General features: G+C 33.8%; 3 protein-coding genes across 5 annotated transcripts; 2 read left to right on the top strand and 1 right to left on the bottom strand.

The window, feature by feature from the left end:
* Window positions 1-7,077: 7,077 nt before the first annotated feature.
* Window positions 7,078-21,047, top strand: LOC128205377 (uncharacterized). The gene is made up of 3 exons (XM_052906960.1): window positions 7,078-7,505; window positions 12,199-12,342; window positions 20,450-21,047. The coding sequence occupies exons 1-3, from the start codon at window positions 7,313-7,315 to the stop codon at window positions 20,635-20,637; spliced, it is 525 nt and encodes a 174-aa protein (XP_052762920.1). The 5' UTR covers window positions 7,078-7,312; the 3' UTR covers window positions 20,638-21,047.
* A 3,007-nt stretch (window positions 21,048-24,054) lies between these two features.
* On the bottom strand, window positions 24,055-48,754 carry LOC128204665 (zinc metalloproteinase dpy-31-like). Its single transcript, XM_052906063.1, has 16 exons — window positions 48,622-48,754; window positions 44,023-44,133; window positions 33,220-33,340; window positions 32,664-32,739; window positions 32,341-32,449; window positions 31,458-31,552; window positions 30,921-31,059; window positions 29,944-30,075; window positions 28,976-29,082; window positions 28,219-28,354; window positions 27,741-27,878; window positions 26,539-26,683; window positions 25,668-25,762; window positions 25,258-25,435; window positions 24,490-24,612; window positions 24,055-24,213 (listed from the first exon to the last, which is right to left on the bottom strand). The coding sequence occupies exons 1-16, from the start codon at window positions 48,752-48,754 to the stop codon at window positions 24,123-24,125; spliced, it is 1,929 nt and encodes a 642-aa protein (XP_052762023.1). The 3' UTR covers window positions 24,055-24,122.
* Window positions 48,755-50,093: 1,339 nt separating this feature from the next.
* Window positions 50,094-112,598, top strand: LOC128205920 (solute carrier organic anion transporter family member 5A1-like). Of its 3 annotated transcripts, none has more exons than XM_052907982.1 (13): window positions 50,094-50,206; window positions 78,287-79,236; window positions 82,351-82,556; window positions 83,433-83,547; window positions 89,409-89,573; window positions 92,721-92,801; window positions 94,458-94,575; window positions 99,401-99,593; window positions 100,031-100,215; window positions 100,948-101,012; window positions 102,177-102,305; window positions 102,949-103,058; window positions 105,797-112,598. In XM_052907982.1, the coding sequence occupies exons 2-13, from the start codon at window positions 78,426-78,428 to the stop codon at window positions 106,073-106,075; spliced, it is 2,457 nt and encodes an 818-aa protein (XP_052763942.1). In that variant the 5' UTR covers window positions 50,094-50,206; window positions 78,287-78,425; the 3' UTR covers window positions 106,076-112,598. The 3 variants fall into 3 exon arrangements, with proteins under 3 accessions (XP_052763942.1, XP_052763941.1, XP_052763943.1); XM_052907981.1 differs by lacking the exon at window positions 50,094-50,206 and adding an exon at window positions 67,308-67,523; XM_052907983.1 differs by lacking the exon at window positions 50,094-50,206 and adding an exon at window positions 74,641-74,657.
* The last annotated feature ends 4,757 nt before the right edge of the window (window positions 112,599-117,355 follow it).

Here is a 117,355-nt window from a genome sequence, read left to right as displayed (position 1 = left end):
AACATAATTATAAACGAAATATAATTATGTAAGATAATGCTGTTGCGAAACAACAAAAACAATATCATTCACATCATTCCTCGGAATCATCAATAGGATGCTACGTTGTGACTTTAAATAAAAAAAAACAACTTCAGTGACAGAAGTTTTAGAACTACTGGCCCTAAGATTTGGAATGATCTGCCTCTGAGCCTTAGACAAAGTGATTCAGTAAACATCGTCAAGAAAAAATTGAAAACTCATCTTTTCATAGATTATTATGCATTGTTCTAAAACGTATATCCATGAACTATTTACTAATATATTGATGTGCTGTTGTCTGTTTACACGTTGGTGAACACCCATCATATAATAACATGTTGTATATAATTTATATACTATGCATTGAACTATGTATCTAATGTACTGTGTGCAAATATTCGTGATTTTTTCATTGATTACTGGTTATTTAATGCTTGTGTCTCTATTGTTTTATTGCTTTTATTATCTTCTAATTCATTATTGTACAACGCCATTGGATATCTATTTATATGTAGAAATAGGCGTTTAAGCAAATAAACAAGTTTCAAGTTTCACAATGAAGCCCAATAAAATCTCAAAACGGCCAAAAACATATTACTATACATAAAGATATTAGTTTTTATTTGTTATCAGTTTAATGGAATATCATGTGTCTAGATTAAGCCTGTCGGGCCAATTAGGCTATGTCGGGATTGCCGCTCTGCCTGTAAAGGTGTGCTGGTATCGACACGGGATAAGGCTCTATGGGAATTATTGATTATATCCAGTTTCAACTTAAACCCAACCCACTTAGCTGCACTATGAAGTACCATTAAATAGAAATAAGATCCTTAAATGCCGACGGGGTACATGACTTTGATAGGCAACCTGATTTTGTTTGAAAACAATTTCAAGTCATGTGAAAACAATTGCAATTGGTGTTAAATCATTAATATTGCTTGCACTACACTGCATACTGTCAAAATATAATATTTGTTTCAAGTAGATGTGATATGTTAGTCATATGATATGTGTTGACGTTATATTGAATAATGATATTTTAATTCCTAATATTCCCTGCGGTCACATAGATTAAAAAGCGCAGAAAGTTCACCCGATCATTTATCTTCGTCACATTTGATCCCCATTATCTTTGTCTACATATTATTTCATTAACTGGCAACATATGGCCTCACTGTTCAATGCTTTTTGGATTGCAAAATTCATTATCATTTATATGGTGACATTCAATGAGGACAGGTAATACTTCAAGATAAACCATATTGCTTGACACATCAACAGCTGTAATAACTATAAATTACTGCAGTTTAACAACGTCAGAACTATTGAAAGGCCAAAATAGGGCTATTGGGCATTTCAAAATTTTCTGACATTTTTAACTGCAGTAGTAAACAGTTATTTTTACTAAATCGTGCGTCGGAGTGACCCCTTTAATACATCTGAACAAAAAATAAAAAATAATTTGAATGTCCCTAAACATTTTACAAATCATATGACACCAATAAATGCGATCCTTCAAATGAATATGGTTTGTTTTGCGTTGATCCTTGTATGTTGAAAGGGGCACTTTATAGGCAGAGAAAGCTTTTAAGCATTACATTTAACACCTGCCCGTTTGAAAGCCTAGGGGCATTGTATTGAACATCATTCCGTTTAAAGGGGCACACATATTGAAATAAATATGTTTTATTTGAACCTAATTATCTAAACAAGACTTTGTGTGCGGATAACATTATATTAGCGATATTTTGGCGTTCTATTAAGCTGGGAAATGTGTGGCCACGCAGCCATTTGTTGCATTACCCCATTTCTAAAGTATAATATATTTTGTCTGCTTACAAATCATTTGATAATTTAAGTCAAATAACTTAATAAATTATTTAATTCTTTGTGCCTCTTTCAATCAGATATATGTCCAATGTTATTCTTATACGTTTGTCCCTTTAGGTTCCACTGTATTATTGTCGTATGGCTAACACGATGCTATTGATCTTCTTCTAACAACGTCGTTGTTAAGTTTAAGGTGAAATAGTTTATGATTTGCGCATATACTTTGATAAAACATTTACAGCATTAACAGTTGTTTAGAATGTTGTAAGAGAATACTGCAGATTACAAGTGGGTCCATGGAGCGTCCTGAGTTGTAAGGATTTGAAATTAAACAACCATGAATTTAACAAAAATGTTTATTTGAACAAATTTCTGAACATGTGGCCCCATCCTTTTAAATATATGTCTGTTGGCACCATTAGGATTTCAAGTTTTACAGTCTGCTCGTTTAATTTCTCTCTCAAAATTAAATCAAGACATAACTGTACCTTTAATGGAAATGTCATTGTAATTTACGCCAAATGATTTGCAATGCATGGCTAATAAAATTCATTTGCATGTCTGAAAACATAACTTGTGTAAAAAGTGTTTTGCTTGTCTTGTATTATTACAAAAAAGGAATGAAATAAATCCAACCATCCGTATAGATGTTTTCCAAGGCAGCGATAGGACTGATCTTGTTGTTGGGAGATTGCAGAACAAATCTAAACTACTTGAGTACTCATATATGCCTCAAGATTAAATGGTAAAAAATGGCCTTTTTGTTTCTAAGTAATTCAATACGTATGACAATTTTAAAAATGATATACTTCATACAATAACATATTAATTCACGTCGGTTGTTGATAAAATCTTAATTTAAGCTGTTACCTATTTTGTGACATTGAGCCCTAAAGTTTAAATGTTAAGTCCTATTCTTTTTCAGTGATGATAACTGTTGTTTTTGTTTCTATATCCAAATGACTCCTCTTAACCTTTTTGACATTTCTTAACACCCAGAATGATAAAATAAAACAGTTATCACAATAACAAAATGAAAAAAAAAAACAGTTATCGAATTAAAAAAATTTGGTTAAAGTGGGGGTGCGAACCCACGCCTGTAAAAGCAAGATCATTTCACGCAGTTAATCACGCAGCAACACGGAGCTGTTGACGCTTATGTGAAAATTGTGGTCCTCAAGAAAGATATCAACATTCGCTAGACAATTCAAATTCATCGCTGTTCGTCAGTTAATTACTTTTGTGGGTTCGTCCTTTGAATGGTCAATAAAACACTAAGAAATAAATTCGGGGCTGACAAATAGTTGATGATCCACATATTTGTCCAAAATAATTGAACACAAAAATGCAAAACTATCAATATACGTATATAAACCCGCTAGTTATTAATTTCAGAGCATTTAAGGAATGTTCTTATGACCAGGGCGTTACTTTCGGTATTTCTGTATAGGAAAGTCAAACTTGTATGGTGAATCACATTTTTCTAAACTTTGTACAATATCTTAGTGCTTAAACTGTTTGATACATATTTTCCTACATAGTTTACAATTTATATGGCTTCTTCTTTCATATTTAAATCTCGCTGATTGACAAACTAGACATGCATATATAATTACAAGTAAAGTCATAAAGACAACGCATAATTTTAAGAAGGTTTTGAAATGTGTTTTTGATGGTTTATGGTAAACCGCTTGCAGACAACAAAAGTTATACAGTATTCAACCAAATCATCACTCTTAATAGAACATTTTCCCTCAACGGAGGAAGAAATCTTATTCCTGATTTGTGTTTCTATTTCTGTGGATTTCTGATAAACTACGAAAGAAAACCTACAAATACTGACACTAGAGAAGTCACTTTCTTCTCTTGAACGTTTCTATGTTAGCCATATGAGATGGATTTGCTAGTGGACATGTTTGCAGATGTTTTCTCCTGTCAGATATTGGATTTCTTTCATTGTATATTTAAGTCTTAAGTTTACGGATTAATTTCAAATTGTTTTTAAAGTCATGAAACAAATACTCAATCAGAAAATTGTTAAAAAAAATAATTTTAAAACGAAAATAGAATATAAATTATTTGTTTTATGTAGATGATTATTTCATTGATCAAATAAATGTGCGTTTTAGTTGGACAGTGTGACTGTGTATGACTTTTTTTCTAAGTTGTCAACAGTTATCATTTTTTTTGAATGATTGTATTGGTATATTGTTTTAATTGGTTTACGAAAATTGACGTCACATATTGAAAATGTAGAATGTATATCGCTGGTTGTAAATAGCGCAGCGATATTCGTCAGCGTTGTGACTTTATTTTATAACTAAAAAGCTAACCAATTATTGTAAGAAACGCTATACATCAAGCAGAAAGTGTGAACACAATGAAACATGACGTCATGTGTAGAAAATGTAGCATTTATCGCACTAGTTATAACTGATGCAGCAGTATTCATCAGCTTTGTGACGCCATACTGGGTGGTTTCTGACGGTGATCTCACAACAGGTCCTGTCCATAACGGCCTTCTTGCCACCTGTGAAAAAGACTCGTGTACCGTGATTTACAATGACGGAAGGATTGGGAGTGAGTTTCCAGGTAATCATAGTGTATGTTCTTTAAACTTTAGATAGGCCTTGTTATATGACGTTCTTCTTTCATCAGTTATTTTTTTAAAGTAACTATGCATTCGTTTTCAAAAGGAAATAACATGAATGCAGCATGAGTGTACGAGGGCTGTTCGAAAATAATTCAGAAAATAAACATTCTTTAATGTTTCTTCGTAATATTTGTTCGCAGTGTATCCGGCAATGTATTAAATCAAACCAACTTTTCACATAAAATAGTACATCAGCAATGGGCTAGCATTTACAATGACAAGATTCAATTAATTGATGTTTTCTACTTACCGTTAAAATGGGATATTTGATCTAATTAAACCATCTCTGAAATGTATTCAGTATTTGGTTTATACCCTCTTTAATGCTTAGGCTTCCCCGATCACAGTCTACACTTTGTGTTGTCGTAGTGTGGATTTTCTTTCGTAATTTGACCATTTTATATTAAATTTAACATTTTCAACAATGGTGATATAGGTCGGTTTGGTACAGACTCACGGCTCTCACAAGAAGAAGAAAACGCATAGCCTTCCTAAATTCTTTTTTAGAGATGTTTGTTGGAACAAAGAACTGTTTTTGTTATTTTATTAACACGTTTGCCTTGATGTCAAACATTCAAAAAATCTTAGCCAAGTAAGGAATGATTTGCGTGATTAATGTCACAATCGGGATATGATAGCAGTTCCGCTGGTAAAAGTGTGTGGTGTCCGAAAGGTCCGATTGTACATTAATCAGCCCAACTGCGTTCATATCCCCGATAATGACTGACATCACGCAATTCATCTCTTATATTAACACCAATAGTTAATTATTTCTTTCCAGAATTGTTAATTAGATACGTTATTTCAATTAAGATAACCTTTCTTTCTCACCAATGCTGCAAATAGAACGAACCGACCGATTTTCATATTTTGTCGCTACGGACTAAGTATTGTCTCAAAATTAAATCAATTCTTTACGTAAAATTAAAACGCTAATAACAGCAATACATTAAAAAAAAACATAAAGTAACTATTTTTTAACTGTTGATTTACATTGTTCGTGGCCTGCTTAAAGGATACAAACAATAGTTCTTTATATAAGTACGCAATGTTTCGCTATCCGAATATATCCGAAGCTGTTGCATTCATTGAAAAAGTGATCATAGAAATTGAGTTGTAAGTATTAAAGTAAAAACATAATTATCTAGTTGTTGACATTTTTGCTGCAACGTTAACTCATCCCCTTTATACTCACAACATAAGTGCAACATAACGACAGTTACATATCAATTGTTCACGGATCTAGCGTTTAAAACTTCGTCTATTTATCAACAGGTGCGCGATAGAATCTTGCTGCTATTTTTATCTTGTTTTCCTATATCATTTTGTCATTTTTAAATAATTTATTTCAGGCTACAATGGTTATTGAAACACGGCCAACGCGAGCATAGCACCGAGCTATAATAAAATGTATTCGATTTTGAAGACCCTTAAGCAACATTCATTGACCCCTTAGAACCTAAGAAATATTTAATTTCACTTGAGATATGTATGACGTTTTGTAAAATTTTAGTATTAATGACGTAATCGTACTTTTAGGTTCCCGTGCGATCTTACACACTTTGTTAATAAACGATGAGACTAGTGTATGGTATGGTTGTATTGTTTGTATGTTTCGTTTCTGTTGTTTGTTTTGCCACAAACATGAACCCTTAAACAGTAAATGCATATTTGTAAAATAGAAGAAATACATATTTTTGTGAATCCGGTGTAATGGTACCAACGCGAACTGCAATCGCACTCAAAATAGTAAACATTGCTGATAATACCGACAATTCAGCGAACCCAGATTGGTAATCTGTTGAAGACAGCTTAGGGATAAAAATTCCCATCGCGCAATGCAGCTATGCTACGATATAAGTACAGTTGACCTTGAAATGTCAATCAGCACCAGCTGAGAAAACCATTTGCGTTTGATTCAGCTGTAATGCGAGACCAGCACTGTTTACAGAAGTGTCTGTTTTGTCAATGAATGCAATGATGTTGAAGTGCTACAATGGCAATGCCCGCTTTATGGGTTTTATTGTTTCAAGAATCACCAAGTCGTAATAGACAACGATTCAAAGGAACTCAAAATAAGTTAATGTAAAGGTATTATCTTAGCTATGCCCGTGTGTCTTAGCTTACGTGTTTTATTTAGGTATTTTATAGATCGTATGCTTACTTGAATAATTTGTCTATTTATTTGATTCAATTTAAACGATCTGAATACTGGTTTTTAACTTTTGTTGACAACAATAAAAAACAAATTCATACATCATAAATAGTTCAAAAATCAATCAAAACGTTTGTTTTGGTCCTTTTCTTGTGAATTATGGACTTCTACATATATATATTCTACACTCTTGAAATGAAAGATCCGCTAGAAATTCTCTAGGTTTAACAATGATGAGAATGAAACCTCTTGAGAGTTTTTTTTATATTTTAAACTGGATGTCTAGGTCATTCTTTATTACATATTTCCCTTTGGTAAGAAACAAGGAAGTTGAAACAACACTGTAATGTTTCGTTTACATTTTCAACTCCTGGATTTAATTGTTTCGGAGTCTTCATTGACAGCAGTTTTATTTTCCTGTGAAATTTATAGACGTGTTTATTAGTTTGTGAGAATATTATGTGATTTAAAATAGAAACAAATCATGCAGGTCTCCTTTAGAAATGTACATGAACATATGTTTCATACATGTATCTCCCATTAGTTAGTATGATAACATTAGAAATCAGGACCACAATCTGAACTATATTGGATTTAGAATAAATCGGTGTTATGTCACATGACCTTTGCAGTGACGAACTACTTATTACGTAATGTCACTTTTGGAGAACCTTGGATTTATGTGTCTGGTTGTTACCGTTGCGGCCATGTTTATCAGTGTCGTGACGCCATATTGGGTAGTTGATGATATCATGAAACCGATGCACAAAGGTTTGTTAGCGAATTGTGAGGAGGACATGTGTACTTGGATTTTTCAAGATGTGAGGATAAGCAAAGAGTTTCCAGGTAGAGTATTTCCTTTGGTTGTTGTATTTTTTTAATCATGTGGCATTGGTTAATACTATTGATTACAGAGATTCTCTAGAAAAAGAATGCCGCTCAAGCAAATACTAAAGGATGGAGAGGATGGAGCGTTGAAAGTAGTGTTTTACTATTGCTAACAATAAAGCTTCCCAATTAAACCTATATGTTATGTAATTTTGTTTTGTCACGGTTGTTTGACTTTTGCAGGATGCAGTTAAGTCCAGATTGTATTGTAAAGAAATTGCAACTTATTTGCTCTTATCATTTTTTCCGAATTAATCATTATACAGCTAGATTGGTATTAGACTTAAAGAATACCTTCTTCGATCTGAGATACAAGCACTGGTAACGATAACAATAATTATAAAACATACACCAAGTACGAAAACGATAATCGTTTTATTTACTCTATAATATAAAAAAATAGTTTTAGATAAACGTATCTTTCATTTCTGTTTCAATTGTACATGTATTGCGAAAATTATTATTCCCACACTTTCTTATCTTATAACAATGGACAATTGACTTACTTCAAAGACATAAGCAAAACCGGAAACAAATGTGTTTTTATTCCCATAATTGTTGTGGTTCCGATAATGACCCAGGCCTGCATTGTTTCAGTTATAATTATGTCAACAACATACTAGACATGATGTTTAACGAACTATTTACTTAATAAGTGATCACGATATAGATGTCGATTTTTGAAATCATAGCTAGTTTGGTCAGCATCATTGGGGAAAAAGAATATTAAATTTAAGCAGTATGTTTATGAATTTGGTTTGTTTACGTTCCAAATCCCCAAACATCGCGTTCCAAAACAAAAAAACCAAATCAAGGCATATTTTTCTCCCACCTCAGATAAGTAGATCCATTAATTTAACCATGCTAGAAATTCTTATCTTGCCCACGGGCAAAGATAAAATGCCCGTATATAACTTCTTTTAATGGTCACCACATTGTAATTACCTCCCTTGTTGAAGACTGCCGTCTGTAGCGCATCATGGAAACCTTGTCTTGTGGCAATATTTAGAACGCTAGTTAATTATTTCTCGCTTCAAATGTCACCAGAAAACTGTTTTCACGCACCTTTCAAGAAATAATGCTTCACTCTTCTTAGAACTATTTAAAGACCGATCAGACCATTTACATACTCTGAATCACTTCGCGAATATCCATGACAACCACGAATTATTGCATATCCGTACGCAATTATTTTCACTAAGCGCAAAAGAGTTCCAGCCAAAAAAATACATTTTTACTTAATTTTGTTTAACTGAGGTTTTCCGCAAAACACCCTACGCTCGGGTCGGAATGAACCTATCTTACACTCTCGGCCATGGAAGATACTTATAGTCTGCACCCAAATTTAATTGCCAGGCGTGTGTCATTTATTAAATTATTTATTTAAACGTTTACCTCTTCGTCCTTGAAAATGCTTAAATAGAATGCCAGGCTGCAGGATCAACAATCTATCTGACGCAATCTTTGTCTACATTCTGTCATTGTAATTTTACAAAATACGCAAAGGTGAATAAGATAGTTTTGAGGAGGATATGTTGCAAAGAACATAATTATCATGGAAGGATCATGGTGTTAACGTTAGAGTTTTCGCAAATTTGGGCGAGCGCCCTCTCTTTAAGATCCGGAAATTTTAGCAAAAACAAATTGGCTGTTTTGTCTGGAATTTAGCATTCTGGTGTGTGATTATTGATATATTTTTTCTCTGACATTTGATAAAAAATGCAACAATGTTAGCATAAATCCGCGAGTTATTTACTCTAGTTTGTTTTCAAAGAAACACGTAGGTTTTGATACTTATAGAAGGCTTCATTTGTGAAAAGAAAATGTTGCATGCAACGAATGATAGTTATCAAATAATGTTTCAACCACCACCAAACGCAATATTAAAAGAGAAACCAGTATCAAACGTTAGCAACACCATTAATTAACGTTCAATTTAACGAAAGTAATTTCAAGTCAGTTATTCGGAAATTTGAAAATCTTGAAATGAGAAAAATTTTCGCTTGTATATTTTAAATATCCACATAATTAAATCAACTTGAAATATTGAACACATTAAATAAGCTCTATTCCAATATGTAATCCTCACAAACTAATTAAATTAGATCCAATATTTTATAAATGTTTTAGCACATGTGAATGGTTTATAAAGGCTAGTTTACTTTATAAAGAAACTTCTATTGTTTACATAAGCCAAGATTAGACAAGTTTTCACTGATATACAAAATGAAAATGTTCCAAAACATTCTACATAACAAATCCTGAAGAACTTTCTTTCATCTCCGGGTATGACTTTACAACGGTAAGGCATTGAACTACGCAAGGCAAAACGCACGGAAGCCAAGACCAAAACATATGTTCTCAAAAAGCACGGCAATTTTAACGGAAAACACTGAAATTCAATGAAACTTTTTTTCAATGGTTTTTGCCTTGTTTTTCGTTGTTTTATTTCTGTACCAATCATTTGTTGTTGTTTTTTTGTTAATTTCTGTGCTGTTTTCCTTGCTTTTCGGTGATTTCGGTGAGGCTAGAAAAAAATAACAAGTAATTCCAAAACAGTCAAAAGCTTGTAAAACAAATGTTTAATTTGGATTTCTGCAATGTTTTTTGTTATTTTCAGTATTAAGAAAAAAACCTGTCAGTGTCTAGACTTTACGTCTATATCCATTAATTTGATTTGCTTCAACTTCAACTGGCAACTGAAGGTTTTCGTTGGCTTAGTGGTCTAGGTAGGTGGACATTTTGCCACAAGTCTGCACAAAACATCAAACTGGCAAAACGTTGCTTTAATGTGAGGAAATCGGATCTTACGTACAATGCATGCACTAAAACTGGCATTTAAACGTGTCCAATTTGGTTATTTGTATGTTTTCAAAACATTGATTCGATGCATGGTAATAGACTTGATTTATTAAAAGTTGGTTATTGTAATGGCCGTTTAGCCCAGTATCAAAATTGATACCCAAGACAGAATGCCCTTTATTAAAACGTTGTTATATTATCAGCAAATTGGGTCTTTCTTACCTTATATGCACGAAATTAGAATTTTAACTTGCTCGTTAGTGTTATGGTTTTGCCTTAGTCGATGCTAGAAGACTTGATGTATTAAAACATGTTCGTTGTCATTGTTGTTTGCGCCCTCCAAAATATTTGATGTTAGCCATAACTTTGTACTTAATTGTTTGTTTTGTGTAGCTACATAGCTTGCCACATCACTTTAGATTGAATATTTTGGGGATATTTATCTCCATACGTCTCTAATGACATAAAACAACTGCAAACCAAGAGTAGAATATCAGCAACAAATTAAAACACTCTACACTTTTCAAAGCGCTGTAGAAACAACCACAGCATTTTAAAGCAACATTTAAGTACAACCAATGGATCTATAAAACCAACAGTGCCATGGCAAGTGCAATTTTTGTCAAGGACACCGAGTATAACAGCATTTACAAGTGTTGCGGTGAAAGGTTTTAGACGCTTATGGTCGAGTTGCAATATGTCTTGAGGAAACACACCTGCAATCTAATAGTTTTTAATGTTTTGATAACGTAATGTCTCGGCTCACGCAGTTGATATAAATAGATGACCATGGCATTATGAAATAAGCGTCTAAATGCCAAGCCAATAGAAAAAAATAATGTATGTGCATGTTTCCACGTACAATATTACTTAACATGTAAATATTCTATTTCTCAAATGACCTTCACGATGAGTGAGAGTGAGAGTATCGTTATTCTAATGACTGCATGTTATTTCTTGATATAGCTATGACATTAAGCTGTAAAAACATATTTGAATACACCTCGGTAACTTTTAAGTAAACAAGCCTGGTTTCTTTCGACAAGTATGGTCTGCAGTTGTGATCGTAGAAAATGCTAATTTTGTTTCAATGAATCTTTACTTAAACGATATTCGAATGAGTGAACATCTTTAGTTTCCTCGTACTTTTGTGTGTGTGTTTTTAAACTGATTTATGGGTTAGAGCAGGATTACCCTAACCATTTATGACAAATTCGTCATTATTCTTTGCAGGTTATATTACAATATCGTGTTGTATCATCGTCTCTAACTACAACAAGAAAGAGTTATAACGATAAATGGAAATCCGATATGTGCTCAAAAAGACTGAACTGAACATGAATCAATCTCTTCCGAGGGCCTTGACATTGTAGCTTGTTGAGGCCAAGCTTACCTTGTTTATAATATGCAATTGTACTTCTTGGAAGTATCAGCTACAGGATTTATGTAACTGATTTTGTATTATTTTTTTTTCTTTTCAGCACAGTTCAACATGACTCAAAATTGTATGTCCGTGGCATAGTTTATGTGCCTAATTGAGCTCCTTGTGGACATCTTGGGTTTTTATAGCCATCACCATACAAAGTTGTTTACTTATCACTTCAGCGTTATTCAATGCAATATAAAGTCTTATGCTTTTGACCCTGTATATAGGACTATAGGTTTTAAAGATGCAAACATGCTCCCTGTTTGACATGTATCGTCGGTTTTACCTCCATATATTATATTACATTATGTTTTTAGCCGTAGCCCTAGGCCAAATCTATATATGTGTGGCCATCCCCTACCTGCACTTGTTTCATCTGTAAATTTATCTTTTATAACTAGAATTTATTATTGTTTTTTTCAGCATGGTTCAAGGCGACGCAGGGTTTGATGTCAGTGGCGCTGGTCCTAGGCCTCCTGGCTCTACTGGTGGCCACCATATCTCTGTGTTGCACGTGTCACAGATGTAGCCCTCATCAACCTATTTGTGGATTTCTCATTGTCGCATGTGAGTAGTTCAATGGGTAATGAAAATATCATTGTAATTTATATTGCATTAGTATATGTAAATGCAAAAGATTGGTGCATAATCTTTGCTTGTCGTTATATCACATTTGGCTTTTCGCATAAATATTGGCTTCATTTACTTCACTTTAAGTTGATGTGTAAAGAAATGAACGTTTAAATGTTATCTGAACGATACAAATATATGATAAATGGCATAAAAACAACACAGTTGTTCGGCATCAGTAAGTGTAAGGGTTGTCAATTAGCTTTGTGAGTAACACTACAGAGAATTTCTACCCGTAGTCGAACAAACTTGTCTATAAACGTGCACATGCTGTCTACATGAAACCTTCTAAGACACAATGAGAACAACGGAGACAAGTCCGCAAGTCGAATTCGAATTCAAAAATAAACTCTGTTTCTCAGACACTACAGACGTTTTATTTTTATGTTTCTGTCGCGCCGATGATGTGCCAAAAGTCCCATTACTTTAAGCGACTGGAAATAAGTTCACCATATTCTTTGAGCACTTATTCCTAAACTAGTACAAGGGCTGTCAATTGTTTTTCTCAAAGAATTCCTGTGTGTTCAGCTTCAGCAACGATGCAATTAGGTAGTGTTAGGAATGTGCTGTATGTGCACGAAGCACCAGTTACCTCATTACTTCTTGGAAATGAATATTTCGTGTTGGGCATGTTGCAACGATAAAACATTTTCGAACAATTTAGGATAGGATAGGATAATAGAAACAATCACTCAATGTATGCGAACAAAACCAAAATTCAAACTTTTGCCATTATTTTTAGTCTGTGAATGTTCTAAACCATGAATGTTCAAGTAAATATGTACATGTATAATGTCTGACTTTTTGGCATGCATTTAGCCAAGTGATGGCCGATTTTTGGTTACCGAAAATCATTACTAACCAAACAAGATCATAATTAGTATAGCATGCACAAAAAAATATTCTTGGGAGAGTCGCCAAACTGCTATGAATATAATCAGACAAATACGCCGAAATACTACGCCGTATTACTACACTTACGACAGTGAAAACACAAAGGCCTTGAAAGCTCTAAGACCATGAATCTCATCGATTTATTCCTCTAAATGGACGAGCTAAAATGTAAATATGAATCATGGTTCGTGCGTTTACACGTGCGTGTATAAAAATATATGATTTTATGTTCATGTAATAAAATCTGGTCCTGATACTAGATGTATTGAACGGGAAACTTAAGCTCTCAGATGTAAACTAGGTTTTAAATTTTATCACATGAAAGCATGTGTGTACCGGCTTTAACATTTGAAAAATGACAAGTCCCTGGGTATTGCAATTTTACGTTGAAAAGTTAATGCATGTCTAGATAGGTTTATAGTTATTGCAATCAAATGCAGGAACATGCTATCGAGCAGATGTATAAACGTCAAAGAAATAAAAACGAAGGATTAAAATTGCCTGAACATGCAACATGGAATTTTAAGAACAGAACAGAACAGAACAGACATTTTATTAAGACTTATACTAATGTACATTGTCTAATCACATATAATAATTCACTTAAATATGTCATGTGTTTGTACAAGGTAAGTTTAAAAGTTGAACAAATATTTGTGTTACAGGAGCGTTATGCAATTATTATTATCTACTATAAGGTATAAATATGTAAACGCAGTAGTGTAACAGCTTCATAAACAGGCTATAAAAGAGGATGAACAGAATTATGTATCATTGTTTAGAATACAGTTACGGATACATAGTGATTCCTTAACGTATTTACAGAGCTTAATAAGCTCAAATCTATTAACAGAGTTTAATAGTTGGTGATATTTAAACACGGAGGGGCGAACATAATAATGACGTTTAATGTATTTCTGTCTTATAACTAAATAACATGGGCATATACATACAAAATGGTATTCATCTTCAATATCAAGATGGTTACAACACATACAGTAGCGTTCATTGCGCGGTGTATTATTTCTGGCATATCGTCCAGTTTGTATCCTTAATGGATGTACAGATAATCGTAATCTACAAATATAAAGTCGGTATTTCCTTGGTAGTATATTCAGATATTCTTCATACTGGAATGCATTTTTAAATACCTTATACATATCAAGAACAGAGCTATTAGATAATGAACCATGCCATTCCTGCTTAAATGTATCTATAACTCTACATTTAAATTCGTGAACAAATGTATTTACGTTTACATTTTGTACATTATCAAATATATGTGTAAAACCATAATCATTAAGAAGTTTTTTAACATTGGTAACCCAATTGGAATATCCTTTATTACTATCAGCTACTGCTTGCAGATATACAACACTAATCAATATATTATTAGTGTTAGCTATTTTCAACCAGTACTTAATTATACGTATGTATCTAGAAATATATAAAGGATATCTACCTAATTCTCCGTATACACTAGCAGTACAAGTGTTGATTTTAACATGTAATAATCTTTTACAGAACTTCAAATGAATACGTTCTATTTCTTTCGATTTAGTATAACCCCATATTTCACATGAATAGTTTAATATAGACCCTACAAAGGCGTCAAACAACTGACAAAATATATGAGGCTTTAGATCATACTCTTTACATTTATACAGTAACACATTTAAAGCCTTTAAAGCTTTTCCAGCTAAATATTCTTGGTTTAATGCATAATTACCAGTATAGTTAAAAACAGTTCCTAGGTAGTTAAAATCGCTAACGACTTCGATGTTTTGGCCATCATAGGTCCAGCTTTCATGCGGTAATAAACGTCCGCGCTTACGAAATACCATAATTTTAGTTTTATTTGTATTTACTCTAAGACCCCAAGTATTACAATAAGTATTAAGTAAATCCAATTGATGTTGAGTTTCAGCCGGTGTCTTTCCTAAAATGGCCATATCATCGGCAAACAGTAACATAATTAATATAACGTCATCTATGTTTATACCAGAATTAACGCTATCTTGTAAAAACAATTCTAGGTCTTCGACAAATAGTGAAAATAATATTGGGGACATTACCTCCCCTTGTCGTAAGCCAACTGCATAACTAAAGTATTCTGAGTATGATGAACATGATTTTACACAAGATTTAACATTTTGATACATATCTTTCATAACATTCAATATTTTCCCTTGAATACCACATTTATATAATTTCAGCCACAGCGCATTTCTATAAATAGTATCAAAACACTTCATCATATCGACAAATATAACGTACAATCGTTTATTTTCGTTCATATATTTTTGCACTAATGACGTAAGTAAAAATATAGCGTCGACAGTCGATCGACCTTTACGAAATCCGAATTGTGCGTCCGAAATAATATTATTGTTATCGCATATAAATTCAATGCGTTTATTTAATACAGTCGTAAACAATTTTGAAAAGCAACTAACTAGAGTAATACCCCTATAATTGTTAACATCATTTACACCGCCTTTTTTATGCAATGGTACAATAATCCCTACTGTCCATTTATCCGGATAACAACCGGAGATCAAAATACAGTTAAATATATCACATATGTGTGCAGCAAGTATGTCGGCACATTCAATAAAATATTCATTTAACATGCAATCATTACCATTAGATTTACAACGTTTTAATGCTTTAATAGCTTTCTTCACCCCATCAATACTAATCGGATTATCTAATTCAGGGTATACAATATTAGGCTGGCTGAAGTCATTATTATTACAAAACGATTCTGCTTCTTCATTGGAACAATCTACTTTATTATTACTAAGATTTTCAAAAAACAATTTGAACTCATCTAACGAAATATTGTTCTTTGCACTCTTTTTTTTAGTTTTAAAATACTTCCAAAAATCTTTTGGCGAGTGTGTCTTCAAATTTTCTATTTCCTGCATTTTACGTCTATACATTTGGCCTTTTTTTCTACGGATCAAATCTTTATATAACTTTCTCTTTTGACATAATATCAAACGACTTTCATCATTCTTATTAGCATTATACAATTTCAAAGCATCTAAATAACAAGTGCGTGCATTTATACAATCCACATCAAACCAATCTGCATTTCTCATACAATCATCGTTGTCAAATACAGGTACATCACTAAACGTACATTGTTTGGAGAATAAAGGATCCGCCACACTCCGAACAATATTTGTGAACGAATTTACAACATTATTAACGGATTCCTTATTTGTACAATCAATTTGACTAACAACAGTATTAAATTGTGGTAACATAGAAATAATTCCTGCTCGAAACTGAGCTTTACAATTACTATTCCATCTATACTTAACATCATTGTATTTATTAAGCTTAGGTGTTTTATTGTTACAATGTATTGAAAAATATAACGGGGCGTGATCACTCCACTCATTAAATGATCCGATTGTAAAATACTTTAACAATGAAAAATTGCGCTCATGTGCTAAAAGATAATCTATAGCAGAAGAGCCGTTATGGGAAAAATAAGTATATTGGTTCGTATTGCCTACTCGACCGTTTAATATGCGTAAACATTTAGATTTACAAATATCTAATAAACGTATACCATGATTGTTAACTCTAGGGTCGATTGAGGCCCTAATAGAAGCAAAATCAGGCTCATAATCTATATCATCAATGGAAGAATTAAAATGATCGTGAGTAATAAAGTCACGCTTATTGCCAACGCGGCTATTTAAATCACCAAAAACAAAGACTTTCCCTAGTTCCTCAAAAAAAGATACATCATTTTCTAACAATTCAAAAAGATCAACATTAATAGTATTATATGCTGGTGAGTCTTCTCCCCATATATAAGCACCACAAATATATACATCATCGTCCATATTAAAAAATGTTTTATCGAGTTTAAGCCAAACAATAGTGTCTAAATTATTTTTAACAACTGTAATACCATCTTTTAAATGATCTTTGTAATATATTAAAACGCCACCACTATTTCTACGAGCATTCCTATGCTGGAATTTTCTATATAAATTATGCGAAACATAACCATTCAAATTAATCTTACTGTTAGAATTACTCCATGATTCAAAAAGAAAACAAATATCATGAGATGAAATAATATTTACAAAATCGGCACTATTTTGCTTAATAGCAGTAAGTCCCTGAACATTCCAGGAGAGCACACGGAGTTCATCCTCCACGCATCCCTAGTCCCTTACAGCGACACCGTTAACATATAGCGTATCGTAGGCTATCCAGGAAGTCTTACCAAGTCTTCGTGCTTCCTTCATCTTCGGTACGAGCTTGCGGCGCTTGGCAACCACTTCCGGGGGAAATTGTTCGAACACATTGAAGGACGTACCGATAAGCTCTTTGTATTGCCTACGTACAAGCTCCCTATCCTTAAAATAGGTAAACTTGGCAACAATAGACCTCGTCTTGCCTGGAGTCGGTGCGCTCGGGGAGCGGTGAACGCGCTCGAACCGGAAGCCCTCGGCGGTTTCTTTCGCAATCTTCATCGCCTCCTGGATGTGCTTGCGCAGCTTTTTCTCTGTTGCCTCAATAGATTCGTGACCGGCGTCCTCTTGAATCCCAGTAAACACAAGGTTGTTGCGCATTGATTGGGATTTCAAATACGCAACATCGTCCCGCAAACTGGCTCTATCTTTCTCAAGGTCTGAGATTCTGTTTTGCAGCAGCCCCGTCTCAATGTCCATGCCATCTACCTTTTCTTCCACCCTGGCAACGCGCTCGTCCGTCCGTTTGTTCCGCTCGTCCACCACAACCCACATACTTTTCAGTTCCTTCTCAAAATTCCCCATTCTTTCCTCAAGCTTATCGAGTGCCCCCAGCTTATTTTCCACTTGACCCAACCTGCCATTTATGCTTTCGAGTAGCTTCACAATATAAGAGTTGGTGGGTTCCTTACTACCTTCTGCCATATTGGAGCTGATGGGTGGGGTAACGTTCACCTCAGAGTCCGCACAAAATACACTAGTATCTACTGCAGTGTTAACATTATCCTCTGCATATAAAACATAATTAGTTTGACCAAGAATTTCACTGACAGAAATGTCAATAGATTGTTCCTCTGAAGGGCCTCTTTGTTTTGCGAGTTTTCTATTGTTTGTTGAATCACTATCATTTCCACTACTATTCCTATCCTTGCGCTTTTTGTTTGATTTTTTAGTCATGTTAATAAGAAGTTCCACATCATGATCAAATAAATTCCCAAGTTTGAACCGTCGAATATCACTTAAATATCCCAAATATATATTTTCCTATACGATTTGAAAAACGCGGCCATTACTACGTACTACGTACGTCACGTGACATCTCCATCTTGTCAATCTTGTCTTAAGAAAAGTCTATAGTGTAATGGCAATGAACAAATTCGCAGTTGTTTTGTTTTGCAGGCTTTTTCTGTTAGAGAAAACAATGAAAGGGTATGAAAGGGTATGTCAATTATGTAGTTGGCATCATTCTGTTAAAACCGTAATCGTTCCAGGAATTTTGCCTGTGCACGCTATATTATAAATTAGTTTGGCCTTTTAATTTAATCTTGTAGGAACGCAATTAGTGTTCCAAACATACAAATTGAAAGCGCTGACAGCGATAAAAGGCTCTGGGTGAGATAAGAGATTTTACTCTTTTACAATTCTTTTCACAGTAAATAAAATAAAATCCTAAATATATTTTCGGTGTAACCGATTAAGTGCCTGTCATTACCTAAGACAAAGTTAAGTATATTAATGAATTTTAATACAATTACAGTCCAGACTCGCTATGTCGACGTCGGATATCTCGACTTTCCGGTTGTGTCGACTCTTTTCTCTGGTCCCGAATTTATTCCTTCTTATTCTATATAAAACAAATCTGCTTGTGTCGATTTTTATATCTCGATTTTTTCGCTATGTTGGCTTCATGTCGCTAAATTACCGTGCGTGTCAAAATAACAAACTGTCATAATTTGGTGCAAAATTAAATTTGTTTGTTTATGTTTTTGATTAAAGAGACATTTATTGCACCCCCCCCCATTTATTGCTCAAAAGACATTTATTGAAACGCACGAGGACGCCTATGACATCATGGGAAAATTCGACAACAATGAAAGTTACGTGACGAAGAAATTTCTCTACACTGCATGTAGAAAACAAACTTTTTAATACCAATTAATTGAACAGAATTAAATAAAATTGACACAAATAAAAAAAATCACTTTATTTTTCAATAATACGTTTGCTGTTTTCAAGACGGTAATATGTAACAAGACCATTCATTTGCAGTAGTCGGACATCGGACATTAATCGAACTCAAATGTGCTGGGATTGGTGATATTTATTTTGTAATTCGGATGTGTCGAATGTTCGTTATGTCGACTTTTTCCCTAGGTCCCGACAAAGTCGACATCACGAGTTTCGACTGTAGCTAGTTTCCTAACATTTAATGATAAACCAATATATACTTAGGTGTATGAACATTGCTTTCATCACGCAAGTTTGTTGTTAGTTTAAAGTTAATTAGATAAATTCCGATATTGGATGAGTACGTTTTGACTATTTGCTGTAGGTAATTGAAGGCAAAGTCTTTAAGTGAACACATGTCCTGCAAAATTAGCTGAAATTATCTAGTCCCCTCAGTTTCGCGCCAAGATTAATTCAAGATTTTACGGCTTGCCTTTAAATTCACTTTAACGTTGCATACTTATGAATGTATCCAAATAAAGTGGTATTTAATTTATCATTATTTTAAACCGCTAACGCCATATGTTCCATTGTGTAACCCCGGCGCATTTATCATTTGAACATGTCACGTCAAAACAAAGATGAGACGCTATCTGATTTTGATTCGAGGCCTTCGAGCTACAGGCTAAAATGGGTTTATCATTTCAATATGTCAGTTCAAGCAAAATCCATTCATATCAATAGTTGCATATATGAATACAGAATTTACGAATGTAAAAGATTAAAAGTCAGCATTAGGAGTTTCAATGACACCAGTAGATTATGTATACCATACAACTACACCTTATTTAAAGCAAGGTTTCACTTGATACAGACTTGATATGTTGATTGTGTATATAAATTCAAGCAAGTTCAAATGCACACTTAACCTGACAGACTTGACAATTCTACAAAAATACATACACTCTTATATCTTTCAGCGGTGGCTATATCGGTAGGCATCGTGATATTCGGGATCAAGGCGAAGCAGGACTGGGGCATAGACTTACAGGTGGAAACAATGTCTAAAGGCCGGTTTGGTTGGTCATTTTGGACGGCCATAGGTGCCGCGGCCAGCGCCCTGCTGACTTCTACCATATACTGTTGTATGGAAAGAAAGAGCCAATAAATGGAGCATTGCGTGAGATGAAGATGGAATGGATGTTCCTGCATTTTACTTGTCCTAGCTTCGTAGATATTTGGCTTTCCCACGGCTCCTGCCTGTCCAGTCTAAGACTGATGGTGTTGGAAACTCAGCTTGCTCGTGTCCAAATTCTGTACACGCTGTTTTTGTACATATAAGTTTTTTGTACAAAAACATTTTTTGGATAAAAAAAGAAATTTGATACGGACATTTTGCACTACTAGAAGAATATTTGATAAATGCATATTAAACACATGTTTACCACACCGTGTGTATGTTTGTATAAGGTATAACGTCGTGGTTATATATAGCGATTGATAATCTTGTCGAAAGCTATTAAAGCTATGATAATCAAAACTATTCAAATACTTAATGCTACAATAACCTTTTTGCTTCCCTTCACATTTATGAATTGTCTAGCTGGATAGTTTAATGTTTAACATTGCAGTTATAATTTTCAATATTGTCCATATATGTCTTATTTTTCTAAAAAAAAAATGCTATTTTTCTAAGAAACATTTTATATATTGTGCTCTGTTTTTGTTTCTATACATGTTGCTGTGACGATGGGCTTTTTATGCTTAAGTCGAATACAATTTCTGTTCTGTTCTGCTTTCTTTATTTAGCTCTATATTCATATTGTGGACATCTTCCCAACGAGCGTGCGACACAATATCGTGCATTAAATGTTTAGTAAGTGTCACAAATCAAATTGATAGAGGATAATCGTTTGTTTTAGTGTAAGGACCGTAATATATTTCACCGAGTAAGCATCAAAAGCTATAGTTCACGAGTGACGTAGCCACGAGTGAAATATTTTCTTTTGGAGTACACGAGGAAAAATTTATTGCGAGCTTGAAATGAATAAAACATGTTTTTTTTTTATTCTATGCCTAAAAACAATAGAAAAAAACAATATATTGTAGTATTTATTCTAAATAAAGCGCTTCAAATTGTAAGCGAACGTATCGTCATTTCGGAAATGACGTCGTTGAAATTGTGTGGCATCTCTGTGTGCGCTGCCGTTTGATTCGAAAATGAGAGCGGGCTAAAATGTCAAAACAGTGGAAATATCAAATTGATATTATCACCGTTTGAAAGAGTGAGATATCAATTTTATTTCAGTAAAAAATCTCTATTAATAACCGGAAAGCATATAAAAAATAGATTTACTTGCCATTTTGTTCTGAAGAAAAATAATTCTAGAGCAAAACATGTACAAAAGAAAAAGCTCAAAAATAACAAATTGCACTCAATTGTTTCATGAATAGACAATGGCCTTATTTAGATACCATTCATGTTTTTGTTTCTATAATTGCAAATATAAATGCTATCAATTAAATGCAGATGACTAACACATGCGACACACATACACACACAAATGTATCTTTTGAATGTATCAAAGAACATCTTAGCTACTGTCTTATATCAGTCAGCGAAATTTCAAAGTATTTCATATACTTTGGGTGAAGTATTTGCTTTGAAATGATCTGTCTTGGAATTCTACAATAAATGCGTAGGGATGTTAAACCTTAGTACTCTTCCTACAACTATAATTCCAACATGCATAAAATACCAAGAGACCTAAAGACAAAACAACACATTTAAGAACTGTATAAGACAACGTCACGGCAGTGTGAAAATATAATTAATTATTTAAACTTTAATGAATAATGATTGTACCATTCGTTCGATCAGTAAAAAGGGACAGGCTGCCGTAGACAAAGTGCATGTGTGCTGACGAAAAATACCAGGCTGCTACAGAAAAATGATAAGGCGTTGGAAAAAGAGTACAGGGTGCTTACTATGAAAATGGCACGTAGTACTGTGCTGTGATGAACTAGGATGTAATGCATTTGCCAAGAATTATGCTAATTTTATAATGTTACAGGTTTCGGTCGCCAAATATGCATAGGAAACATATGCATAGTATCTATGCATTTTTGTCATAATAGAAGTTCTTTCAAAACAAATGAAAATGGCATTAGCATTTAATGAATAAATAAATGAGGGCACGATAAGCCCCTTATAACATGATTAAGCTTAGCTCACTATTTTTGGTTTACAATAAATTGCGTAAAAATAACTTTTTAAGAGTTTTTATACTTTGGATTAGATTTATCATTACGAAAATCACATTTAACTATTTTTCATTTGTCAAGATTCAATTCAAGTATGTATTTTGGCTAATTGAAATAAGCGACTTAAGCCTGTTAAGCTTAAGAAGTTTTAAGAAATTGGGGCCAGAAGTATGCCCATGTTAGTGTACATGAGGGTCGAAGTGTGCTACCAATAAAGACCAGGATGCTGCACCATTCAATATCTCATTATCTGAAACTACAATGTATTTGTATTGTTTAGGCTGTTGAGCCTGTTTTCAATAATTTCGCTTGTGATATTAGAACATAGGATAGCGGTTAAAGCTGCACTCTCACAGATATACCGTTTTTACAACTTTTTTTTATTTCTTGTCTTGGAAAGAGCATTTTTTGCGTTAATATCTGCCAACCAATAATAAAAGATTGCTGACAAAAGATCAGATCGCAGAATTTCATTCTTCTGTTCGAAGATTTATGTTTTATGGTTTAAACCGTTACTAACGGTGTGAGATAAATGCATAAAACATCAGTTTTTGTTCAAAAAAATAAAAATCTGCGATCTATTTTTGTCAACAATCTTATATAACTGGTTTCCATAAGTGTTCGCAAAAATTGGCTCGTTCCAAGACAAAAAATAAAAAAGTTGTCAAAACGTTCAATCTGTGAGAGTGCAGATTTAATTAAGACCACCGTTACTATGACAATGAAGAATCGAGATACTTAGTTATGCGAAAAACCGAGAACGGTGTTCCATACCTTCTTTCCTTGCATTTAAACAACGTTTATTTTTGATAATTTGACTTCTGGGATGGTCCTTGCAGTTTTTAATGTATACTTAAGATTTTTAAATCCATGCGAATTGTCCTGGACTGGTATTCATTTTTGGTCTTAATTGGATCTAAGAACGATGTAGTTAATCAAATTACTGGTTAAAAATAAATTACCAATATAGTGAATGAAATCGATGATGTATGAGTATAAGGTTAACTTAAGTTGAATATTGAATACCACGCCTGATTTGATTTATTTTGTATTTCCGCTGATGGGCTTGCTTTAATTAAATTTTGACAGCAATGACAAGATAATAATGCTTCATATGTTTATATATATGTACTAGTATATATATTATGACAAACGCTTAAATCATTTACAGTTTTATTGCGCAATGCCGTAATTATTCAAAAATGGTATAGGCTTTATCACAAACTTAAAATGTAATGCAAACTTAGACTTAAATAAATTACTATAAAATACAGGCAGGTCAACATAAATAAATAAACATCAAATTAAAAGCAGGTGAAAATGAATAAACACAACTCCGAAGCACATATTAACAGTTCGGGAACGCAAGCGTTGTATCGACAATCAGATTTATCTCCGTTGTTTGACCACACAAAGACTGTTCGCAACTTCAAATCCGCAACAGCACTTTGATGGCTGGCTGTAGTACTCAGTTACCAATCTGAAAATTTAAACACGATTGGTTTTGGCTTCTTTGTTCGTTTTTGTTTATATTTATCTGGCAACACAAAAGTTTATTGTATAGCAAATACTTTTAGCATCAAAATTAGTGTCGGATGTATTTGTCCGTGTTTAAAACACTGATTGTGTAACGATAAAATTGACATTGTACTAGTTCTCTCAAATTTTTTATATATAAATATTACAAAGGAAGGCGAACAATACATTATCAGACCAGATGAATACATAACAGTAAAACTAACTAAATTCAACATACTTATAACATGTACCAACGAACATGCAGGATATTGATACAGTTTTTGTGGAAGAGCAGGTCTGTTGAGTGTTCCCCGTGTCACATGGTGTAGTTCCGCATGGCTGTGTCTCGGTATTAGCACCGCTGTTAACATTGTAAAAATATTATTATACTTATTTTTCTCAAATTTGACAAAGGGTTAGTCCTATCAAACGTCGTTTGGCATTTGGATGCGATTAATGGGATTAATACACCTCTGTTTCGAAGTGTAAATATGCAATTGCCACTATGTATTAATATATTAAAACGTTTTATTTTGTCAAACTCTTAGAATCTGTTTATAATATTAACAAAGTGTTAGACGATATATTATATAAGGATAATGTTTAAAGAGGTCAAACAGAAATTCCATAACCCTAATGTTAACAGAGATTTCATTCAAAAGTTCATCCAAACAAGGTCATTTTAAAATTGTCTCGTGCACCATTTTATGAAACATCAAGATAAGTATAGAATCCGATTTTGAATCAGTACAAATCTCTAATTATGTATGTGTGCCTCAATTTCCTTATTATGCATATTCAAATAAATCTAAAGACCGAATACTCTGAGACCGCGAGAAGTTTAACATACCCAAAATGCTGAAAACAATTGTGAATACATGACCTAAATTCCCGTTGCCATAGCCAGCACATGACATTGCGCACTAAGATTTATAAAAATGACGCTCAGATGTAATTAAACAGTCCATTGACAATAGATATAGAATGGTCATATTATGCTTCTGACCTGCACGTCTGCCCCTCAAGGCATGTTCTATTTCTTGATTGTTGGCCACAGCCACCACATGAAACTGAACACGAGGACCAATCAGACCAAGTATTCCATCCTTGTGGCCCAGTTGTTCTAGCTTCCTCCGTCGTAATCGATGAGGATATAATAGGATCAATACGAGATACGGCGTCCTCTGAAAGTACCAAGAGTAATGGTGTTGGATAATGGTGGACTTTGCAAAGAAATATTGAATAATAAATGTTAAATAGCTTTAATCGATGGAGTGTACACACAAAATGTTTCAATATGGTCATAAAATCGATTAAAAATGTTTTGAACAATGACTATATTGCGAAAATCACACAACAACGTTACTTATAAAACAACAGCAAAAAATACTAATCAAAATAAACGAGACCACGTACTGGTACAAAACGGTTGGTTTAATTCTTTGGTAAAACCATCGCAACAATAGGATTCCGACTTTAAACACTCAGACGTCCTTGAATGAAAAACAGTTCTGAAAGAGAAATCACAAATTGGAACAATAAGTGTAATGCATGTATAGAAACGAAACAAAGGGGCCATTTTAATAGTATTTGTTTAAATCTAAAACATTAAAAGAGATCATTATTTTGACAACCAATGCCAACATTGTTTAAACATAACCAACCCCGTTGGCTTGAATTCGCTTGTCTCGAATTTCTCTTTGACTCGAACTGGAAGTAAAGGACTATTGTCTCATTACTTAAAGTAAGCATTTCCGTTCGGCTCTAATTTCCGAGGCTCGAGGTAGTTTCACCGGCCCTGTGAGTTCGAGCCAACGGGCTTCGACTGTAATTCCTCTGGTTCACAATTAAAAGGAAATCGATCAACTTATTCTAAAATAAAATTCGCATTGTCTCTTTCTACCTATACCCCAAACAATGAATATTCCATTTTGTGACAAAAAACAACAGCAAACATTGGTTCCCGAACGTGCTTTGTCAGCCCACTATTGCTTTATCAACAGTAACCCTGAATGTAGTAACAACTGGTAAAATGTGATCATAAGTCCAATATGAAAACACTTCAAGCGAAACGAAACATAACTCTATTACAACAAAGTCAGGGTTTTATTGTAAGTGTCAATATATAAATACAAATTACAACACAAGTTTATTTATTCACTCTTCAACATGTTATAACAAAATTGCAAGAATATTACAACAAAACAAAAACGCGCAAAAAGGGTCTTCAAAAGTTACATGTATCTGAAATATTTTACAGATAATCCAATGTATAGAAAATACATACTTTTCCCTGGTACATCCTGTGTATGGATTGATACAGGACGGATCAACTTCTACTGTTGACCATGTCTGCTCACACGGCCGTTTCACCTGCCGCTTACAACGGTATTGTTTCTCTGTGACAGTATCCTCACAGCCACCACAGCTTTCTGAAAGAGGCGAAACATTATTGATAAATATTCATTAGTTCCATGTGTGAACAGGTTAATCAACATGACAGCATCATCTGCCGGAAACAGACGTAATGCGTCTTTGTACCAGTATTTTCACATCCGTTAAAATAAGCTTGTAAGGCTAACACCCGCCGCCGAGCCGAACCACCTAAGGGGTTGACTTGCTATCGGTCCATCGTCATTGACAGTCCTGCTGTATACAGCTATATCGGGTCTCCGATAGATTTCCCTCACATCCGTTTCAGCTATCGGAATGGGGAAAAGCATACCACAAAATAATGATTATCAGTGTTAAGCCGTATTTGAATGACCATGAGACTGCTTCGAGTGATTTTTACCTTTTTGTTGGGTCTTCGAGGCCCTGATCCTTGCACTCGCTGAAGTTTTCTGAAGAGAACCATTATAGGGATTGACCCATATTAGTTTTGTCTATTGTTTTTATTTTTTTAATACATTTTTATAGACCGCTTGACCTTCCGTAAACAGCTGTACTGGGTATCCGGTACACGCTCTTCACATCCACCACAACTCGATCGTAACCATTTTAAGGGTTGACACAAATATTTTCCCTGCAACATGTGTCTTAATTTGTTCATACGGATGCTTTACCTTCTAAATTTGGTCTCTGAATGACCTCACTTCTGGCCGCAAGATTCTGAAAGGACAGGTGGTTATATAAATGTCGATACAACTGAACTGGGGCTAAACCGCCACAAGAAAGAGCATCTGGAACTGAAGGTGAATGTTCATTCATAGTGTGTAGATGTAACTGAAAACCAATGAACCATGGTCAACTAAAGGCTGATATCAATGTGGGATACAGCTGTACATTGTCTCCGTAACTGCTTCTTCACATCCATCATTACTGTTTGAAAGGGTCAATATTTGTTAATAAAATATCATGAAAAGGGCAACTCAAATCACATTTTTCATAAATGTAATTTTTCGTCTGTATGCAAAACAAATTTGATGGATTTAATAAAAATTGACTAAACTTGTGGTTTTTTTCTAGAATAGTTATTCAATGTATTACCAGAGGAGATATCGACTTGAAACCCTCTTGTGACTCCATAGACGGTTTTGAACAGCAACAGTATATGGTTAGCGTCTGAGACCACTGGGAACTGCATGAGCTTTGTCTGTGATGTGTCATTGCAACAAAATCGACCTCCTGTAACAGTTAACTGATTGCATAAACTGGCATTGCTTGTATGTGTTTGTATTAAATTGGTTATTGAAAATGATACAACAAATCTTACAAGAACCATTAAAATCGTTCTTCGTTAGAGCTTGGAGTAATGTTGTGAAAGTTAATATTCATATAAAAAATCAGCTTCAAAAATGTGTATCCGAAGTCCAATAATTGTAAACAGAAATCCAAAGAAAAGCACATATCCTATACGCCAACTGTTAAGTCAAACAACAAGTAATATGAAGCTACATTCAATTTATTATTCACGTTTCAAAATATGTACAGATGTAAAGTATGTTTACGTGATAACATAACATACCAGTAAGCCCGAGATTGTCAGAGGTTCTGACTTCTAAGAAGTCATCGCAGGGTGTGAAGGGGTTTGATTGAGAACAGGTATCACTCTGCATATATGGCGCCACAAACCTCAGCTTGATGACTGTACCTTTTGGGGACTAAAACACATACGTATATTGATAACATTGTAATATTTTTTGTTACTTTCTGAAAGATAGGTGAGACGAATGATACATCAATTTGGTGTGTCTGAAATGAAAATGAAAACAGATATGCCTTAAAGTATTCATTGACTCATTGGTGTAGAATATTTATAACTTACTAATAAACATTGACATTCTAAGAAGCGTGCTAACTTGCTTAATTATGGGATAGAATGCAGTACTTATATATATATATATGTATATAATTGTACAACAATAGTTATAATATATGCTCATTTCCACTAACCCGACCGACCTTGATTTGTCCCCGAACCCTACACTTTCTAACTTTAGTGTGGATTTTGTTTTTCGCATGTAGTGTGGAAACTTTAGAATTTGAAAACAAATTAAGAAAGTAATTTAACCTGATATAGGTCGGTTTGGTACAGAATTCCGGTTCTCAAAAACAAAAATAGAAGAAAGAAATGTACCTACCTACCATATGTTTTTTGGATATTTTGGTGGAAACAAAGAACTTTTAAGAAGGGGCTTAAACTATTTTAAGAAGTTTAATAATGTACACAGCTTACCAAATGACTTCTGATTTTCGAATTAAGTTTCAAAGGGTTAACAAACCTTTATAAGCCAGTAACATTTCACTCCCGGTCTGTAGTAAGACGGATACGCAGGGGAAGCAACTCGTTTAGTTTCATCCGTTTGTAGCTCAATAATTCCACCGCAGTCTGGAATGTCGGAAAAGTTCATAAGATACAAATAGCATGAATATTACCTGCATTATTAAACCATCACGTTTTGGTGAAATACATCATTATAATTCGCACTTAATGCATGCTTTGAGATGTATTGTTTGTATCAATATAGTTTAGATAGATCTACAACATGTTGAAACAAAGTTGCAATACAATTAACACAAGCATTGGTCAATACATGGACTCAGGTGCAAAAGTAGTTCCTATGAAGTCACGCAAATATGCGATTAAATTTTTGGATTTGAATACTCTTCCCGTATACAATATACCAACCTCAATGTGTCAAAGAATTAGCTGAAAAAATAGAAAGGTTTATGTCACGCCTCAAACGTAAATTACGCAAAATCATTGGTCGAGGATTGGTCACGCGGTGAACTTTCTATATTGAGTCACTTATGTTTACTTTGTACCAAAATGGCGTCTTTTTTCCAATTCCGATGAATAAATGAAACATTTCTCATAAAGTGATTAATATGAAAGGGTAATCGACGTGATATATACGTTACGGGGTTTGTAGGTGACCGATATGGGATATTTGAGGTGCAGGAATTCAAGCTTCACCGTCAACCGATATAGTTTCCATTGCCACGTATATCCCAAATCGGTTCACCTTCTTACCCCGTGACTTAATTATAATGTTTCGTAGAAAAGATAATGGGGCACAAAGTTTGCATCACAAACAACGACAACTTGGTTGGCAACTTAAAGCGCGACCTTGTGACTAGTTAACTCAATTAATTAACTATGAATTTGCCTGTTAGACACAAGTGTGCAAGTATGTTTTATAGTCCAATCAATGCAACAAGTTTTCCATTACAAAACTAAAAACCCTACTTGCTGACGTGGCGACCGTATCACAGAAGTCCCCTCCCAGGCCGTCTGGACACCTGCATCGGGAGCAGTTCTTTGGATCCTGGTAGCCTTCATACAGACAGGTACCGTTTAGCTGGTCAGGGGAGCAGGTATCTAAGAGTTGTAATAATGTATGCCATTAATAATGCAATGGGAATCACTGGGACAAGACCAAACTCCATACAGCGGTTACTTCCCTTTGTCGTACAAAAACCACGCATGTCATGTGATGATGACCAAAGTCACGTGATGTCATTTAAGAAGAAAATATTTTCTTTCATTTGTAAAATAAGACAATAATTTAAAAAAAAAACTAATTATAAAATAGTGCACAAATGTGAGTAAAAAGGTAAAGACCTATGTACTAGCTAAAATCCAGGTATTTTCGTATGTGGTGGACTAGCAGAGTCAAGTGAAATGACGGCGAAGAAAATTTGGACAAGAAAAGTAGCAAAAGCACTAGCTATGCTTACAATGACCAAGCCGACAAAGCCAGTCAAGACAATCAACGAGAGACACAAAAGATAACAAACACAGTCCGCATTAATATTAACCATTTGATTTAAAAGCTACACATATTTTGTTTAATGAACTTTAAAATGTTTAGAAGTGACGTTCAGGTGGCGAGTGGTTTACTAATAGACGGTTGACTTTTAATCAAGGACTTTTTATCTTGCATTTTTATCATGTGTTTATGTGCAATGATAATATACACGTTGAAAAAAATATCATATATCGCGGTATCTCTCTCAAGCTGGTAGAAGATAAATATAGAAAATTATTAAAAACATATAATGCAATTGAAAAAGCTAGCTGTGATCCTGTCCAATGACAAACACATTACACGATATATCTGACGTTTTTGATGTGTTAAGTGTTGGAATGATTCACGATAATATTTTAAAAGATCCATACATGCAATTACGTATTTTTCGGTATATAACTCTGTAATTTCTTACCATTGCAGTATGCAAGATTCGCCAGTTTCACGTCAAAAAACGACAACTCTTCCCGCTGACCAATGGTGTGTTGAAGCAAGGGTTTATTGGTACGGATGGTCAACTGGCTTTCATCCCTAGCTGTCAACTGTCCAAATTGCTGAAACAAATGTAGCTTCTCATTAGAAGTACATTCAATGTGTTTTCTTATTTGGAAATCCTTAATCACTTGATCTGAATAACTACTTGATTAAATTGACAAACCATTGTATTGTAACTAAGAACTTTAAAGTCTCTGACCTTTATTTTATAGTCATCCTTGTTATAATGGATTGAATGTATTGGTGCTGAGAGTTTGGCATTATTTGTGTGGAATGTGTTGAGAACCAATATAAATGCATTGTTCAATTGTGGGTGTGGGAAGGGGGGTTTGAAGGTCCTCCTCCAACTACATTTTGGCTATGAAATGGTGCAATTTGGTGTAGTTTTTCATTATCCGATCTCGATATTGACATTGAAATGTTCACTTGGACAATTTACGGGGACGGGAGTGCTTACCTCTCCACTGTAATGCATGACAGAGCCCAGGTCGTAGGGGACCGCAAAATTGGTGATTTCTCCCCACGAGAGTTTTTTAAAGTTGTGGGTGTTACCTGATATAAACAGAATAAACTTTTTATCATGCTGTACTTGTTACCCTCTCTAACAGACCGATGTACAGAATAATACAACAAAACAATCAAAGCAATGCAATGCAATACACCCATACAATACAGAATATATAATATGTATGCACTGTGCTGTTTGTGGAGTTTTGTGCTGTTCTATGTTTATTGTCTGTGATTTTGTGTTCTATGTCTTTGGCGTTTGCCCATTGCCACTTAACTGGGTTTATGTTTAAACATTTTGCTACTGAGCTTGTTTCTGTAGCTTTTTGCATAAATATCAAATAGAACGCATTCTAACAAAAATCAGTTTTAGTTTATTGGCCATATCAGCAAATACATGCAATTTGCCAAACACAGCCTCATAGTATATACACAGATGACCACACATTTATTTTTATTATAAAAACCGGATAATCAGATGGCAAGTATCAGTTGTATTACACAAAATAGGTATTTTAGCAAATAAAAAAGCAATAAAATACATCAAATCAATAACCAACGACAGTATCGATACGTTGTTTCATAGCATTATATACAAATTTTGAAAATTCCTTAAAGTCCAACCAAAAAAGCATTAAATTTCAATTTCATTCAGACTGCAAAACAGTCACCGTAAAAAAGGTCAGAATAACTGTTTTCACTAAGCAACCAAATACATAGAGACGCCAAGGACGCTATGACAGGATATACACGTAGATTGTAGATACAAATGCACCATGTACTTGTACACAGTAATTCATAGTTTCATGCAATTTTGTACTACAATAACTGACCTAATTCCACATTGTCGTTAATGACAGTAATGTATTCGTCCCTGTCATTACGAGCTTGTTCGTGCCAGAAGCCAAGGGCGTGGCCTATCTCATGGGCTACTATTCCTTTCTGAAATGAGTCTGACTTTTAAAATATGTTAACAACAGCATATCTGAAGCAATGTATGATTTTTGGAAGCCGTAGTCATTCATTTAAACAGATACATTTGTTAATAGGTATGCTACATTGTTTTCATAAACGTATTTATTTGTAATCATACTTGTATATGATAATCTAAATTGCCAAAGTTTTAGAATGACAATTATAACCAAATCAAACTTACTCGTAAACAATTAAAACTGATAGAGATATTATGAAAACTTGATCCATCGTCTATATACCCGACACTGGAAGAGCACCTAAAACACAAATAATAGGTAACAATAATTGGTTTGAATTAAACGTAATGAACTTTTGTGCCAATCTAAATTTAGAACTACCAGGATATAAGGGCAAAATACCATAGATTTAAGGTAACATTAAAGTGTTTATAATTGTACGTATATTGAAATCACCTGTGGACCCTTTTTAATAAATAAGCTTAATATTTAATAAGTCTGATCCGTCAATCTGTAAGCATGCGGCTTACACGGTATGGCTTCATGTTACAAACAGCTTTGGCACTCTCACTCTCACTCGCAAATATATTGTACTAACGCAGTTTTAAGTCAGAAGAACAATGACTTTGCACTTAGGAAACATTGTAAACAAACAGCTTAAGCAGTATTGGTAACAAATAATAACACCGCTACACTTGAACAGTATTATTACTAATTACAAAAAGCAATAACATCGTATTAAGCAATATGGTTAACAAAAAGCAAGGACGCTTCACTTACGCAGAGTGATTAACAAATAGCAAGGACTTGGCGGATACGGTGGCGGTGTTTGTGAAATGTATACACGTTTGTTCCTCCCAATGTTCGACACCTTTTCTTATCCACGCCTGCTCCTTTGGTGCTGAAATTTACATTAGAACTTTATATTGTTGGATGACAATTTGCTGATACATTGATTATACTATTGTATAAATTAGATCGATACTTGCAGACCGTATTGTATTTAAAATGTATTACGGAAAGGAATCGATATAGCGATTAGAATCCTTATCATTTTGTTGGAATTCACAAAACTTAATCTGTACGTGTTTATTATTTCAACAATGACAACTCGGTAACTTACTTTTTAACAACATAATCCAAAATTCATGTCCACCATTGAGTATGAAATTAATTCATCAATCCATTTAGATATTTCAATAGACATATTAGGAAATTAATGTCAAACATAACTGTTTATAATTAATAGGATGTGAATAAGCTATCGGCTTCCTCCTCAGTTCATAAATTACCATTTTTCCTTAACTTGAATACATATACATTATCTAAGAAACAAACTGGAATTCATATGTTTTATATAAACTGATGCCTAAATAGATTGATAAACTGTCAAAAACATATCCATCTACGAGATCCCAGAGTTTCCCTATACCTGCTTATAACAAGTCCGAGGCGTTTTTCTGGGGCTAGTTTCACGAAATTCCCACCAGAAATCTAATAATTCGATTTGGCATTAACTCTTCTAGCTTACACAATCATTGACTCAGTCAAGAAACATTATTTTCTTAGTTTGAGTTTACGAATTAGATAAAAAAAAATAGTTTTCTAGTTAAATGTAATGTATGCTAGGTGGCGCTGTAAGTCAGCACGAGAAAATGTGGTTTTGGTCAGTGATTGTGATGGATCGTGTGTGTAAACTGATCATGTGCGATTGTTTATCTGTATAAGAAATGTAATACAGTTTTGAAACGTAAAATGTCTATGTATAATTTATTGATCTAATTGTTTTGCTTACTCAAACGAAGCAAATGTATTACAATTAGATAATGTTGTTCGTTTCTAGTAGTAAAACATTCATGACCTACATATAAAGTAAGTCATAAGTCTTAAGGTGTATGTCAGGGTATTTAGGTCGATTTGAAATAAGTGAAATAAATTGTACATGGAGAAAATGGGGTTCTCTGAGTATATCCCAAAATTGCGTAGGAGTGTTTTATAATCACTAATGAGTATGTATAGTATGACGCAAATCCTTATAAGTTATTTTTTTTACTATACCTTCTTGGGAAATGCCAATGGTAAATAATAAATTGTACCTCGCCTCATTCATATTTATATACAGTTAACTATTTAAAGGTGTTTATCAATAAAACTTATTATAACCACCAAGAGCCACAGGGTTATTCTTTGTTGATAGCAATCTTAATGTAGTGAACACCTGTGATTGAATGTCGTTGTTTATGAAACAAAATATATTGTTAAGAAGTGAATTCTGTAAAACAAAACGTTTATTAGTTTTAATTTGATTCTACGTGCAACTGTATTCCAATTATAATTTCCATTAAAAAATAAGACCGATCAATATATTAGTCTTTTTTTAAATACGAATAGGTATTGTAAAAGCGACTCAAAATTCCTGACCTTACCTAGCATTTGTAATTTAGCCCTTTCAAAATAAGCCAGAGCGGTAGATTGGTCTATTTGAAGTACGAATATCTCAAAGCGACTCAATAATCCTGACCTTACCTAGCATTTGTAAATTAGCCCTTTCAAAATAAGCCAGAGCGGTAGATTGGTCTATTTGAAGTACGAATATTTCCAACTGACTCAATATTCCTGACATTATCTAGCATTTTTATATTAAGTATACCCTTCGAAATAAGCCAGAGCGGTAGATTAGTCTATTTTAGTACGAATATCTCAAAGTGATTCAATATTCCTGACATTATCTAGCATTTTTATATTAAGTATACCCTTCGAAATAAGCCAGAGCGGTAGATTAGTCTATTTTAGTACGAATATCTCAAAGTGATTCAATATTCCTGACATTATCTAGCATTTTTATATTTATAGACCCTTCGAAATAAACCATAGCGGTAGTACGAATATCCCTAAATGACAATATTCCTGACATATCTAGAATTTGTATATAAATAGCCCATTTAAAATAAGCCAGAGCGGTATATTTGTCTTAGTACGAATATCTGCAAGTTACTCAATATTCCTTACATTTTCTATCAATTTTACATAAATATGTTTAATTTAGCTATTTTCAAGCAGTCGGTCAAGGGTTAGGATCATTAAAGGTAACAACGATCGTAGTTGATCATATATATATATATATATATATTCTCCAACCCTTCCATCTTAAAGTTCCTTTAAGCGTCATATTAAAACTTGTATCCAGTGAGCTCTCTTCGTTAAAGCGACAATCTTATTCAATATCAATGCATACACATATATAACAAAGATATATTTTGACTGATAAAATTTCAAAGGCCCTACTATAAGTGACCCCCCCCCCCACCCCCGCAAAAAGACAACGTTTATTTGTACACAACCTCTGTTAATTGATCTTAATCTGCCTAATTGTCTTATCAGATCTCAAATCTGAGTATCCTCATGTGCAGTTTCAGGGGTTTAATAATACAAATGGACCCTAAATGGCCCTAAACCAATAAACGAATACACAGGTTATTGGCCCCTACTGTGACACCAGTGCAATTAGCAGGAGATGAACAGCAGGGGATTGTCATGCACAACATTCCTTAAACTAGTACTTTAACTACTTAATTAAAAATGCATTTATGGAAAATATTAATTACTTATAACAAGTCTGTAACCGCGTATTTAATAGCTGAAAACGCAAAAATATTAAATGATTGGTCAATGCTAAAAGATTTACTGTGGTCTACTATAATCTCAAAAGGTAGAATTACTGTGTTTTTATGCACATTTCTTTTAAATTAAAATAGGTATCCTACATAAGAACCATTCTTTTCGACATTTATTCATCCTTTTTGGAATAATTAACCAATAGTATTAATTGTGGTAGATCTTATGTGGGAGTAAGAGTGCATCTTTAGATGCTCTTAGTTATAACTGCAATTATCTCAATTCTATATTATTGTCACAAATGTCAAAAAGTTTTTTTGTGTTTATTATTGATACTGGCTCAAGTTCTATTCATGCAAATATATAGCAAAATAACGAAAATTTTACACTAAGTTATGTCCAAATGACGACTAAAATCGACTTAGGTCTTTATTGAAACCCATATATAGTTTTGGTATAATTATTTGATAGGAGTTAGTACATGAATTACTTATTATAATATATATACATCAAATATCATTTATTTATAATCATATATGATTTTGCTGTTTGTAGTTGTGACTAATATTTCTATTGGATTCAAATGTAGACAATTTTAGCACTCTGTTCAAGACAAAAAAGGTTGCGCTTTACTGTTTTTGTAAATAGTAAAATGCTTTCAAATCATATCAATTTGACATTTACATCCTAAAATTATGGATAGGAACATTTTTCAATGGACACAGCATATGTTTACAATTGATTTAATGCATATTTATGTTTAATTCAAAACCACAGGGGTTTCTCTCGAAAAATAAATTTCTTATATATATTAACCCCTGTGTTCAAAACCATATTTATCTATAGTGTGGTGCCTCTTTTACTGGGGATTTTATGGCCATGCAGCTATGAATTGAAAACACCATCTATTAAGGCTAATATTTGTGTAACTGTACATAAATGCTTTTGTCGTCTGGTAATTAAAGCCAAAATGAGTTAAACATAATAATGCACTTCTTTGTCATTGAATTAACATTATATCATGCAAATGACCATTTGATTACTTACAATGTGAATTATCGAACAAATAATTAATTGGAAGATTCCATTTCTTGGTAGGGGGATTGCCCGTCACAGCTGTGTCGATTTTTCTCTTCCGTCTAGTTCGATGGTTATTTTTAGAAATTAGGCCAAGAGCTTGGTTCCGTGCAAGTAGAATGTCGCCTTCGTACAAGTACTCTTTGATAACTGGTATACTCTGAAATCGCAAACAAATTATTAAAGTGACACTCTTATTCAAAATCAATGCATACACATGTATAATAAACATCAATTTTGAGTGATAAACCTTTAAATACTTACTAAATAATGCATTTATGGAAAATATAAATTACTGATAACAAAATTGTAACCCTGTATTTAATAGTAAAAAGCGCAAAAAATATTAAATGATTGGTGAATGCTAAAAGATTTACTGTGGTCTCCTATAGTCTCAAAAGGTAGAAATACCATATTTTATGCTCATTTCTTTCAAATTAAACTCGGTATTCTTTATAAGAACCACTGTTTTCGACATTTATTCATCCTTTTTGGAATATTAAAACAAAATAATGATTTATGGTAAATCTATTTTGGGAGTAAGAGTGCATCTTTAACATACAGTTATTCAACAATTGTTTTTCTTTGAAATATTTCAATGTAGGTTATTGCTACAAAATATATTCTAAAATACAACCTACATTCTCAGCCAAAGAAATTGCAGATAGGTATTCCATTAAGTTCTACGCTTAATCACTAAGAATTTCAACTTTCGCGGGTGTTGAAAGGTCCGCCTTCTGCCAATCATCAAAATCGCTGCGTCAGATTTTGCGTTGACAATATGTCAACAAATGCGGTTGTATGCTAAGACAATTAGATGACCTAACGTAATATTTTAATGATTAAGAAGGGCTCATTTGCTACGCTCACAACGCCCATTCTAATTCATTAAAATGTTTCTTAAGGTCAGCTTACTATTACTTAAACATATAACACCTCATTTACCAATCATGTTGGGGATAGTTTTAGAAATTGTTATCTTCAAACCGGTAAATGTAGAGTATAAGCTAATTACAGACACGTTTCGGTCATATTTTAGAACTACAGTTTTCTGGCTTGTCCTCTAATATGGGCTATAACAGTGTTTGTATACCACGTGATAAATTACGTCATATATGCTACGTCGGAAGGCAATATTTTGCTTAAAATAAAGACTTAAATCAAAGATAACTTTTCGCTTACTTCACTATTTTCAATGAAACAAAGGCCAGTCTATGCAGCTTAAAGAGCCCCACCTTTGTTTTATAACCGGAGTTTGATAAGGTGATTAGTTTCATCAAACACTTCGACAAACCTGTTTCCCAAACAATGTTTTGACAGTGCTCCGTCAGACGGCCGTATCGTGAAAAGGTTTGTCGAAGTGTTATAAGAAACTAAACTCTCTATCAAAAATTGGTAAAAGACCGATAACGGGGCTCCGTAAGCTGCATAGACTGCGCTATATTTCGTTTAAAATGGTAAAGAAAATGAAAAGTTATCATTGTTTTAAGTCTCCAATCGAAGCAAAATATTGCCTTCCGACGTAGCATTTATGACGCAATTTATCACGTGGTATACACACACTGTATAACAACACGATGTTGGTGTTAGAAACATATCTTCGCATGCAAATAGTAGTTTAGTCTATTTCTTTGAATATTTTAATTAGCTTTATGATCTTTTTCTATATATACTGTACACACAAGTTTCATAACATTTCGTCCAATAGTGACCATGTAGAGCCTTTTAAGTTTGATAAAATAATGGTTTTGATTAAGACTGTGCCCCTTTAAACACATTTTATAACAACAATTATGTATTTACAATTAAACATAATTTACTGTTTGACTAACCGTTTCACACTGGAACTTACATTTATGTTCAGTATTTTCATTAAGATAACAATCTGCAGTCAATAAATTGGTGTCAATTTAAGGTGAAATGTGTAATAAATTCCATGCAGTCAGACAGCAATAAAATTTATAACAAGTTTAAAGGTTCACTGAAATCGTAATTCATGATAATTTTGTATGATAAGAACAAGTGTACAACAATTATTAACCTTTCAAATTAACTCTTAAAATAATACAGTTCTGATTGTACTATAATATCGCCAAATTTGCTTTTAAAGCTGCACTCTCACAGATTGAACGTTTTGACAACTTTTTTATTTTTTGTCTTGGAACTAGCCATTTTTTGCGAAAATCCATGGAAACCAGTTATATAAGACTGCTGACAAAAAATTAGATCGCAGATTTTAATATTTAAGTTCAAAAATTGATATTTTATGCATTTTTCTTAACCCGTTAGTAACGGTTTAAGCCATAATACATTAATTTTCGAACGGAAATATGAAAATCTGAGATCTGATTTTTTGTCAGCAATCTCAAATCATTGGTTTACAGATATTTACGCAAAAATTTGCTCTTTCCAAGATAAAAAATAAAAAAGTTGTAAAATTGGCATATCTGTGAGAGTGCAGCTTTAAATGACCATTTAAAACTATATAGTAAAATAGCATGACAAAGGCGTACAGGTTACATGACAGTCATGATGTAAAATGCTTCTTGGTCACGTCAGTGATGTGAAATTAGGAGACATTGGCTGTTATAATGGTAATATGTCAATAGTCATGGGTAGATACTAGGGATGCAAACGAATGGTAAAATAGATAATCGAATATTCGGTAATTCTTTCCATCGAATATTCGATTACCGAAATACATATTTTAGAAGATGTAGGGGTTTTCCGTAGGATGATCAGCCTCGTTCTGAGATTGACCTCTAAATTGACTAAATATAACTATGGAAAACCCAACCCAAATCGGGAACTAGTAAAATAGTAAAACGAAAACATAAGTGGATTGGACTCATCTATTGTACAATAGAGGAAATATATCCTTAAATCCATTTCAAAGCACAACAATTGTATCGAAAGATGGAAACAGTTTAAAGCACATATATGCAACAACATTATTGTAGCACAATATTAAATTATTGTGGCATTCATATCATCACCTCGATTTGCGCTATGTTGCACAGAATAATTTGCAGCCAACACAACGCATTGGTGTTAAAGCCGATCCCTAGCCAGTTATTGTAAAAGTAACAACTTTTTATAGTACCCGACGATATGTCCCTAAATGACACATGACGCGTGTCTAGTCATCACATTCACACCTCTGGCATTAGGGGCCAATCGTTGTAAAAACAAGATAAACGAACTTTATAAACAACATCAGTGATAAAGGCAAAATGTGTTTTATTCCCATTATTGAACTTTTATTCGAATATTTTAATACCGTTTTTGACATTCGAATACCAAACGTTTGATCGAATATTCGTTTGCATCCCTAGTAGATACCAAGGGTGTCATTATTAACGTGAAAATAGAGGACATTGGCTGTTATAATGGTAGTGTGTCAACCAACCATGAGTTGATACTAAGGGTGTCGTTATTGATGTGAAATTGGTGGACCTTGGCTGTTATAATTGTAACATGTCAATCAGTCATGAGGTAATACTAAGGGTGTCGTTATTGATGTGAAATTGGTGGACCTTGGCTGTTATAATTGTAACATGTAAATCAGTCATGAGGTAATACTAAGGGTGTCGTTATTGATGTGAAATTAGAGGACCTTGGCTGTTATAATTGTAACATGTAAATCAGTCATGAGGTAATACTAAGGGTGTCGTTATTGATGTGAAATTAGTGAACCTTGGCTGTTATAATGGTAACATGTAAATCAGTCATGAGGTAATACTAAGGGTGTCGTTATTGATGTGAAATTAGTTGACCTTGGCTGTTATACTGGTAACATGTCAATCAGTCATCAGGTAATACTAAGGGTGTCGTTATTGATGTGAAATTAGTTGACCTTGGCTGTTATACTGGTAACATGTCAATCAGTCATGAGGTAATACTAAGGGTGTCGTTATTGATGTGAAATTAGTTGACCTTGGCTGTTATAATTGTAACATGTCAATCAGTCATGAGTTAATACTAAGGGTGTCGTTATTGATGCGAAATTAGTGGACCTTGGCTGTTATAATTGTAACATGTCAATCAGTCATGAGGTAATACTAAGGGTGTCGTTATTGATGTGAAATTGGTGGACCTTGGCTGTTATAATGGTAACATGTCAATCAGTCATGAGGTAATACTAAGGGTGTCATTATTAATGTGAAATTAGTTGACCTTGGCTGTTATAATTGTAACATGTCAATCAGTCATGAGGTAATACTAAGGGTGTCGTTATTGATGTGAAATTGGTGGACTTTGGCTGTTATAATTGTAGCATGTCAATCAATCATGAGGTAATACTAAGGGTGTCGTTATTAATGTGAAATTGGTGGACTTTGGCTGTTATAATGGTAACATGTCAATCAGTCATGAGGTAATACTAAGGGTGTCGTTATTGATGTGAAATTGGTGGACCTTGGCTGTTATAATTGTAACATGTAAATCAGTCATGAGGTAATACTAAGGGTGTCGTTATTGATGTGAAATTGGTGGACCTTGGCTGTTATAATGGTAACATGTCAATCAGTCATGAGGTAATACTAAGGGTGTCGTTATTGATGTGAAATTGGTGGACCTTGGCTGTTATAATTGTAACATGTAAATCAGTCATGAGGTAATACTAAGGGTGTCGTTATTGATGTGAAATTGGTGGGCCTTGGCTGTTATAATTGTAACATGTCAATCAATCATGAGGTAATACTAAGGGTGTCGTTATTAATGTGAAATTGGTGGACTTTGGCTGTTATAATGGTAACATGTCAATCAGTCATGAGGTAATACTAAGGGTGTCGTTTTTGATGTGAAATTAATTGACCTTGGCTGTTATAATGGTAACATGTCAATCAGTCATGAGGTAATACTAAGGGTGTCGTTATTGATGTGAAATTGGTGGACCTTGGCTGTTATAATTGTAACATGTCAATCAGTCATGAGGTAATACTAAGGGTGTCGTTATTAATGTGAAATTGGTGGACTTTGGCTGTTATAATGGTAACATGTCAATCAGTCATGAGGTAATACTAAGGGTGTTGTTATTGATGTGAAATTGATGGACCTTGGCTGTTATAATGGTAACATGTCAATCAGTCATGAGGTAATACTAAGGGTGTCGTTATTGATGTGAAATTAGTTGACCTTGGCTGTTATAATGGTAACATGTCAATCAGTCATGAGGTAATACTAAGGGTGTTGTTATTGATTTGAAATTGGTGGACCTTGGCTGTTATAATTGTAACATGTCAATCAGTCATGAGGTAATACTAAGGGTGTTGTTATTGATGTGAAATTGGTGGACCTTGGCTGTTATAATGGTAACATGTAAATCAGTCATGAGGTAATACTAAGGGTGTTGTTATTGATGTGAAAATGGTGGACCTTGGCTGTTATAATTTAACATGTCAATCAGTCATGAGGTAATACTAAGGGTGTCATTATTGATGTGAAATTAGTTGACCTTGGCTGTTATAATGGTAACATGTCAATCTGCTATTGGTTGATACTAAGGGTGTCGTGACTGATGTGAAAGTAGGGACCTTGGTTGTTATAATGGTAAACTGTCGATCGGTCATGGGTTGAAACTCAGGGTTTCGTTATTGACGTGAAAGTAGGGGATCTTGGCTATCATGGTGATAAACTCTCAATCAGTCATGGGATGAAATTCAGGACCGGTGTTGCTACGAATATGAAATGATGGTGACCCTGCATGTTAAAGTGGTAAATAGTCAATCAGACATTGGGTTGAACTGGTGTCGTTATTGATGAGACATAAGGGTACATCGACTGTTATAGTGGTAAACTTTCAATCAGACATTGAATGAAACTCATGGTGTCGTAATTGATGTGACATTAGGGTACAATGACTTTTATAGTGCCAAACTGTCAATCAGACATTGGGTGAAACTCAGGGTGTCGTAATTGATGTGACATTAGGGTACAATGACTTTTATAGTGCCAAACTGTCAATCAGACATTGAATGAAACTCATGGTGTCGTAATTGATGTGACATTAGGGTACAATTACTTTTATAGTGCCAAACTGTCAATCAGACATTGGGTGAAACTCATGGTGTCGTAATTGATGTGACATTAGGGTACAATGACTTTTATAGTGCCAAACTGTCAATCAGACATTGGGTGAAACTCAGGGTGTGGTAATTGATGTGACATTAGGGTACAATGACTTTTATAGTGCCAAACTGTCAATCAGACATTGAAGGAAACTCATGGTGTCGTAATTGATGTGACATTAGGGTACATTGAGTGCTATAATGGTAAACTGTCAATCAGGCATTGAATGAAACTCATGGTGTCGTAATTGATGTGACATTAGGGTACAATGACTTTTATTGTGCCAAACTGTCAATCAGACATTGAATGAAACTCATGGTGTCGTAATTGATGTGACATTAGGGTACATTGACTGTTATAGTGCCAAACTGTCAATCAGACATTGGGTGAAACTTAGGGTGTCGTAATTGATGTGACATTAGGGTACGTTGGCTGTTATAGTGGTAAACTGCCAATAATACATTTGGTGAAACTTGGTAAAATGCTTAATGTCCTCGTTATGGATCAGGATTTAATTTAATTCAATGGTTTATTAGCACTAACATTCAAGTTCATTGCCTTAACACCATTGTCTTCGTTTTCTATGAGGAATAAGATGACTTTTGCTGTATATAATGGTACAGGTCAACCAGCAATAGCTCAAAATGCTTATTTATCTCGTTATCGATGTGACATTAGGGGTCTTGGCTTTAAGTTTAGTAAAATGTTTATAAGCCGTCATGTAAAATTCTGGGTGTCATTAGAATGTGTGAAATTGGAGGATCTTAGTAACTTTATTTGAATAATGTCGGGAGCAATCACGTTATAAAAATAAAGAAATACCTGTGGATGTCCTTGCTGTATTAGACTCTGTCGCTCCAGCGCCGTCATCATCCTCATAAGAAACACTTTGTCCCAGATTGCCGGGCCTTGCCTTCTCTCGAGTGGTGAAAGCTGGAAAAAGGATGTATCTATCAAATGTTAATGATTGGCTTTCAGGTTAGCGCATTGATTTTCAACTAAGCGACTCGGCTTCGCATTCGGAACTCTTCGGCCATTCACTTGGGGTGTGGGGGTATATTAGTTTATGTGAACCCAACCTCACACTTGTCCCATCCATCTTAAAACCATGAATCTGGATCAACTCCGGTATGAGTAGCAACAATTGTTCAGTGATCAACTTGTATGCATTGAAGGGGTCATTTGGAACTCCTCGGCCATTTTCAATCGAAAACAACTTTCGGAGGTATGCCGGTACATCAGTAGAAGTAGCTAATAAAATCACAAGAATGATAGTAGTAATGAATTCTAGTGTTTAACGTCTAAAGTTTAAATGGATTCAAAGTCATTCAATTTAACTGCTAAATTGAAATTACTACGAGATCTACTTGTAGCGTAGTTAAATGTCTTAGAGTTCTGACATTTTAAACCGTCCATATACATCCAAGAGTTTTTTCGATGAAAAATGGCCGAGGAGCTCCGAATGTTAAGGGGGCTCAATTTAGGATGATGCAAACTAAAATAGCTGTTATAAAAGGCGGTTTTCAATTAATAATGTACGTGGCCATCCATTCCCCGGTTAAAAAAGAGTAAAATTGTCACATGATTTTTTTTATCTGTACACAAATCATGCTGTTGGTTTTATCATAAGTCAAATAAGTTAAACATAATAATGTATTTTAAAAAGTTATTATCTTGGCGTCAACCGATACCGCGCCCCTTTAATAATCAGGCCCAATTTCTCGAAATTTCTTAAGTCCCTGATAACAGGATTAAGCTAAACTCACTATTTTTGTTGTTCTATAATATGCGTTATATTTTCTTATTTTTTTCATTTATCAAATTTCATTATTAATATGTATTTGGGCTAATTGAAATGAGCGACTTAAGCTTGTTAAGCTTAAGAAGTTTCGAGAAATTGGGGCCAGATTACTAGCATTGTGAAGTATGCTTCTGAGCTTTTGCTGAAGACGACTTTGCAGGGACATTAGAAAAAAGAAGTAAGATAACCCTTTCGCATTTAGATCTTCAACACTTCAGCAAAAACTGTTTTAAGTCATTCATTTTGAATAATAATACGTTTTGTTGACAAACACGATTGTGTTGAGTACGTGCAGTTTATATTACGTTCTGGTGTGTGACAAATAGAGAGATGCTTTTAACGATAGAATACACGAACTCTTTAAAGTATACATGCCTGCTTTTAAAGGCAAATGAATATTACATAATAATTTCGAGGACTGTGTTCAGAGGTTATCTTTAAGCCCGTCAATAATTTATCATAAAATGAAATTAAAGATGCACTATTACTCCCAAACAATATTTACAAAATATGTATACAATTTGAAAGAAATGTGCAGTGCACACGGTATTTCTACCTCATGACACTATAGTAGTTCACTGTAAATCTTTTAGCTATCACCAATCATTTAATATTTTTGGGTTTTCAGCTATTAAATACACTGTTTCAATCTCGTTATCAGTAATTAATATTTTTCATTAATGCATTATTTAGTAAGTATTTAAAGATTTATTACTCAAAATTTATGTTTGCTATTATACATGTGTATGTATTGATTTTGAATGAGAGAGTCAGTTTAAAGAATTTTGGTGTTACAAAAAAGGCGTTTCTGTCTGATTTCCAAAGAAAAGAGGCTTGAGAATTCATCATCTGGTGTGTTCCTTCATTTGAACCATACTTTGAATCAATCTCATTAAATTCATATCGTGACGTTCACTTCATTTCATTACGTTATGTACGCTATGTGGACCTTTAACGTCATGTTCTCAGATCGCTTTGGAATTCCGTCAAACAACTTCGGGTGTATAAGGAGGGTTTAGAATGTCAGAAATCTTTACAATTAACTATGATGCAAGTAGGTCGCGTAGTAATTTCAATTTAGCAGTTAAACTTAATCACTTAGCTCTATGAACTCTTAATCATATATGCAATAATACGCTTCACTGGCAATCAATTTAAACTTAATAATACAAATCGCTGTAACACTACATCTGATTAATACTATAATTTTAAATTTTACTTCAACTGATGTACCGGCATGCATCCGAAGTCGTTTCCGGTGGAAAATGTCAGAGGTGTTCCGAATAGAATAGATAAATATTAATACGTACCATATCTTGCTCAGGAAAATACTTTCTTCGAAGAGGGAGTGTGCTAGTTCGTATAACCATGGTTATTATAATAATCACTGCTCCTAATACTGACACAAAATTAAATATAAATGGATGCATTATTTCATAGAACACAAAAGATTCATGCGTTTACGTTCCGTCATTGTCAAACTACTCTTGTTTCACCTATAAAGTCTCTGCATTTTTGCGTAGCACTTGTTTCAATACTATTTTCTAAGTTTGGTGATTGTGTGTTCGAAATTTGAAGATATCTCCTGTCTTAAGCATAGATCCAAAGTTTGTGCGTATCACTTGTTTCAATACTATTTTCTAAGTTTGGTGTTTTTGTGTTCGGAATTTGAAGATATCTCCTGTCTTAAGCATAGATCCAAAGTTTGTGCGTATCACTTGTTTCAATACTATTTTCTAAGTTTGGTGATTTTGTGTTCGAAAGAGCTCTCCTGCTGTGTTAAGCCTAGATCCAAAGTTTGTGCTTATGTTATTTCAAGACACAATTTTCAAACCATTGTTTTAAATATGATAAATTATGAACACTATTTGTTGTATGTTTAAATTTTTAATTTCTGTTCAGAATATATTCCAACCTCGCTTAAAAACAAGTGTTTTCAAGTATATAACTTTATATGGAAATCAACTTTTGTGTGAACTTCGACAACAATTCGACGTATTTATACAATACGCCTTCGGGAAACAATTGCAAATGTTTCTGATTCGTATCAAAAATTATAGTAAGTCATAGGAGCGAAATGACAATAAAGCAAAAATGACTATTAATCCAAAAATGTTGTACGCAGAAAGGCTCGACCATTAAGGTATGGTGAATTTTTAGGGGATTTTTTTTAATTGCCTTTGTGAACTTAAGTTTAAACGATATTTTTTTGTACTGTGCTGTTTGACAAAACTCCTAGCTTATAGGGTAAAATTTCACTTAGAATTACTATACCATTATTCTGATCGCTAATATGTCTTTAAATGAAAAATGATATGCCGTTCATGGGATTAAAAGGTGTTAAAATATATTAATTTGTACATACAAAATTAAACTAATCCTTTAAAAATGCGTTTGAAATGACATCAACCTAAAACAATGACTAAAATATTGTTGAACAGCTGCAATGGAAAAAAAAAAACCTCAACAAACCATAAATATGCGTTAGTTGTAGGAGATCAAAGTTATGAATAAATTGTTTTTTATTATACTTACGTAAGTTAACTTCCCTATTCAATTACATATTTTGATATCATCGCCATTTGTTTATTTGTTAAAACAAAACAATAACATCTCTTTGATGTGCATTATATCCAACGGCGTATCATAATGTATCAACCCATTCAACGTTTTCTGTTTTCTAATTTATTGTTTTTATCAGCTTTATGGCAATTGATTGTTAATACTTTTGTTACAAAGCAACACATATTTTCGAACTTTGAATATTTTTTTCCAAAGTACTGATAACGTAGTAGCATTTGACTTTTTACAAACTTAGTGACCTTATGAATTCCAAAAATAAAAACGATTATTTTTCTAATTCCATATCTTTATTAATTAGATCAACTTTTTTCATTCTCAAAATAGTTAATATACTATTTTATATAAGTTTATATAAGTATAGTGATATTCTTCTTTGATAGTTATGATAACTGAAGCTGTAACTATATTATATAGTCGAAACCCGTTGGCTCGAACTCGCTTGGCTCGAGCTCCGAGGATCGAGGTATTTTAGCTGTTCTTTGGGGGCTCGAGCCAGCGGGGTTCCACTGTACATATTTCAAAAATAGTATATCTCAAAATAGCTTATATTTATGTATTGGCCAAAGTCAAGGTTACATGTGAACAGGCATTGTCGAACTAGCATGGAGTGAATTAAAACAAACACAGGTTCAATGAAAAACGGGCATTTATTTAAAATGCCATAAATGTTGTTATGTAACAAAGAAGGTATTTTTGAAAAGTTTTCCGAAAAAAACACAACATATCTGGATGGACAAAACCGCCAAAACGAATTGCATTAGTTTACTTATATTCGTACCTTTTTGATAGAAATGATAACCGAGGCTGCAAATTTCTCATACACATTTCATAAATAGTCATTTTTTAAATAGTTTTAAACTTAATATAAGTATAGTTATATTCGTACCTATTTGGCGGATGGTTATAATAAAGATTATAAAAAAGTCAGTCTCCAAATAGTTAATATAAATATACACTCGAAACCCTTTGGCTCGATATCGCTTGGCTCGAATTCCTCGTTGGCTCGAACTGGATGTAAAGGAACGATTTTGTTTTACTCTTTGTAAGCATTCTGTTTTGCTCGATATTCGCGAGGCTGGAAGCATTTTGGCCGGTCCCTTGTGACATCAAGCCTACCGATCGTAACAACTCGGCTATCTCCGGCAAGCTTCGAGTTAGACCTTCTGTCATTTCTGTTGGATATTGACCGAGGTGTTCCGATTGCGAGCCTACGGGTTTCGACTGTAATTGTTTTAAGGTATTCAGATTCCTAGTTTGTGTTAGAACTTGTTTTTAATATATTCATATTCATTATTGTTTGAACCTGCCATGCGTCCAGTAAACGCGTTTGCGGCGAACGTTCCGCTTGCAGTGTATGCGCTTCCTTGCAACAGAGATTCAATACAAAACAGTTTGCTTACGTTAATTAAACGCTCTCCCTATTGAACGCATTGACGTTATCTCACACACATAGTTCAATAACAAACAAGGATGAACGGTGCGTGGCCGTTATTGAGCTGGGACGTAGCTTCCTATAGACCGTTTAGGCCGTGGAATAACACTTTTTTCTTTAGAAAAATCGAAAAAATAAACATACCAAGGTCAGCCATAACTTTAAATGGTTGTTAACTGTCTCCTTTAGTTATAAGACTTTACAAATTTAAGGTGAACTGTAAAGGTATTGATGTCCCCCTTCCCAACGAACTCGGCATACGCACCTTTTTTATTCAAGCTACGCCCCTATTAGGCAAAGGAACGTGCATGAGAATTGGTATCAGTATCAGTATTTCCAGTTTATTTCAGTGAATGATCTTGGAAAAAAGAAAGTTTTGTTAACAAATCCAGGCCAACAAATATATAGCTTTGTTCGATTTGAACAATATAATAACATAGTTGCTACAATGCACACAATTATATGTGGACTTTTCAAAGAATAGAGCTCGTTTCTTCGTGGTAATTTTTAATACCTTAAAGTGACACTCTTATTCAAAATCAATGTATAACAAACATCAATTTTGAGTGTTAAACCTTTAACTACTTCTAAATGATGCATATATGGAAAATATTAATTACTGATTACAAGGTTGTAACCATGTATATAATAGCTGAAAACGCAAACATATTAAATGATTGGTGAGTGCTAAAAGATTTAGAGCGATCTAATATCGTCTCATAAGGTGGAAACACGCAGTCATGACACTGAAATGATTTCCATCTGGGAGTAGGATTAAGGGACTTTACGACTATATTCTGTATTAAAACAATAACAAAGAATCCTACTCCGAGTTAAAACGGGTTCCCGTGTAAGTTTTATAAATACAAGTATTTTGAATATTGAATAGTATTCAGGCGTGGAACTCTGACAATCTCTGCGCAGTGACTGCTATTTCAAGATCATAAAACAAAAATTCGACTTTGTGACCAGGGAGCTCACTGCGTTTAACATTCGAATTCTGAGTATACCGCAAAATGAAATATCCTTTTCCTAGGCGCCGTCTTTTCAACCTATTGCTCACGAGCCAATGAAATCATTCGATTCAGCTGCTGAGTCTGAAAGATGGTTGGAAATGGCGATTCTACGATTTCAACGCATTTAAAAGGACTTCAGTGCTTGTTTTGAGCTTAAAATGGACACAACTATTGGTAAACTATTTTGTCTTGTGTGTGCGCACATTATTGGTTTGTGTTTAGAGTAATAGGCTCAAAGCAGGAATGGAACTTTCGATTCATTGTCGTTTTTTCTTCATGTTTACTAGACGCTTATTAAATAGTTAAACAAATCATTTTGTAATATTACGTAATATTGGGCTAATTTGTCGATCATTTCAGTGAAGAAAGGCTAATTTGACGTACTTTTGAATGAAGGCTAATGTTTTGAGATTAGTTATCATTTAACTAGATGAGGTGGTAGATACATAATAGTAATAGTTCACTTCAGATTACAAGTTTACCTTTGATCATTGTAAGATTATGGAGAGATACGGTCGGACTTGAATTGTTTCTAATATTTGAAAGTATGCAGAAGTCAAATGACAGGTAAAAGGAGAAGTCGTACCAACAAAAACTTGCACCCTTATGATGTCGCGTCATATAGATATATACATGAAGAAGTTGCTTCATGTGGTATACTGGTTGAGCAGCAGTTTCGGACAGTTTTTACAAGTTCTTATTGAATTGCTCATATTTGTTTAAATCCCTACTAAAATTGTTCACATTTTAGATAACTACACAGTTCAAGCTGCTATTGTCGATATATTTTTCTCACATATAGTGTATCTAATAGGGGTGCTAAGAGGGTTCTTACACTGTTCTGATATGCTGGTGATGTGACAAACAGAATACACAGTGGATTTTAGGTGCCAATTGTGTGGTTTTTTTATCCTTTTATTTTATATACTACATATTAGACTATTAATATGAGAAATATTACTTAAATTTCAGCATTTACCAAAAATTTAAACCTTAAAATTTAGAACAGTTAATTAATTCTCGAAATCAGGCAGACACTGCATATTAATGATATATTGATTCATTTCTGATAGGAACTTGTGTTTGTATATATTTTAGTGAATGTGGGTGTGAAACTAGCGCAACAGTGTTCACTAATATGTGCACAATGATCATCGTTTTTATAAGTCAGTTTAGGAAAATCTTGTAGCTATTCATGGATATGCAAATAAGGTTCACCCGCATGCACAATTCAAACAATCCCTCACGTGCAAGTTTGTGTACAAAATGAAACATAAACATAAGCATTAAACATTAAATAACAATAAAAGTTACTTGCGTGTCTCGGTGCAAGAAGTTCAACTTTTGATTGCCTAGTTACCATTTAATTGAATAGCAGTACCTTCTTTATGAAGATCTAAAGAAAGTACACGAAAAAGCATTTGTCGGAATCTGCTTTCGGTCGCAAAATACTTCTACTTCTCAACCAGTAGGTGATAGTCTAGGCATGGTGTGATCAAAGTGTGCGAACGCAATAGAAAACTCTCGCATAGTTTCATAATTGAAATCGGGTCGGATTTTTCAATCTGTACCACAAACACATGATAGATACTTAAATGATTGCCTGGTGGGTTGTCATTCCTCAAGAGAGCCCAGTGTCTTCAATTAGATATATATATATATTATAATACAATTGAGTTGAATTATATTGTTTTCTTTTGATTTCAATTAAAACAAGTGATCCAATAAAATTGAGAGAATATATTTAGAGGAGAGAGGAATATTGTGAAGAATGTGTATAATTGATTCTAGTATTGATCAGCTAGATTGGTGATTGATTTTGATATTAACATTACATCATTTTTTATATTCTTTAAATCTATTGTCAATCTTTAAATCAGATTACATAAGTCTGAGGAACCTGATATAATTGAGCGCTCAACATTTGTAAATAATCCTGGTGGATTTGGGATATAAGGCCCTCCCAAAATACATTTGGTTTTGGTTACCTTTGAAAAGTCAATTGGAAATTTTTTTTATATAGATATGGTTTTTTTTATGTTTTGTAAGGTAAGCGTTGTTTTAATATGAAGTTTAAAACCTTTATACTGAAGTCATACTTTCTTTAATACCATTCTCCGATGATGACAATTACATTCGTACATAAAGCCTACAATACAATATATAAAGCCAACCTATCCGGCCTGTAAGGTATTAGCGTTGTTTTAATATGAAGTTTAAAACATTTTAATCTTTATACAGAAGATTTCTTGAACACCAATCTCCAGTAATGACAATAACGTTCGTACATAAAGCCCATAATACAATATAAACAGACAACCTATCCGACCTGTTTTATAAAAGAATCTAACCCTCAGTAAACCAAACCATTTTTGTTTTTGCCCTAAATTGGTATTTGATTAGCGTGAACCAAGGATAATTCAGACATACTGTTTAATTAAAGAGATGTTTTACAGCATTGAACAAGCTCATCATGATAATTAAATGACTTTTCCACACTGTATACATCTTCTAAAGGCAATATTGGGGATTTTCACTGCTTTCTGCTACACTTGTGGTTACCGTGGCAACCATTCTGACCAATCATTGATTGCCTTCGGTCTTGTGTGTGATTTCCATTCATCACTGGCAGAAAAAGATGTATTGTAGGAGACAGAAAAAGTATTGCATTGGAATGGTATTGATTGGGCAGACAAATTGTTGTCTTGGATAAAAAAAAGAGGGACATGGTAAGTGATCTTCACACTTAGTGAGTTGTTTTGATTTGATTTTTTTGCGAAAAATCTTTTTGTGTATAAAATTTATGTATTGTTGTCATATGGTTCAAATGTAAGGGGGATGTGATTTTACCCTTATTTGAAGCACTGAGTTTCTCTCCAAATTGGAATGTGTTTACCAATATTGGGTGATAATGTTGTTTTCTTTTTGATGGTTAGGAGCAGATTTTTTGGGTAAGTCTTGTTTAACATGACGAAGCATTTAAGAAACTCAGGATGACCATATTTTGATTTCCTAACGCTCAAGCATAACGGTCGACACAATATTGTGAGGCTAAATTTGAAATGTGAAATGATATATAAATTATGTATTGATAAGATTATAAGTAATTTTTGAAAATTGCGATACACACCAAACTTGCATGAACTGGCAAAACGTTTTGCCATACTTTTTTAAAATCAAATTTTACTTAATAGCATGTATTTGTTTAATTTGTTCATTTGTTCAAGCCATGTTAAAATGTAAGAATTCTGACTTGTTAATATTCAGGTTTAGGTATTTAAGTATATTTTCCACAGAGGGAGTAAGATTTAGCTTAAGTCTCATATTACATGTGCACTCTTTAATATACTTTGTCCTATACTTAATACTTTTTAAAATTTAGTTTAAGTCTGTGGAGTAAGATTGAGCTTAAGTCTCATTTCATGAGAATTCTTTGCATATACTTTGTCAGTGGGAATGAAGGTCAGAAGTAAATAACAAAATTGTATATATATTAAAGGGACTTTATCACAGGTTTTGTTGGCATTTTTTTTTTCCAAATTGTTGAAATTGAGTTATTTAACTTACTTTCATTAAAACAGACCTAACAGCAACTGTCAGTTACTTATTTTAACAGAATTTAGTAAATCTAAGCCTAAAATTAGAATCAATAATTCACTCTTCGGCAAAATAGAGCTTTCTTTGTCATATTTTCCAATACTTATTAAAAATAAAGCTTATTTGAACTTTTGTAATGTTTTATCATGGTAACAAGCATTTTTGATAAAAAATTTGATGTCTGACCCTGTAAAACGTGAAATCACCAATTTCATGATGTGTGTATATTAATGATACACTGTCCTGTCTCCTTCTGTTACTAAGCCAGGACCAATAGATAACACATTACCAAAATAAATAAAGACTAATGGAAGGTAACATGTTACAGACAGCAAATTACTGATAAGCCCATAGTCTGCATTGCAATAATGGCTAGATAATGTACAGGTATACTGTGAAATCATTAATGTTCGTGGGCATGAAATTTCGTGGTTTGCAGAAAAAAAAACAATTTCGTGGGTACTTGAATTCGTGGATTTTCATTTTTGAAAAAAAAAATCGAAGATGCGATCGTCCTAGATCGTCTGCATAATATCCATGCGCTGGCCTGTGATTTCTGTCTTCTACGTCACTCGGTTTATGACACTCGCTAATGTGGTACGACATGCCAATTAGTGCATATACCCATGTCACTTATCGATTTAATTGGGAATAAAGGTAATAAAAGAAGATGTACCCTGATCATAAATACAGATAGGGGAAGCCATTGAATGCCAATTAAGAATTTTGCAAACTGTGAAAACACCGAAAAGGTGCGTCACGTTCGGTGCTTAGTAACCTTCAATGTACTAGTAATCGATTAATTATTTCATTAAATAAAAAAATCGAGTACAGACACTCATCACGCACATCTTGTAAACTTGGAGATATTCATTAACAGCACACGTTTAAACACGTGCTTATAACTGTCATTTGCTGCATAAAACACATTTAATTGATTTGGTTCATTATTTGTTAAAGGCAGTTATAATATATTAACAGAATAATGATCGTAAGTTATACAGTGAGACAGGTTTTAACACCGTAAACTGCGACCTCTGTAAATAATATACTAGAGTATGTACGTAACAAGGCAATTGAAAAAGTGAATAAAGGGTTTATATTTCGTGGGATCTTGAATTCGTGGACCACCCAACCCACGAAAACCACGAACATTCATGCCCCACGAACATTAATGATTTCACAGTATTGTATTTTGATTACCAGTAGTAGGATTATGGGGTTGTAATATCATCTTGATGGTGGTCATTGGCAGTAAGGCATTGTTTTTGTTTTGAAAATATATTTTACAACCAGTCAGTGACAGTGAGGTTAAACTGGAGGGCTTTGGCTTGAGTGAATAATTTCAGTCATGAAAGTTGCAGGTAATGTAACTGTTTTGTACCTTGTTGTCAAGTATAACATTTAATGAGTAGCCTGCAGATTAATGAAATCAGATTAATGAATGAATAGCATTTAATGCTATTCATCCCAAAGGTTTAGTTACAGAATGTTTACACCAATTTGACTTCTTATCATTCTGTTGTGGGAGTTAATGTTTAGACAATATTGGAGGTAATGTGTAGACAATATTGGAGGTAATGTGTAGACAATATGGGAGGTAATGTGTAGACAATATGGGAGGTAATGTGTAGACAATATTGGAGTTAATGTGTAGACAATATGGGAGGTAATGTGTTGACTATATGGAAGTTAATGTTTAGACAGTATGGGAGGTAATGTGTTGACTATATGGAAGTTAATGTGTAGACAATATGGGAGGTAATGTGTTGACTATATGGAAGTTAATGTGTAGACAATATGGGAGGTAATGTGTTGACTATATGGGAGGTAATGTGTAGACAATATGGGAGGTAATGTGTAGACAATATTGGAGTTAATGTGTAGACAATATGGGAGGTAATGTGTTGACTATATGGAAGTTAATGTTTAGACAGTATGGGAGGTAATGTGTTGACTATATGGAAGTTAATGTGTAGACAATATGGGAGGTAATGTGTTGACTATATGGAAGTTAATGTGTAGACAATATGGGAGGTAATGTGTTGACTATATGGAAGTTAATGTGTAGACGATATGGGAGTTAATGTGTTGACTATATGGAAGTTAATGTGTAGACAATATGGGAGGTAATGTGTTGACTATATGGAAGTTAATGTGTAGACAATATGGGAGGTAATGTGTTGACTATATGGAAGTTAATGTGTAGACAGTATGGGAGTTAATGTGTTGACTATATGGAAGTTAATGTTTAGACAATATGGGAGGTAATGTGTTGACTATATGGAAGTTAATGTGTTGACTATATGGGAGGTAATGTGTTGACTATATGGAAGTTAATGTGTAGACAATATTGGAGTTAATGTGTTGACAATATTGGAGTTGATGTGTAGAGGAAATGGGAGTTAATGTGTAGATGATATTGGAGTTAATGTGTAGACAATATGGGAGTTAATGTGTAGACGATATGGGAGTTAATGTGTATATGATTAATGTGTAGATGATATGGGAGTTAATGTGTATATGATTAATGTGTAGATGATATGGGAGTTAATGTGTAGATGATATTGGAGTTAATGTGTAGACGATATGGGAGTTAATGTGTAGACGATATGGGAGTTAATGTGTAGACAATATTGGAGTTAATGTGTTGACAATATTGGAGTTGATGTGTAGAGGAAATGGGAGTTAATGTGTAGATGATATGGGAGTTAATGTGTAGATGATATTGGAGTTAATGTGTAGACAATATGGGAGTTAATGTGTAGACGATATGGGAGTTAATGTGTATATGATTAATGTGTAGATGATATGGGAGTTAATGTGTATATGATTAATGTGTAAATGATATGGGAGTTAATGTGTAGATGATATGGGAGTTAATGTGTAGACGATATGGGAGTTAATGTGTATATGATTAATGTGTAGATGATATGGGAGTTCATGTGTAGATGATATTGGAGTTAATGTGTAGACGATATGGGAGTTAATGTGTAGATGATATGGGAGTTAATGTGTAGATGATATTGGAGTTAATGTGTAGGCGATATGGGAGTTAATGTGTAGACGATATGGGAGTTAATGTGTAGACGATATGGAAGTTAATGTGTAGATTATATGGGAGTTAATGTGTAGACATATTGGAGTTAATGTGTAGAGGATATGGAAGTTTATGTGTAGATGATATGGGAGGTAATGTGTAGATGATATGGGAGGTAATGTGTATATGATATGGGATGTATGTGTAGATGATATGGGAGGTAATGTGTAGATGATATGGGAGGTAATGTGTAGATGATATGGGAGGTAATGTGTAGACAATATTGGAGTTGATGTGTATAGATAGTATGGCAGTTGATGTGTATATAGAAAATAAGGGAGTTAATGTGTAGAGGATATGGGAGTAATGTGTAGATGATATGGGAGTTAATGTGTAGAAAATATGGAAAGTTATGTGTAGACGATATGGGAGTTAATGTGTAGATGATTTGAAAGTTTATGTGTAGACAATTCATGTGTAGACGATATGGGAATAACTGTGTAGATGATATAAGAGTACATCTTAGACGACATGGGAGTTATAATGTTACTAAGGCCAAAACAATGAGAACACTTGCAAACAATATGTTTCAAGCTATGATTAGATTAAGTGCAGTCATGTTTTGATGGAATTCATCTGCTATTAAAGCCTGTCTATTTTAGTTTCTTTTGAAGATAGGCAGCTGTCTTGAGGTGTTGCATTGTAATGGCATCAGTGTTTTTGTGCTGTTCTGTTTAATGGGTGTCATAAATTCAGAAGCCTTTCAAGATAATTGCCATGAGACTTGTTACTAATGTGTTTAATCACAATTATGTCTGATATATATATCACTCTTGATTGGGCCTAAACGACCTGTTTGTTTAGGGTAAAATCCCCAAATTTACATGGTAGAGTTGAAAGGATTTTTTTTCAAATATTCTTGAAGCTGCACTCTCACAGATTGACAGTTTTGACACTTATTTAATCATTGTCTTGGAATGAGCCCAATTTTGCGTAAATGTCTTAAAACAAGTGTCAGATATAAAACTGCTGACAAAATTGTTTAACATGATCAGATCAAAGTTTTGGATATTTACGCTTGAAAGTCGAAGTTTCATGGCTAAAAGTGTTCGTTAAATGCTTTACGGAGAAATGAGTATTTGGCAGTTTTCCAAACAATTGACATCTGTTCTTTTGTGATTTATCTAATTATCTGAATTGATGGCACTCCGATGACAAAATCAGTTGGTTGTGAGACAGCTTATATGTCAAGATAATTTCCGTGAAAATAGCTTATGTCTTGCAAATGTCACTCATATATTCTTGTTGTTATGGAGCTTTTTTTTTTTTTTTTTGATAATGACAGTTTATGTTTAAAGAAATCGTGATTTTCAGGACTGGTGGGAAGAGTTTTCTTGATTATAGTTAAGTATTTTTTGGGAAAAAAAACAACTGTGGTTGGAGGCTTTTTATTATTTAAGGGTCGGGTTACCCGAAACAATTTTTTTTTTTTTTGAAGCCTTTTTACATATATTTGTTCAGTTATTTATAATACAGTACTCTTAGTAATGTCAGTGGTTGAAATTAGCACATAAGCCTGCTGTAAGCCCTGGGGCGGTATTCTTAGAACATCTTAAAAGATGCACTCTTACTCCCAAATAAGATTTACCACAATTAATAATATTGTTTTATCATTCTATAAAGGATGAATAAATGTCAAAAACAATGGTTCTTACAAAGGGTAACTGAGTTGAATTGGAAAGATATGAGCAAAAAGCACAAAAATATTAAATGATTGGTGAAATACTATGCTCATTTCTTTTAAATTAAACTCGGTATCCTTCATAAGAACCATTGTTTTTGACTTTAATTCATCCTTTTTGGAATATTATGCATCAGACAATTGTAACCACAGCCCTTACCAGATAAATAGGGGATAGCCGGGGTAATGTTTTTACTTTCCAGGTGGCCCCGCAGTGCTGAGTGAATGCGGTGGTTTTGTCTTCACGCCAAAAATAGCAGGAAATGGGCCTTACCTAGGGTTCCTGGGGCATTTGGCGGGGATTTAACCAGCATTTTGTCCTTGCAGGGCAGGGATCTTACTCGGGCATGGCTGGACCAAAAGTCAAAGTCCCTGCTATTCCCTAGACCAAATGGGGCCGTGGTAACAATTGACTGGTGCATTAAAACAATAGTATTGATTGTGGTCAATCTTATTTGAGAGTAAGAGTGCATCTTTATCTTGGAAAATGACTAAAGTAAGGAAATGATTTAAGATGTTTTATGAATCACTGCAAGCACTCAAAATTGCTTTCCTGGTTTTCATAGATTTAATATAGATGGGCTTGTTAAAAAACCCCACATTGATGACAAGTATACGGATGTGGTTTTGTTTATCAGAAAGTCTAATTTCAATAGATGTTTAACTCCTTAAAATTTTGAGTGTTACCATCCGGTAATTTAATTGTTTTCAATTGTTATGGCCATGTTTTATCCTTTTAAAATTTATATCTGTATCCTTACTGTTGAAGCTGTAATATTGTAGCTGAAGATGATTAAATTCATTTCATTTTAAAATGTTACTGACAGCTTCCACTGGTTTTTAGAAAACATTAGTAACTATTCAACAAGTATGAAGAAATTCCAAGAGCTGTCTTCAAAAAAAAAAAAAAAATTGTGTTAAAGCTGCACTCTCACAGATTGACGTTTTAATCACTTTTTTCTGTCTTGGAATGAGCCATTTTTTTGCATACATGTAAATGTCTAAAAAAAGAGATAATATTAAGAAGTCTGGCTAAAGTTTTTCAACTGTTTTTCAAATTTGATGTTTTATGGCTAAAAGCAATAATACTAATGCTTTAAGAAAATTAAAATTTGCGTTTCTTTTCAAACAACTCAGATCTGTTTGATTGTAAGTTATTTTATATGACTGTCTTGAAGGCATTGATGCTAATATCATCCTATCCTGAGACAAATAACAATCTGTGAGAGTGCAGCTTTAAATACATTTGTACATTTATTACTACAGCTACATTTTACTTTATGGCCAAGAAAGAAAGGTTTGGTGTATAGTTCCATCCTTTTCAAAAAGAGGTAGGTTTTAAATGTTTGTTTTTTTTAATTTGGCTTTTTGTGAGAACTTAATTTATGTCATCATTGCAGAGTTATGTTAATGTTACCTTCTGTATAAAGCTTTAAAGATTTAAACTTCATTAAGTGAAACACACTTTTTTTTACCAACTGATTATAAAAACTGTAGGGTCGGCGCTTATTTCGTAGGTAGGAAGAGGTACACCCGAACCAAGTAATTGTTTGGCCTTATCAGAAGTTTGATCTTCAATACTACCGTTTAAAATAACATTTGCAAGTTTGACATAAGTTTGTTTTGTTTTGTCTGTAAACCTATAACTGTGTTAGAAGTATTTATGCCGATGAGAAATGATATGTCCTTTAAATCCAAATAAATCTTCCTTCTGTTCTGTTTCAGTAATAATTGTTCTGTTTTTTTATTTTCTTTATAATTATATTTATGCAGCATTTTCTGGTTTGTGAACAATTGATAAATGTTGCCTGTCTTAGGAACCATGTTGTAAAACGTTAATTAATGTTTTATGGCTTAAAGAAAAATGGATAAAACTTTGCGATTTTATTTTTTGTCAGCAGTCTTATGTAACTGGTTGCCATGGATTTTCGCAAAAATAGGCTGACGTTCCGAGACAAAAAATAAAAAAAGTTGTCAAAATGTTCTGTGAGAGTGCAGCTTTAACTTTCAAATTTTTTTTTGCTCTGGAAGTTGAATGCATAAACATGTGGTCTGCAGTATTTGAGACAACTCAGTTTCAGGCTGTACCTTTTTTGTTTTTGCGAATAAATGAGCATATGATCAACTATTATTACAATTAAAAGTTAACAACGTTGTGAATGTCGTTGTTGTTAACTTTCATATTATATTTACTGCTCAGGAAATTTATTTTATACACTTGTGACCTTTTGTTTAATTCTCTAATAAGATTTAAGACAATCCCGTGCCAAAAAAGGTTCGCTAAAGCTAAGCTAAAAGCTGAGCTAAAAGCACAGCTAAAAGCATAGCTAAAAGCATAGCTAAAAGCTTAGCGGTATTGGCCCGAAAAAGCGCAGCTTTTTTTATATAAAAAACGCAGCTTTTTGGAAAAAAAACAACACAGCTGCTGCGCTAAAGCTATGCTTTTTTGCCAAAATAGCTTAGCTAATTTCTTAAAAAAGCTCAGCTCTTGGTGATATTGGGCAAAATAGCTAAGCTATTTTTATGAAAAGCGCAGCTTTATGGCGGTATTGGCCCAAAAGCTTAGCTTTTTCTAAAATAGCTTAGCTAATTATGAAAAGCGCAGCTTTATGGCGGTATTGGCCCAAAAGCTTAGCTTTTTCTAAAATAGCTTAGCTAATTATGAAAAGCGCAGCTTTATGGCGGTATTGGCCCAAAAGCTTAGCTTTTTCTAAAATAGCTTAGCTAATTATTAAAAGCGCAGCTTTATGGCGGTATTGGCCCAAAAGCTTAGCTTTTTGATGGAGCTGCGCTTTTTCTGAAATAGCTAAGCTAATTATGAAAAGCTCAGCTTTTTGGCGGTATTGGCCAAAAAGCTTAGCTTTTTTATCTAAAATAGCTTAGCTAATTATGAAAAGCGCAGCTTTATGGCGGTATTGGCCCAAAAGCTTAGCTTTTTCTAAAATAGCTTAGCTAATTATGAAAAGCGCAGCTTTATGGTGGTTTTGGCCCAAAAGCTTAGCTTTTTCTAAAATAGCTTAGCTAATTATGAAAAGCGCAGCTTTATGGCGGTATTGGCCCAAAAGCTTAGCTTTTTCTAAAATAGCTTAGCTAATTATGAAAAGCGCAGCTTTATGGCAGAATTGGCCAAAAAGCTTAGCTTTTGGATGGAGCTGTGTTTTTTCTTCAAAATAGCTTAACTAATTATGAAAAGCGCAGCTTTATGGCGAATGGCCCAAAAGCTTAGCTTTATGATGAAGCTTTTCAAATAGCTTAGCTAATTTAGCGCAGCTTTTTTTTAAAAAAACGTAGCTCCTTTTTTCATGAAAAATACCACAGGTGAAGAAAAGGTTTTACAAAAAAAACGCACTAAAAACGCACTTAAGTGTATCTAAAATGCGTTTTTTAACAACAAAAAAATACGCTTAAAACGAACTAAAAGAAAAAATTGCACTAAGTGTGTTTAAACCGGTTTTTTTTTTGTAAAATAACGCACTCAAAACGCACTTCTGTGCAAAAGGGCACTAAAAGGTGCGGGGAAAAACTGTGTTTTTTATCTCCAAAAAGCAACTAAAAATTACCTTCAAAAACACACTTCTAGAAAAAGACGCACTCAACTGCGTTTTAAGTGCGCATTTTGGTGTTAAAAACGCAGTTAAACACACTTCAGTAAAGAAGTGCTTAAAACACACTTCCTTTTTACTGATTGAAAGGGAATCTTTTGCACACAAATTTTATAAAAAAAAAAAGCTGTGTTTAAAGTGTATTTTTCTGTGTTAAAAAAGAGCACAAATTTACTCAGGTGCATTTTACCTGCATTAAAAGTGTCCATTTTTACAAAAATAGTTATATATATATTGAACCATCAAAAATAGAACACATTTGAATAAATACATACACATTTTGCTTAATTTAAATTTCCTAAACATGAGTTTGTGTAACATATATTTTTATTATTTCATATTTAATTTAACATGACACCTTGTAACTGGACATAATATATTTACAGACAGACAAACAAGTACATATTTGTCAAATTTAGCAATAATAAAATAACCTTTTACTCAGTGGCAAAAATAATTGATAGAAAATCATGAAACTGTTAAAGCTACAAAATTTGAAAATGACAGTCTCAAGGATTTTTTGTTATATTTTTGTCAAATCTAGAGATTCCTGACAGCTCTGGAATAAAACAGGGTATCATATTTTAAATAAGTAATGACTTTATTAGTACTTAACTTAAATTGATTGACCCAATCTGGCCAGTTTCCAATAACTGGTAAGCCATGTGGCAGATGGCAGTTTTATGACCCCTCCAAAAACCAACACTAAAATCATTTGTATAGCTTCAAAGGTGCTAGTGTGCATATGTATGGCAATTTCAGCTTAATATGTTAATATGATATTAACATATATATAAGGATGAAAACAAGTGCATATTGATAGTTTTAAAACTATGTAAATCAACTATCTGGGACCAATAATCCTAATCCATCTACTATCTACAACAGCATTGTTATTTATTAAAATATGTGCACTAGATTGAAAGTTGACAAATAAAAGTCCAACAAGTAGTCAAGTGTCATAACAGTGAAATTAACAGCTGAAATAAAGAATACATACCATGACCTGAGTGCTTTCACATGTCAGTTTATCACAAATCATCCAATAGTGGTATGTCATGTTTCTAATCATAGTTCATATTTACCTGATCTAATGATCATTATTTTACTTCACTAATACCTTTACTATTAATTTGTTTTAATTGGTGTGAATTCATTTATTAATTAAAACATCATCAAAATTATTTTAATGAAATCCCAACAAAATGGCTACCAGTAGCTTTGATTTGAAATTGGCTCCCTAAATGCTGAGATTTAATTGGTCCTTGGTACAATCAGATAAGATCAGGCTTATCATGCATGTTGTAAAATTGGAAAGGAAATGACAAAGAATTTGGTAGTGGCATTACAAGAAATTTAAGGAATAATAAATCTATAAATGTTATTATTACATGCAAGTGATTCTTGCCTATAAGTAAAATGTGTTCTTTTGATTTAAATAAGAAATTATAATACATTTTTGATTTTTAAAATAAGCTTTCTTTTTATTTCATTATTTTATTTTATTTTAGTTTGAAGGTATATTGATCAATAATAAAATGCTTATTTAGGCCAGAGTTTTTATATCTTTAGATTTACGGGAGCGCCGTACCTAAATATTGCAAAACCCAAATAAAAATAAAATTCATTTTCGTAGTTTTATTTTTATTTTTTCCGACGAACGTTGCTCCAAGGTTAAGAAAAAAATAAAATTAGTGTTCTATAACCCATATCTCAGAACCAACTGGTGTACCAATTGTCATTCATTATCGGTCTTTTTACTGCACAAACCACGTAAACCAGTCGGAAATACGCTGGGAAACAGAACAGGTACCCGTTACCATAACAACGTCCTGTCAAAAGTGAAAGTACTTTTTGTCATACCCCTTATTTCTCACAATTTCTGCAGCTATATAGAAATGTTTTACTACAAAAACGTTCCGATGTTTATGTTTCATTGTTTAAATAAAACCGTGGTGAACTTAGAGCGTGTTTATTGTGATTTTTTTTGTAGATTCAGTATGTTGTTCGCGTTTCGTGGAATGATTGCGAAACTTCCGGTCAAAATAAGGAGACAGAAATTCGTGGGTTGTATTGTCTATTAAAAGTCGTTGGCGCACGTCGTATATTAACAAGGATGAATTGGATAACAGCGCAAAAATGTATAGCTTCTGACAAACACAAACTGCAAAATGATATCGTGTTCATCATAGTCAAAATGGATATTTTTGTCTGAATTTGACTCTGGGGAGCATTGAACACACTGCTTCACGATCACATATTTTAAGAGAAAAACACAAGGTATCGTGATATTCGTAGTTGTTAATTAGTTTAATAATGATTTAGAATTTAAATCGTAATAGAATACTGAAAATGATGTAATAATACCATAGTGTGTGTTTCCGATAAAACAGAAAAAATCTGAACATAAGACATCTGGCAGTCAGTGCAAGAAGTCAAACTTATCCGTTGCTTATTGCCAACGGGCATAGCTGGAATAAGAAGGATATTTTTCAGGACTGATTCTAAAATCAGTTCTTAGACCTGGTTTTTTGAAACATATAACACTTGTAAAATTTATCTTAATGCTCCCGAATTTTCTTTGGTGAAGTACATAAATGTAGATTTTGACTGTCTGTGTATCCGTAAGCCCTGTCAAACTTTGAAGTGAAGAGGAATTTCCATCAGGGCTTCTACTTTTTTTGGTTATATTTTCTATATAAAAACCACGTCACGGTAAATTGTCACGGTGCTATTTCGTTAAAGACAGAAAAACACATTTGACCTCCTTATTATACCGTGTCTGAAACTGTGTTCAATGTTTGATTACTTCACAATGGAAAGGATATGCTTATATTGTGGGCAAAAGGTTAGAATTGGCCATTTAAACTTCTTTATTACACTGACATGTTTCATAAAATCCATGGGTTGATAATATATGCACCTCATATGCATAGATGCATTCGAACAAATATATACAATTAATTTCAATGAGCGCTTGAACTCACAGTGTTGAGGTCAATATTTTCAGTCATTAAAAGGATCTTTTAATTATGCTTTTGAAACTTTATGGTGATCTATCACCCTTTTTTCAGCCTATGAAATAGCTGACACAAGTAAGGTGTGTTTTGTCTTCGTGATATAAGAAGATTTAAAAAATAAAAAAAATCGGAGAAAAATCCGTTTTATTTTTATTTATTTCTCCTTTGGGACATTTTATGCATTTTATTTTTATTTTTATTTCCTCCTCCTTACCCAACTTTTTGAAAAATCTCCCGTAAATCTAAAGATAAAAAAACTCTGGCCTTACTTGTTGATTGATTAATTGATTGTTTGATTGATTCATATTCTTGTATTTATGTGTGTAATTTCATAAATGTTTACTTTATTACACAAAGATACTACTTTTTTTACCTAAACTAAAAGATGCACTTCTTAGTAAAAAGATACACTTAAAATGCACTCTTTAATGACAGTAGATTATCAATAAAACTAAAGATACACTTTTAAAAGGGATGCCAATAAAAAAAGATGTATCTTCTGTTCCTGCCAAAATATTTATGCCAAAAACTACAGAAACTAGCTCTGAGTAGCAAAAAGTTTAAACATAAACCCAGTTTAATGGCACTGGTTAAATGCCAAAGACAGCCAAAAATTGTCTTATTTTAAATCGAATCAGCATGTACAGAGACAAAAAATAACTTGACCAAAATGGATTCAATTTTAGTTTAAAAAAATAAATAAAAAAAATAGAATAATCAGGACCTGACGAGATGGGACACATTTTCAAAACAATTTAAAGGAATTTAGGAAAATGATATATTTTCAGACACCTGAATAAAAAAAACACAAAAAAATATTTGGAATTTCTATTTAACTGTGTTATAAATAAATAAGAAAATTTTGAAAAGTGAATTTCACAATATAAACCTTTGTTTTTCTCCAAAAGCTTAGTCTTTTGTTTGAAAAGCTTAGTCTTTTGTTTGAAAAGCTTAGTCTTTTAAAGAAATACTAACCCAACTTTAATTTTGGAAAAGACGCAGCTAATATGAAAAAGACGCAGCTTTTATAAGAGGCAATCTTTTACCTAGTCAAAAGACGCAGCTTTAGCTAAGCTTTGATTTAAAAAACGCATCTTCATAAACAAAAAGCGCAGCTTAGAAGAAAAAACTCAGCTTTTAGAGAAAAAGAACATAGCTTTTGTGCAGCTCTTTTTTAAAAAGCGCAGCTTTGAAGAAAAAGCGCAGCTATTTAGAGAAAAAAACATAGCTTTAGCTAAGCTATTATTAATAAGCACAGCTTTTGCTAACCTTTCTATAAAAAACACAGCTTTTGCTAAGCTTTTTCAAAATAGCTTAGCTAAAAAAACGCAGCTTTTTGAAAAGCATAGCTTTAGCTAAGCTAAAGCTGCGCTTTTTTAGAAAGCTGAGCTTTTTTTTGGCACGGGATTATTATTGCCTCCGCTGTACTTGTTTATTTTTAATATGTGAGCTGACATCATCAAATATTTCATGTTTAAAAGTTAACAACGACATCGTAAATCACGCTATTAACTAAATTAACAAGTTCTGAACAATCGGCCCAATTTTACGATACACAATATTTGATAAAAGTATATCCATACATCTCCCTCCATTTAGCATTGATAGAGCAAGGGATATTGTATTTTAGGCCCTTAAAAATAAATTGTGTGGTTAGCAGTCATCGAAATTAGACTTTTGGATGAACAAGCCCGAATGCTTATACTATTGCTTGGCATCAAATTTTTGAACAAGCCGTGCTATATAAAATTCAGAATTTGAGCAAGCCCGAAAGACATTTTACCAGTGCAGGGCTTGCGGGCTAAAATGTGCTAATTTCGACCACTGGGTTAGGGTTACATCCCAAAACAGGACTGGCTATTTTTATTCTGTATTATGTTTAGGGTTTATAAAGAAGTTTTTTGTCATCATTGGTGAAATGCCATTAAAGTAATGACAGACTCTATCATTTTTTCAGTATATAGGTTTTTTTTTAAAGTTTTGCATATAAAAGTTTTACATATATTATAACACACACACACAATTTCTTTTCTTTATTTTTATAACCAACAGACTTTTAATAGGGTGGGGTCAGCGCCTGCTTTGTAGGTTATGGTCGGGTTACCCGAACCAAAAGTATTTTTTTAGGCCTAATTACAAGTTCATCTAATAACCATCTTAATGAAACATCCTTTGTTTACTAACTGTCTTGTCCGTAATATGTTTTCTTCAGCGAAAATTAGAGCAGTTAAGTACAGTTACTACTGTCAAACACATTTTCTGCTTTAGGGCAGCTAGTAAATTGTCGTTTAGTCTATTTTTGACAAACCATACGTCTAAATAAGGCATACATTACCATTATGGTGTCGTTATTAATTATAAGGTAACGTATGCTGTGTTAATTGTTTTGGATAGATTCGGTAAATGAACAGCTGTTTAAATTACTTAAGGTAGTTTGTGATGTTTTTTGGTCCGGACAAGATAACGTATATTGGAATATGTAAAAATAGTGGTAAGATAGCCTTATATTTAATATTATTATAAATTTACATGTTTTAGTAAACTGTAAAATAATTTTATCAATTATGTTGCTATTCAATTGCAAACCTAATTGGTATACTGGATAACTGAATTATGGATTACTCTGCATGATATATCTTCACTTCATATTTGAAATATTGTAGCGAATTCCATTTTTAAGGTCACTGTCGGTCGGGTACGTTAAAATTTCAGCTATCATTGACATTAGATGAGCAAGCTATAATATTCCAACACTATTGCTTTTCTAGTGGCATAGAAAACATCAACATCAACAAGCCCAGTGCTTCATAAAATTCAAAATTTGAACAAGCTAGCCCTGAGAAAGTAGATATTGCAATAAGCCCTGAGTGCTAAATATTAAAAATTCAAAAGCCCAGAAAGCACATCAATAAGCCCAGTGCTACTGAAAGTTCAAAATTTGGGCAGGCACAGTAAGCATTTTACTGTGCAGGGCTTGTGGGCTTAATGTGCTAAAAATGTCCAATATAACTGAGTATCTCATGTTTGAATTTTAGAAGTTTGAATTGTTAGATGTTTAAGGAAACAAATATCATTCATCATCTTAAAGGGATAAAATCAGTCATTTTTTGTGTAAAATGCACTTTTGTATGATGAAAATAAAATTTAGCTAATCATTTAAGGAGTGTTAAAGCTAAGATATCTTATAATTGCTTGAACCCTTTGGCAAATGTTGACGTTTGCTAAAATATCGTCTTTGAACTGACTACAATTTATGTATAAGCTTAAAAAACATCTGTGAGCGATTTGTTGTTGCGTGATTGGTTGATTGACATTATTAATGTTATCAATGTATTGTTAAGAGGTCAAAATATCCTTTAGCTTAGTCACAGGTTAAGGCACCGTTTTCTTATTTTTTCTTGACTTCACTGTGGGTCAGATCACACCCCACTATAAAGCCGAAATACTTATTTACTAGTATAATTGTATTTTTTCTGCAATTTCGATATATCATAGAGTAAAATAACGATAAAATAAGTGTTTTCAGATGCATTTAACCATGGGTGAAAGTTTTCCGTATTAATACGGAATTCCGTATTTTCGTTCTTCTCAGGGGTCATTTTTCTAAATCGTGTAAATCCGGGGAGTTTTTCGAGGGGTGGGGGGGGTGGTACGGGTGGAGGGGGTACCCCAAACCCCATCATCAACATCGCGATATTCTCAAAATTGTAGATAAAACGAAGTTAAATTTTCTGGTTTCCCAATTTCGTTCTATAAATAGCGTTGCCATAAGCGGTAAAATTCTGTCGGCGTTATCAGCCGAACGTTTCCGTAAATAGTCGTTTCTTTTCGTAAAAAAGCATCGTCATTCCAATGTTCTCCAAATAACCTCGGCAGTTTCCACGCCAACAAAAACTTTGATGGCGGAAAAAGCCGGTTTTTGCCGAATATTTACGATCAGTATCATTTATGACTTTTACGACATACCGCAAATTGGAGGCAAAAATAAACAATGAAATAAATCGAAATACTGCTGTCAAAATTGAACAATGAAGTTTGTACCCCCAGGGTATAATACTAAAGAGCTTGAACAGCCTGCGAAAAACAAATGGAGGTGGCAAAGGCTGTCAAAAGTCGATTCGATGGGTGTGAAATGGTCCGATTGGTAACTTGATAAAAATACAAAACACTATTCAGTATAAATCTTTAATTGTATTCTGTTTTTCATTTTTTTAACTTTTATTGAATGAGTTTCAGAGTTAAATGAATTCTTGATTAATGAGCAAGAATTGAAGTATTGAGGGATGTTTCTGTCAGGGGCCTTATGTAGTCATTCTAAAATGCCGTCCAGGCTTCTTTTTTTTAATGATGGTTAGCCTGGTCCAGGCTAACCATCATTAAAAAAAAGAAGCCTGGACAGCATTTAAGAATGACTAGGGCCTTATGTACATATATGTTGACAAAAGCTGCCAGAAATATTATAAATATACAACATATATTTGATTGATTAAAAGACAGGAAAGGCTTTGAAATGTGTTTTAAAATGCTTAATTCCGGGAGCCTCCGGCCCCCTGAACCCCTGGCCAGGGCTTTGCCCTGGACCCACCAGGGGCCCTGCGGCCCCCTGGCCCCCAGCTTAATTTTTCAGTATTTTGAAAATTTGCAACTTTCACCCATGTTTAACTTTTCAGGGAGATCTAGTTTTTGGTCCAAAAACATGATAGAGTCTGTTTAAAATACAGTGTTGTTGTTTTTTGTTCAATTTAACTCACAACCACATTATCTCACTTTATCTAGATAGTTTGAAGGGAAGTTTCTATTTACTTAGTAAGGCTGCACATTCTGTAAACAGGAGGTGATTTCCATTAAAATAAAAAATAATGAATGAATTTCTCAGACCAGATTATTTACATTACTAAATAGACAGTTGATAAAAGATGCCCTTGGTCTGCTGTTCCATTTATTTTTACATTTTGTTTTGTTGATGTAAGATTCGATTTGCAGGAAGTGGTAAGATGAGAAAGTTGAAGTAAATTATTCAGTAGAGTAAGGATTGCAAGTAAATAAATTGTTAGCTAGATAACAATGAGGAATCAAGAGGTTTTAGCATGATTTGGCAGTTACCAAATAAATATGATAGGGCAATTTAAGGCCCCAAAACCTGCACTGTTAAAATGCTTCACCAATTTTGGATTGGATGATTACAGCATGATTTGGCGGTTATCAAAATAAATAAAATAGGGCATTAATGGGCCCCAAAACATGCACTGTTAAAATGCTTCAACAATTTTGGATTGGATTATATAAGGAGGGCTCAGATCCCAAGGCCAAAAACAAATTGTGTGGTTAGGGTTACATTTTGACTAAAACAGGAAGGGGAGGTAAGTCTTTTTTATTTTTGGGCTCTACAATGTGAGAACATTATTGTCATCATTGTTGAATGGCGTGAAAGAAATCTTCAGTATTTAAAGCCTTTTAAACCACACATTAAAACACTCCCACGCAAAACTGCATCATGAGGTTACAAAGGTAGGATAGGGAAACCGGGCCAACCAGAAGTTTTTGTTTTTATAGGCCCTGCATGAAGCTGCTTGAGTAGTGAAAGAATTTGGGCTTTTTCATTTCGATTACTGGAACACTTTAGTTTAAAGTAAAAACGTAAAACATATTGTATTTATTTATTGTTTGAAAAGTCAAATCCTTCATGAATTGCTTATATTATAATCAAAATACAATTAATAACTACTTGATGGCTTAAAACCTTAAAGAAAATTTATTGAGCGTTAAAAACTGTTGGAAAATTCTGTTACTTATAAAAGTTGCCACTGTACTATGATCACACAAAAGGCCTATATTTCTAGGATACCATTTTTGGTTGGATTTTGCACTGAATTGCTTCAAGGAATATAATCCATTTCTAGATAGTTTTAGTCGTTAAAATTTCATTGTTTTGAATTTAGAGCTGAAGCTGCTGAACTATCCATGCGAAACTCATAATACGCAGTGAGTAGTGTGAAAACAGGTGGTCTTCGCTAAAAGGGATGTATCAGTGGTTTATGTAACAAAATAGTATAGAATTACATAAAACAATTATTTTCTATATTTCACGCATGCATTAACAAGATAAAGGAAATAACTTTAAAAGTGATTTTACGACAATTTCTTTATGATGCATTGTTGATATAAATGTCTACTTCGCATTGCCTAAAGCTTTTAAGAATTTGACAGATGTGTCATAGTGCAGTTTTAAGATACGTTTAGGAGTGTGGTAAATATCTGTATATGGTTAAAATATAATTGCAAGGTAAACTGTTTTTATCAAATTAAATGTAAACAATCTAATATTTTTAACTGAATCACTCCGTCTTTCTGAACAACTGCTTTCATCAATCTGAAACCTTATTTTACGTAAGGTAATTGTTTTTATCAAATTAAATGTAAACTATTTATCTAATATTTTTAACTGAGTCACTCCTTCTTTCTAAACAACTGCTTTCATCAACTGGAAACCTCATTGTACTTAATTTGCATTGATTGCAAGTTTATAACATTCGCCCACTACTGACCAATTTTGTTACACACACCAGAGGGATGTATCAGGGGAGTAGCACCCTATTGCTGCATGTGAGTATCCAAAGATTTTTATAATGGAATTTGAGAATAAAGTGATCTTGGTCGACTATGAAGGAGATACTATGATGGTACTGACAGCTTGCCGAATGGGTCTAACCAAGATCAAGGCCAAATAAGCACCATTTATTTGAAAGAGTTTTAGTATATTTGAAGTCGGGTATCGTAATTCATACTTGAGGTTTTTGGAGAAAAAATGATAATTGTATTGGTGCGTCATGGTGCAAATGTCTCTTACCTTGACCATTACTTAAATAGGTTTAAGATCATGATCGATTTTCAGATGATTAAACGTTACCACATGCAACACGTCCAGCTCATAATTTTCTCTGTAACGTTCAAAATAATGATTCTGTTTCGTTAAATACAAATGAAGGGCTATATCCAAAACATAGTATTGAAAATTATTGAAATGACTTTATTATTGAATTACTTACTTCAATAGATCCCTATGTAGAATTATGAATAATTAATTTAAACATTGGTTTGACCTAGTCCTTGAACAAACTACATTGCAAATAATTGTGACTGTTGGTTCAATTAAAAAATGACCGGGACTAAGCTGACTTTCCTCCTGAGCTGACTTTTCCTCCCCCTATAAGGCAAGAGTTCATACAATGTACAGTTGTAGGTGGCCAGTCAATTACCAACTTGTCAGAAGTTAATTATTAGCCATGAATATTGCATTGTCTAAGGGCAATAAAAGAGATTGATCATCGGGTTTCTCATTTTACTTATACCATTTTGAAGGTTTGTAATCATCTTTTGGCGCTTGTTGTTGGAAGAACCCGAAGAATAAAACCCCCAGCTGTAGCTTTAATTTAAAAAAATTGCACCGTCATAAACAAAAAGCTCAGCTTTGAAGAAAAAGCCCAGCTAATTTCAGAGGAAACAACATAGCTTTATAGTGAAGCTTTTTAAAAAAGCCAACTTTTGCTAACCTTTACTGGAATAGGCAGCTTTTGTTTAGTTTTTTAAACTAATTAATTGAACTTCTTTTAAATTCCACTAAATTTGATGATCCAATTTCATGATTGATCATTTACAGAGTCACTATATATTTAAATAACAATACCTGGAATGCTAGCCACAATTATCCATCACCCAGGAGATGGTTGTGTAACTGAAAATCTACAACTGACCAATCAGCAATCAATATCCGCTACAGCGTGTACTTGTCCCTTTGTGTGTTATAAAACCAATGAAACTGTCCCTTTGTGTGTTATAAAAGCAATAAAATGTTTCATTAAAGGGGTTAGCTTCCATATAACAATTAGGCACAACTTTCGGCAAGAATGAGAAATGCTTCAGTCTATTTATAACCAAATGGTGCAGATGTAATAAAATTATGCTTTTCTTTGAAACAAAATGAAGGTTGAGTTAGGTTAACCATGCATAATGTACCTGTCTCAGAATCAGACAACAGACCCATGAAATGACCCCTTGCATGTCTATTAGAGTGTGCCTTCCTAATAGGAGTCATAACTCTTGCTATAATAAATGTTGAGTTACATCCCTTTAAATGATCTACTGAACAAAATGGATGAGCATTGGCATTAGGGGTTCAGGTGCTCTTGTGTCAGTCTTCAAAATTTTTGCTTTTGATTTGCCTTTATTTCAAATCTGCCAGCAGCTAGAACAGCTAGTCTACTATTTTTTCAACAATAATAAATAATGCTTTGAGTCTTGGCACATTCGCTTTTCACCAAGACAACCTGGGTTTGATTCCCGGCATGTGAGAATGGGAGCAGCATGGGAGTTTGGTTTGTTGTCGCCAAGCGGGGCAAGTGGGTTTTCACTGGGTTCTCTTAAGTTTCCCCCACAATACAATACCACTCTCTCGTGCAACATAGTGCTAACCAGAGTGACTTAGTATAAGTTATTATAAATGTCTTCACTTTCATTGTAAAGTAGATAAAGTTTAAACTAACAATGGCAAATAAATGTTTACAGTCTCACAACAATAATGAATGAATATTTTGAGTCTTGCTAAAACAATAAATATTGAAGACACAATGGCACAATGTAATTAAGATACTATAAATCAAAGCAAATACTGAGGCCATTTCCTCCAAGGTCAACAATTAGCAACCATCCTTTATCGCCTTCAGATATTTTGTTTTCTTCCTCCCATGGACTCTGATCTAGCAGTATTTAATGAGGACTGACCAATACATTAGCCATTGGCTGACTGTAGCAGGTTGTTTATTGACCAGAAATGCCACAGCACATTCCTGGAAACATGGAAACATTCTGATGAGGCTAGGGAAAAATTATTGTTGGATTCTCTCTCTGGTCTTGATTTTATGAAATAACATCTATGGATGGGTGGATATTACTTAAAAGTCTGGTACTGGGTCTCATTTTAATAAGAGTATATTAATCGTAAAACCTTATGCTGCTAAAGAGTAACTCCTCGGGTTAAATCGTAAAGTTACGGGCAGAAGCTAATGCCATAAATGTCCTTATGATATTTTTATTGAGCTTACATCAAAAGATGAGGCTGAATTTTTGTCAAATCCAAAGTGATGTTGTGCATTTAAATTCCAGTTTATGGTTTCTCCATATGTTAACTACTTCATACTGAGGTGGTTTTTAAATTAAATAAATTCGAAACTCGTTGGATCGATATCACTTGGCTCGATTTCCTCGTTGGCTCAAACTTGTTGTAAAGGACCGATTTTAGTTAACTCTATGTAAGCATTTTGACCTGCTTGGCTCGATATTTGCGAGGCTCGAAGTATTTTGGCCTGTCCCCCATGGATATCGCGCCATAGTGTTTCAACTATAATGAACATTGGGGCTGAGTTTTTAAATTTGTATTTAATGGGTCGAGAATTTCTTATTTTTTTACTCGGCCCCAACTCCCAAGCACAATGTGAACTAATTCATAGGTTGATTGGACTAAACATGTTCTGATTTATATCATGTGACATAGTGGTTGGTGGTTTGTTTGTAGTGGTTTTCTGGGCTAAACATGTAGTTAGGAAGGCTGGTGAATATGGATGAAATATAAGTATAGAACTTTGTTATTTTCAGAACTTTGTTATTTTCAGAGCTTTATTGTTTTCAGAGCTTTGTTATTTTCACAGTTTTGTTATTTTCAGGACTTTGTTATTTTAAGAACATAGTTATTTTAAGAGCTCTTTAGTTTCAGCACTTTTTAAATTTTAGATTTAAGATTTTTTTATTTTTTAGAACTTTTACTATTTTCAAAAACTTCAGATCTTATTTACTTTATTGTTTTTTTGAAGGAATTCATTGTATGCAATTCAAACTAAGTAGAGTCCTTGGCAAGTATAGGTTTATGTTTAAATTGTTATTAGATTGATGCAATGAAAGCCATGTACGAATATACTTTAATCTTATCCACTGTTTTATGTAGAAATTACATGCAATGTAAACTAAAGTTTGTGACAAATGTTGGGTGTATTGTTCTGGACTGTATAAAAATGTAGTGTGATGAATTGGGTATCTTATGTGACAAATGTCTGTATTGTAATGCCGATTTAAAGGCTATTAGCTTGACATGATCATTATGGATGAGAAACGTAATGATGGCTTAGATGGTGTAACAATAATGATCATAATGTTAAAAAAAAAATGAAATTGCACGCTCAGACAGAAAAAAGGAGAAAACTATGTCTGTGTCTCGCACCAGATATTCAGCAGTCAGATGCAAAGGGAAGCGGTCTCAGCCCTCCTGTGTGCATGCATGCTTGTGCAGAAATTTGGCTGTAGAATTATTTTAAAATTCACATTGTCATTTATTTAAGGGAAATACAATAGAACCATTATTATGGGTGTCATAATGTAATGAAAATGTCAGCTACATTAGGAATACTTCAATTCGGCTGAGATGTTTGGAAAAAATTTGAATGATTATTCAGATGTGTTACAGACTGTGAAAGCTTTTCTGCAGGAAATCTCTTAGCTGTATATCTTAAAATTATCATTCAAATAAATTTCGTGAACCAGTTGGCTTTAAAGGGGCTGTACTCCGTATGATAAAATAGTGAAAAAAGAAGAAAAGTGTCGAAACTGACATAAACTTGCACTGTGTACAATGCATTGAAACTTATTAACTAACTGAAGTACCACATAGTTTACAATTTACTTAAGTTTAGCAGTTAAAAAATGTATTTCGTATTTTTCCATTAAAAAAGATTACTGGGTATGCCTACCAGGTAGAATTTCTTCCTTATGCGTGATTGACTAGTTGGTGTTATCATGTGATACTACGGAGGTAGGTATATAGCTTAATTATATCACCCAATTAGAGTAAGCTGTCGTAGCTCAGTGGATACAACGCTGGACTGCAATTTTGGCGACACGGGTTCGAACCCGGTCTCAGACACAATTTTTTTTTTACATTTTGGTACTTTTTTTTTCAATTGTGATAACAAAGTATAACACATTCTATTAGATAATTGTCCTGAGATTTTTTTTGGTGCAAATCTGGTGTACAGTCCCTTTAATATTTTTTTATTTTTTTTTAAAACTGTTTTTCCCTACCGCTGAAATATATGGATGTGTAAGAAACTGTCAGGCAATTATGAATATTATAGATGTGTGTCAGTCAACATCTATGATTCTTTATGGAAATTGGAACGTCTATAGGCATTTAATTTATAGCGCAGCTTATAAAGGCCACAGTTTAATTTTCATAACGACCTCCAAGTAAATGATTACAAATATATATTAATTAAAAACACTTGTAGGTAAACAAAAATGATTTTAACCATTTAATATTAAATTATATAATCATAAATTTGGAGGTCTTCATGAAAAGTTAACTTTTGCCTTAAGCTGCGCTTTGAAATGCTAATGGTTGTTTAATTTCCGCAAGATCTTCGAATAAACAATAACCCATAGATACAAAATTGTTAATTAATATATCAAATTTTATCTTTTCATCCACAGATTGATACTGCGTGTGATGGGAGGGAACCCTGGGTTTGATCCTGTACATATTTAAGCTACGCTCTCACTGATGGACAGTTTTGACATTTTTAAAATTTTGTCTCAACATCTGAGCTGATTTTGGCATTTAAAAAAAAATGCTTTCAATTCAGTCATATTATATAACTCACAACAGATCAGATCTCATTATTTGATCGAAACAAAGCTGAAAGTTTCAATTCTTTTTAAATGTCATTAGTAATGCTTTTAGCCATAAAACATCAATTTTCGACCATAATGTAATCACCCACCTCCTTATTTCATTGGCTTCCAGACATTTTCGCAAAAATTGGCTTATTCCAAGACAAACAACAAAAAAAGTTGTCATAACAGTCAATCTGTATGAGTGCTTTTAAATATTTACCAGAAGCAATTTGTACAGTCAGTCATTTATTCAATAATGAGTCATTGAAATAAGACTTTTTGATTAAGGAGCTGGAAAATTCTTACTCTACGTAACAGTGGTCGAAATTAGCACAAGCCCGCAAGCCCTGCACTGGTAAAATGTCTTCCGGGCTTGCTCATATTCTGTATTTTATATAGCAGGGCTTGTTCATAAATATGATTCCATGCAATAGAATAAGAATTCGGGCTTGTTCATCCAAAAGTCTAATTTCGATGACTGCTCTAAGTTCTTAATGGGCATCTTTAAGTTTTTAACAGTCCATGGTTTATAAAATTTAGAATTCAATCAAGCCCAGAAAGCATTTTACTCGAGTGCATGGCTTGCGGGCTTCAGCAAATTTTGACCACCGAGTACTTATAATTTGTGAAATATTATGACCTTGAAAATAAGCATATCATGACAAGTTGACCAATAGAATGGCATTAAAAAAAAATAGGTTTGTTTTAAATTAATTCATTATTAATAAAACTCTTGATAAACATTATACGGTCCAACTTGTTGGTTAAAGTGTTTGAATGGTATCAATTTTATTAACAAGCCTGCTATAATATATTATCCAGAATTCGAGGAAGCCTGTGGAAAGCAGTCCACTGAATATTTTTTTTCATTAATGTATTTTTATCCCCATTTTTTCTCTTAAAGAAAAACTTCCTAATCTGAATGAAACGACCAACATTATTTCAAGAAATGATTATGTAACATTTTTTTTTCAGGAATTATTTTCTTTAAGAGTTTGTTATTACCAATATACGTCTAAGAATCCAGATTGGAACTTTTTTACCTAGTAATTTCCCCCGCCAGTCAGTAATAATACTCCCTCAGAGACTATCTTGTGTGCTCAGTGAGGCTTTCAATGTTTGCGATATTGTTAAAACCTCTTTGCTGGAGTTTGCTTAGCTGATATTTGGTTATAGAAAATGATTTATGCCTTATATTAAAATGGCTAGGATATTGAAGATGTTTTTGTCAGAGACTGGCGGCCAATCACTGCCACCATTTTTGTAACAAAGTTACTAAGGCATAGTCATAAAGGCAGAAGCAATCAAATGTTTGCCAATCCTTTATGAAGTTCAGTGTTTATGATCTGATCATGCCTTTGCCAATAATAAAGTATGTATTAAATTGTTAGATTATATTCGGAGTATAATCTTAGATTGTGTACAAATCTGTGATTTCGGAGATGTTCAAAAAATTATTCTGAAAAACAAAAAATTAAATGTCGTCTAATGTTACAATGTAGGATGACTGAATGTTTATATTTTTTCATCTTTTTTCAGTTGACAGAATGAGGAGAGTTGCTAGAGGTCAGAAGGTCAAGGTCATTTCATAGAGCTTAATGTCCAAAGGTCATCAAGGACATCTGATAGGCTACCAATAATTTAAACCGAAAATACCGTGACATACTATCTTGAAACCATGGCAAAGCGTCCAGACCACATCAACCTTAGCTGCAAGGCCAAGGTCGCCTTTTCCCCTCTCTCTGAAGGATCTGTGACTCCTGGGGGTCAAAGTCTGGGTCAAAGGTCATTAGGTGTGGAAAGTTCAACGAGTGGGTACTCAGTGAGTAGTGGATCCAAGTTAATCAAAGGTCTGACAGAGCGAGATCTGATCATCGAGGAACAACTGTGCCAAATTAATATTCCTTCAGATGAAAGGCAGTGTGGAATTGGCAGATTTAGACCAAAATGTATCCAAGGTTGCGCCAGTATCAAATTGTTCGTCGTCATGATGTGTGTACTGATTACAATGTCTGGGACTCTTTCAACAGGTTATCTTAACAGTGTGATAACCACCATAGAAAAAAGATTCGAACTCGGTAGTACCATATCCGGCTTAATCGCAGCGTCATACGAATTTGGGAGTCTCGTTACTGTTGTTTTTATCTCATACTTTGGTGGACGTCGCCATATTCCGCGATGGATCGGGAAAGGCGTTATCATGATGGGCTGCGGTGCTTTGCTGTTTGCTCTGCCACATATCATAGCAAAAAAGTACACAGTGCATCAGGGTATAATATCAAACAGTACAGATGAAAATATATGTAAAATCGTTGATGGGAAAAAATCAGATGAAAACTGCCTGGATAAAAATGCGGGGAATTTGTCATACGTCTTGATATTAATCATTGCGCAAATTTTAATCGGCACTGGCGGTACACCAATATTCACACTTGGGACGACATATATCGACAACCATGTGTCGAAAGACAAATCTCCTGTTTACCTTGGTAAGTTAGTTTAAACATTATTTATTTTACAACAATGGTGAAGAAAGTTAAACTATCAACTTAAATTACATCACTCTCGTTGGCAGGATGTTGCTCGAGAGTATGGTCTTGGGATTTAAATCTGGAGAAAACCCACCTGTACAGCTTAGCAAACACTAACCAACTCACATGCGCCCGAACTGGGAATCGAACCTGAGTTGCCATTGATAGAAGCAAGTGCAATAACCACTGTGTAAACTGACAGTCTTGGTAAGTTAATGTTTTATACCTAAATTTTGATTCTCGTAACAAATTTTGATTCTCGTAACTTTCATCATATTTGACTTGGATGAACAAGTCTGATACATTTGATTATTACTTGACATCAAATATTTAAACAAGCACCGGAGTGCTTTATAAATTTTAGAATTTTAGCAAGCCTGGAAGATATTTAACCAGTACAGGGCTTGCTGACTTCTGATAATTTCGACCACTGCTCTAACAGTGTTAACTCTTTTAACAGATGTTATTCGCATACTCTCTGGCTTTTGCACTATGTATTGATATGATGTTATATTATTGTGCTCAACAGTAATATATAAATATTCTGGATCACGTTGACTTCTCCTCAGTGCAGGCTTGATTTCTCCTTGAATGCAAATTATACATTTAATAATTAATCTTGACTTCGTTCATCACGCCTGATATTCATTAAGCCAAGTAATTAGTTCTACTCTATAACAATGCCGTAAAGTTCTGCATGTTCATCCGACTATTTACACAATGGGAAAAGCATTCACAAAAGTTACAGCAATTTGTGGTTATAAATGATTTAGAATGCATATTGATTCCTGGTTTTGATAATTACTTTTCAAAATAATTCACAATTTCAAGGTCAAGGGTATTGTTACCTTGTTTTCTGACATTCCAGTGCAAGCACGAATAAATATTGGCATTTCATTAGACAACAGCAAACAGTCATTTATGATAATAGAAAGTCAAGAATCGATCGAAAATAATTTGAATAATGCTTGGCAGTATTAATGTGAATACATGGTTTAATATTTTATTATTCAAATACTGTTTAACAATCTTTAACTTTAAATACTCTCTGAGTTTTGCCCCTGCTTTTTTCAAGGCCTTAGTATGCTTCGGGTAACCCGAGCCTACCTTAATAAAAGCCACCGACCCTTGTATTATTTTTTTTAATTTGAAAAAATAATGGTCCTACCACCATTTAAATACAATTTTGTTTAATTATGTTAATGTTGTCATTAATTTTGACAGAGAATAAAGCTCCATAACAACAGCAATATATATGAATGACATTAATTTTGCAAGAAATTATTAAGCCCTATTTACAAGAAAATGATCTTGACAGAAATTTGAAAAAAACAACAACAGTTGACAATAATTAAAGTATATTTGGAAACAAATAAATCCCTACCTACCATACCTTAAATTTTGGGGATGTAACCCTAAACAAAAACTACTTTTTTTTTAGGCCTACCCTGTGTTGAAAAATGCTGTAATGGATCCACACAAGATGGTCATGACTCCATATAAAATATCAGTATAATAATGTATTTTTTGCTTTTTAACTATTAAAGGCCTTTTCCTCAGGGAGTCAATTTAATTAAAGCAGGAAAATATATTGCTTGGAAAATATGTTTTAAAGTTTGAATGAAATTTTCCAGTCTTTCATTATGATGTTCACAGCTCTGGAGCTCATAGAATTGGAAGGCAATCACTAATCAATACATTTGAAACTGTACCAATTGCAGTTGAACATGCTCATCGTGCATTCAGTGACTAATTCCGTTTAAAATGGTATTGATCTATGTTTCTACGCTTGTTATTTTAAACCGAGTTAGGAAGAACATTTTGAGCACTTGTCTTAAAGATGAAATTATGTCTTTTTCAGCCATTAATTACTTGATGAGAGCGGGGCATGAGGTGCATATCTGCTCTATTTCTAATTGGAAGTCAATGCTTCTTTTTTGACTGAGTATTGATCGAAATTCGGCCACAGTCACATTTTATCCCAAAAAGTATTATTTTTCACAAAGTCTAGTTAATTTAAGTATGTTTGTGTTTAAATGCATTCCTAATATTTTCAAATTCTTCAAATTCTGTATCAATTGCCTTGGTTTTGTTTCCTTGTTTGAAATGAATATATACTATATATTGTAAATTCACAATTTTAGGCACGATCAAATATTGAACTTTAACTTCATTATGTTTTTATTGATTTCAGCCTTTACCTTAGGCCTAAAAAAAAAATACATTTGGTTCGGGTTACCCGACCCTACCTACGGAATAGGCGCCGACCCTAACCGTTTTTATAGTCAGTTTGAAAAAAAAATGAAAAACTAAAAAAAAAAAAAAAAAATCTTTTTTTTTTTGCTTTTCAATATGTAGTTTAAAACCTTAATTGCTTATATAGAAGATAACTTTAACACCATTCTCCAATGATGAAAATGACATTCTTATATAAAGCCTAATAAAAAAAAAAATAAATAAATAAAAAGCCTACCTACCCTACCTATTTTTGAAAAGGATGTAACCCTAACCAAACATATTTTTTTTTTAGGCCTTATATGCGATATAAGACATTGGACCAGATGTTAGTAAAGGGCTAGCTGTAAGGTCAAGTATTGAACTTAAACTTCTAAATTCTAAATAAAATATGTTTAATTACTTTCAGCCTTTACCGATGCGACAGGAGCCCTTGGACCAGTTGTGGGTAACGCCCTGGGTGCAAGGTCAAAGATTGAACTTTAATTTAAATTCCAATATGTTTATAAATTTCAGCTTTTACCTATGCGACAGGAGCCCTTGGACCAGTTGTGGGTTAAGCCCTGGGTGCAAGGTCAAAGATTGAACTTTAATTTAAATTCCAATATGTTTATAAATTTCAGCTTTTACCTATGCGACAGGAGCCCTTGGACCAGTTGTGGGTTACGCCCTGGGTGCAAGGTCAAATATTGAACTTCAATTTAAATTCCAATATGTTTATAAATTTCAGCCTTTACCTATGCGGCAGGAGCCCTTGGACCAGTTGTGGGTAACGCCCTGGGTGCAAGGTCAAATATTGAACTTTAATTTAAATTCCAATATGTTTATAAATTTCAGCCTTTACCTATGCGACAGGAGCCCTTGGACCAGTTGTGGGTTACGCGCTGGGTGCGTTACTTCTCCAGTTCTATGTTGACGTATTCAGCTACAAGGTGCACCTGTCGCCCGCCCACCCTCGCTGGATCGGAGCATGGTGGGGCGGCTTCATCATCTGCGGATTTGTCCTGTTCTGTATCGCCATTCCATTCCTGATGTTCCCACAGGTAAATTGCTAACTTCAAACTAGGGTGGGTAAGCTGATTTTTACTCGCACTTGGGCAAGATCTATTTGGGGTGTGTTCGATAAGATTGTTAGTCATTTTAGGATTTTGGAGCATAGTGCACAGACAGATTGTGTAACCGTGGTTACAGCTACCCTGGTTCTTTAACATGCACCAGTGTATAGCAGTTTCATACAAGACCCTCATTTATTGTCCCTACCGGAAGACAACTAGTATTTTGTTAAGAGGTGTGGCGGGGAACCGAACCTGCGACCCTTTGGATTGACAGTCAAGTGTGTTTCCACTAGATCACAAATCCTCCACTGTTCTATTGGTTCTGTAAATTGTTTGTATCAGGTTTTTAGAACATCTGTATTTTAGGTTTTGTTACAGTACCTTGCAAATTAAGGCATCATTCTTGTCATCATGCCTTGCTCAAACATTTTCATGTTGTTCATGACTTATAAACCATTAAAATATAAACATGAAACTTGGTACCAATTTTTGAAATGACCATATCCATAATGTGACTTAAATCCAATCACATCTTCTATATTATTTTATAAGTTATGCCCCTTGGTTAAATTTGAAAATTGATGAGAATTGACAAGATGTCAAAATAATCATATAAAATTGCAGGAAAAAATCATGTTTATTCATAGTTTAAATAAGATACAATACCAGAAAAAATCATGATTATTGAGAGTTTAAATCAGGTACAATAACAGAAAAAAATACCTACAATTACAGGAAAAGTCATGTACTATTACAGAAAAATATGACTTACATGTACAATAACAGAAGAAATCATGTGCATAAAAAGTCATTAACAATTACAGTAAATAGATCTTGTTCAGTACTGTAATTGATCTTCTTCAGGTTTTGATAGAGGAGAAGCGAAAGGTTTTGGAGAAAAAAGCCCGTGAGGATCTACTAAGTCCAGAAACAAATGAAACCACCTCACAGATAGTGGACTATGGCAAAGATGCTAAAGGTTTGTACATGAGGGTTTTCAGGATTTTTTCCAGCCCTTTTTGGGCCCAAAATTTGGCCCTATTTCCCTCCGGAAGAAGGGAAATATATTTATCATTTGACCAGCTAAAAAATTATTTTTAAGTTTTTTAATAAATTTGTTCTTTGGGACGAGCATTGATCTAAACATTTAGCAAATGTATCAATAAAGTGCCATTCATAAATATGTCCATTTTTTTTTATTCAATTTGATAAATGCAGGCTAGGTTAATGAATAAAAAAGCAATGAATTTCTTGAAAAATAAAGCATTAAAATGTATGCAAAAAAGTGAAAACATATATAATTGCCATTAAATTAACTATTTTGACCTGATTTTGTATTTTTCCCACAGTCAACTTTTTACCCAATATGTAAGGCACAGGCAGTCAAGATAATTCCCAAAAATCGCTGCATTAATTATAATAGTCCTGTGATACAAGAATATATGTATTGCATACCGATCCTTATTTTGAGAACGTCATTGCTAACCTCGCATTAATATTTATGGTCTGTGATTTCTATAATGCCCTTTTGACAGCTTGGCGAGGTTTTTTCATCACAGTTCAAATTAGACGGGAAATGTATGGATATTGTTCAGACATGTATTTAGGGCTTACCAAATTGGATTTGTTGAATAGAGGATAATGAATCCCTCGCCGACAGATTCCAGTATATGAAGAGCCTGTTGATTACCAGTTCATCTTGCTCATTTGTATTATAAAGCTGAGTACGGTAAAGTCAGGGATCAAGTTATTTGCTGCTTTTTTGTGATTTCCCTTGAAAATCAGATGTCATTATAAACTGGGCGTCTTTGTGAAATATAAATCTGTAATGATCAGAAAGTTAATTACATAGAAGATAATTGCAAAGTTTCAGTTTTAGATCGTAATATATTTCACCAAATGAGCACCAAAAGAAATTTTGTTTTTAGGCCCTGGAAGTATAAACTTGATTGCCATGACAGTTTTGAAGACAAAGGTCATTTTAAAATACCAAATACTTCTCCATTAATGTACAAATATGAAATCAAATGCTGGAACACATTTTTGATGCCGTCACATCATTTCTGAAATTGGTGCGTTTTTCTAAAATAGTGTTAACTCCAATTTTAGGAATATAATAAAATAGTAGAAAAAATTGTTTGTTTCAGTGTAAGATAGTAATGTATTTCACCTCTTCAACACCAACAGTGAATATTTCTTTATATATATAAAGCCTAATAAGAAAAAAGAAAGAAAGGATATGTACCCTTAATTAAACCAAAACATTTCTTTTTTGGGGGCTTAGATATTTAACATTAAGATTTTCTTAGAATTCAGTAATAAACACAAAACACTGCTGTACTTTTCACTCCTGTTTCTTTGTAGGCATTATTTATTATTCTGACTTAAAAGAACTCTGAAAAAGGACATCCCAAGAATAGCCAAAGTCGCCCGCCCTCTAATGTAATTAGGAAGGAGACTGGTTTTTGTGCCACAAATATACAAACAAGAAAGGAAATGCATTACCGTATCTTGCTTGTGTTGAGTGTAATTTTGACGTCACTCACGGTTTCGTCTGATACAGAATGCATAAATAGACTATCCCCCAAGGTTATTTTGTTATTTTATGAGACAGACAGTTTTTCTTCTTTTATTCTTATAGTGCACGAAGGGTTGTTTATTTTGATTTACTTTTTCAAGAAAAATTATATGGACTTTAAATGTCATAATTTATGATGAAGGGAAAGATTTAAACATCTCATATATTTTTTTTAGTTGTCTTTCAGACAGTTGAAAATAAACAATGTCATATATTATATGTAAATGAAGAGCATATAATTATTCTTCACAAGGGGTAAATAGCACTTGCCCGCACATTAAACCCTGTACTACTAAAATGTTTTACAGGGTAAAAAATGAACTGCAATGTAGGCCATTTAACGATCCAAAACTCCATTGACTGCTGCACAGTCTTATTTACGGTGGCATTAGGTGGAAATGAGGTAAAAAATGGTGAAAATTAGATCAAAGTCCCATTTTCTTTGGTTTTTCATCATTTTTCACAAAATGCCACCCGTTCCAATACTCCTCAAACTGTCATCCATTTTCCACGATAAGTTGCTCAAATTCTGTATTTTATATATCGGGACTTTTAAATGTTGAATTTTTTTGATGCCAAGTCTGATCATAGTGAAATGATTTGGACTTGTTCATCCGAATGTCCAATTTCATTGGCTGAGTTACTCTGACATGACATCCATTCAGTTTACAATGCCTGTTTAATGCCACTTGTTAGATAGTGACATTGACCAGAACTTGTTGTTACATATCTAATGCTCATAAATGGGCAGATTTCTCCCTCGAGGGCCGCTAATGTGGTTTGCTATCGACCTTATGAAGCCTGTTTAAAATCGCCTGTGACAGCATAGTGATTATAGAGGCTTCATATAATGTTGATTGACTCTTGTAAGGTATCAGTGCTGTCACAGTGATGCTTTTTGAATTACCTGCGCACTAACACGGCTTGTCAGATGGCTCATATAATTAGTAGGTATTTTCTAGCTAAAAAGGTATTTTCTAGTTCATTACGAAAATTAAGATCAATAGGTCGAATTGAAACAATTTGTGTCTCTTGCCTTAAAGCTGCACTCTCACAGATTTTCCATTAACGGTTTAAGAAAAACGCATAAAACATCAATTTTTGAACATAAATATGAAAAATCTACAATCAAATTTTTGTCAGCAGTCTTATTTAACTGGTTTCCATGGATTTTTGCAAAAATTGGCTCATTCCTAGAAAAAAAATTAAAAAGTTGTCAAAACTTTTATTCTGTGAGAGTGCAACTTTAAAGCTGCACTCTCGCAGATTATTTTGATAACTTTTTTTGTCTCGGAATGAGCTAATTTTTGTGTAAATGTCTGGAAACCAGTGATTTAAGACTGCTGACAAAAGAGCAGGTTGCAGTATTTATACCCCCCGACAAATGAAGTTTAAAGGGGGTATATTGGAGTCACCCTGTGGTCGGTCGGTCGGTCCATCGGTCAGTCGGTCCGTCCGTCGGTTTGTCCGTCGGTCCGTTGCAATTTACCTTGTCTGGAGCATAAATTAAAAACTATTGGATGGAATTTAATAAAACTTCATACAATGATAGAGCATAATGAGAGGAAGTGCAGTGTTCAATAACCAAAACTCTATTCTTGCTTATTACTGAGTTATTGCCCTTTGTTACTTTTTTTTGTCCAGAGTATAACTTGAAAAGTACTGGATAGGATAAAGCACAATGAGAGGAAGTACAGTGTTAAAGAACCATAACTCTACTTTAGCTAATTACTGAGTTATTGCCCTTTATTTGTTTGTTTTTTTACGTCAAATATTTTTCCAGACATTAACTTGCAAACTACCAGATGGAATTTATTAAAACTTAATACAATGGTAAATCACAATAAGAGGAAGTGCAGTGCACAAGAACCATAACTCTTTTTCTGCTAATTACAGAGTTACTGCCCTTTGTTACTTTTTTTCTTGTCCGGAGCATAACTTAAAACTATTAGATGGAATTTAATAAAACTTCATACAGTGATAGATCATAATGAGAGGGAGTGCAGTGTACAGGAACCGCAATTCTATTTCAGCTAATTACAGAGTTACTGCCCTTTGTTACTTTTTCTTGTCCGAAGCATAACTTGAAAATTATTGGATGGAATTTATTAAAACTTCATACAGTGATAGATCATAATGAGAGGGAGTGCAGTGTACAGGAACTGCAATTCTATTTCAGCCTATACAGAGTTACTTCCCTTTGTTACTTTTTCTTGTCCGGAGCATAACTTGAAAACTATTGGATGGAATTTAATAAAACTTCGTACAGTGATAGATCATTATGAGAGGGAGTGTAGTGTACATGAACCACAATTCTATTTCAGCTAATTACAGAGTTACTGCCCTTTGTTACTTTTTCTTGCTGGAGCCTAACTTGAAAACTATTAGATGGAATTTAATAAAACTTTATACAGTGATATATCATAATGAGAGGAAGTGCAGTGTACAGGAGCCATAATTCTATTTCAGCCAATTACAGAGTAATTGCCCTTTGTTACTTTTTCTTGTCCGGAGCATAACTTGAAAACTACTGGATAGAATGTAATAAAACATTATACAATGGTACAGCACAACGAGGAGTTCAGTGTTCATGAATCATTACACTATTTTAGCAAATTACAGAGTTATTGCCTTTTTCTGTGTTTTTTTTGTCAAACTTTTGTCCGGACAGTAACTTGAAAACTACTAGATGGAATTTCATAAAACCTCATACAATAAGTCATAATGAGAGGCGGCGTTCGGGGGTATTAATCACCTTCAGTGATAGCTCTAGTTATATTTACGTTTGAAAATTGATGGTTAATGGTTAAAAGCATTACTAATGCTTAAAGTAAATTGAAATTTTCAGCAGTTTTCCAAGCAATGGAGGTCTGTTCTATAGTGGGCTTATTACTTATAATTTTAACTGAAATGAAGGCATTGATGCCAAAATCAGCTGATTCTAGGACAAAAAGAATAAAAAAGATCAAAACTGTCCATCTGTGAGACTGCAGCTTAATGTGATATTAAAAGTTTTAATGTCAATCTAGTAGAAATACATATTGGGGCCTTTTTTTACAAAATTGTTCTGAGTTAATTAAATTTGCCATTTCACAACATCAAACTTCCCCATCCAAAATTCTTGCACCAGATAAATAGCTGCTTGTGTTGTAAACAAGTTTTATCATAATTATTAATCTTCATGATGGTAAGTGTTTTAATCAATTTAAGATCAGTTAAGCTAATGTTGGTTCATACTTATTTATTTTAGCGGGATTGTAAAGACAGCTGTCAGCTGATATGAATCTGTGTATCTTGAGTTAGTTGACCAGACCCCAATATCACGAAAAATACTTAAGTCAAATCTAAATCTCTATCTCAACTCATTTTACCACAATCATGCAAGCATCGTATTATTCAAAAAAAAGTTTTCATACTTTTTGTAAACCTATTTTCTCATAGGATGTGTTAATGAAAGATTATGAAAATATTATAAATCTTTATAATTCTAGAGCAAACAATATTCTTGAGGAATTGTTAAAAGTCAATGAATTTAACTCAAGTACATTTTTGTCTATAAAAAAGTTTTTAATTGGAATCTAGACCAAAGGTTTTGATCAACATATTCAATGAAATAATGCGTTTTAAAAATTTGTTAAAACATATTATTGTTTCCAATAAATTTTGTATTATATTGTAAAATGAGTTGAGATTGAGTTTGAGATTTGACTTAAGTATTTTCGTGACATTGGGGCCTGGTCCAGTTCTGGTGTCCATTTTGAGAGCCGGGCATGACAAGTAATCCTTCTGGGTATCCAACCCTCAACCTCTTGAATGAGCGGCAGTATAATCTATACCACTAGACTACTCTCATCAAAGCTTATCTTGAAAAATGACTTTCTGCTCATGTCCGTTTTGGCATTTAAATAATAGTTAGATGACATGAATAAAATCTTTATGATTAAGAATGTGCGGAGTGAGGGTAGCGAATCTGACACAGGGATTGTGTTTTAGATGAGTGGCAGTGGGCTGACCTTTTAAACAACAGCGAAAGTTGAGATTCTTAATTAGATTATATGTAGTACTTAATGATTTCATATCTGCTATTTCAGTGGCTGAAAATATAGGTTGTATTTTAAATACACTTTTAAGTTGTGTTGGTGTACAGCTGGGTATAAAGCCATAATGCAGTCATATATAGGACGCAGACACTGTAATATATGAATTCTGAAATAAGAGTATTGATGGCATTTTATATAACTCTGAATCATTTCTCTTTTCAGATATCCCGAAGTCAATCCTGCGGTTGTTGAAAAACAAGATCTACCTGGTGACCAGTTTTGGAATTTGCTGCGAGATTTCCATCGTTAGCGGTTTTGTTGTCTTCCTACCGAAATATATTGAGACTCAATTTGGGACATCGAAATCAGAAGCATCGCTGTTCACAGGTATGTTTTGAGTTGGTCTGTTTTATCAGTAAAAGAAAATCAAGGTATTGTCATGACCTTGATGGTGTTGTTCTTGTTGGCACACGAGAACTTGAACCTAAAGGCCACTATATTAAACTCAAAAATAGTTCAAGATATTCAAATGAAACTTGGTACAGATGTTACATAGTGTGTACGAGTAGTTTCTATGTGATAAATCGCGTCATAAATGCTACACCCGAAGGCAACATTTTGCTTCAAATAAAGACTTAAAACAAAGATTACCTTTTTTTTCCTCCACCATTTTAAATGAAACAAAGGGCAGTCTATGCTGCTTAAAGAGCCCTGACTTGGTTTTATAACCGGTGTTTGATTAGGTGATTAGTTTCCTCAAATACTTAGACAAACCTGTAGCCAAAATATTGTTTTGACACTGCTCCATCAGGCGGCGGTTTAGAAATAGAGAAAGGGTTTAAAGAAACTTTACTCTCAATCAAACGCTGGTAAAACATTCGAAGGTGGGGCTCTGTAAGTGGCCTAGACTGTGCTATGTTTCATTTAAAATGAGGAAGAAATAGTAAAGTTATCTTTGTTTAAAGTCTTCATTCGAAGCAAAATATTGCCTTCCGATAAAGCATTTATGACGTAATTATCATGTGGTATACAAACACTGTTACAAGACAACCATTTGATTTATTATGCAATTACTTTGGCTTTAAAATTGTTGAGTTAAGCCCCTTTTTAAGAAGTTTAACTGATTTTTAACTTGTCTTATTAAAGAAAAAAAGATGAAGTTGGTGGTGTCATAGCTTTAATGTTGGTGGTGGCAGTTTCGTGCAAAATGTTTAACCTGGCCACATGAAAGTTGGTACACTTGTTGCTAGAGAAAGTACACACATGCTTAGCAAGGCCCATAACTCTGGCTTTAATTATTGTTGAGTTAAATAGAAAGTCAAGAATGGATCGAAAATAATCTGAATAATGCTTGGCAGTATTAATGTGAATACATGGTTTAATATTTTATTATTCAAATACTGTTTAACAATCTTTAACTTTAAATACTCTCTGAGTTTTGCCCCTGCTTTTTTCAAGGCCTTAGTATGCTTTGGGTAACCCGAGCCTACCTTAATAAAAGCCACCGACCCTTGTATTTTTATTTTTTTTGAAAAAATAATGGTCCTACCACCATTTAAATACAATTTTGTTTAATTATGTTAATGTTGTCATTAATTTTGACAGAGAATTAAGCTCCATAACAACAGCAGTATATATATATGAATGACATTAATTTTGCAAGAAATTATTAAGCCCTATTTACAAGAAAATGATCTTGACAGAAATTTGAAAAAAACAACAACAGTTGACAATAATTAAAGTATATTTGGAAAAAAATAAATCCCTACCTACCATACCTTAAATTTTGGGGATGTAACCCTAAACAAACGACTACTTTTTTTTAGGCCTACCCTGTGTTGAAAAATGCTGCAGTGGATCCACACAAGATGGTCATGACTCCATATAAAATATCAGTATAATAATGTATTTTTTGCTTTTTAACTATTAAAGGCCTTTTCCTCAGGGAGTCAATTTAATTAAAGCAGGAAAATATATTGCTTGGAAAATATGTTTTAAAGTTTGAATGAAATTTTCCAGTCTTTCATTATGATGTTCACAGCTCTGGAGCTCATAGAATTGGAAGGCAATCACTAATCAATACATTTGAAACTGTACCAATTGCAGTTGAACATGCTCATCGTGCATTCAGTGACTAATTCCGTTTAAAATGGTATTGATCTATGTTTCTACGCTTGTTATTTTAAACGGAGTAATTGCCCCTTGTTTAACTGAAACAAAAACAGAGGTGCATTCAGGTTTGCTTCACAGCGCTTTTGTTTGAGAAAACAAGCTAAATTTAGGATTGTTTTATTGTTTGGACCCCACAAAATTTTCATATATCCTAATATATAGTAATAAGAAGTTTAACCTACCAATTGTGTAATGTGACCTTTATGGTTAACAAATTGTTGGTCTATGGATATTAAGTAAGGTCAAAAAATAATAGTTTGCATGGGTTCAAAAGATGAACAGAAAATTTAGAATGGGAATCTCAGACTAGTTTGAAATATGCGTCAGGGATTTATCTTTCAGTATCTAGCTGGAAAATCCTCATTACTTTTCATTTCGATGGAATTGAATAAGACGTTCTGATCGGCATATTGAGTTTCTTTCTCTCATTTATTTCTTGGAATGCAATATGCTGGAGTTAATCAGAACGTCTGGGAAAGAGTAATGTCCCAGTCAAATTGGGGCAGCTTAAATATTGTAGAATATGGATTCATAAATAGAAGAATGTAATATGTATAAAGCTGACATGCTAAATAGATAAAAGGCCTCCAGCTACATTTTGTATCAGACATAATAACACTTATCAGGGCTTCCGTTAAAGGAAGTTTGGAAGTATATTACTTCCTAGAAATGGGTTAAAACTTCCAAAATTGATTCCTTGGAAGTACAAAAACTTCCATTATTTTGAAGAAAACTTCCAAAGTTGAAAGATTGGAAGTACAAAACTCTAAACCTTTTGTCAATATTACTTTTATAGTCATAATTTCAATCAGTTTAAGTGTTTTTAAGTAAAAGGAATTATAATTATATACGTTAAAGTGAAAATTATTTGATTTTTGATATATTTGTTGAAAAATAGTTGAAAAAGATATTGTATTATGGAGACTTAAACTTCCATATTTTAGTATAAAACTTCCAAAAGTGATTCACAGGAAGTTCATACTTCCAGTTTCAAATTCTTAATGGAAGCCCTGACTTACTGTGTTAATTGCTGTTTGAAATAGACTGGAGTTTTTTAATCATTCTTTTACAGTTTTTGTCTTACTTTTGAGAAGGATTTTCTTTCTGGCAAAAAAAATGTTGAGTTATGTTCCTAAATAACATAAAGACAGACTTTGAAGCCATTGTCAGAAACTTAATTTAAAAACTAAAATTGATTTGAAAGCAGTTTTTATGTTGAAGTTGACCAGCTCTAGTATTATCAATGTTACGGTACTTTATAATTGTTCTCCTGCAGATGGTATAGAACCATGAAGTTGAAGATGAAGTACGTTGACCAGCTTGTAAAACTATCGATGTTTCTTCATATTTCTTCACTTTCAGGTGGTATAGCCATCCCAGGTGCTGTGTTTGGTGTCCTCATGGGTGGCTTTCTGCTGAAACGCTTCCAGATGGGGCCTAAAGGTATTGAGTGCCAGGGATGTAGCCTAAAACCCAAGCAGATGTGTGTAGGCCAGGGCCATAAACGGGCATATTTTTGGCAGGAAAATATTAACTTGTCTTTTTAAAGAAAAAGAACAAGTTGAGGTGTCGTCATAGCCTTCATGTGGGCAATGGCTGTTTTGTGCAAAAATGTTTAACCAGGCCATATGGAAGTTGGTACACATGTTGCTAAAGACAATATGCACATGTTTAGGAAGACCCATAACTCTGGATTTAGTAATTGTTGAGTTATGCCCCTTGTCCAACAAAATAAAAAAAGAGGAGTATTGGGGTTTGCTCCACGGTAATCTTGTTTGAAAAACAAGCTAAAGGATTTTTTTTTTTTAATTAGGGCCCCGGGCGCATATGCCCTATAGTAATCACCCTGTCTGTCTGTCTGTCTGTCTGTCTGTCTGTCTGTCTGTCTGTCTGTCTGTCTGTCTGTCTTGTCTGTCTGTCTTTCTCTCTGTCTGTCTTTCTCTCTGTCTGCCCTTTCAAAAAACTTTGTTAATAACTTATCAGCCGTTCAAGATATCAAAGTCATACTTTCTTATTTTATCTTCCTTTCATGAGCAATATTCTCTTTCGAGACAAGATATGTAATTAATGCTTAAATATTGTAGGATTTATGGTATACTTAAAAATTATGACAATTTTTACGGTTTGGTAAATAATTTCCTTTATGTCGGAATGGTTCTCGACTTACCAGTATTGATAAAGAAAAGTGATACTCTCCGTGTCTTAATAAACAAAAATCTCCCCAAAATTGTCAGGCTTGACAAGTGGGCTAGTTGTATAATGCATTGGACGCACAAAATTGACCAGCTAAAGATGTAATACGTCTGACTGCCATAATTACTGTCACTATTATGCTGTGTAAGGCTTCGCTAATTGGAGAAGTGTCTATCAGGAAATAGAAAACTCTACTATTAATTCTCTCTGGAGAAAATTTGTGAGGAAATGAAGGATTTGTGTTGTGGTCTTTTCCTAGATTTCAAAGATAATTATCTTTTCGCCAGCTTTGAATAGTCTTAGAGTAATATCTCCGAGTTGTGTTTGTGTAAGTATGTTGATGGTTTGTAAGTTTTCTTATGGTGCATTATTAAACAAAAAAATCCATGTTCAGGTCATGAACATTCAAGGTCAAGGTCACACCTAGGGTTCAAAGGTCATTTTGATAATAAATGTTAATTAAATGTCTGCTCCATAAATCTTCAACCAGTGCTCATCCATTGACATTAAACTCCTGTATGAAAAAAATGTGTTTTTTATACCCCCTAAGTAGGCCATATTGATAACACTGTCAGTCCATGCATCCATCCTAGTATTTGTTTTTTTGCTGTCAAGACTATAACCTTCATTCATATGTGATTTTGAAACAAAGCTTGTCAAGGAAAATCTGTGTATAAGTGATTTTACACTAGTTAGCGGCCATCTTTGATTTGGTCAAACAGTTGTTCTGATAACAGTCATAAATTAATCTTAGTATATTTCCCCTTTATAAAGGTTTGTATTGGTACTTAAACAGACAGATGTTTGAATTTATATCATAATTAGCAAATTTTAAAGCATATTTACATCTATTATGACCCTTTTCATTCTGTACCAAAACTTATATCATTTTATCTCATATTTCAGGGGCAATTCAGCTGACCATTTTTCTTGATGCTCTAGCCTTGATTGGCTGCGGGTTTTTCTTCTTTCTTGGATGTGATAACCTGAAAATGGCAGGTGCAACTTTCCCGTACTTCAACAGGTAAGGGATGGCAGCATTTGGCTTCATTCTAAAGACATGTCCAGTTTAAGGTGTGTTTCTGAATGCGATTTTTTCCCCAAAAGTTTGGAGAGAAAAAAAATCCTCCAGGAAAATGATATATAAAAAACTAAAGCGTAAATGTCTGTATTTGCATTCTTTGACGTTGGGAGGTGAATAATTGCATGGCTGAATAAAATTAAACAAAGGACAACGAGACAAATCCTTTTTTCTAAGTCACTGACCTAGAAATTGAGTGCTGTTTTCAAGATGTTTTGTAATCAAGAGCGAAGAAAAAGAGGATTTATCATTTTATATTATTCCGGCTATTATGTAAGAGAGTTTCTGTCTGAATGCAAATTGTTGTCAAGGAGACAAATTTGTTTTCAAGTTGTCTGAAATTATTCTGGTACAAAAATGTTAAAGTGACAGTCTCTTATTTAAAATCAATGTATTCACATACATTTTGACTGATAAACCTTAACTACTTACTAAATAATGCATTTTAATGGAAAATATTAATTGCTGATAACAAGATTGTAACCGTGTATTTAATAGCAGAAAGAGCAAAAATATTAAATGATAGGTGAATGCTAAAATATTTGCTGTGATAAACTTTGTCCCATGAGGTAAAAATACCGTGTTTTATGCTCATTTCTTTGAATTAAACTCTCATAAGAACTTTTGTTTTCGACATTAAGTATTCATCCTTTTTGGTATTTTAAAACAATTGTACAATAAATTCTGATAAATCTTTTTTGGGAGTAAGAGTGCAGCTTTAATTTGTTAAACATGTAGGTACATGTAAATGGGAACTGCTTGGTCAGAGATAGTTTTCAGAGTCAATCCTCAGTTATATTTTTAGCTTGTCCATTTTTTAAAAGAGCCTTAGTATAGTCATGGTGTTGTGGTGTCATGGTGTTGTGGTGTTGTTGTTAGCATTGGTGTTTTGGTGCAAAAACTGTACCGTAACCTTCAAAATATTGAGATGAAACTTGGTACACACATTGTCATAGTTAAAACAAACATGTTTTGCAAGGCCCATCACTCTGTCTTAAACAATTTTAGAGTTATTCCCCATACTTAACTGAAAAACGAATGATAGACCTGATATCTTGGAATATAAAATGGTCAATTCTCAACATTTTCACTTCTGTAAATGACTGGTTATTAGACGCACTTTTCTCCCTCAGATTTAGATGTAAAAAAATAAGAGTAACAAGCTCTTGACATTCTTTTTCTATGGTCGATTTCACGTTGAAATTGGCTCCTCAGAGAAATAAATGGTGAAAAAAATAGTTTGTTTATATAAATGTAGAAAGGGATGTCACTCGCGTTGTCTCGATCTAGTTTAAACGGGTAAAAACGACAGTTGAAGATCGGGATACGGTATATCCTAAAACATTAATTATTTTAAATTTACATTACCGTAAAAAATGTTCACATTTTTAAAGAAATTACAGTGTGTTTTTTTACAATATTGCCAAAGAAAGTATAGGGTCGGGAGGAAATATTAGGGTGGGTTGGGTCAGTGGAAACATACAAGAACAATTTTATGCCTGAGTAGAGCTCAAGTCAACTGATATTTTTGCTACTTTATGAATAATTAATGATAACAAATTTAAGAGACAAACATAAGCCTTCTAAAAGCTACTTTGATATTAAGACAGTGCAGATTTTTTTTTCATTTTTTACAAATAAAATCATTATTTTAATAAGCTCTTTCCTGAAACTCTGAAATTTATGGCATTAATATGTAACATTAAATCTTAAAGCATAAAGAATGAAGTTTAACTATCTCTACGATCACAAAATACTTGGCATTCATCTTCCCATTTTTTAAGTCTTAAATATATGTTTACCTCAAAACATCTCCCTGTAGAGTCTTCTGACATAACAGAACGTACCATATAATTCCTATTAAAGGTGCAGGTTTCCATGACACTTGCTCAGATATCAAACATCAATACAATTTCTGCAACTACTGTTTTAGTTCAAACATATTTATTTAACAATGATTGTGAAACAAGTTATTACAAAATTATATATTATCACTCTCGTTGGCACGTTTTACTCGAGAGAGAGTGATCGTGGTCTACTGTTTTAGATGAATAGTTAGGGGTGCTGCACTCTGTTAATTTATGGTAGCATCCTTCTGGTGCTGGTGGTGGTGTTAGTAGTTTATACTCCGGATCCCGGCGTGAGCACATTGAAGGGTCCCAGAGTGACAGTTCAACCACCGCACACCAATCCTGGGCGGTGAATTAGTACTAGGTGCCTTCACTTCTGCAAGGAACTGACAACTTCTGTACATGCCAGGGGCAGTGGTACAGTGCGAATGGTCGTAGAAAGGATTTCATAACCAATCACAACAGAAGTGACCTGGTCCGCCCGGGAATCGAACCCGGGTTGTCCGATTAACAGTCCAACGCTCTACCGACTGAGCTAACCGGGCGGACCCTTCTGGTGCTGTATTCAAATAAACACCTTAATAGATTGAACTAATTTTGATTGGCTGGTATATTTAGCTGACCAATAGGCTGAATGGAATCACTGAGGCATGTCTACAGATAAGGATAAGATCAATATTGGATACTAGCTGGCCCAGCCCTCATGGATACCAGCATTAAGGCACCTTTCTGTCTCGATAGAAGTACTGTACTTGACCAATACGTCTTTATAGTTTTGATCACAAAGATTATAAATGCATTCACATACTTTGACATGTTTGCCAGTAGAAACTATTAACCTATTATTACATCAATCAACATTTCTAACATTTCCTGTCCAAACCATAATGTTCTAAAGTTCTTCACAGCTCAACACAGTGAGCCCTTTTCTCCCTCAGCACCCTGTCCATCTTCTGCAGTCCCACTTCTGTAGCATCCTGTCCCTCTTCTGCAGCACCCTGTCCCTCTTATACAGTCCCACTTCTGCAGCATCCTGTCCCTTTTCTGCAGCACCCTTTGCCTCTTCTGCAGTCCCACTTCTGTAGCATCCTGTCCCTCTTCTGCAGCACCCTGTCCCTCTTATGCAGTCCCACTTCTGTAGAATCCTGTCCCTCTTCTGCAGCACCCTGTCCCTCTTATGCAGCACCCTGTCCCTCTTATGCAGCACCCTGTCCTTCTTATGCAGCACCCTGTCCCTATTCTGCAGTCCAATTTCTGCAGCATCCTGTCCCACTTCCGCAGCACCCTGTCCCTTTTCTGCAGCACCCTGTCCCTCTTCTGCAGCACCCTGTCCTATATAAAACCTGGCTTTAAAAAGCCTACTGCAACATTCATTTCCATAAAACTTGTTTAAATCATTCTCATTCATCAGAGTTTGACAATGCTAAATCTTACATGTGGCACGCATGGCATCATCACTCTGATGTAGGAGAATGGTTAAAATAGAAAACATAATATGCCCTTCCTCCCTATTATTTTGTTTATAGCTTTAAACAGCCACATAAATTCTCACAAATAGCACCAGAGATCAAATAATGCTATGTGTCACAAAACTGGAGAACCACAGGAAAAACAAATTAATAACAATTTATTCCATTGAAAAACAAAAAAACAAAACTGATTTATTTTTCTGCCATAGAGCACTGTGTTTTATTTCTCACCATGAATGACGTCAGTATTACGTGACATCTGACCGAAAACGCTCTAGATGTTGTCAAATGTTGATATGTTTTCACAACAGGGACGCACTGGGAATTCAAAAATGTTGGATGTTCCTGATCTTTCTGTCCTTAGGCTCGTATCATTTATCTGTGAACCTGTCGAGTTTTAAAAAATAAACTGCCCAAATATAGGTCGGCTAGATCACTCTCAGTAAGAATTTAAAAGTCAGATAATGGGGGTTTTCAGTTTATATTTTTAAGTGGAGTGATTTCTATTTGCTTAAAATGAAGGTTAGATTTATAATTTTAAGAATATGTGTGTACAACAATGTATATTGGTTCTCATAGTTTACATTCACTGGAATCAATTTTGGTCCAAGAGGTTATTTTTCTTTACATTGCGACTAAGGGATTAAGGGGTGGAGGGTCCACATCTGGTGTAACTCAGCCTTTACTTAAATACTGCTCAGGTATTCAAATAAACCTTGGTATAATCATTATGCCAGAGACAATACTCATATGAACGTCAAGGCAAATTAATATCTGAATTAATAAATTGTTGTATTACGTCACATATTCTTTGAAAACCCCCAGATGATCATTGGTGATCTCTTTACAATCAGTTCCCCAATACATGCTTCACTACGTTATGCTTAGGTACACAGGGACAGGAGAAAAAGGGTTGGTTAGGGTTTATATGCTTTTCAAAAACAGGTAGGATTTTTATTTCATTTTTTTAAGGTTTACATAGGAACGTTATTGTCTTCTTTAAAGAATGGTGTTAAAATAATCTTCTGTATAATGCTTTAAAAGTTTTAAACTACAAATTTAATACAAACTTATTTTTTTATTTATGTTATATAACTATAACCCAAACCAGATGTGTATTTTTTAGGCCCAGGGTGATAAAATGACGTGAAGTACATCAACAATATGATTTTTATGAGATTGGCGTTCGCTCTGATGTACATTTTAGGTTTATTAAGCTCTGAGATAATAATTTAACCACAAACTCTTATCCCAACCACTAAGATGTTAAATGTTAAATTAAAGATGTTCAATACAAGATTCGCCTGAAGGATTTGCCGAATAAAAAAATGTAAAAAAAATCGGCCATGTGCAATAATTTACCCAACCACTCCACTATCACTACAGATATTATAGCAACCATTGCTTCTGCTACACATAAAATAATTTCTTCTTCAACTCTACTTTCAGTTCCGGCTACAACCTTGTGGAAGATTTTGAATTTGAAGCTAACCTGACCTCCTCCTGTAACATGCTTTGTGACTGCTCGAACAACAACCTTGAGCCGATATGTGGGATTAACGGGCTGACCTACTTCTCCCCGTGTCATGCTGGTTGTACGCAGTTTAATAACAACAACCTCGAACCAAACCAGTATACCATGGTAAGCTTTAGGATACGGATAAGTGAAGTAGGGTGTCAAGGTTATCATGGTTATATATTATCTTGTCAGTATTTTGAAGAAAAAAGTTAAGCTATTTGCCATCGTTAGATTAAACCTTTGGCATGGTGCAAAAACATTAACTTATGCCATTAATACCTAATAAGTAGTTCAAGATATTCAAATGAATCTTGGAACAGAGACATTACGCACATGAATAGCAAGGCTTATAACTACTTTTATAATACAGTTGAAACTATGTTGAACTCTGTTATCTCGAAAGTCAAATGAGTAACACATAACAATGCATTGATTTAAAAAAAAAAAAATGTCATCAACCTAGATTGCACACCTGTAAATAATGTCTGCCAACAAACTATTTGTTTAAATTCTAAAACAATACAGTTTATATAAAGATTATAACCCTTGTACAATTTCAGAACTTCACCGCCTGTTCCTGCATCCTTGGCGACCACCTGCGTTCCGAGGTTATCATGTCTCCTGTAGCAACGAGCGGCCCATGTAAATCAACGTGTCAAAACCTCCTGCCATTCCTAATCCTGCTCGTGTTCATGACCTTCTGTGTGGCGGGAACACAGATGCCCATCGTTATGGTTACACTCAGGTATTTGAGAAGGCCTAAACAAAATATTGTTGTTCGATTACTGCAGTGATTTTGCACTTGCTTCCCACCAGGCAACATGGGTGCGATTCCCGGCCTGGGCGCATATGTGTTTGGTTATTGGTCACCAAGCCGGACAAGTGGGTTTTCTCCTGGTACTCTGATTTCCCCCACAAGACAAGACCACACTCTCGGGCAAAATTATGCCAACGAGATTGACTTGGTATAAGTTAGCATAACTTTTTTTCACAATCATTGTAAAATAAATAATGTTTAAACTCAAAATATTGTGTTGTTCGGGTTACATCTTGTCCCAAAAGAATTTGTGTAGGTTGGGCTTTTTTTCATGCCCTGGAAAGAGGACGTATATAAATAGCACTGTCTGTGCATCTGTCCGTCCTTCCGTGGACCCGGCATTTTTTCTCGTGTCCAAATTTGTCTTGTATTGACAGGTTTTTTAATAACTTGCCACATGTAATGGACATAACAAGATGATGTTTCAAGTGCAAGACCTGTGTCCCTACCTCTAAGGTCAAGGTCACACTTAGTGTTTGTTTGCTATGGAATGTGGTTCATAGAAGGACATAAGAGTACAGGCAGTTTGGCTGTAACCTTCTCTTACATGACATCACTTCCTGTTAAATGACATCAGTTCTTTTTATATGACATCAACTCCTGTTTTATGACATATGACATCACTTCCTGTTATATCATATCCCTTCATGTATTTTCCAGGTCTGTGAGAGATGAAGAGCGGTGCTTTGCCCTGGGGATGCAGTTTGTGATATTACGCCTCTTTGGTAAGATACAGCATGCATTTCCAGTTTCCTATCTTTATAAGAATGGTTGAAGCTTTAAGTGCCATACACTGATGAGTGTCAAACCAATTGTGAAGTGACAATCAGTGGGAAAATGGCCACAAAAGTAGAGCTTGCATTGTTGTATATCTCCACCTTGTTCCTGAAAAATGCCACTTTTGAGCTGATTTGTACTCTATGACTACCTAAATGGCCTTCAAAAAGTCTCTGACAATTTTTTTTATTATGGCAGACTCCAGACGTCCATGTAGCAGGGATACATACATGTATATATTTTTTTAAATAATCAAAGAAGTATCCCTGAATGCTCATTATTGTAGCTATTTGGCATTCCACTATAAAGTTTGTAAGTTTTGAAGTACAAGTGAAGTTAGATTTTAACATTTTAAAGAAGTTTCATATACAGCAACACAGGGGTTGACTATGATGGTCTTGTGGTCCTGCTTTTGTACCTATTAGTTGGTCTGTTTTTGGAAGAAAAAAAATGAGCAATGTGATAGCCTTGGTGTCATTGTTGGCACCAGCATTCGGCAAAACAAATAATATTCACTTGCCTTATTTATAACTCAAAAACTTTTTAAAATATTCAGATGAAACTTTGTGAACAGGTTGCCAGGGACAATATGCAAATGTATATTATAGCATTAATTAGGCCCATAACTAAACTCTCTCTTTACTGGTTGTTGAGTTATTTCCCTTGTTTGTCTGGTTTGACATGGTGTTTGCTCCGCTGTGCTCTTGTTTAATTATTTGTTGATGTTAAAGACAAATATCAAGGTATTATCATAGCCATGGTGTCATGAACATTGTTGTTAGTTTAAACATAATTATTTTACGATTGTGAAACAAGTTATTACAACATTATATTAATCACTCTCGTTAGCACGTTTTTACGCGAGAGTGCCGTCTTGTGGGGGAAACCAGAGAACCCACAAAAAAGCATTTGTCCAGTTTGGTGACCACATACCAAATTTACATGCACCCAAGCCGGGAATCAAACCCCGGTCGCCTTGGTGAGAAGCGAGTGCGCTAACCACTGCGCTAATTGGACAACAATTTCTTGTTTGTGTTGTCCAAAACCTTAAGATTCCTCACTCTGCCAGGTAGGGTTTTCTTAGGCCTCATATAATGTTTTTTATTCTCCAGCCTACATCCCTGCGCCGATGGTGTTTGGCCACATTATAGACACAGCTTGCCTGTTATGGAAACAGAAGTGCGGAGATAACGGCTCGTGTCTCATCTATAACATTGAAATGTTCCGATATAGATATGTGGGTAAGTAGCATTTTATGCTGGATAATTGGAACCAATTTTATGATGAACAATAAGAAGCAATTTATGCTGGAATATGATTATAAGGAGCATTTAATGCTGGTAAAAAGGTGAAGTTTATGCTTCAAAATAAGTAGTAATTTATGATTGAAAAAAACTATGGATTTATACTCGAAAATAACTAGGAATTCATACTCGAAAATAACTAGGAATTTACACTTGAAAATAAGTAGAAATTTATGCTCGAAATAAGTAGGATTTTATACTCTAAAATAAGAAGCAATTTACTCTTAAAATAATCAAAAACAATGTTTATGAAAAGAAGAAGCTTATTTATTCTGGAAAATAAGCAGAAATTTTATGTATAAAAACGATTAAAACAGTTTGCTAAAAAAAAAGTGGCTTTTTTATGAGGCATTTGCTTCTCATTTTGCACTTATAAATTAAAGAAATTGTGTTTTTATGGCATTACTACAATAAGATAACCTGATAACGTTCGCGAATTGTTTGGTGTTAACCACTAGTTTTGCAATCTGTGTATCAGGTTCAAACTTACTCAAACTTTAACTCAATATTACACATTTCTGAAACTTGCAATGCTAATCCTTACCTGCAATGCTAATCCTTTTTCACATTTGTCATACAGGAACGTCAGCCGTGTTGAAGATTGTCGGAGGAACATTGTTCACCATTGTGTGGTTCATGTTTCGTCAGAAAAACCAACGCGAGAAAGAACGTCAATTGAAAGGATTGTCGGTAAATGATAAATATTAAAAAACAAATCTAATTAGCATAAGAAGCTCTAAAGGGGCACAATTAAGGTTGGTACGAAAAAACCCCATATGATTTGCATACAGATAAAGAATATTAGCCTTTAAATTTATAATCTATTAATACCTATGTGGCCACAAATTACCCAGTTAGAAAAGGGCCAAAATTTTGCCAATATTTTTTTACCACTACAATATCATGATTTTTTCTTGTTTTGATCATTGAAGTAAAATGAGTTCAACATAATAATGCATTTAATTAAAAAAATAAAAATTGCTTTAACATATATGATGTCCCTTTAAGAATTGCATTTTATTTAGCCAAATAACTTACTGAAGCTTGATTTTAAAAAGTAAAAAACAGTTTATCATGATATTCATAACGATAATTGACCTTAAAAATCTTGAGTGCTCTTCAAAACGAGTAAATTACACAAATTTCATCAAAACAACAGTAGTGTGCTTAACTAAACTTCATCCTGTTATTAGGGACATAAAGTCATTAGACATATTTGGTCCTGGCCCCTTTATAATAGTGCCAGATTTCTCAAAAAAACTTTAGCGTTACTCAAAGGTATCTTATTTCATTTTACAAAATTTCTTATAAAATATGATTAATTTTTATAAAACAAAAAGTAGTTTATTTTATTTATCTAAAATATAATTTCATTTAAAAGTCTCAGACCTCTTTAAAAAGAGAATATTTCACAATTTGTACTTATTAAAAAATAACATGCTGAGCTTGATCCTTTTTTCAATAATAAGGATCTTAAGATATTTTGAAATACCAGGGCTAAGATTAAGCTAATAAGATAATCATGTAAAAATATTTTTTGTAATGTAAAATTTAGTATATTTAGCAACTTCTTTATTCAAACGAAATAAGGGACTTACATGTAAGCCTGTTGTTTTGAGAAATTTGGTCCTGGTTTTGAACAACAATTAACCCTTTGCATGCTGGGTAAATTGTCGTCTGCTCAAAAATGTCGTCTGGTTTATTCTAAATTTCTTTCAATTTACTTAAAACTTTGGGCATATATCGACTGAGTGGCAAACAGCTTGGAACCTGACCAGGCGCCGAGTTACTCGGCGTCTGGTCTGGTTCCAAGCTGTTTGCAAAGCCTTTAAAATCACCATCAGCAGCTTAAGGGTTAAAGTAAACCTCATCATTATTTAAAAATCAATACAAACATGTGTATAAACATAAGTTTTGAGTGATGAACCTTTATCTACATACTAAATAATGCATTTATGGAAATTTTAATTACTGAAAACAAGATTGTTACTGTGTATTTAATAGCTGAAAACACTTAAACATTAAATAACTGCAGGGTTCTAAAAGATTTACAGCACTTGATCAACTTTCGTCTCATAAGGTAGAAAAACATGTTTTCTGCACATTTCTTTCAAATTAAACACTTTCATAAGAACCATTCTTTCCGATATTCATTCATTCTTTTCGGAAAATTACAACAATTATACACTTATTAATTGTGGTACATTTTATTTGGGAGTAAGAGTGTGTCTTTAATTGTTATCGAAACTGTGAAATGAATCAGAAAAAACACACTCATCTTTCATCGGAACTCACAGATGTAAACAACATGTCTTAAACACATTTTAAGTGGTAAAGGGATTGAGTTTTAAATGGAGCGTTTTTTTTTCCCTCAGTTTCATTTCTCTCCCTGTTGTCTGTACGTGGTTTTCTCATTGTTTGCAGTGGTGATAATCAATTGTTATTATACAAAGAATAGGATAATGTTTACATTGTTATGGTCTGTCTAAGACGCCTCTTTACGTGCTCAATATATTAGGCTGATGCAAAAGATATTTTTTTATCAATGCATTATCATGGTTAGCTCATTTAACGATCACAACAAAAAAAGCATAACATGATTTGTGTACGCAGGTAAAAAATGATTTTATTCTACTCGTAAGAAATGATTCAACTAGGGTGTGTTTTTTTTGCAAAAGTCTATGAGAGTTGGATTATTTATGACTTTCTCGAACAAATCTAAGTACTAAATAAATAAAAAAATATGATGTATATTTACTGGTGTTAATCACTTAAAAGACTCGTTATTACATAATAAATTTGATTTTAAATGAACACTTTTTGTTTTATGATGTTATTTGCACAATTATACTTGTTATGATTTAGTTTAAACATTAAATATATATTTTACAACGATTGTGAAGGAAGTGATAATGGCTTTAAGTTAATATACTTAGTCACTCACATTTGGCACATTATGTTGCACGAGAGTGTGGTCTTTACCTGCGAACTCACTTGTCTGGCTTGGTGACCACAAACCAAACTTAAACATGCACCATACCGGGGATTGAACCAAGATTGCATGGGTGAGCAGCGAGTGGGCTAACCACTGCACTAACAAGACCACCTTTCTATGATTTAACATCCAACAGAGTGGAATACAGTAGGAATACGACCAAAAAGATATATTTAGCACGACAATTATTGCTTGCAGATCAGATCTGTAATGTAGTTATTATTGTAATTGGATTAACTAAAGCAAGTTGTGTTTACAGAACCCTGTCATTGTTTTTGAACGCATTTATGATTTCCCCTACTTTATTAAGTGGTACAGCATTGCCTAAAATTAGAGTTAATTTTTTTGTCAACATTTAGTTATTGTTAAATTGGTGAACAATGCAAAAATAGTTATAGCAACATTTTCAAACTATTTCTTCGTTCCTCTGCAGGTGACTGAAATGATGAATTCTGTGACATCAATCAACAAACTAAACCTATCATCAAAATCTACAGCATCAGGCAAATTGCCATGTGACCAAGCTTCTGATGACTCGGATCAGGAGGAAAATTACAATCTTCCAGAGGACACAGATCTTGATCAAGCTTCCAAGCCTGAAAAAGACACAGATTTAGCAGAAGCTGATTTTGTGTTTGACCATGAAGGTAGTTTGGAAATTCAGCCAGGAATGTCATATCAAAAAGTTGACACACATGAATCAGAGCTTTAGTAATCCTTGTAAGTTATTGTCATATCTCATATTAACAGCATTTGAACATTTGTAAATATTTTGTGTAATAATCTGGCATTCTCAGTATAAATTTTAGATGTGTTTAAATGGATTTGAAATGATAAAAACGAAAAATATTCTAATGAATATCATACAATTTTGATAATTAACTTAAATATAAAAAATTCTTGATAATTGATGACAATTCAAAGCACAGAATGTGATGAATTATGATTATGTATATTTTGCTGTAATTTTTGTAATTTACCTTATGGTGTCATTTGATTTAAGAGTTGAATCTTTATTTTTATGTGCACATGCAGAATCAAAAATTGTGCGCAATCTTGCATTTTCAGTTAGCATGCATCCTTTAGGTGGGAAAGTTTTCCGGCATATACCCCATAGGGGACGTATTTTCAAATCGTGCAAATCAGTTGAGATTTTTAGAGGGGCGGAAGGGGGATATGACCCAACTTCTCCAAATTTCGATCGTTATTTGCCAAGTTCAATGTCTTATTTCATTTTAGCAATCAAGCATTTGCTCGCTTTAGTAAATGCGCATTTTTATTTCATCTAAAGAGATAACACCCAGGCCCCCCCTAGTAAACTATTTCTGTTTTTTCAAAATTTTCAACTTTCACCCATGATCCTTTGTTGTTGTTTTTAGAAAATCACAAAATTGGTCAGTATTGTATGTGCACATAGAAAATAGGAATCAATCCTTATATACTGTTATATTATTTTAATTGTCTTGATTTTTTTTTTACAACGTCAATTTTTTAAATTCAGGAAATGAATCGTTTCTGTGTTTTATGTCTGTTGAAAAGAATATAGAAACTTGAATAAGCAATCGGAGTGAAGCAAGAAAGTAAAATACAGACTTCACAACGCCATGCAATTTAAATTTAAAAAAAATCATAATATATATATATATATATATATGTTAGTTCTTTCAATAGAGAAATTATTATTAGTTATAATTTTTCTTCATTGTTTTAATGCAACCAGATTATTTCTACTGTACATAATGTATACTTGAATAAATGATATATATAACATGTAACAAAATATTCCCCAAAACAGCATTTTAGGTTTTATCATTATAGTTCTGAATAGTTTTGTTTCACAAGGTTTTAATGTTTTATGTGTATATTTATGTACATAATTTATCCATGTGATCCGAAATGTTTCCTTTGTGGACCAGCGTTATATGTCATTAATCTGTTGTAGTGTAATTGTTATTTAAACTCCTCTTGCCACAATTTCTCGAAACTTCTCAAGTCTAACAAGCTATTATTTATCTAAAATTTTGACATTTTTTTAATTAAACTTATTTTTATTGAAAAAAGTACTGTATCTTGACTATAAGACAGATAATAAATGTCAATAAAATGACTAAAATAACTTTAAGAAATAAGGCCTAAAAATAATTTTGGCTCAGGTACATGTGATCCAACCTTACCTACGAAATAGGTGCCGACCCTACCGTTTTTATGTTCAGTTTTCGTAAAGTGTGTGTTTTAATATGTTGATAAAAATCTTGACAGCTTTATACAGAAAATTATTTAACACAATTCTCCAATGATAACAATAACGTTCTTACATAAAATCTAAAAAAATAAATAAAGCTTACGTACCCTACCTTTTTTTTAAAAGGTTGTAACCCTAACCAAACCAATTTTTTTCCCTTAGTGTAACCTAAGTTGGCTAAATCCTGTCATAGCAGACTTAAGCAGTTTCGAGAAATTGGCCCCTGTTTTGTAAAGAAAAAAAGTCCATAAATGTCAGTGTCTTTGGGGTCTACATTGTAGTGCATGTTGCAAGAAACACAATACACATATGCATAGGAAGGCCCACAACTCTGGCTGTATTAATTGCTGGGTGGTGCCCCTTTTTTATTGAAAGCCAACAGACGAGGGTTGGCATTTGCTCCGCGGTGCTTTTACTTTTGTAAATAATAATAAATGATATTGGTTGAAAATGAAAAAAATATAAGTCATATCATGGTTTCAACATTTCTTATAAGGTTTTGCCATAAAGATTGATGACGGTTTATGGTTATCTAATTATGAAAATTTTATTAAATGGCAACTCAAAATGTATCATGTCAAAAGGGCTTTAATATTGAAACCTTAAGTTTCCATCCTATTGTTGAAGTAAGTCTTAAACCATTATTGTACATAATTCATAGTTAATTTATTCATGAACAGAAATGCAAAGTTGGACAAAAATCCCCCTCAACCCCCCATCACCACCAATGTTTGCATAGATGGGCAAAAAATTAGTTTTATTTTGTCCGGAGATACATTGTTCTTACCTCTTTTCCAAAACCATCCTGATTGTGTTCAAGATGATGTAAATATTGTAATGACCTGGATTTTGTTCCTTCAAAATGATGTTGTTATTGGATAACATGATTTGTCAATGTAATCATTTTCATCTACTTTTTGAAAAGAGTACCTCAGAAGTTTTGCCTAGAGCACCATTATATCAATTGATAAAAGTCTTCCATTCACAATTAAACATAATATAATAATAATAAATGCTGTTTTAGATTGATTTTTTTATGAAATATTATCACTCATCCGCATGTATATTTCAATTTTGAAGGCATTACTAAGTAAACTGGTACACTGTATCTGCCAGAGCTGACAACATCTTGGTTTAACTTTGAGGTCCTTTTTCCAAAATAACAGAAATTTGCTGAGAATTTCTGATCAATGTTTTGTATTTTAAGGTTGGACAGAAAGTTGAATTTACAATTAAATATATTTATATAAATATAACTTTAATATTTAACTGAGTTTATACAAATTTCTGTTAAAATCTTTTTATAGTCTTGGAGTGTGATAATTTGTGAACATATCATGTTTTAACATGAATATTCTGTTAAATTAATGAAGAAACTCTGGTTAAGGTTTTGCAAGTAATTTAAGTTTACAGTGATCCATGCATGATTCACCAAGACTCGGAATAGTCAAGTGCGCTGTCTCTGTGACAAGTCTTGTTTCTTTGGATGTTTTTGAAACCAAAATTTGAAGTTTATTTTTTGCCTCTTTTTCATGAAATCTATGTATGTATGGTTAATAATGGCTAACATTTAAGACACACAACTTGTATATCTGTATAAAATCAAGAATTGTATCGTTAGTGTGTAGCATAAATCAAAATATATAAATCTGTACAGATATGTTATGTTTTATATAGTCCAGTTTTTACATTGTTGAAAATATAGACTGTGATCATAGTTTTATAATCATATGCATCGTATTTCGCTTGTTTAAGCATTGTTTTTTCTCGTTTAAGCATGGTATTTTGCTCGTTCAAGCATGGTATTTTGCTCATTTAAGCATTGTACTTGGCTGGTTAAGCATTGTGCTTGGCACATTTAAGAATTGTTCTTCGCTCATTCACGCATTCTATATCTTTTGTTCATATAAGCATTGTTCTTGTACTCTGTATAAACGTGAATAATCTGTATAGTGTTTTGCTAAAAAGGCATAAAAACAATGAAATCTAAACAAACTGTTGAATATAATCAAAGTTATTGAAATGCTGTTCAATATTGAGTCTGATATTAACTTTGTTTAGATATAAAATTATGTTCAAGGTTATCTATACTCTAGTCAAATTCTTTCTGTATTTGGACAAAACTGTTATACTGTCTTTTTTGTTCTCAGATTCAATCTTAAATCTTAAAAAAAGAGCTTTTCTATAGATAAAGTGGTTTTAAACTCTTATATTTGAATGAAAAAGGCTGGAGAATTGTGAAAGCATTGTCGCTAGCACTGTTAATATGCAAAAAACTTCAAACCTGGCCATAACTAAAAAAGCGTTTGAGATATTCAACTGAAACCTGGAACACATGTTGCCAGAGGCAGTTGGCACATATATAGCAAGGTTTAAAACTCTGGCTTTGATAATTCTTAAGTAACGGATGCCCTTATTTCGACAGAAAAATTGGAACAGATTGGAATAGTTAACTTTGCCGTACTCTTGTTCAAATTACAGACATACATGTTAAAATTAATTTATTCCATCTCATTCTAATTCTGTCTTTCATTTATTCCTATACAAACTCATGAAAAGCAATGTTATATAATTCTTCATTAATTCTGCCATTTAATTTACAATGGGCCTACGTTTTACTTTTTGCTGAGATATAAACAAAACTTATTTCATATATTTTATTGTCTGCATTTGCTTTTTTCACATATAAAGTCATTCCTTTTGCCTGAATATTAATTATTTCGGGTTTGAAAATAATTTGGATATCTTTTATGAAGTAACCAGTGCCTGTATTGATTAAAGTTACTTTTTTAACTTAAGTCCATTTTCTTTATTTTTCATAGTGTTTTTAAAGGGACTAGACACCAGATGATACAAATGAAAGAAAAAAGAAAATTGTAAAAAACTTACATGAAATTGACATGGTTGTGAACAATGCATTGAATCCTACTTACGGATGTATCACATCGCTTACGACATTTGAGTCTTTCGCAGTTTTTGCACATTTTTTCAATTCAAAATTTACTCGGATTCTCTACCATGTAAATACCAGTTAGTTTAAAAATAGCGTCGGTATATGTATTTTTACTCATAAACAGATATGTTTAAACTGGAAAATCATAATGTGCTAATTTTAAACGGTCCGCAACATGTTGCGCTCATTATTTTAATCATGTAGCTCGCATTGACAATTCTAGGCTTGGGGAAATACTGTATTTGCCGATTTTTGGGTCATCTGGTGTCTAGTCCCTTTAACATAAAAGTATCTTTTTCAATTTAACAAACCAATGAAAATAACATATTTCAGATACCATTAAGTCATTATATCATATGATAATTGAAATTCATATTTTTAGAAAATGACTTAAGTTAGAAAATGACTTGATATGTTTTATGAATTATAAAATTGATATATTTTATCTCCAAAAACATTTTTCCCCCAATGCATTTGCATTTTGTTACCATTTTGGTCATGTTTACAATTTAATCATGTTTTAAATTGGGCAGGTCCCAGTGTACACAATGTGTGTTCATCTCATTAAAGAGTTGTTGTTTGCTGTTTTAAAAAAGATTGTAGTGTAGTCTTTGTCGGTTACACATGATATGCACTCGACAATAGGAACTGGCACGTTGTTTGGTCTGAAATGACATTATTTTGGACTAGATTATATGTTGGTCTTCTTGGCTTGGTCTGTGCCACATAGTTTTAATAAAAAATATAAATAGGTTTAACATAGTTTTGAACAAAAATATAAATAGGTTTCAAATAGTTTTGGACAAAATATAAATGGGTTTTTACATTGTTTTTAGGCAAAAATATAATTGGGTTTTTACACAGTTTTGGACAAAAATATAAAGGGGTTCTTGTGACTTGGTCTTTGGCGCATAGTTTTGAACAAAACTACAAATGGGTTACTTGGTATTTAAAATGTTAATGGGAGTTTGTGACTAGATCTTTGCTTGAAACTGTTTCTTTTGTTATTGTTTGACCCACAAAATAGCCAAATTCTTGTGATTTACACTGTGCTTTCATCATGTATTTGTGTAGAGTGTGTATTGTGTGTGCCGACACTGTAGTGTAGCCTTTTTATAGAAAAAAATAGATAAGTATGTCTGTATTGCTTTTATGTTTTAAGGTACATTCTGTCAATCATTGACTAATGACAATAAGAGATAGAATATACACATTTAAAGCTGGTAAATATAAAATGAATTATATCATATATGTTCCAATTTGCACACAAAAGAAAGCAGCTGAAAACAATAAGCTTATCTGCATTTGACTTTTCTCAGTGGTTTGTATTATGTGTCTTGTGTAAACAAAGAATACCTACATAGCAGATAGCTGGCTTGCAATCAGACAAAATGTACCTTGAAGCATGTCATTCGAATTCATGTTTTTTGTGCTATTACAAAATACTCCCATTTTGTTTCCCATGAACATTAATTAGTGTATATAATGAGTCTGACATCTCTTTTCTTAGGAAAATGAGTCTGACATCTTGTCTTTTCTTAGTTAATGAGTCTGACATCTTGGCTATTTTTTGTTAATAAGTCCTGTATCCTTTCTTAGTTAATGAGCTTAAGATTTTGGCTTTTCTTGATTTACATGAAGTATTGAAATGTTAGAAATGAGTTTCGTTTCTGGCATATGATGATTATAAATGTTTGTAAGAGTATGTTTATGTCAATAAAGACTCTTTTAGAAAGCAAAAAGTGGCTTCTGTTCACAGCACTCTAGAAACACTATTTTTTCTGATTAAGTCATTTTATTAATCGATTGAAATAATTTAAAAGTAAGCTTAACTTGTATTATTATAAACAGCTTATTATGTTTATAGGAAATTAGTATATATGGTTATCTTTGGTGAAAAATGTCTTTCAAATATTGTTAATTTTCTAATAACATCTGGTATATATGATTTTGTTCAGACATGATGATGGTTATTTATTCCATAGACATAAAATATGATGCAAAAGCAATGTATGTTGATGAAATAAAAAAGAAGAATCAGTTGTCTCATCATTACATTCTTCCCAGTATTATAAGAGTGCGTTTCTTCTCAGTATCTTAAGAGTGTGTTTGTTCCCAGTATCAGAAGAGTGAGTTTCTGCCCAGTATCAGAAGATTGAGTTTCTTCCCAGTGTCATGGGAGTAGGTTTCTTCCAATTTTCCTGAAAGTAAGATTCTTTCCAGTATCAAAAGCGTGAGTTTTCGCCCAGTATTGTAAGTGAGTTTCTTCCCAGTATCACAAAAGTGATTTTCTTCCCAGTGTCGTCAGTGAGTTTCTTCCCAGTATCACAAAAGTGATTCTCTTCCCAGTGTCGTCAGAGTGAGTTTCTGCCCAGTATCACGAGAGTGAGTTTCTCCCAGTATCGTAAGAGAAAGTTTCTTATCAGTATCACGATGCTGAGTTTCTTCCCAGTATCCTGAGAGTAAGTTTCTTCTCAGTATCCTGAGAGTAAGTTTCTTCCCAGTATCCTGAGAGTAAGTTTCTTCTCAGTATCCTGAGAGTAGGTTTCTTCTCAGTATCACGATACTGAGTTTCTTCCCAGTATCCTGAGAGTAAGTTTCTTCTCAGTATCACGATACTGAGTTTCTTCCCAGTATCCTGAGATTAAGTTTCTTCCCAGTATCCTGAGAGTAAGTTTCTTCTCAGTATCTTGAGAATAAGCATTTTTTCACAGTATCTTGAGAGTGAGTTTCTTCCCAGTATCGTCAGAGTGATTTTTTCCAGTATCACGAGAGTTCGTTTCTTACCAGGGTCAAAAGGGGGGAGTTTCCTCTCAGTATCTTGAGAAAAAGTTTCTAACCTATATCATCAAATGAAAATTCTCACCAGTATCATGAAAATTAGTTTATACCCAGTATCTTGAGAGTGAGTTTCTTCCTAGTATCATGAGAATTAGTTTATACCCAGTATCATGAGAGTGAGTTTCTTCCCAGTATCATGAGAATTAGTTTATACCCAGTATCATGAGAGTGAGTTTCTTCCCAGTATCATGAGAGTGAGTTTCTTCCCAGTATCATGTGAGTGAGTTTCTTCCCAGTATCATAAGAGTGAGTTTCTTCTCAGTATCATGAGAATTATTTTATACCCAGTACCATGTGAGTGAGTTTCTTCCTAGTATCATGAGAGTGAGCTTCTTCCTAGTATCATGAGAGTGAGTTTCTTCCCAGTATCATGAGAGTGAGTTTCTTCCTAGTATCATGAGAGTGAGTTTCTTCCCAGTATCATGAGAATTAGTTTATACACAGTATCATGAGAGCGAGTTTCCCCCTAGTATTATGAGAGTGAGTTTCTTCCCAGTATCATGGGAGTGAGTTTCTTCCTAGTATCATGAGAGTGAGCTTCTTCCCAGTATCATGATAGTGAGTCTTCCCAGTATCATGAGAGTGAGTTTCTTCCTAGTATCATGAGAGTGAGTTTCTTCCCAGTATCATGAGAGTGAGTTTCTTCCCAGTATCATGAGAGTGAGCTTCTTCCCAGTATCATGAGAGTGAGTTTCTTCCCAGTATCATGAGAGTGAGCTTCGTCCCAGTATAATGAGAGTGAGTTTCTTCCCAGTATCATGAGAGTGAGTTTTTCCTAGTATCATGAGAGTGTGTTTCTTCCCAGTATCATGAGAGTGAGTTTCTTCCCAGTATCATGAGAGTGAGCTTCTTCCCAGTATCATGAGAGTGAGTTTCTTCCTATATCATGAGAGTGAGTTTCTTCCCAGTATCATGAGAGTGAGCTTCTTCCTAGTATCATGAGAGTGAGTTTCTTCCCAGTACCATGTGAGTGAGTTTCTTCCTAGTATCATGAGAGTGAGTTTCTTCCCAGTATCATGAGAGTGAGCTTCTTCCCAGTATCATGTGAGTGAGTTTCTTCCCAGTATCATGAGAGTGAGTTTCTTCCCAGTATCATGAGAGTGAGTTTCTTCACAGTATCATGAGAGTGAGTTTCTTCCCAGTATCATGGGAGTGAGTTTCTTCCTAGTATCAAGAGAGTGAGCTTCTTCCCAGTATCATGAGAGTGAGTTTCTTCCCAGTATCATGAGAGTGAGTTTCTTCCCAGTATCATAAGAGTGAGCTTCTTCCCAGTATCATGTGAGTGAGTTTCTTCCCAGTATCATGAGAGTGAGTTTCTTCCAAGTATCATGAGAGTGAGTTTCTTCACAGTATCATGAGAGTGAGTTTCTTCACAGTATCATGGGAGTGAGTTTCTTCCTAGTATCAAGAGAGTGAGCTTCTTCCCAGTATCATGAGAGTGAGTTTCTTCCCAGTATCATGAGAGTGAGTTTCTTCCCAGTATCATGAGAGTGAGCTTCTTCCCAGTATCATGAGAGTGAGTTTCTTCCCAGTATCATGTGAGTGAGTTTCTTCCTAGTATTATGAGAGTGAGTTTCTTTCTAGTATCATTAGAGTGAATTTCTTCCTAGTATCATGAGAGTGAGCTTATACCCAGTATCATGAGAGTGAGTTTCTTCCCAGTATCATGAGAGTTAGCTTCTTCCCAGTATCATGAGAGTGAGTTTCTTCCTAGTATCATGAGAGTGAGCTTCTTCCCAGTATCACGAGAGTGAGTTTATACCCAGTATCATGAGAGTGAGTTTCTTCCTAGTATTATGAGAGTGAGTTTCTTCCCAGTATCATGAGAGTGAGTTTCTTCCTAGTATCATGAAAGTGAGCTTCTTCCCAGTATCATGAGAGTGAGTTTCTTCCCAGTATCATGAGAGTGAGCTTCTTCCCAGTATCATGAGAGTGAGTTTCTTCCCAGTATCATGAGAGTGAGTTTGTTTCCAGTATCATGAGAGTGAGTTTCTTCCCAGTATCATGAGAGTGAGTTTCTTTCTAGTATCATGAGAGTGAGCTTCTTCCCAGTATCATTAGAGTGAGTTTCTTCCCAGTATCATGAGAGTGAGTTTCTTCCCAGTATCATGAGAGTGAGTTTCTTCCCAGTATCATGAGAGTGAGTTTCTTCCTAGTATCATGAGAGTGAGTTTCTTCCCAGTATCATGAGAGTGAGTTTCTTCCCAGTATCATGAGAGTGAGCTTCTTTCCAGTATCATGAGAGTGAGTTTCTTCCTAGTATCATGAGAGTGAGCTTCTTCCCAGTATCATGTGTGTGACTGTCTTCCCAGTATCATGAGAGTGAGTTTATTCCCAGTATCATGTGAGTGAGTTTCTTCCCAGTATCATGAGAGTGAGTTTCTTCCCAGTATCATGAGAGTTTCTTCCCAGTATCATGAGAGTGAGTTTCTTCCCGGTATCATGTGAGTGAGTTTCTTCCCAGTATCATGTGAGTGTGTTTCTTCCCGGTATCATGAGAGTGAGTGTCTTCCCAGTATCATATGAGTGAGTTTCTTCCCAGTATCATGAGAGTGAGTTTCTTCCCAGTATCATGAGAGTGAGTTTCTTCCCAGTATCATGAGAGTGAGCTTCTTCCCAGTATTATGAGAGTGAGTTTCTTCCCAGTATCATGAGAGTGAGCTTCTTCCCAGTATCATGAGAGTGAGTTTCTTCCCAGTATCATGAGAGTGAGTTTCTTCCCAGTATCATGAGAGTGAGTTTCTTCCCAGTATCATGAGAGTGAGTTTCTTCCTAGTATCATGAGAGTGAGCTTCTTCCCAGTATCATGAGAGTGAGTTTCTTCCCAGTATCATGAGAGTGAGTTTCTTCCTAGTATCATGAGAGTCAGCTTCTTCCCAGTATCATGAGAGTTAGCTTCTTCCTAGTATCATGAGAGTGCGTTTCTTCCCAGTGAATGAGAGTGAGCTTCTTCCTAGTATCATGAGAGTGAGTTTCTTCCCAGTACCATGTGAGTGAGTTTCTTCCTAGTATCATGAGAGTGAGTTTCTTCCTAGTATCATGAGAGTGAGTTTCTTCCCAGTATCATGAGAGTGAGCTTCTTCCTAGTATCATGAGAGTGAGTTTCTTCTCAGTATCATGAGAGTGAGTTTCTTCCTAGTATCATGAGAGTGAGTGTCTTCCCAGTATCATGACAGTGAGCTTCTTCTCAGTATCATGTGAGTGAGTTCCTTCCCAGTACCATGTGAGTGAGTTTCTTCCCAGTATCATCAGAGTTAGGTTATTCCCAGTATCATCAGAGTAAGTTTCTTTTCAAATATCCTCAAATGAAAATTCTCACCAGTATCATGGGATTTAGTTGATACCCAGTATCATGAGAGTGAGTTTCTTCCCAGTATCATGAGAGTGAGTTTTCTCCCAGTATCATGTGAGTGAGTTTCCTCAAAGTATCACGTGAGTGAGTTTCTTCCCAGTACCATGTGAGTGAGTTTCTTCCAAGTACCATGTGAGTGAGTTTCTTCCCAGTACCATGTGAGTGAGTTTCTTCCCAGTACTATGTGACTGAGTTTCTTTCCAGTACCATGTTAGTGAGTTTCTTCCAAGTACCATGTGAGTGAGTTTCTTCCCAGTACCATGTGAGTGAGTTTCTTCCCAGTACCATGTGAGTGAGTTTCTTCCCAGTACCATGTGAGTGAGTTTCTTCCCAGTACCATGTGAGTGAGTTTCTTCCCAGTACCATATGAGTGAGTTTCTTTCTAGTATCATGAGAGTGAGCTTCTTCCCAGTATCATGTGTGTGACTGTCTTCCCAGTATCATGAGAGTGAGTTTATTCCCAGTATCATGTGAGTGAGTTTCTTCCCAGTATCATGAGAGTGAGTTTCTTCCCAGTATCATGAGAGTGAGTTTCTTCCCATTATCATGAGAGTGAGTTTCTTCCCGGTATCATGTGAGTTCTTCCCAGTATCATGTGAGTGAG

This window comes from Mya arenaria, chromosome 10, assembly GCF_026914265.1.
Source record: "Mya arenaria isolate MELC-2E11 chromosome 10, ASM2691426v1".
Lineage (NCBI taxonomy): Eukaryota > Metazoa > Mollusca > Bivalvia > Myida > Myidae > Mya > Mya arenaria.
Note: the sequence above shows the minus strand (reverse complement) of the source record. Positions and strands in the feature narration are given on the sequence as shown.

What these genes read in the sequence shown, in the direction of transcription:
- LOC128205377 (XM_052906960.1), top strand. Translation starts at nt 7,313, where the DNA reads ATGTCACTTTTGGAGAACCTTGGATTTATGTGTCTGGTTGTTACCGTT. An exon ending in GATAAGCAAAGAGTTTCCAG is followed by an intron (nt 7,506 to 12,198) that starts GTAGAGTATTTC and finishes TGTTTTTTTCAG; the next exon opens with CATGGTTCAAGGCGACGCAG. An exon ending in TGGATTTCTCATTGTCGCAT is followed by an intron (nt 12,343 to 20,449) that starts GTGAGTAGTTCA and finishes TATATCTTTCAG; the next exon opens with CGGTGGCTATATCGGTAGGC.
- LOC128204665 (XM_052906063.1), bottom strand. Translation starts at nt 48,754, where the DNA reads ATGACAGAAGGTCTAACTCGAAGCTTGCCGGAGATAGCCGAGTTGTTA. An exon ending in AATGTTACTGGCTTATAAAG is followed by an intron (nt 28,355 to 28,975) that starts GTTTGTTAACCC and finishes TATGTGTTTTAG; the next exon opens with TCCCCAAAAGGTACAGTCAT. An exon ending in TCAAGTCGATATCTCCTCTG is followed by an intron (nt 26,684 to 27,740) that starts GTAATACATTGA and finishes CGCCTCTTTCAG; the next exon opens with AAAGCTGTGGTGGCTGTGAG.
- LOC128205920 (XM_052907982.1), top strand. Translation starts at nt 78,426, where the DNA reads ATGGCAAAGCGTCCAGACCACATCAACCTTAGCTGCAAGGCCAAGGTC. An exon ending in CAAATCTCCTGTTTACCTTG is followed by an intron (nt 79,237 to 82,350) that starts GTAAGTTAGTTT and finishes TATAAATTTCAG; the next exon opens with CCTTTACCTATGCGACAGGA. An exon ending in AGAAGCATCGCTGTTCACAG is followed by an intron (nt 89,574 to 92,720) that starts GTATGTTTTGAG and finishes CTTCACTTTCAG; the next exon opens with GTGGTATAGCCATCCCAGGT.